Below are 142,591 nucleotides of genomic sequence, written 5' to 3' on the forward strand. Positions count from 1 at the left end.
CTCTGTCTACACTCTGTCCTGAGTTGCACCACACGGGCACACAGGATAGCAGTCACTGACGTCCATTAGCTCCTCTTCCTGGTCTCCAGGCATCGGGGGATGGGCTGTGGTCTGCCCTGTGTGAAAGCCTCTGCCCTCAGGACGCTAAACAGGGCTGCTTGTGTCCCTGCTGACAGCAGCCACTGGTTTCTAGGGCATGCCACACCCTGGCGCAGGCCCAAGTTCATGAAGCTAGCCAGGGGTCCTCCTCTTTTTCTCTGGTCTACCTCCGGCCTTGGAGTTTCCATGAGCCCCTGCCATAGGCTTCTGTGTAACCAGTAACAACCAACATTTATACTAAGCGCTGTTTCCGGATCCATGTTAAGAGCTTTACAGGCATAATCTTGATGAATCTTCCAATCACCCCTGCCTAGGACCATTTCAGAGATGAGGAAATGAGCAGAGAAGCTAATCAAATCTATTAAAGGCAGAGCCAGAACTTCCATCTGGATCTGGCCAATTCCAAAGCCTCTACTGACTCCACTGCAACTTCCTTTGACTCTGTAAGGGAGTCTGGTCCGGTTGCTAATGAACCTGTCCTTCCTCTGCACTGAAACCGGGAGGTCTGTTACCTCGACCTCCTCTCCCAGGTCATTCTCCCTGGGCCCCGCTAGACCTGAGAGCACACACCAGGCAGGTTCCTACCTCTGGGTACCTGGTAGGCTCGGGAACCGAGGTCTGTCTGGCGAGGGCGAGTGAAGGAGATCTTCGTTCTAAGCTTCCAATACTCCCGCTGGTTCTGTGGCCACCGAAAGTCGAAATATCCTTTAGGGACACGTTCATTCTGAGAGGGCTGCAGGATCGCATGGAGCTCTGCTCCCCAACGAACCTTTGGGAAATCACAGCACAATGGCCCAGGGGCCAGGTGGCAACACGGATGGAATCCCAGGGCTAGTGTATTGGCCTCCTTTGGGTCATGCCTAACTCCTGCTTATGCCAGCTGTAAGACTGCGTGCTAAATAGCACAAGTCTGCTGGTTTGCCCGCCTGCTCAGAAGCTGACACGAGTCTAGCTGGACGTCACATCCAGGGAAGTTTGTACCCACCCAGCCTGGAAGAATCTGTCAAGTCCTGCAGTCAGATGCTCTACCCCTGAGATATACCCCCTAATCTGTCAACTTATCATTGACCAGAGGTCTCTAAAGGGGGGCAGCCTTCTTCCTCCCAGCCCCACATCTCCTCCTTGGCCCTTACAGGACATGTATGTTGCGAGGGGTGGGGGGCACTTCTCATGCAGACCCTTCCCTTCTACCTCCCCATGGGAAGAATTTACCAGAATGGTGAGAGAATCCCTGCCTTATGTTGGGGTCCATCTCAAAAGCTCAAACTCTTATGGACCATCTACCTCAGGTATGGTGGCCACAGCCTTCACTCACCTCCAGGCTTCACATGGGAGCAGACCCTGACATCTCTGCTTTCTTTCCCCTTCTCTGCCCAGGTTGAGTAAATCAGTCAAGCAAGCCTTCTACTCCCAGCTGGCTCAAGTTCACAGGGGAAAGGAATGCGCCCGAACTCCTGACCAGGCGCACAAAAACAAAAACCAAAACCAAAAAACAACAAGCCAAAATAAATAAGTCCTGAGGGTGTAACGTAAAGCATGGTGGCTATAGCTGATAATACTGTATTACATCTGAAAGTTGCCAAGAGCCTAGATCTTAAAGGCTCTCATCACAAGGAAAAATAAAAAACAAGACCATTTAGCAATATACACAAGTACTGAATAAACTGCACACCCGAAACTAATGTCAATTATATCTCAAAAACAAATTGAGCTTCGGTGATGCTGGTACCTGATTCTTGGTACATGGATAGCAAGCTAAAAAGTGAACTTCAAAATCTAAAAGACCCCTCCACCCTTGAATCACTGCTGCTGAGGCCTGGGCACTAGCATTTGTTTAAAATTTTCACTGACACCACAGAAAGTCAGACTTCAGAGTTAAAGCCTCAAATTCAAATTCTGGTTCTGTCACCTAACTGTGCAGTCACAGGCAAGTCATAGAACCACTACGAATTTCGATTTTCTCCATAAAATGTAGAGAAGGGCTGCTTCGTGGGACTTTTAGGATGAAAGATATTACAGTCCACAAAAATGGTCCACAAATGTCCCAAACAGTGCCTGGCACACACATAGCAGCCTCTCGGTATACAATGAATGAATGAAACAAATCCACACAAGGCATAATGACATGCCTGTTACTAAAACAGTAAGGGTGGAATCCAGCCAACAGCTCAGAGTAGTGGCTGTCTCTGGGTTTTGCTGTCCTTCTCCTCTGTGAAGTGCTAATGCTGGGCCACATTCTGCCTGTCACTGCTGGGACACTCCCCTTCTCCCTAAACCATAGCTCCAGCAGGTAAGGGAGCAAAATGCCAGCTCTTGCCAGCGTCACTAAGGCACGAATGTGCAACTGGCTTCTTGTGTTCACCCTGTGACTACAACGAAGTTGCCAAGATTCTAGCCTCCCACCAAGTAGAACTTACATTCCATACTGTTACGTGTAAGTAGGCTGGGCACGCCAGGAAATCAAGACAACGCTCAAGTCCAAATAATGGTGCACTGCCACTAAGCTCTCCTTTTTGTTTTTCTGGAAGGGGCTTAAGACAACAGCTGAGCCATATACCCACGAATAGGACACCCGAGCCAAGGAACCGGGTGTGCCTAAGCAATTAACATTTAGCTGAGAGGGAAGCATACAGCAGAAGCTGGTGGTTGGAGCTTTGACGACCAGATCTGACCCTTCATCATGTCAGTGTTTTAGCTGCAACCAAGTACTGCCAGTAGGATGGGGAAAACCTGCCATAAATCAGCACTAACGGAAGCTCTGAACGCCCACCGTGAAACAGGGGAGGCCAGCAGTAACAGGGCTATTGAAGATGGCTACCATTTACTGAGCGCTGTGTGCCAGATCCCACACTAAGTACCTAATCCAGATTATCTTTCACCGTCACTAGAAAGCTGGTCTCATTATTCCTATTTTCCGAGGAGGAAACTGAGGCCCAGAGAGGTTACGGACCTTGTCCCAGTGACCCAGCTAGAAAATGTCTGGCTCCGAGCACAAAACCACTATGGTACATCCAGGGAAGAGGGAACTAGGCGTCGTTCCCAGGGAGAAGCAGAAGCAGTGGGGGAAGTCTTAGGCAAAAGCAGCTTGTCCTGGGTAGAAAAGAGGTAGCCAGAAGGGAAGAACCTAAGGTGGAAACTGGAAAGAACAAGGACGCAAAGAGCGGGCACTGGTCATCCCTAGTTAGGGGCCCAACTTCCAATGTCCGGTCTAAGATACGTCTGAAGAAAGCTAGAGATCCCCACCCCCATCCCAGTCTAAATTTGAGAAGCCAGGTTTTTTCTCCTCTGGGGTCTTGAGATCAGGGAAGTCCTATGTAAACAGATCACCAGCCACCTCTCAGGTCCAGTCACATCAGCTCCCTAGCTTTTTTATAGATGGAAAAATGAATGCTTTGAATTTCATGCTTTCTCCCCACTCAAATGACAGGGCTAGAAGTTAGCAGAACTGGTTGAGAGGGCACGGTGTGACACAGACTAGATCATCCAGAGAGAATTGGCAATAGAGATCTTCAGAGACAGGCTTTCTCCCTTGCAGGATTCAAGAGTTGTAAGACTACTACCACTCAGGACAATGTAAGCACCCCCTGCCCCCCAATACACACACTTTGCCTTTATCGCTTGTCATCTAGTTATAAAACCCCAATTAGCTATTAAGGCCTGAGTGCTGCACTGTGTAGATTAAAGCAGCCCATTTTTTCCATCCTTCTTTGGGTTTGAACCACACTGTCTACACTGGATGCTTTCCAAGGCTGCTTCCTCTACTGGGGAGACCAGATCCTGCTCTGCTAGTCGTAGTTTCTATGGGGCATGTGTCTCTGTTCCAGGACTCTATACCAACAGGTACAATGAACACAGGTGCCACCGGTGACTCTCAGTCTTTCCTGTGACATCAAGAGCAGAGATCTCCATCTGAAGAGCCTCAACTTTCTCAACACACTCTAGCTGTGCTGGTAAATGCGGAGGGGGCTGGGAGTGCAAGATTCGGTACAGGAAAAGCAAGATCTCGTTCTCTGACATGTATCAGCTTTCAAGTTAACATACAGTTTTAATCCCTGTAACCTTTTGTCAACTTCCAACAACAACAGAGGCCACAAGGTATAGTAATGGCTTCCTAAAAGTCAAACCACACAAAGACGGTGATTTTGAATCCTTGGTCTGCCTCCTGAAATGAGGTGAGGTTGCTCTGGGTACGCGCTGTAATAATGACAGCGCGATCGCAGGAACAATGAAGCAGAGAAGCAGAAGGTGCCTACACAGTTTTACCTAAATGTCTTGTTTGTTAGGATGAAGCTGATGCGCCTGTACCGACGGGAACAATTAGCACTGAGTGGTTCTGAAAAGGAGGAAGAATTCACAAGGCATCACTTATGGGTGAAGGGAAGTCACCATCTGCTAACAGGCCCAGAGTGTCACTGCAATGGAAGGGGAAAAGGAGTGGGTTGGAGGAGATCCAGGGGCCTCTCTGCCCACATGAAGACTGAGTAGCTTCTCTGCCTGCCAGCATCACAGTGTCAACACATTCTCTGTGTGTCTCTCTCCGTCTCACACCCAGAGAAGTAGAAACAATTGACGTAGGAACCCAGGGGAAGAGAGAACCGTGCAGATTCATTCTCCTGAAGTGGGGAGCCGTTTTTTTGTTGTTTTTTTTTTAAAGCCCATGCCTCCCTTGGTCCATAAGGCCTTCATACCTCATCTGCCTCCATCCTGGAGGGAAAGTGCCTGCTTCCCTTTAGGAGACCGAGGTGGGACAGTACCTCTAAGTCTTCGCTGCTCACAGCCTTAAAGCTGCCCTGTGTGCAAAGGGGAAAGAGCAGAGGGGAGGAAAGGACAGGGCAGCACCTTTAGGCCAGTAATAGCTTCCGTGGTTAGAAGCCACAACTACAAATGTAGCAAACGGAGAGGGGCCTCGACAGTACCCAACAGAGGCAGAAGATGTAGGTGTGTCCCACTGGTGTGCACTCAGGATCCTACAAGCTGCCAGAAATAAGTCATTGCATCTACACACCTAAACAGCACTTCTGCTTCCTGGCCACGATGAGATAAGGCCTGTTTGTTTCTCCAAGCTTTAGAGTCTTAAACGCCACTTGATGGAGGGAGGAAGGGGAAGGAGAAGGAAAAGGAAGGAAGAATAAGGAGAGATTTCACAATGAGTGATGAGTGTTAAGTGACACTCCCTGCAGACGCAGTTTAGAATCTTTACTTAGTCACACAACATCGAGAATTGGTTAGTTCCAAGGGAGGTCGCCATTCCGTCACCCGGCTCATTTCTCCCACCCACCCCCCATCCCCCATGTGCTCCACAATGCAGTACAACCAAACGGGATGGTCATCTAGAGACGAATGTTTAAATAATACCTGTCCAATAACTGCCCTTGCTTCTTTGTGCTGTTGGGAAAGGAAAAAAAGAAAGCAACATGATCCAAACACTTTGCACACCAGTGGGTGCCTATCTTCCCAGGGCATTTTCAGTGGAATTTCTGCTGAGCCCTCCTCCCCTCCCCCCAGCACATCGGCAAGGAAAGACGCAGCAGGACAGGTCTGGACATCTGCACTGGAGTGAAAAGAGAAACCAAACACAAGTCGGGCCACAACTGGACTCTGGCACATTTTTAGATGAGGTTAAAAATGTCACGGTGTGCACAGGAAGCAGGCAAAGGAGTTCTGAGGGAGGTAATGCCCGTAGGCAGAACAAACCGTCCGGTCTACTCTTGGGCAGGAGCTTGGGAGGGACACGGGAGCTAGGGGGCCTCGAGGAAGGTGTTGGTTCGGAAGATGGAGGAGACGATCTTGCCAGTGGCGTTGATGGTGCCTTCACTGTCTGAGCTGGACTCGGAGTCGCTGCTGCCGGAATAGGCACCCAAGCCTGGGAGGATGCCAATACAGACCGCGGCGGAGGGGCAGTGGATGGAAGGAGTGCTCAGGGACGTGCTTCCAAGAGACATGCAGGACGGGGCTTCTGCAAAACAGGAGGAAGCACTGTGACTTCACCATTTTGCCCAAAATTCACAGGGTACTTTCCACGTGCGGGGCACAGCGCCTCGGGCTCTACCCTGAAGCCCCAAACCGCTCTGTGCAGTCATCATTACTGTCCCCTGCATCGGACAGCTGTGTTCCTCTTTTACAACTGAGAAAACTGAAGCCACACTCAGAGAACATTTTAAAGCCATGCAGAATGTGACCACGTAGCTAAGGCTCTTTTTGCTCCGGGAAACCCAGAGTCACTGCAGCACCCCAGTGATGGAAAGCCTCAATCCAGGGGAATACGGCACTTAGAAGTAAAAAGAGAAGTTAAGGACTCTACTCCACCACTCCTGTTGCCTCTAAATGTTTCCGGACTCAATGAATCACTACCACAACCTGCTATGTAGGTATCCCCATCTTACTGATGAAGGAGGTCAAATGACCAGGCCAAGGTTAAAGGCCACTTAGAGTAGAAAACGTTAAACTAAATCTGAATCAAAAAATAATGTACTAGAATGATACCAGAGCTCACTGTAGACTAAGAGCTGGACTTTAAACCTCAGTGTCTCAGGCTGACAAGCATATACCTTCCTGGCTTTTGCCTTTACAAGCCCCTAACTGACACTTTATGTAAATGTGAAAAGGATACATGGTTCCAAGTATATGAAATCAGGAGGAAGTCAAAACTACCACTGAGAAGCAAGAAGAGACCTCCAGCGGCCAGTACACAGGGTTGAGAAGCTCAGTGGATTTGCTGGTCTTACAGGAAGTTCTAATAGGGGAAAAAGAAGCTGCTGAAGAAAGGCAGTGTTGAAACACAGAGATGTAAGAACGTGACCTGAGAGCCGACACTGATCGTAAAGACGGTGATTACAAGACTACATGAAAGCAGAGGCAGATTTTTGCAACAAATATCACAAGTCAATTTCTTCGTGAGATCAGGTTCTTCTGACACCAACCAACCAACCAACAACCGAATAGAAAACTAGACACAAGGTACAAACAGTTCACAGAAAAAGCAAAACAGACATTTAAACTTGGGAGAGGAAACAATCTATAAGGAGGGAAGGTACAGGGAACAGGCATCTTTATATGCTGCTGAGAGGATGTGGGGCAGTTTGGCAACGTCCTTCAATCTTAAACGATGTTCATATGAGAACATTTTCCCTGCGGCACTGTTGACAGTAGCAACTGAAAGGTTCATTAATAAGGGACCAGTGTAATGGACTATTATTCAGCCATGAAGAAGAGTAAAGCCTCTACGTACTGGTACCAAACCACTATGCTTTGTGAAAGAGGCAAGGGTATGTGTAAGCTATAATCTGTAGGGAGGGGAACATGCCCATGTACATGCATGACGATGTCTAAAACAATACATATAAAACTGGTAACAGTGGTTGTCCTGGGGAGATCAGCAGAGCGGTTGGGGAACAGGGAGACTTAACTTTTTTTATTCCAAATTTTTTAAATTTTATTTTTATTTAAAAAAAAATTTTTTTTTTAACGTTTATTTCTTTTTGAGACAGGGAGAGAGACAGAGCATGAACGGGGGAGGAGCATAAAGAGAGGGAGACACAGAATCGGAAGCAGGCTCCAGGCTCTGAGCCATCACCCCAGAGCCCGACGCGGGGCTCGAACTCACGAACTGCGAGATCGTGACCTGAGCTGAAGTCGGACGCTTAACCGACTGAGCCACCCAGGCGCCCCACCAAACTTTTTAAATTTTAGAATGAATAAATGAACCTTATTTATTCTTTTGCCCCTTTTGAATTTTCTATGCATATACTGCCAATGCAGACAACTTTTTAGAAAAGCAAATGCAAAAGTTCAAAGAGCATCATAGTCTACTTAAATTGGGGAGGAATAGCCCCATGTATCTCTGTAACCTCATGGGCACCCCACTCTTACAGCCAGGAAGGCTGCAGAAGAATGGACAGTCTAACAACAAAACGGGTTGCTTGTCTGTATGTTCTCATTGTAAGCCACTTGAGGGCAAGGGCTCCTTCTTCACCACTCCGTCCCCATAGCATGGGGTCTAGCACAGAGCAGGCCAGCATTTGCCATGTGTTAAAGATATTTTACACATTTCATTGCAAATAGCTAAATTGGGGGGGAGGGGTGAAAATTTGGGACCCAACATCAAATTGTACATTATTCATTACTTGAACATTCCCTGTATTATTATTTTCACATATACAGTGATACTTTCAGTATTCTGTTAGAAATATTTGGTTAAGGGATGCCTGGGTGGCTCAGTTGGGCTCAGGTCATGATCTCACGGTTCATGAGTTCAAGCTCCATCGGGCTCTCTGCTGTCAGTGCAGAGCCTGTTTTGGATCCTGCGTCTCCCTCTCTCTCTGCCCTTCCCCTGCCCACACACTCTCTCTCTCTCTCAAAATAAATATATATTTAAAAAAATGAAATATTTGCTTTAAAAAAAACCTGATTCATAAATCAGTTACTCAGAAAAGTAATTTATGTGAAGCTGTTCAATGAGATGTCATTTTATTAAGAATTTCAAGGGTGAATTGAATTTTAGGGTCTATCTTAGATAGAAAAGGAGGATCAAGTTCAGAGTACCTGTGCAAGACTAGAGCTGGCCTAACGGAAGGACGGAAGCCAGCCACAAAATGAAACCAAGAAATCTGGACCACAATGGCATCAGCAGAGTTTAAGCCAAAAGACCAAATCTCCCGATTATCTAGGTTTCAAGAAAGAAAAGAGACTGCAACTCTGACAAATTTCATTCCAAAAATAGTTCAACTGTCCAAAGAGAACAAAATGGTGCCCTCTGATCTCACCCATTTGGTGAAGTTTCCTGCCAGCTTCTGCATTTGCAGGACCACGTTGTTATACCAAATTGACACCGAAAATTACTAATAGGGAATGTTCTTGGGATTCAAACAGATGCGTGAGTTGAGAGTCGATGGGGCCAACTTGTGCGTTCACTGGCTCTGCTCAGAGCCTAAGTCCAGAGCCCCCAATGGGGGAAACCTGAATCTCCATTAGGGTCACAGAGTTCTTTTCTGGGGGGAATAAAAGCACAAAGCTTTCTACTGCGAAGGACAAAACTTTCAAGCAAGCTTTTAGGGGATTTTCTTCCAATGGGGCCTTACTAGCAAAAGAGGGTATCTCTTGCCCAGCTGTAAGAATGCTGCTGTGAGAGTGGAAGGGAAGACAAAGAGATTAAAAGGTGGCTCTGAAACATGGTGTCTGCCTTAGATGGGTTTTTTTTAAACAAGTATTATTATTATTTTATTTTACTTTGAGAGAGACAGAGTGCAAGCAGGGGGGGAGCAGAGAGAGAGGGAAAATCGAAGCACTGCACTGATAGTGCGGAGCCCAACGCAGGGCTCGAACCCACAAACTGTGAGATCATAACCTGAGTCGAAATCAATAGTCAGATGCTCAACCAACTGAGCCGTTCAGGTGCCCCCTAAGATGGTTTCAAAAGGCCACACAAGTGGGGCACCTGGTGGCTCAGTCAGTTCAGCGTCCCACTTCAGCTCAGGTCATGATCTCATGGTTCATACATTCGAGCCCCGCATCAGGCTCTGCGCCGACAGCTTGGAGCCTGGAGCCTGCTTCAGATTCTGTGTCTCCCTCTCTCTCTGCCCCTCCCTCACTCACACACTCTGTCTTAAAAATAAATAAACGTTAAAAAAAAACAAAAACAAAAACTGCCACACAAGTTTTCCTTTCCATTGACTAATGCAAATACTTCCTACAAGGGAATAAGCACCAGACACAGGGCTAGCTGAAGTACATTTAAGATTTCTATGAAGTTTTATGTACTTGTGTGTATGTGCATGTGTATATGCCCACAGTATACACTTAATCTTATTTACACATCCAGAGTAGCAAGTTTCCTATATATTAAAAAGACATCTGTGGGGCGCCTGGGTGGCGCAGTCGGTTAAGCGTCCAACTTCAGCCAGGTCACGATCTTGCGGTCCGTGAGTTCGAGCCCCGCGTCAGGCTCTGGGCTGATGGCTCAGAGCCTGGAGCCTGTTTCCGATTCTGTGTCTCCCTCTCTCTCTGCCCCTCCCCCGTTCATGCTCTGTCTCTCTCTGTCCCAAAAATAAATAAATGTTGGGAAAAAAAAAAAAAAAGACATCTGTGAAATGGAAGTCCTATATTGCTGATGGGAATGTAAACTGGGATAACTTCTTTGCATGGCAATTTTACAATATTTATCGGAATTACAAATGTATATCTTCTCTGTCCCAATAATTCTATTTAACCTAACATATCATGGGTGTGAAAAATAACGCATGTACAAAGTTTTTAATAAAACATCATGACAGAGAAAGCATGGAAGCAATCTAGATGTCCATCATAAAAAATAGAAAAAACATACTATGTTGCAACCATATAACAGGATACTACATAGTCTTAAAAAGGAATGAAGCTCTTTATGTACAGTCATGCAATGATTCCCAAGGTACTACAGGTGAATTAAGCAACGAACAGAGTATGTTAATTAAAATAATGACGATGACAGGAAGTACAAAACAACATATGAGGCATTCTTGCCAAAACACTTGAATTGATCAAGCTCTAGATCTAGTTACCATTTTCACAGGAAAGAGAGGAATAAAGGAACACCATGGAGATATAATCAACAAGATCTAGAGCATGGGAAACTCCACAGGACAAAGAGACCCAGTTTCTTCACAAAAACAAAGGAAGCAAAAAATAAACATAAAAAGGAAGAAGAACCTATAGGCCAAATGAGACTTAAAAGGCACGCTAGTCTATTGTTAAGATGCTATCTGATGGCAATATTCCCAGACTGATCTACAGATTCAGGTGATCCCTATTAAAATTCCAACTGCCTTTGTTATTGAAATTGACAAGCTGATCCCAAAATTCATATGGAAATGCAAGGGACCTCAAATAGCCAAATGATCTTGAAAGAGAACAAAGTTGGAGGACTCACACTTCCTAATTTCAGAACTTGCTACAAAGCTATAGTGATCAAGACTGTGTGGTAGTGGCATAAGGACAGACATACAGATCAATGGAAGAGAAGAGAGAGCCCAGAAATAAACCCATACATGTTGGTCAACTGATTTTCAATGGAAGTGCCATGACAGTTCAGTCTGGAAAAAATAAGTCTCTTCAACAAAGGGTGCTGGGCCTACTGGATACACACAATGAACATGAATCCCTACTTCAAACCATATACAAAAATTAACTCAAAATGGATCAAAGACCAAAATGGAAGAGCTAAAGCCATAAAACTTGGAAGAAAACACAGGTGTAAGTTTTCATGGCGGTGGATTAGGCAATGGTTTCTTAGATACAACACCTAAAGCACAAGCAACCAAAGAAAAAATAGATAAGTCAGATGTCATCAAAACTAAAAATGTTTGTGCTCCAAAGGACTCTATCAAGAAAATGAAAATACAACTCACAGTAAGGGAGACAATATCTGTAAATCATATATCTGACAAGTGTCTAGTAACCAGAATATATAAAAAAACTCTTTAAACTCGACAGTAAAAAGACAAGTAACCTAATTTAAAAATAGGCTCAGGATTTGAGTAAATATTTCTCCAAAGAAGATATACAAATGACCAATAAGTACATGATGCCAACACCACTAGTCATTAGAGAAATGAAGTATCACTTCCCACTCACAAAGATAAACAAAATAAAAAAGACAATAACAAGTGTTGACAAGGATATAAAGAAACTGGAGCCTTCACATACTGCTGGTAGAATGTAAAAATGGTGCAGTTGTTTCGGAAAACAATTTGGCAGTTCCTCAAAAAGTTAACCATATAAACACAGAGTTACCATATAACCTAGAAATTCCATTCCCAGGTATACACCCAAGAGAAGTGAAAATAGCTGGTCACACAAAAACTTGTACACAAATGTTCTTAGCAGCATCATTCAGAGTAGCCCAAAAGTGTGAACAATCCAAATGCCCATCAACTGATGACTGGACAGAATGCAGCATGCCATACAACAGAATATTATTCAGCGTAAAAAGTCCCAATACGTGCTACCACATGGATGACCTTTGTAAACACGTGAAAAGACACTGGACACAGAAGGCCGCAGATGGAATGATTTCATTTATAGGAAATGTCCAGGAAAGACAAGTCCACAGAGAGAAAAGTAGATGAGTGGTTGCCAGTGGCTAGAGAGAGGGAAGAACGGGGATAACTGTTAATGGGCACGGGGACTCTTTTTGGGGTGATGAAACATTCTGGAATTAAACAGTGGTGATGAATACACATTTCTGTGAACATATTAAAACAAAATCACTGAATTGTGCTTCTTTCAAAGAATGAATTTTATGGCACTGAGTTGTATCTCAATATTTTTTTTAAAAGCCATATAGGCCAGATACAATGTATGACTGATCCTTGCTTGGATCCTGATTTTTAAAAAACCAATTGTCAATGGAGCCCCTGGGTGGCTCAGTTGGTTGAGCATCTGACTTCGGCTCAGGTCATGACCTCGCAGTTCATGAGTTCAAGCCCCTGCTCTCTCTCTGGCTCAAAAATAAACATTAAAAAAAATAATTGAAAAACCAATTGTCAAGAAAAAAATTGTGAGAAAATTGGGGAAAATGAATACTAATATGCTATCTGATATTATTTAGAGATCACTGGAGGGTGGGTGATGGGCAATGAGGAGGACACCTGTTGGGATGAGCACTGGGTGTTGTATGGAAACCAATTTGACAATAAATTTCATATTAAAAAAAAAAGATCACTGTGATGTCAAAAACAAAACAAAACAAAGAACCCTTATTTTTTAGTGATATGTACAGAAGAATTATGGATAATACAATATAATGTCTGACATTTGCCTCAAAACACTATAGTTAAGGAGGTATAAGTAAGATTGGATATGTGTTAAAAAAATGATGAAGCTACAAGATGGGGTTCCTTATTATCTCAATGTTTGAATATGTTTTAAGTTATCTCAATAAACATTTTTTTAATTTTAAAAGCATATATTTGTAATTGCTTATACAGACACAGAATAGCTCCGGATATACACATAAGAAATGTATAATACTGTTTCTCTCTGGGAAGCAGAATTGGATGGAAGAGGATATATACGTAGAAAGAAGACTCTTCACTCAATGTCTTTCTTAAAAGTAATTCTAGAGCAAAAAGTTATCAGCAACAGCGCACCATTACTGGTGCTCAGCAGATATACATTTTTAAATATCCATTATATTTTGAGGGAGAAATCAATGTAAGCCCTGTTTTATAGATGACCCACTGAGTTTAGCGCAGAATCTCAGTCCCCCAGGGAGTCACGGGTAGAACTAAAAACGCTCTTGGATTTCTTATCCCCGATCCAGCCCTCAGGAACACTCACCTTCACTTACAACTCTGTGCCACTTAATACAGTGCCAGATTTGATTGCATAAAAGTAACCACCAAAGAAAGTATGCTTCTGGAGACTGTATTAAGCTTCCAGGCTCAATCCGATCCAACCATCAGCAAGAGCCAGGCATTCTACCTCTCACTGGTAGCCAGCCAGGTGAAATCAAGAAACTTGACATTTGGGCGACACAGAGAAAAACCCTTTGTGAGCAGAAGTGATAGGACCAGGGCTTTGGCTTTGTAAGCACTTCCGGGAAAGCACAATTGTCATTTATCAGTTCCACTGGTTTCTAACATATTGCTTGGCAGGGCAGTTGACATATACTCTTGGGTATAAATCCTGCCTGGTAGAAAACAGTTTGGTAAACTAAATTTAGATCGGCTTGCTCAGAGACCCATGCATTCCTTCACAGCTGTGCTGCGGTCCAGCCCTGTACTATGGTTCATGTGTATTACAAGTAAACAGTGAAATGAAAGCTGCCACCCTACCTTGACTCTTGTCATCTGGGTCAGTGTCCGACTTCAGTCTTTTCACGCTGTTCCCGCTCTCTGAGCTGTAACAAAAAACATGGTAATTTGAGCTATGTCCAATTGTGGGGATTAAAACTTTGGGACGCAGGAATTCCAATAACCATTATATGGGCCTTAGGTAGCCTCAAAGAACTGGGATGATCTGAAATGAAAAGACTTCACTTCAGGTTCCTAATCTCCTTCCACTTACATTACTGTTATAAGGACAACATAAACCCCTGGCCAATTCAAGGGGTGAAGCATTAGATCTTCAGGCATCACCTAAACTTCAGATTCTTTGTTGTCCTTATCATTCATCTTGGTTAGAACCACAGATGGATTTGAAGAATATCTGGACAATTTCATACGTGATGAAAATTTATTTAAGTTCTTAAAGATTAAAGGAAATCTCTTTAGTGACATGTTAGTGATTCTGAAAGTCACCCAAAAGACCTTCACTGAAAGACTGTCTAGAGAACGTACTTCCCTTGCTGTGTAGCTTAGTGCAATACCCCAAGCTCCACCATTACTGCTAATATTTAGGGCAGTCAAAAAAAAAAAAAAAAAAAAAGAATGCACTTCAACGAGGAAAGAAATGATATCAGAAAGAAGGCTTTAATCACAGAAGGAAGGGATAGTGAACAAAGGAACTGGCAAACACAATCTAATTTGTGGTGTTCAACACGACCATACTCAAGTCCTGGACAGTAGTAGCATGTAAGGAAGAGGTGATTAGAGTGAAAGTTCTTTTTTTTTTTTTTTTTTTTAATTTTTTTTTTTCAATGTTTATTTATTTTTGGGACAGAGAGAGACAGAGCATGAACAGGGGAGGGTCAGAGAGAGAGGGAGACACAGAATCGGAAACAGGCTCCAGGCTCTGAGCCATCAACCCAGAGCCTGACGCGGGGCTCGAACTCACGGACCGCGAGATCGTGACCTGGCTGAAGTCGGACGCTTAACCGACTGCGCCACCCAGTCGCCCCTAGAGTGCAAAGTTCTAAGGTCAATGTATAATTTTGTAGGAAAGGAAGACAGCTATTTAACTTTAGGTTGTGCTAAGTACTCCTAGTAAGTTGCAAGGTTAGCCACCAAAAGAACAGAAACACCGCATGAATCCAAACCAGTAGAAAGAAAACGAATAAACAAAAGTTTTTAAAATCATAATTTTTTAAAAATACAAGGAAAACTATCTTTTAAGTAAAAAGACAAGCAACATTAAGACAGCAGAAACTGTGTCAAAAATCCCAACAAATCCAAGCCTACCTATAAAAACAGATGAACATACTCCATTTAAAATCAGATATTTATGAGACAATCCAAAAGATTTAACAAAAGTAAACAAAAACAAACAAGACCCAGAAAGATTGAAAGCAAAAGGGTAGCAAGAGTCACTAAGGCAAAACCCAAAGAAGGTTGAGCTACCCGGCACAGTATTAGGAAAACAGACTTTAAGACCAAAAACATTACAAGAGGTAAAGTTTATAATGAAACAAAGTTTAATTCATTATGAACAAATAACAATTCTGCACCTGTATGCTTCTAATTAAAGAGTTTAAAATAGATATTCAACAGAACTCTGAAGAAAAATCAAGAAATCATCATTATAGTGGGAGATTTCAAAATACTGAAGTACTGACAGAGCAAGCAGACAAATATGTAAAGACACAGAAGATATAAACAATACAATTAACCTGCTTATTTGGTGGTACCTACATAGAACCCAGAAATTTACAAAAAATAAATAAACAAACAGATTCTCCTCAAGCTCACTCAGAACGTTTGTAAAAATTAACCTTAGGAGTAGGTCACAAAGCAAGTCTAAAGGAATTTCAAAAGAATTAGCACATATAAACCACGATGCAATTAAGAGAGATATCAACAACAAAAGATAAATATTGTATGTCATAGATTCTAAGATACCACTGATAAGGTGTTAAAATGTGGGGGTAGGGGGGGAGCTTCATCTTAGTCCTGTGAAATATAGTTGAGTTACCTGAATATGTTTGGAAACTTTAAAAAATGTTTCTAATTCAGAAGTCAAAGAAGAAATCATAATGGATATTTAAAAATAGTTGGAAATACAAAATCGTATACAGTGAAAGCTGAGGAAGAATTACACTTTCAAGTGCCTATAACTAAAAAGAAGAGCTGAAAATTAATTAGCTAGGTATCTGACACTCATTTATGACAGAAATTATAAAAGAATAAACTTGAAGTAAAGAATACCCCAGAGAAAGAAGGTAGGAGAAATTAAGAAACCAGCCAAAATAAGAATAAAAATACAAGCCATCAATACATGGGATGAAAAAGGACACAATTACAGATACCACAGCAATCAGAAAAACAAAAAAACACTGGGGCACTTGCATGACTCAGTCCGTTGAGCATCTGACTCTTGATTTTGGCTCAGGTCATGATCTCACAGTTGTGAGATCAAGTCCCGCATTGGGCTCTGTGTCGAGCGTGGCACCGGCTTGGCCTTCTGTTTCTCCCTCTCCCCCTCTCCCCTACTTGTGTGCGGTCTCAAAAAAAAAAAATAAATAACCCCGAATTGGGCCCTGTGCTGACAGAGTGTGGAGCCTGCTTAGGATTTCTCTCTGCCCCTCCCCTGCTCGTGTGCTCTCTTTCTCAAAATAAACATTTTAAAATATAAATGAAAAAAATAAATGAATAGGGGCACCTCAGTGGCTCAACTGGTTAAGCATCACACTTTGGCTTAGGACATGATCTCATGGTTGGAGAGTTTGAGCCCCTTATCGGGCTCTCTGCTCTCAGCATACGAGACCGCTTTGGATCCTCTGTCCCCGCCCCTCCCCCCCCACTTGTGAGCTCACACAGACATGCTCTCTCTCTCTCTCTCAAAAACATTTAAAAAATAAAAATAAATAAATAAAAATTTAAAGTTACTAAGAGTTATTAAAGAGTTATTGTTAAGGTTAATAAGAGCTGAGTGACCAGATATAAATACTCCAAAATTGGCTGCACTTTTACAAACCAGCAACAAAAAAATTATAAAACGCCTAAGAATAATCTAATAAAATGTATGCACAACCGTTAGCTTTTGAAAGATAACTTTAAGACTTTATTGAAGAACATTAGAGGAAACAAATAAATGTATATATACCATGTGTAGAAAGACTCATATCCATAAAGATCTGTTTCCTCCATAAATTTATCAAACCATTTAATAGATTCCAATAAACTTGAAGAACTTAATCGAAAATTTAATCTAGTCGGTTAAACACCGGACTCTTCGGCTCAGGTGATGACCTCATGGGTTCAAGAGTTTGAGCCCTGCATCAAGCATCATTATACAACAGTGAAAATGAATGAATTACTCTGAGCTGACAGCACGGAGCCTGGCTTGAGATTCTGTCTCCCTTTCACTCTGCCCCTCCCCCGCTTGCTCACACACTCTCTTTCTCTCAAAATAAATAAAAATAAACTTAGACTAAAAAAATAAAATTTAAATCTAACTAAAATTTATATGGAAGAACAAAGTGGCCAACAATAGACAAAATACCCCTGAGAAAAGTATAAGGGGACTTGCCTTACCAGATATCAAAATTATTTATAAAGCTACAATAAGTACACAGAGTGGTACTGGTCCTATAGATCCAAGGAACAGAAAAAAGAAAAAGCAAAAAAAAAAAAGACAGAGAGAGAGAGAAAACTCCCAAACAAAGCCATATATGTTTGGAAACTTGTTATAAGACAGAGTAACACTGAGGATCACTGGGGAAAGGCAGTAGTGTTTAGTAAATGTTGCTAGAAAATTAGCTACTCACTTGAAGAATAAAATTGAAAAGGGATCCCTAGCTCATACCTTCAAAAAAAAAAAAAAAAAAACTGATTTCAGGGGCACCTGGGTGGCTCAGTCAGTTAAGCATCCAACTCTTGGTTTCGGGGTTCAGGTCCTGATCTCATGTTTGGGGAGTTTGAGCTCCTTGCTGGGCTCTGTGCTGCCGGTGTGGAACCTGCTTGGGATTCATTTTCTCTCTCTCTCTGCCCCTCCTTTGCTTGCTTTCTCTCTCTCTCTCTGTGTAAAATAAATAAACTTAAAAAAAAAAAAAACTGACTATCTTCAAAAGGTATAAACTTCCAGTTAAAAGTCATGGTGTTGTAATGTGTAGCAGGATGACTATAGTTGATAACACTGCACTGTGTACGTTTACAAGTTGCTAAGAGCAGGTCTTAGAAGTTTTCATCACAAGTAAAATAAAATGTGTAAACATGTATGGTGATGGATATTAATTAGTCTTACTGTGATAATTTCACAATATATACATATATCAAATCATAATGCTGCATACCTGAAATTAATATAATATTATGTGTCTGACTGCCTTAGAATTTAAAAACCAACCACCTTAAAATTAATTAATGAAAGTAAAAAGAAAAGCTGTAAACTGGGGGTTGGGGGGGGTAGGGAAATGTCAGGACTATATTTAAAAACAAACAAAACACACCTACAAATCATTAAGATAAATACAAATAACCCAGTAGAAAAATGGCAAAATATTTGAACGGACCTACCACAGGACACCTGAATGGCAAATCAACATACGAAATACGTCAATTATATGTGAACTGGAAATGCAAATTAAGACAGCAAGGAAACACTATTTCACAAAATCACTACATCACTGATCTGTGCTGTCCGGTAGGGCAGCAGTTAGCCACTTGTGGCTATTTAACACTTGAAATGTGACTAGTGTGACTAAGGAACTGGATTGAAAATTTTAGGTTTTTTTTTTTTTTTAATGTTTATTTTTGAGAGAGACAGAACATGAGCAGGGAAGGGGCAGAGAGAGAGGGAGACACAGAATCCGAAGCAGGCTCCAGGCTCTGAGCTGTCAGCACAGAGCCCGATGCGGGGCTCGAACCCGTGAACTGTGAGATCATGACCTGAACTGAAGTCAGACCCTCAATCAACTGAGCCACCCAGGCACCCTGAAAATTTTAGTTTCAATTAATTCAGATTTTCATAGTCACAGTGGCCAAGTGGCTACCACACTGACCGGCACAGCTCTGGAGAAACATATGCACATACATAATAGAGCACGTCCTGGACCTATCAGCACCATTTATTATAGTTCAAGCACGCATCCACAAGAGAATGGACACATTTTAGTATTTCATAAAGCACTATTATATGACAGTGAAAATGAATGAATTACAGCTATATATACATGAACACACACAAAACTGTTTCAATCACAGAAACAATTGGAGTGAAAAACCAAATTTACAGAAGATCACATACAGAATGAAATTGTTTTTATAAAGTTCAAATACAAGCAAGCTATTACACTGTTTATGAATACGTATATAGGTAGCCAAAACAAAAACAAACACAAACAACCCCCCCCCCCACACACACACACACACGCAGAAACTACTAAAAGTAAAGAAAGGCAAAAATATGATAAACCAGACTTGGGAACGTGGTGTGAGAGCAGCAAGGCAGAAAAGCAATGGAGAGGGAGCACAGAGGTGGACTCAATTTTGTTGATTATGTTCTAGGCACACACCAGGCACCAGACTTTCACAAGCATCAGAATCACCTGCAGAACTTTGAAAATCAGACTCCCAGACCTCACTTCAAACTTAATGAACCAGAATTAATGAAAGGCCTAGAAGCCACATTAACAAACTCCCAGGTGATTCTAATAAACCCAAGGCTGGGTAGATTAGGAACTCCTGCCCCAGGAGACTAATTTATCATCTTGCCACAAAAAAACAATAATAATCGATGATCTAATAAAAGGTGATCTAAGGACTAAGGAAAAGAGATGGTTGTAACATTCATTCTGCTAGCAGCAAGATGCTGCTGAGAGGTATCTAACTGCCTACCTAGAGAGCCCTTTCTTGGTGAAGTCCAGTAAAACGGACCCAGGGCCAAATCCTGAAAGACACTGGGCAAGGCACGAAAGCTTATGTGAAAACTTGAAAGGAATAATTCATGGCTCAGGTAATTGGCCCTTTTCAGGTTACTGCTACTCCTCCCCTCCACCGCTAAACCATGACGACATTTTTAGACGTAAGCCATGTCCTAGGAACATCTGCAGCAGATAGATGGTGCACCAAACCACAAGAGTGCATCAATGCGCTCCCTTAAAAACATGTGGCTGGTCGCCTTACTGATTTTCCTAACAGACTGCATTTGAACTTAACATTATTTCGCCCATGGTATGGTTGGTCAAACTGAAATGACCGGATTTAATCACTGGTGCCATTTCAAGATTTAGAAAGGGAAGAGCAAACGTAAGACAGAACTTATCAAAACCTCCAGGCAGTGCTGCCACCCCACATCAGAACCCCAGCCAGGTCTATAATGCGGTCACAGCTTCCAGGGTCTCAAAGGCCACGGTGCCTTTGCAGCAGCTACTCCCGCTGCCCGAAATTTCTCCTCCCCTCGTCCGCCAAAGCCCTACTTGTTCTATATAATCAACATCTCCCTCTAATGCTTTCCCTACCTTCCCCAACCTGAGCTCACATGCCCTCTCCAGTGAGTTATGTGTTTCCTCCTCCCTGCTCTCATTACACCCTACCCAAATCTTCTCACAGAACTCGCTCCCTCATTTGCCTAGAAATAGAGGCCCAAATATTGAACTCCATACCTCTGTTACTCTGTAACCTTGGACAAATGTTCTCAACCCATCAAACTTGTACTTCATAGACTTGTGTAAAGAGATCATTCCTGGAAAGCACTTAACACAATGCCTGGCACATGACAGGTGCCCAGTGAAGAGTAGCTAGCATTCTGTTGAATGAACAGTCCGAGAGACAAGGGTCAAAGGCTACAGAAGACACCAAATCTGGAGGGGGAGAGGGAGGTAAGGCTACTAAAGAAACATCACCAAGACTTCCGCTTAAGTATTTGCTCAGGCTACCATTACCAGTGGCATTTCAGAGTACACAGAGGGACATTTCAGTTGTGTGAGTGCTGGCTGACCTCTTATGTTTCACAGCTCCTGCCAACAGCTTCGCCTGAGAGAACTTGTTCTTGGTTTCTATGGATTTCACAGCCACTTTCTTCTCCACCTCCTTCTTGTTTTCTGGAGAAAGTCCAACTTTGTTGAGATTACTGTGTTGTAGGTTAAGGGTCAAACTAAGCAAAAAAAAGAGTAATGGCAGGACAGTGGTAAATCAAGAGAAGCCAGACTCGCATAATCCACTAGGACCTCAGCTCTGCCATGTAATGTTTGGCCTACTTATATTCAAAATAATGTCCTCTCCTCTTTATTCTGCCAGGAATATCCAGCTGATTTAAAGAGAGATGAAGGTGACCACAGAGGGAGAAGACCCAATTTAATATACAGAAGCAAACTTTTTCCCTCTGACTCTCAGTGAAAATCTGAGTTACAGTCTGAAAACCTCCCTAAAGATATGGCCAACATCATGCTTGCTGGCAAAAACAAAAATCTTAATATAAATGCAACAGAAAAAAAAACATGGCTTCCCCCCAAATTTTTAAATATTTGCTTTCTTCCCCCAAGGGTAAAATCAAATCTTGCAGAATGTCCTACCACCAATGGCATTCAATCTTGGACACCACAGAGACTAACTCCTACTCTGCTGGTGCAAGACAACATCAGAATCACCTTAAGCCTCGTTAAAATACAAGAGTCCCTCCCCTGTCCCAAACCTACTGAATAAGGACCTCCAGAGGCCCAGGAAACTGTCTTAAATACTCTCTTCAAGGTGATTTTATCCAGTGCACATGCAACACAAGAACCAAAATGTCTTTAAAAGCACAACCAGTTCACTTGTAACATCTCTTCTTGCAGGCTTGACCTCAATCTCTGGCTGTCAAGCTTTGGCACTTTCTTTTGTTCTCTCCGCCAGCCCCTCCCCGTCCTTCCCTTTCACACTCTCACAAACCATTAGCAATAGATTTGGACTTGGTGTAATTCTTTATTTAAGAGGCAGCGATGCCTTAACGGAACAATAGTGACACCTAGCGACCAAAACATCTAAGAAGCAGGTAATATCAGCCCAAAGCAGAGGGGGTGTATGTATATGGCCTTTGAATCCTGGAGAAAACTGGGTATCAGAAATAAGGAAATTCTAATTCTGATCACTCTTCAGGCACTCACTCTTTCTTACAAGCACCAGTTACCTTAAATATTTGCAGTGTTCAATGGAGATTACACAAAACACTCTTACTATTCTGAGTTTCATCAATTTAAGGGTTTCAAAGTCAACATGGAAACTGATTGTATGTTAATATTATGTGTTTGGCCTTTTAGAATAAAAAAGAATCAGATTTCATCTTTCTGGTACCAAATGCCAAAAACCACCAGCATGATGATTTTTACCTGCAACTCCTTCATTTTTTTTTTTTTTTTAATTTTTTTTTCAACATTTATTTATTTTTGGGACAGAGAGAGACAGAGTATGAATGGGGGAGGGGCAGAGAGAGAGGGAGACACAGAATCAGAAACAGGCTACAGGCTCCGAGCCATCAGCCCAGAGCCTGACGCGGGGCTCGAGCTCACGGACCGCGAGATCGTGACCTGGCTGAAGTCGGACGCTTAACCGACTGCGCCACCCAGGCGCCCCTGCAACTCCTTCATTAAGGGATAAATTCTTTTGAGAGACAGAGAGAGAAAGAGAGAGAGAGAGAGACAGTGTGTGAGTGGGACAGGCAAAGAGGGAGACACAGAATTTGAAGTAGGCTCCAGGCTCTAAGCTGTCAGCACAGAGTCCGACGTGGGGCTCGAACGCACGGACCGTGAGATCATGACCTGAGCCGAAGTCGGATGCTCCACTGACTGAGCCACCCAGGCACCAAGGGATAAACTCTTAAGAGAAAACTCTTAATATTGAAAAATAAAAATGGAAAAACTTAACAAAACACACATATTTATAATACTAGGACACAGACAAAAAACACTTCACTTTTTATTCCTTTAAAGTGAAGAAAAACTGGGGCGCCTGGGTAGCTCAGTCGGTTTGAGTGTCCAACTCTTGATTTCAGTTCAGGTCACGGTCTCACTCATGATCACAGGACTGAGCCCCACATGGGCCTCCAAGCTGAGCATGGAACCTGCTTGGGATTCTCTCTCTCCCCCTCAGTCCCTCTCCCCAGCTCATGCTCTTTGTCTCTAAAATAAAAAAATTTTAAAAATCAATAGGTGAAAAAAAACCCTGCAAGCTTTTTTTTGGGGGGTGGGGTAGAGAATAATATTACTTTTGATCCAGAGCCAAAGCATAAGCCATTTTTCCCCTTAAGTTCCTCTCTCCCTAAAATGCTCTATATACACAAGCACACCTCAAAAATCTCAAGGAATTCATTAGATGAGGCATTTTTTTTAATTACATGCTTTTTAACACATATAATATCGCTAAATACTGGTTTAATCTGAAGAAAACAAAAGTTCTATTGTTTATATGGCACAAACCACAGTTTATCATCTTTACAAGTATCACATTATAAAATGTCTCTTATTGTAACAATCAAGCAAAGTCAAGAATCTGCTCCTGACTTAGAGCTTCAATAAACAAATGTCTAACCCTTCAGTTCCTATCTCAACATGTCTCTGGCTGCATGCATGCCAGGGATCCGTGCATTACAGATCAGTGGGTTGGAAGGCTTGCTTTTCTATGGTTTTTCTAGACAGTTGGAACTTACCAAGTTTCCAACAAAAGCCACTACCCGTGGGGCCTCTCCAGTGTTGTCCTGTAATGTTAGCAGGGCAGGAAAGTTTCTTTTTGCCTTACTGCTGCCCTGTTCATTCTTCCCTTTGAACTGAAAACTGGAAGGCTTTGCACACTCATGCCAAACCAACACCACGCTCCAGAATGTTGCCTTGGGAGATGTTCTATGTCTTATTTGCTAGCCTGTCAAATTAAGCACATAAAACAAGACATAATTCTAATGATCACTGTAACTGATGTATTTCCTTAGAGGAAAAAAGGCTGGTGCGTGACACAACGCAGTATGTACCACATCTGCCCATCTCTACAAACATGCGCAGTATTCTTCTGGAGTCGCCAGGGAAGGCAGTGGAGGAGGGGAGCGCCAGAAGGGCCTGCTTCAATCCTACAGTTGGGATTGAGGTGTGACTCTCCATTATCTCCGATCTGTTACACCAGAGTCCCACTAGGAAAACCGGGACTGGAAGCCAGGGCTCTCACCACCAGTTCACAGTGGGTTTCACAGCACCAAGCCGCCACCTTATCTCAATTGTTGTCAGTCACCTTGATTTCAGCCAAATCCCTGAGAATCAGTCCACATTTGCTCCTACACAGCTCTTTAATGGAACCTACTGCACATTCCCTGCAAAAAAAACCAACTAGCACATACACACAGCCGTATCACTAACTTTAGAGGTAAAGCCTGCTCAATCACACCAATGGGGTTATTCAATTTATAAGCTTGAAATATTCAAATAAGTCTTCTCATAGGAAAAAAGCTAGGGTGGCTCTCCTGTGAGTCATTCATTAATTTGTTCACACATACACTGAGAACCTACATGCCAGGAACCAGGGAAATCAGTGGTGACCAAATCTTTACTCTTATGGATCTTTATATTCCAGCAGTAAAAGAGGCACAGAAACTAAGAAGCAAATTTAATTAAGATTTTCTTAATTTTCTTACGAGAATTACTGTTAAAAAGTGACATCATACACACTGATGTGCTTCGGTGAAACTTTAGAGGGGGTGCGGAGGGAAGAGGGTCTCTTTGAGGGAGACGAGCTGAGACCCAAGTGCCATGAAATGCCAGCCTTGTAAAATCTGAAGACAGAACATTCCAGGCTGAAAAACAACAAACACAAAGGCCTTGAAATGGAATCACAAAGCTCAGCCTGAGAGGAACATAAAGGAGGCCAGCAGGCTGGAATGTAGTGAACACGAGGAAGCAGTTCAAGACGCAACAGGAAGATGGGTTGGCCTAAATCATGCAGGGCCTGGTAAGAACGCAGACTTTTAAGCCTAAAGGCCACAGGAAGCCACTAGTGTTTCAAATAGGAAAGTGACAAGATTTCACGTATGTTTTTAAATGTTCCTTTTGACCAAAGTGAGAATGGATTGTTGCGGATGAGAGCAGAAGCAGAGACTAATTTGGTGGTCACAGTGGTTCTGAGAAGCACACAGAGTCGAACTGCACAGAGGTGGAGTCCATTTTGGAAACAGTTTTTGGGCCAGGCCCGTGCGGGCACGGAAGCACTGTTACGGAGATCTGAAAGAGCAGAAAAAGAAGAGATCGGGGGGCGAGGGCAGTGTGAGGAGTGGAGGGTAGGAGTGGTGAGGCACAGAACTGAGAATTCTGACTCAGCCAAGTTACACGTGGGATGCCTATTGACACATGCAGGGGATGACAAAAAGGCAACACTGAGCCAAAGCGAGGTCATCTTTGTTGTGTTCTCGGTTTTCCCCTCTGTGGAAACAGAACAGGCTACACCTCTAGGGAAGATCTTAAGGAGGACACAGGAGAGTCGCTAAACATTTCCTTTTGAAACTCAGAAGCCAATTTCTCCCCTGGATGAGTTTACTGCAGCGCCCATCTGTTTCAGAGTCTAATCCCACAAGGCAAAAATACCCTGGTACTGACTATTAGGATTTAGGCCTTTAGTTAATCCTAAAGGATCTGGACTTTTGATTGCAACAGACTCTTGCATGCGACCTAACTCCATAAATCACTGCCAGTTATTCAGTCACAGGAATGTCAGTGTTGAAAGGGAACTCAGAGGTCACGAGGTAGAAAACCTTATTCTCATTCTATTTGTGAAGAAACTTAAATCCACAGACGTTGACGAGGAAACGGACACCATGCAGATTTGTCTCAAGGTACAAAGGATATTCTGTATTCCTTCAGTTCTTTCAGTTCTTCTTCCCTTCGTTGCTTTTCTAGTAGTTCCTGCTGCCGGGAAACCTCGTCGAGGAAGTTAGTCTCATCTTCGTCTAAGCCTCTTACCATGTTTTCTGAGGAAATAATTGAACAAGGAACACTTAGCAGGCTAAAGGGAAAACAGAGTCAAATAAGATTTTTCCTTCTCCTTATTTTTAATAAGCAGCAGATCCTTTAGAGGATTAGAAGAAAGAATTTGTAAACACCTCGGCTTCTGGAGAGGGAACACGTATAAAATCAAGGCATTTCTTCCATTACTAGACATTAGCACAGAATTAAAATGGGTATCTTGAGCTCAAAACAAAAATGTTCAATGTGGTCTGGAAGGCAGCAAGCTATCTCTTTCCACCAAATGAACATCTAGAGACTAGATAATCAAGACAGTTCCGTGGCTAGTTAGACAAAGTGTTGCATGAGGCAAAAGTGCACCAAAAAGGCTGTGCGGAGTGTGCTGGACTGTTTCTGAAGCTTACTGAATTTGAACTGCTCCTCATACTCCTGCTGCTTCCTGTCTTTCTGTTCCTGTAGCCTTTCATACAGAGACCGAGGGTCATAAACCTCCTCTGGACATTCTGAAAGAAAGGGGGAGGGAAAGAAAGACGGGGGGGGGGGGGGGAGAAAAGGTACATACTTTAGAATTGTTCACATTATTTTGGAATCACAAAGGATTTCAAAGATAAAGTCAAGTCTCTGCATGATCTGAGGGCAAGGATAACACAAAAATAGCACAAAGTCCACAGCTTCCCTCTGGACCTGAGAGAGGGGCCGGCAGTTCTCAAAGGCAACCACCAACGGCAAGAGGACCCACGGCCGAGACAGTTAACTGGAAGAGGGGCCAGCCCAACCCCCACAGAGCGGCAGCATTCTCAGTCGTTCAGATCCTGCATCCCCCTGTAAAGATGGAACAGACTTGCAGAATCTTCTAGAAGGCAGGATGGTGGCATGGACAATGCATACTGTGCTTCTGCTCCCACCACGGGGGCCTTGCATTGGCTCCTGCCCCACTCTGAGTCTCAATCCCCCTACTCTAAAGTGAGGACGTTAGTGCCTCCTCTGAGGGCTGCTGTGAAGATTAGAGACCGTTACGCTGAATACCGAACTGTAAGTCCACATACCTTCTGGATCTTCAGGTTTTCGAACTTTCTCCCATTCTTCTTGCCTCCTTTTGCGCCGTTCATCTAGTTCTGCCTCGGACACAAACCTCTTTTTGATAACAAGATTACCATCATCCCCTCCATCCATAATGGAACAACTGGTCTACAAAAAACATATGAAACATTTCAAGTGAGAACCGCAATTTAAATTCTAAGGTGAAACAAGGAGATTTAGCTCTGTCTCACCTAGCAACAGATTATAGATCACTGATGGAAGCACATGATTACATTTTTCCTACTGTATCAGGCAGTTTTATTCACATTTATGTTATCTACGAAGTCAGCGAGAGGACCTGGACTAATTCTTATTACCTGCTGTAATTACACGGAAGTCTTACACTGCAGCTATTTCTTGGTCCCTCTAATCTAAACCAATTGGCTTCCTGGGCACCCTAACTTTTTCCCCAGTGTTCAACCTCTTTTATTTCGGTGACATCTGACATCGTTCCTTCTTGAAATACCTGTTTCAGGGACATTCCACTACCTCCATTTGCGTTATTGTTTCCAAGCAGGTTCAGAATGGAGAAACTCAGGTATTCAAGGAGCCCTGGAAACAAAGTCTAGTTTGTACAACAGGGAAGGGATGAGCCTAGAGGCACACAAGCCCCAAATGGAGAAAGCGAGATGAGAACCCAGATCTCCTAACTTCAGGTTTAATGTGCTGTGCACCACACTGAGTGGGGTTCAGGTCTTTCCTGACCTTCCTTCCTGTAAGCTACAGATCTATGCCCCTAAAGAGTCTATCTTCAATCCTTCCCTTTTCTCACTCCCACAATGACCTCGCCTACTTTATGAATATCTTGATGTACAAGATTCCCAAATCCCAAATCCATATACCTCTACCTGAGCCTCTCTTTGGAAGGAAGGGACAAAGAAATATAGAGGAGTGTGCATTACTCCTTTTAAGCCTTTCTGCTTTTCTTTGCTAGTTTCTTTCTTTCTGTTCTTTCTTTCTTAGTTTCTTTCTTTCTTTCTTTCTTTCTTTCTTTCTTTCTTTCTTTCTTTCTGAAGAACCATGGAATTAACTCTCTACTCAGACATGTTGTATTATTCACGGAATTACACCCTAACAAGGAAGCAGATATTCTGCACTACTAAGACATCAACTCAATGTCCATTCCAAGATGATCCCGAATAACAAATGTAAGTCTCTACTGATAGCACAAAAATAAAGAAGCTGCCATTTATTGAGCTCTTACCATGCACCAAATACATTTTTATGTATATTATCTCATTTATGCTTCCATTGACCCTGTGAGAAATACTCTCTCCTTACAGATGAAGAAATGGAAGCCCAGGGAAGTCAGGTCACTCGTCCAAGGTGATAAAAGGTGGTGAATGGTAGAACTGGTTTGACATCAAAAATTCATACTCTTACCCACTTCACCATCCCCTTCCCCAGAAACCTGGGATCCTGGTTAAAAAGAAGGACATGTCAATTTCAGCGTTCTTCCTATACCAAATTCCAGGCTGAAACTGTTCATGTAAATATTTTAATAAAGATGAAAATGGAAGGTAAGAAAACAAATCCAAACATTCTTAACAAGAGACCAGTTTCAGCCTAAATCCTACTGTAGCTGAACTTTAGTTCAATGTAACAACCATGAGAGAGAATTTTGAAATTTACTAGAAAGAAAACCAAATCAATTGGCAGAAGCTACTGTTCCCACCTAAAACCCACAACCTGCACACTTGTGATTTACCCTCAATGTCTCCAGCCAAAGGACTGTTACAGACACAGAATTATTCAGTCTCTGTTGACCATGCCAAAAATTTCTCAAGTTCTGCAGAATAACATCTTAGGAAACATGAGCCGACATATTCTTAAATGTCTTAAATTAGGACTCTAATGAATGGGAGAGATACACTGGATTCTCGATGTCCCCCCTTTCTTATCCTATTTGATGGCTGCAGCGCTCCTCTCTCACCCTAAATTGGCCACCTGGTTTCTTCACCTCACCCTTATTTCCTGGTAAATAATTCAGAGTGGCTCGGGTCCTTATGTCACACCTAACAGGATTCTCCATCCAACATACGAATCCACCATACATACCCAGGAGATTTTCATCCAACCCACACTCTAAAACTTCAACAGGGACCAATGCACTCATTCCCAGGCAGCTGACTCCCTCTCTGAGTAGATTTGACTGGTAGGATAGTTCTTCCTTAAACCAAACTGCAATCTGTCTCCCTATAAATTCCACACTCAGGTTTAATCCACTGGGACTACAGAAAAGGAGCCAAATCCTTTTTACAACATGACAATGCTCCCACTGTTTGAGGACAACTCCCACGGTCCTCCTAACCTGTCACTTTTCTGGACCAAACATCCCTAGTTCTTTTAATCTTATGAAGCAGAGAAAAATAATAGTTTCTCAAAGCAGTAAACTTATCAGATTGCATAGGATTTCAACCTGGGAAATAAATATTAGGATGTGGCAATGCCCTGGCATTCCTACTGAATGCATCTCTCCACTCTCATTGTACGTTTTAAAAAAGGAAAGAAAATAACATATTAATACCGAAAAAAAAGTGTTCCAATAGGCAAAAACAAAACAAAACAAAACCTAGACTCGCAAATGGTTCCATCTAAATGAGAATTCAGTCTCTAAGACTTATTCTTATAAATCAAAATTAAGAAAGTAAAATCATTAATTTTCACAGCTTGTTGCATTTTTGGAAAAGGAGAACCTGTCTTCACTTAAACTTTAACCAAGATCCCTGAACTCAAGGGACAAAGCCTTCAAGATACATGTGTTAAAAGATTTGAATTTGAAACAGAAACTAGAGAATCTTCCAACACTTCACTCTGGGGAAAAGACAAACCTATGGGATTCCAAGAAATCCTTATTCTCTTTCTCATCAATCTTTTTTCACTTAAGTGTTAGAATTCAACTTCTACCCAAAGGGTTGAGTCTGTGCCATTCAACATCTTTCACACCACAAGGACAAAACCAGGAATCGGAGATGGTTACCAAAACTGAAAGAAGATGAAGCAGCACGTTGAAAATGAAGCAGCACGTTGAAAAAGGGAAATTTAAAGACCATGGCTTCAGAATTTGACAGAGAAACTACCGCTGTCAATGGGATGGTTTCCTGAAAACAGAGTCAAAACGAATGAACACTTAAAAAAGCCTGCTCTTTAAAGCTAATATTATAGTCCTGATATTCCCTTGTCTCAAAATAAATTTTAAAAAGCTAGATGGCCACACCTAATTATAATGAATTTCTGAGCATTAAAGGGATACAACTAAAGCACAGGTTGCTCTATCCTTTCTAGCCTTTCTACATCTTTCACGTGTCCTCATCCCCTGGCACTTCAACCATCATTCTCTGCTTGCCTTCAACCTTGCCAGTGGCCCTCCTGGCTACTGGTCATCTTCCTATGTTAGGAGAGGTCAAAGATAGGGACAGAAAATGCTCATGAACAAGTGGCCATACTCCTGAGTATTCAGATAATGGTCAGGATATTCCCTCTCCAGAAATACTCGGATTTTTTCAGGATTCAAAACTTCACTGTCAATACATACCGCCAAGAAGCAAGCTTAACTTCACACACCTTTCACCACAACTTGATCGAAGTTCCCCACTAGAAAACAAGTACCTTCTGTACCAGTCTCCTTACACAAGGCAGCGCAGGTAACAATAAAGACTTTACACTCTGTCTGAAATCAAGAGACCTCAGTTCTGCCAGTTACAAGCTGTATGCCCTGGGCAAGTCACTTAAGTGCTCAGAGTCTTGGTTTCCTCATCCACAGGTTGCACTCACCAGTGGGGATTAAAATAGTCCTGCACAACAGAGAGTTTCTGTGAGGATAAACAAGGTAGTTCGTGCAAAGCACTTAGCACACTGTTTGACACATGCCTAAAAAATGCTTTGAAAGGTCTGCCATTACTACAAAGCACTACGCTAAGCTCTGGACTGATTATAGGAGAGAAATACTGTCTGTACTCAAGGAGTGGGGGAGAAACAGATCAGTCATGTGAACAAAGGGATTACATCAAACAGAGAAATTAGGAAAAACTTACATGTATATATAATTTGGTAATTCTATATTTTCCCTTTAGTTGGGTTCTCCATTTTACTGTTTTATTAGGTTAATTTAAATAAACTTGACATTGTGCTTCCCCTAGTCCAGCCAGATTCTATGAGGTGCACAGAAGAAATAAACTTTAAAAGAGTTAGTACCCTTAAGCTAGTTAATACCAGATAATAGTGTACATAATGAATTACTACAATGAATAGTACAAGTAAGGGGCAACAATGAAGGGCATAAATACAGATCAATCTAGTTTCCCTGGCTGAAAACCTGGACATGAACCTTTTCCCTCACTGCCTTACATCTCACCAGTCACCAAGTCTGGTGTTGCTACCTCATAATGACCTCTTTTTTATCCACCTTTCCTTTTTTTCAAGAGGAGAGTCCTTTCTTTTTTTTTTTTTAGTTTATTTATTTTGAGAGAGAAAGAGAGAGCTGGGGAGGGGCAGAGGGAGGGAGAATGAATCTCAAGCAGGCTCCGCACCCCCAGCACAGAGCCCGACACTGGCTTGAACCCATGAACCGAAAGACCATGACCTGAACCGCAATCAGGAGTCAGAAGCTCAACTGACTGAGCCACCCCGGCCTCCTGAGTCCTTTCCTTTCTAATGTCTTCTTTTCAGGACCTCATCCCGGCAAGGGCTACTGCAATAGCCTTCCACTAGTCTCCCTGTTTCTACATTCACCCCTACTCGAGCCGTTTCTAACTCTAACACTACGCCAGCACTTACCCACTGTGTTTTACCGTTTGTGACTGTTCCAACGGCTCTTTGTATTCGTAGTGCTTCTTAGCACAGTGTCTGGCATATATTAGGCAGATAATGATAAACACTTATTGAATAAACCAACCATGAAGAGGATTTCAAGAATTTAAGCAAGGAAGAATGATCTCACATGAATATTCCAAGGTAATGTCCACATGAGTTACAGAAAATAGTAGATGTTACGTATTTGCTCAAGCTCCTATGTCTCACAGGGAATTCTATTCAAACACAAAATTTGGGTGGCCAGAAACACACAACCAAAAATTAAATCGCTTTCCTATATTACATAATTGATATCTTCTTCAAGAATAACTCACTACTTTCCTTTAATTACAACTGACTGAAAAATGCTGTTACACTGAAGAAAAAGTATTTCCCACACAAAGCATTTTTCTTTGAAGAGTTCAATTTTCATTGGTTGTTTATTCTGCAAAAGAAGGTGATGAGAACCTGGAGCTCATTCACCTCCTTCTGGAAGTAGGCAAGAACTGGAAAATAAACTGTTTATTTCTAAATCCTACTGCCCTGCTAAATTTCCACAAGTCTCTTATTTTTCTCCTTTGCTAGAATAATTAAAAACAAAACACAAAGCCCAGAGGCCTGGGACTGAACTATAAAGATTCATGTAGGAATGAAGAGTATTTACAACAGGAATATTCGTTTTCTCCAGTGTGTTTAATTTTAGAAAGAATAAATGCTGTCAACTTTCCTTTACTCACATTGCTTTTTTCCCCCGTAAGATGATTCAAGTTTAATTATCAAACTAAACATTGCATTACATTAAAAAGGATTAAGTTCTTCAAATAGGGAATTCATGGAAAACCAAAACCATACCAAAATCACTTTGTGCAACCTTAAAAGTTACAAACTGACACTTATAAATAAATAGTTTTCAAATTTGCTTGACAGCCAAAAAAACATAAAGTTCTTATATATCAGGCCAAAGTAACTGTTAAACATAGCACTTCTGTGTTTGTACTGGAGACTGTGGTATTTAATTTCCAGGTTGGAGGGACAAAATGGGCCCGGTGACACCGCATTCTATACAAGATATAAAACTTCCACTGCTGCTGCCCCCAAAGTAATTCCTACTGCTGACTTGAAAAATTATTCCACTTAGCTAGTGCCATGATACAAGTTAATGAGATCTGGTTTCCTATGGAATTGAATTTTGTGATGGCAGACTACTTAAGTGTTTACATCACTGGCCACTACACCTTCCTAATTCTAACATTAGACTGTAGTGTAAAAATACACCAGGGGGAATCAGATTTCTTTGTTATGGTGTTCTGAGGCTTCTCTTTGGGAAGCAAAAACAATAGGCCAATCCACTTTCCTTTCGCCAGTAAATATACTTAAGTCCTGCTCTTCCAACATTTTTACCCTGATGTTCAAGTCACATGGGATTTCAAAATGCAGGACAGCAATTAAGAGGAATTTGCCATCTGGCAAACTCAACTGTATTCCAAATAGATACCTTTCTGGCCAGAAGTCACTTCTACCAAGCCACAGTAATTCAGATCAAGATGACTTTCCCTATACATTATAAAACTTCAGAGCACGACAACTTCTAACAGAGAACAAGATGAGCATTTGTTACCAAAGTAATCCTCAATCTAACATTAAGCCTTATTTAATGCACTCCAGTAGCAAAGGAGACTAAAGGAATCTAAAAATCAGGGTACAGCATACGCAATTTTATTCATATTTAAAATGTTTATTATAAAGAGCAATTTGTCACAATCTTCTAGTTGTCCAGGCATCTAAAAAAACACATGCAATAAAAAAAAATTTTTTTTTTTATTTTTTTTTCAACGTTTATTTATTTTTGGGACAGAGAGAGACAGAGCATGAATAGGGGAGGGGCAGAGAGAGAGGGAGACACAGAATCGGAAACAGGCTCCAGGCTCTGAGCCATCAGCCCAGAGCCCGACGCGGGGCTCAAACTCACGGACCGCGAGATCGTGACCTGGCTGAAGTCAGACGCTTAACCGACTGCGCCACCCAGGCGCCCCTAAAAAAAATTTTTTTAAAGCAAACGTATATATACATTTATCTTTTCATAGCACAAGAACAGTCTCATCATATGAGCTTTTACCTTGAATTCATCTATATGCACTGAAAAGAAAAAGAGATCTTAAAATATTGATTTCCTTGACTGATCATCACCAGTTCCTTAGTTCATGTGTGCCTCTCAGAGTATAATCACTATTTCCTCACTATGTATGATTCTAATATTAGCTGTATTTTTTACACATAGTGACTCCTAAATGCCAACCAACTACTTCATCTGGGGTTCAAAGGAAGATAAACTTTGCATTACACAAACCACACAAGGCCAACTAACCCATTCAGTGGTATTGTTGAAGTAAATCTTTACAGGGGACCTACTGTGTGCAAGGCACAGAGTGCTAGGTGCTGAAATGGCACTCTACAATTTAGCAAACAAAGCAGTTGCATTCAGTAAAAGAGATAAGGTTGGCATAAGCAATTTTAGGAAAAGAATGAGGTTAAATGCTACAAGAGAATAAATAGAAGCTAAGCACTATGGAGTTCAGAAAAGGAAGACTAAAAAAAAAGTATCAGGGAAGCTTCATGTTGACAGCAGCTGTGACACTACACAGGGAAAAGTGGTGGAAGTTTAAGGTATACGGAGAAAGACGATCTTTAAGATTGCCTGAAATCACAAATTTCGCATTCCAAAATCAACATGAAAGGGGGCTTTCATTTCCAGAAATAGTGGGCTAGGTAATTAAGACCAATCCTCTACCTCTATGATTAAACAAACAAAAACTGGAAGAAATTTTTTAAATGATTCTTAAACAGAAAACCTAACAAGGCAGTTAAAAAAAAAAAAAAAAAAAAAAAAAAAAAAAAAAAAAAGGCCCAAAGCCAAGAAAGGTGAAAGAAAATCAGAAATTAAACCCAACATTCAAACTGGTTTTCATCCTGAGGATTTCTCTGACCTTGACCTTGAAAACTGCTGTTTTGATGCACTTACGAAGCAACAGAAACAAAAGTCAAAGCCAGGAGTCCACAAAAGGTGCAGAGTCTGATAACCAACTTCTTCTTCATCTTAACCTAGTGTCCCAAAGAACTATACCATTAAGATAAAGGTGGGGGCACCTGGGTGGCTCAGTCTGTTAAGTGTACGACTCGTGATTTCGGCTCAGGTCATGATCTTAGGTTAGTGAGTTTGAGACCCGCATCAGTGCAGAGCCCTCTTGGGCTTCTGTCTGTCTCTGTCTCTCAAAAATAAATAATTTTTTTTAAAAAGGTAAAGGTGAACTGGGAGGAAAAACAGCAACAATAATGAGCAAAAGAAACAGACTCAAAGGGAATTGACAGTGGAATTAACACATATAGATTATAAAACAATGCTTACTGCGTTGAAAGAAACAAAAACCAAGCCTCTAAATTAACAGCAGACTGTGAAACAATGGCATGGCACATTTGAAAAAGGATGAAATAGAACCTCAGGAACTAAAAAACACAATAACTGAATTTAAGATGTCAATGGAAGGGTGTAATAACAGATTAGAAATAACTTGAGAATTAATGAAGAAAACATTATCCAGGATGTAGTATGGAAAAATAAAGGAGTAAGAGGCATAAAGTGAAAGGATCTGTGTTAAATCAGCAAAGGAGATAAACAATGGGGCATAGCAATATAAAATGGCCAAGAATTTTACAGAATGAAAAGAAGTCTGACAAACACCAAATCCAACAAAAACACATCCATAGTTGGATATATTGCCAGGAAAATGCAGAAACCAAAAAACAGAAAACAACTTTTAAAATACATCCTACAATAAAGAAACATCACATTTAAGAATGAAGACAAAGCATTTTCAAAAGGTGATCAACAGTGAATATACCGAACTTGTTTAATGCAGCTGCCCAAAAGGCACGATTACAGTATGAGTGCATGAATGGCGGAACCACGCACTTTAATCACTTCACTTACCAGCTACGTGGATTTCAATTTCTGAGGCAGCAGCTTAACTCTAAACAAACATCAAGATTCTTAGAAGGTAAAAGGGAAGACTGCTAACCAGGTAAATGGTCTTGACATAATTCTTCCTGATTGTAAGGGATTAAGACACCAACACTTCAGCTGAGAAAAATAGGTGGCCAGCCTCTGCTTTCAGACCCCTAATAAATTGTTAACAGCTCCTCTCTTGCTCCATTTGAAAGACTGTAAAAGCTGCTTTTATCTCCGCTCAATTCCTGGTTATCAAAAGGGAGTATAAACACTGATTCTTTTCAAGGATTTCAGAAGTAGTGCCCTCCAAACTATTTCATGAGGTCCCTGTTTGATATCAAGTCAAACAGCCGAACAACCAACAAATCTTACCTCACAGCTGGTATACACAAGAGGGCATTGGGAATTCTGACCACCAGGCCCGCACTTGGCTTCCCTGGGTCCCAACTGCAGACCTACTCAGTCAGACTATCTGGGGGGTAGGGTCCGAGAATCTGCATTTAAACAGGCCACAGAAGATCTCGTTTTCTACTAGATTAAGAACCACTGCTATCAACAAGTAGGTCGCCACCTTTACACCTGTGCGCATTGACAACTCACGTGAGCAAACTCTCAATCAAGATCCTTCAACCCAACCCTCAGTCTTAGTTTCCTTTTTTTTTTTTTTTATTTGCGAAACGAGCACGGTGGATTGCTATCTATCAGAAGAAAACGCATTGAGCACAGCAAAAGGTGCATGGTACATAATAAATGTGTTTCCCATCCTACACTTGCACTCTGTGATTCAACCATGTCCAACCAGGCACTCCCACATCTCCTGAGTAGCCTGGAGCCTTTCCAAGACCCCTGGGAGAGAGCCCGCTCCTCACTTGGAACCTGGGTGGCCCCACTTAGCCGAAACGGTGGAAGAGATCCGGCAAGAGGTGCGAAGTCCCAAGACCGCTAGAAAGGGCCGGGATCCTTCCCCCCAGACGACTTGGAGGCCTTCCCGCGGGTTCCCTCGGCTCCCCTCAGGCTGGCCCCCAGCAAGCCCCTGGCCCCGGTGACTCAGAATACTGGGCAAGTGCGCAGACTGAGAACGGGCTTGGCCCTAAACTTCACACCAGACGTAGCCCCCCCCCCCCGCCCCGAAAACACACCCCCATCTCCTCAGCGAAGAAGCTGGAGCCCTGGTCTCTCTGCCAGGGCCCAGGCCGCACTCACCTACCAGCGTGCAGGAGGCTAGACCCCCTCACCTCGGCGGCGCCCACCCCAAACCGCCACCACTAAGGCCACGCGCTCTTTAGGGGGAAAAAAAAAAAAAGGGAAAGAGAGAAAGAAAAAAAAGAAAAGAAGGAAAATAGCCTTTGCTTTTGTATTCCTTTTGACCCTTCAGGGCTTCCTCTTCCTCACCGCCACAACAAAGTTCCACCCCGCTTCCGGTAGCGTAACCCAATCCGCACCTTTCTTCCTCCCCAGGAGACAGATGGAAATCCGGTACGAGGAAAGCTAGCCAGAGAGACTTGATTGGGCCATTCTCACCTCAGCAAGAGGATTGGCCAGCTCGTGCTTGGGGGGCGGGTCGGGCCGGGCGATCACGTGATAGCAACTCTGAAATATGATTGGCTGTAAGGGAGAGGGCTTGCCACAGAGGAAGGGGCGTTTCCTAGGGGACTGAGGGAGGGCAGGGGCGGTACGAAGTGGGGGTGGGCCCAGCGCGTAATGGCAGCGCCGTGGCCTCGCGTCCATCTTTACCGCTCTCTCGGACCTGTCACAAAGGAGTCGCGCCGCCACCGCCGCCCCCTCCCTCGGGTGGGCCCTGGAGCTGGAGAAGTCAGTGCCGCAGCCCGGCCGCGCTGCTCTGGGAAACCACTGGGGACGCGGAGCTGGGGGGAGTCCGAGGGCTGGGGACGTCCGTGAGGGAGGGGAACAGCCGACCGAGTCTGCGGTGGGGAGACCGGACTGGGGCTGAGGGAGACTCCGGGAAGGGGCCCGGGAGGGAGTGGCGTTGGGCAGAGCCCAGGAAACATCCCGGAGGTTCTCCACTGAGGCCCGCGCTGAAGGCGCCTGAAGAGGTACCTGGAAGAGGGTGTTCCCCCTTTAGCGGATTCGTGACCGGAGGAGGTTGTTGGGGGTCGCCCTTCCGAGGAGGCCGTGGCTAAAAGGGCCCAGGTGAGAGGCAGGTAGCTCTTGGGAGGCTCCTGATGTTTAGGGGTGCTCCTCGGGGGTGTCCTGGACGGAAGGGGTAACGGGAGGAGGCTTTGGGAGGGTTTTCTTTTGTGGAGTTTAAGGTTTAGGTGGCACGGGTGGAAGTCGGACCTTCCCCCGGGAGACATAGAAATGCCTTGGGGTCGAGAGACACCTCAGGGAGAGGGGCTAGGAGTTGGGAGCCAGAGCTAGAGGATTCTTTTACTCCGGAGGCCCGATGTGGAAAATGGGTAAGGGTCCTAGAGAGAGATTGTTGCTGAGCGGTTCTGGAGAGAAGAGACCACCATCGGTAGGAAAGCCCGGCGGAGAATAGTGAGAGGGAAGCAGTAATGGCAAGGGTTTTCCTCTCTGGAGACCGAATCTGTGTCTCAAACACAGGATTCAGCTGCTTCTGGGCAAAGTGCAGGTGGGGTGGAGGGAGGTCCATCCTAACAGCACTGCTTGCGTGACTGTAGCTGTGGCTTTTGTTCCTACCTGGTGCCTCAGTTTCCCTGTCTTCGGGGAGGGAGAGCGAGGCAGAGATGGTTCACTGAAACTGTGCAGTTCCATGCCGTAGAGCTGTCTGAATGAGGCTGGCTGCTCCCCCTTGGAGTGTTGTACTTTGAACTTTAGAAGGTTGGAAGTGTCTACGAGTGACTGAGTAGGGTCCTGCAGACGTCCAGGCCCCTCACCTACCGTGTACCGTCCTTATTAACCTCTTCGGGTCCCTTCTGTAAAATAGGGCAGTGTGTGAAGATACTTTACAAACTACAAGCTGTGTGCGAGTCAAGTACTGCGATTCTACCACCAAAGGGGTTGGAGAAGAAAAGTGAAGGCACTTTCTAAACTGTAAAGCAGTATGTAGATGTAAGGGATTAGTATTAACACAATTGTTGATCACCTCTTGTACTGGGAGCCATATTGTATGAAAACCTCAAGGTTCAGAGCTTTCTAGGTCATATTATGATCTAAACCCGTGGTTTCAGCCCCTGCTTAGATGGGAGTGGAGGGATTTCCGGTTTTTTGCTCCCAGAGTTTTAATTTACTCTGAACTGCTGATGGTGCTGGCAGGAGGTAGCACTAGAATATAATCTTTTCCTTCAGAAAGTTTTTCTCTGACAGCTGAAATTTGATCTCAATATTATAAACCTCCTCCCCTTTTTCCGTCTATATATTTATGGCCTTTGGATGTCTACATGTAGTGAATATCATGCTTCCTCTCTTGTGATTTTGTAAATGAGACCTCCTTTTTTCCCCCCACGAATATTATGCCTTTCTGCACTCTGCGGTGGCCTCAAACTAGATTATGAGGCACATAAGCAATTGCTTTTAAATTTCTCTTCCACAATGGTTCTTTTTATTTTTCCCCATATATAGAAGTTACATTTCCTCGCATGACATCTTGCTTTGTAGCTCCCCCTATGAAGCTATAAAATACTTGAGTCCATGTATGACATTTTCCTAATATTTGGTTAATGGCGTTTGTTAGCTGGTTTTCCAGATGTTGGATAATTTGTGATTTTTGAAGTTTTTTGTTGTTGTTGTTGTTGTTGTTTTTTAGCTAAAAGCTGGCTTGAAATTCCTGTTTTTCTAATTTTATATTCCATGGGTCTTAAAAAAAAAAAAAAAAAGCACTGTGGTGATTTTATGAGCTTTCTGATTTCCCAGGATACATGTTGTCCTGACCTACTGCTTAATGTCTGTGGCCTGCTTTTGCTGTTTTCACAAACCCTTCATTATTTCTGTATTCCATGATTATTTTTAAGTTATTGATTATAGGAAATGTTCCAGCATGCTCTATGTGGACTTTTTCAGTTTGTCAACAAATGACTTTTCACCTTAGTAAATTGGCCAAGAAACAAGGGGAAATAAAAACTTAGCATTATGTATAAAAGTTTGTTATTCGATACAACTCTGAAGTGTGTTTTGGCAAGAGAATAACAAAAAAATTGTTGTGTGTTCCTGAAGTGCATTTACTCATTTTGTTTCTACTCATCTTAATTCAGCCTATCAGGAATTACAAAAATAAGTAATTTTTTTAATGAAGTGAGAAGTCATTTTGCATCCTTTAAAATACAACTCTCCTTGATACTCTAATATCTACATAGTTTGAGAAATTATTAGGAATTCTTAAGGATGGTAATCAGTATTACTACTTCAAATTGGAAGTTTTCTGTTTCGTGATCGGATGCTTGTTAAAGTAGGTGCAATAGTCACAGGGCTTAAAAAGTAAATGGAAAATCATTAGGCACCACAGATGGGAATCACAATGGAACCAGCAGTCTATATCAAGAGTTATTTGGGAGCAGTAAACTATCAGTGTAGCTTCTCTTCAAATATTTGGCATCTTTGCGTTTACCATTGAGTTTGGATAGTTTTTTCCTTGTGTACAATTTTGAAAATTGAAAAACAGAATAGGAAGTGGTGAATGATAAAACTTGGGCCAAAACCATTAGAAGGAGACTTACAATTTTAGTAGTGCAAAAGAATGAATATTTTCACTTTGGTTTATCTATTCGGTGGTCAGCTTTTGAAATAGCTTTTGCAATATGATTGGGAAAAAAGGTAAAATTGTTAAATTTTACTCTCCGTGTCCATTTCAAAAGAATGCTTTCTGGTTAAAGATGTAAGAGCATATTTAACTATAGAAAACTGTATATAACTGTGTGATATATACAAGGCTAAATGAAGCAAACATTTTATAGTGGTTGGCTGTAAGAGAATATTTTCCTTTCTCCCTTTCTGAGCTTTTGAAAATGAAGAATGTGTTTGAAAAATTAAAGAATTGATGCACTCCAGAAGTTTGTTAATGAATGAACCGTGCATGTAACTTTCTTGTTGTTTGAAATTATTCCAGGCATAATATCATGGGTCCTATACACATCAAATAGAACGTTTGAAATACTTGACTTGGCAAGTTTATTATTACCTCGGTTTAACGTTGCAATGTAATTTTTTTCTTACCCCTTCTACCTCCGGAAGAGTTAAGTTTCTGCTCCTGGGCTCCCCTAATGCAGTGACTCTCCAAGTACGGCTCCTACTCCACCGTTCTTTGTGAGAAGTGCAACTCCTTTTTTCAGTTCTTATTGCTTCATAGTTGTTCATACTTTCATATACCTAAGGGCTGCTTATTAATAACTTATGAAGCGAATTGTTAATAATTACTAAAATGTGTATTCATAAGCCAAAACTAGTGTAGCATTAGAGTTTACTGTTGTCCCTGAGTCTGTCCTGGGAAACTTGGCAACAGTGCAAAGCTTCTTACATGTCATATGCAGAATGGGGTTCCTGCCATATTCAGGAAGGGTGCTTATTTAGGATGTATCCTCAGTGTGGTCTCAAATGGATCTTGGGTTTCCATTGTGCTTCCTCTTTTCTACCCCCCTCCCCCACCTGCCATTTAAATTACTATTAGCTTCATCTTTATTTAATTTATGGGCTTTTGGTTAACTTTTCACTGTGTGGTCAGGCATAGTTGTACCAAAAATGCTTTGGCTTATAATTTAAAACATGAATGTGTTGCAGCACAGATAAATCTTCATTCCCCTTTTGCTAATTCTGGTATATATAGTCACCTAAAAACTTGGTTGTAAGAGATACTTGAAGGTCACTAAGTTCCTTTTCCACTGGAAAAACGGTCAAGGGAGAGGCCTCCTCCTAGTAGACCTAATGCTTTATCCGTAAGCTTCTATGGCATGTGCTGTGTTATGGGTCCGGCACTAGGTGTGTTGTCTGTTGCTGTCCTTTGTCCCTCTGCCAAGAACATGAGGACCTTTCTTTGGCTTTGCTTGGTGCATATAAGCATTGGGTTTATATTTATTGAGTGATGTTGTCTCAGTTTTTCAAAGTGATAACTCCTTTGGAAACATTTCATTTTTACAGATTTTAGAATAAATTCACTTAAATTACTTATCAACTGCCTATTAGTTTCTAATAGGTATCCAATTGAGTATGCAATTGACTATTTAAGTAGATCTCTTTAAGGAAAGTGTTGCTATACATGCTATTGACACATTTTGTTTTCTTAATAGCAGAGAGTTCTGTAACAGTAAGGTCCTTTTTCTTCAGATTTGTGGATGATATATGTGTTTGAGTAACAGATCTATAAGACTTCCTGTTATTTGGTCTCCCAGGGGGGATAAATCCCCAATAGTGTGGCGTACTACGTGTGGTTTTCCCCTCCGTACTGTAGCCATCATTAGCGCTTACCTCAGTTCTTCCTTAGCATTTCCGTTTTGGATTCAAGGCAAAATTTTCAATTCTTGAGACCAGGCAAGTATTATTTACTTGTCCTTTTTTACTATTATTTGCTTCTGGAAATTCCTTACTCTATCCCAGCCCTAAATTTTATTTCTTGTTACAATTTTTGAATATTAAAAAGATTTGACTCTTCTCCTTTGTACTGTTTCAGGTCAGGGCTATCTTCTATAATTTATTCTGCTAAAAAAATCTCACCTGACCACAGCCACCACTGCTACTGAGTTAAAAAGTTCCCAACATTTTAGAAGCTTTTTCCAGCTACTCCTTCTCTACCAATTCAACCAGAAAAATTAACTACTTTTCCTCCCAAAGTTGTACTTTCTGTAACTAACCTCTGTGCATAGCAGAAGTATGAAAATTACCCAGTGCTTTTCTCGGACAATGTGAAGGTTAGTTATGATCTCTGGGATAATAGTACCCTATCTGGTTTAAACTTCAAGTGGCCAGCACTAATGCAGATAGTTTTGGACACGTGGGTGACATGTAAAACTATCTTACCAGAGCTGCTTTTCCTTTTGGGGGAAAAGTGAAGTTCCAACCAAATATTTCACAATCTTCCCCCCCTCACCCCCACCCCCACCACAGAATATCAGATGCTTTTGAGTCTAGAGAAAAACACTCTTGTTAAAATGTCTTTAGGTGGTTTCTGTTTCAACTTGTAAGTATACTCTTGACATATAATACACTTTTCTTATCTACTTATTGTACAACTAAATAACCTTGTTGACCTCCAACTTTTCCCCATTTAGACACAGTCTTCAGAAAAAAAAAAAAAAAGTTATGGTCTTTGGGCTGTTCTGTAGAATATTTTAAAAACAAAAATATTTGAGTAAGGTTGTCTACCTTTGAGTTACACAGGTGTATGCATTTGACAAAACTTGGCATGTATATTCTTAAGACTTGTATCTTTCATTATGTGTAGATTTAACCTCTGAAAACATATTGAAGGCCAGTTAGTGATATACATGCTGAATTATTTAGGGAGGCAGTATACTAATACCTGTGATTTACTTTGAAATGCATCAAAAACAGATGGATTGAGGATAGGTGTGTGATAAAGCAAGTATAGTAAAATGTTATTGTTAGAATGTAGATGGTGGGTATGTAGGTGTTCACTGTAAAATTCAACTTTTCTGTATGTTTGAAGCTGTCCATAATAAAATGTTGAGGGCGCATTAAACATGACACTGGACGCTATCCCTGGTCCTATGCATATTCACTATCTTAGGATAAAATCCAAAACTTGATCTAATGAAAGAAAACCATTAAAATTTTCAATGTATTACATGTTGTTACTCTTCATGGTATAGGATTTAGTCTTTGAGAATTGGGGAGTGGCTTGGAAAAAATTACTGCATCCTGGAACACTGTTTTGGAATGATGAGGTGAAGATGACAGCAATGGTAATTTCATGCCCAAAGTGTGTTTTTTCTTCCTTTAGCCATTCATTTAACCAGCTTCTCCCTTCTTGGCAGCATAATCCTGAAGTCTTATTTTCAGAGAAAAGAAAGTATTCTTAATGTCACTGAGCTTTATTATGATTGAATGCAAGCAAATATTTGAAGGGATGAATCATTGATTCCTGGACCATCGTCAGACAGGGTTAGATCAGTTGGCCAGATGTCTCTGTGGTGGATAGTTTATGATGGTAGAGGTCTGTGTTTTGAGTACCAGACCTCACTGCCTTAACACTGAACTTTCTGAGAGCCCAAGTTTGATTTCTTTTTCCCTTTCAGAGCAACGCTAAAGTAAATAAAATGTAAAAATCTAATAAATCATAAATGACATAGAAATGGAAAGAATAGTTGTTACTTTATTTTGTAAAAGGAAATGTTTTATAATTATGCACTTGCAGCAAAATGGCTATGAACAGTATAATGATTTAAAACGCATTATCATTTAGATGGTAAAAAGTGTCTCTACTAAGCAATGGCATCCAGTGGCATCATTATAATGTAATCAGTTGGTGGTTGCCACGTCAGTTGATGACTGCTACAGCCACAGATCTAGTCCTTGTGTATATTTAAACTATGTGACTAGCTTTTTTTGTTCTCAAAATCGAGCCAACCATCTAATGCTAAGTAGTCATCAAAGTTATGTGGAAGTATATAGGTATTTGAGATGTTTTGCCTTTACATAATCTCTATTCTTATTCATTTTCCATTTCATTCAGTCTGTCAACCATTGAATGACATTACCCATCAGCAGGGTACCATCTTGATTCATGATGCTTCATAGGGTGGGTCTGTTGGGAAAAATAGGGAGCTATTTTATTCATTATGTCAATATGTACTGTATATAATCATTAATGGATGTAACTGTACTCTAATGGCTTTTTTGGCTGCCTTCTTCAGAAGGCTAAGTTCAAAGATAGTATCAGTTCATTTTTCTGGAAAGGGAGATTAACTTTTTTGACCTCAGAAGAATCACTCTGTAGTGTTTCAATTTGTTCCTTCATCCAGTTAGTAGGTCCCACCTATTGTGACACATTTCTGTGTTAGGTTCTATAGCACAGTGATTTCCAAACCTGACCACCATCAGAATCAACTGGAGAATTTGAAGAAAATAGTTGCTTGGGTCACATCCTAGAAATTCTGATGTTAGTGATTTGGAGTGGAACCAGGAATTTGCATTTTAAGAAGTACTTAAGCAATTCTAATGGACATTGCCTTTGGGATGATTAAGCTACAATCCCTTCTAAGGTTCTTTGTCTAAAAGTATGGATAAGTAAAAATTATTTTAGTACAGGGTAGATGATAACTATAAAAGATAACTTCTTTGGTTATCTTAGTGCTGTTTGTTTCTTTGTTTAAAGTTTATCTCGAAAGAGAGGGGAGGGCAGAGAAAGAGGATCCCAAGCAGGCTCTGCACTGTCAGCGCAGAGCCCCATGCCAGGCTTGAACCCACAAACTGTCATCATCACCTGAGCTGAAATCAAAAGTCGGATACTCAACTGACTGAACCACCCGAGTGCCCCACAGTTATCTTAGTGCTCTTTTTTTTTTTTTTAATGTTTATTTACTTTTGACAGAGAGAGAGAAAGACAGAGGGAGAGCAGGGGAGGGGCAGAAAGAGAGGGAGACACAGAACCTGAAGCAGACTCCAGGCTCTGAACTGTCAGTGCAGAGCCCGACGCAGGGCTCAAACCCACGAACCGTGAGATCGTGACCTGAGCCAAAGTTGGACACTCAACCGACCGAGCCACCCAGGCACCCTTCTTAGTGCTCTTAAATCAGGTCTTACTCCAGAGTCCCCACATCCCAGATTATTTAGTCACTCATTTTATAATAACATCTTGCATTTTTGGATCCAGTGTAAGTGTAAGGCTCTGTGCCACATGTTTTACATGCACTATTCCATTTAATCCTCACAGTAGTACTGTGTAAGAACTATTATTATCTCCATGTTTTAAAGTGTGTCAATAGTCAGGGTACTTAGAATGCATAGCTGTAAATATTGCAGAGCTGGGACCTGCGCCCAGTCTTTCTGACTGCAGAGCCCCGTACCCTGTACTGGAGGTGGCCTCTGGCATCCTGCATAAGATCTGTAGGCTGAGTGTTACTGGTCTTAAAACAATGGTCCTTCGGAAGAGGACCACATAATGATTTTTGGAATGAGATAAAACAAAGGTGTGTAAAGTATAATTGTTTAACTTCATTACCTAGTCTTTTGCCTAAAGTATTCACAATTTGTTCTGTGAGAGAAGTATAACAAGTGGCAATGATTTCCTGATAAAAGCTATATATTCTTTAGTACTGAATAAATCTAAAAGAACATACCCTTTGTTCACTTATGTCCCCTGCCTTTAGATGTGACCCTTAAAGGTTCTCTGTATGTTCATTTCAGAAGTTTTTTAAAGATACCAGCTCTTTTTTTTTCTTGTATGTTTCAGATTTCCCCCACCTAATTAGCCTCTTCTTTACACCTGGTCTTTAATTAAAGAGAAAGTCTTTAATTTTAAAATATTTGAAAACTTTATTTTTTTACTCCCATTTCCTCCTATGACAGATTTTGTAGTTGGCATCATTTTGGGGTCATTTAGGGAAAATGACTCCTTTGGAAGAACTTGACCTGAACTACACTTGAGTTCAGTATGAAAATAAGCAAAAGCTCACTGAATTCTTGTCATCTTCCTCCAAATTTAGTCAGATTTTTATAAATACCTATAGGTACTGGATATCTTCCCTTTACTTTAGAACAGTACTAAAAGGAAATCTGCATAGATTAATTATTCTATATCCAGTTTAGCAAAACATTTTTGGATAGAATGAAGTTTAAGACTTTGAGATTCAACAAGCTTTTTTTTTTTTTTTTAACCCACTGTATTTCTCAGAAGCATTCCCATCATTTCTTGTTAATCTAAATAGCTTTACAAGTGATGGCATTAAACTGTAATTGTAGGATTCTCTGTTCTCTCCCGACACTTTTTCTGAGACTTAATCTCAACTGACATTCTCAAATCATTACCAGTTTTTTAAAATGCCTGATTGGTCTCCCTTCCGCAGTTATGCATTCCCCAATTTAATGTGTCTGAGTGGACTGAATCTTATTTACATGACACGCCTATCCCAACTTCCATATTGATCATCTGGAAAGGCTCAGGAGCTTTAGAGAAGCCAGTAGAATTCCCTCTGCTCCAGTAACCCCAACACCACGGAGCAGTTCAGGGTAAGAGAGCACTTGGCCAGGAAATGAAGCATTACCAAATAGAGTTCCCTTGTATTGAATCCTGGACCACTCCCACTACCGTCCCCGAAGTATTAGTTGGTTTAGACACAGATTTTTATGGCCTAGTGGGTAAGAAACTATGACAATCCAGAGTATGGATTTTGATACAGACTTAACTGGGATGAGGAGTAGTTTTAGATATACTGGTATAGAAAGATGTGCTGTTGGTGTGCCTGGGTGGCTCAGTTGGTTAAGCATCCAACTCCTGATCTCAGCTCAGGTCATCTGCCCCATTCATGAGACCGAGCGCTGCATCAGGCTCTGTGCTGACAGCATGGAGCCTCCTTGGGATTCTCTCTCCTTCTCTCTGCCCCTCCCCCACTCATGCTCTCTTTCTCAAATAAACAAAAAAATGTATTGTTAAGAAGAAAAAAAGCAAACCTCAGATGTTTATGGCATCATCCTATTTAAGTTAAAAAATTGGCCGGGGGGGGTGGGGGCGCGGTGGTGCACCCGGGTGGCTCAGTTGGTTAAGCATCTGACTTCAGCTCACATCTTGATCTCATGTTCTCAAGTTCGAGCCCTGCTTTGGGTGAGCTAAAGCCCCACATCGAGTGAGCATGAGCCCCACTTCAGGTGAACCCCACTTCTCTTTCCCTTTCTCCTCTGCCCCTCATGGGATATTTTTTTTTCTCTCTCTCTCCCCCACCCCCACCCCCGCCCCCCATCCCAGCCCTTTGCTCACTTGCGGCCTCTCTCTTAAAAAATAGTTGTTGTTTTTAAGTATATTAGTGTGCAAACAGACACATGAAGCTTTTAGCAGGGGTTACCTCTGAGAAAGGAATGGGCTATGCAGAAGAGAGGCTTTCACTTTTCTGTAGACTGTATGCAGCATTTCAGTCTTAAAATGAAAGTGCATCCATCTTTTGTTTTAAAAAGTTAACAGATGGGGTGCCTGGATGGCTCAGTTGGTGAAGTGTCCGACTTCAGCTCAGGTCATGATCTCATGGTTCATGGGCTCGAGCCCCATATCGGGCTCTGCTGACAGCTCAGAGCCTGGAGCCTGCTTCAGATTCTGTCTCCGTCTCTCTGCCTCTCCCCCACTCCTGCTTGCTCGTGCTCGTGCTCTCTTTCTCTCTCTCAAAAATAAGTAAACATTAAAAAGTTAACAGATAAAAAACTTTTAATATAATTCTTTGATATTTCATGGGAGTGCTCTAGTGGCATATCAACTGGGCAGACCTATCAGAAAACGGGTTCTTTACCCGCTTCGTCTGAATTGTTCCAACAGTGTCTTCTCTGAAATTTCTGTGAGAAGGGCTGGAGCACTGCTTCTTAAATATGTTACTTTTTGGTCTTAGCAGCATAGTTTATAAGAGCAATAGAAATTTATAGCAGGGACCCTTTTAAAGCCTTATTTCTGATTTCTGTCTCTTGTCCTTTTAAGCATTGAGATCTCTTAGTTATCTACTCTCTGAGGGGAATTGTATGTGTACCATGGTCCCTGCAGTAATGGGAATGGTATTACTTCAACTCTTTGTTGATTCTCTTTTAAGAAGCTGTTTCCAACAGAGTCCTTGTCTCATGCTCCTACCTATACTTCAGTCACATCCTTTTAAGTATAACCTCCAAATTTGAAAGACAGCCTGACTGGGGAGAACCAAAATACCTATGGTATTACTTGGCTCAGCCATTGCTATCTTGCTAGTCTGGAGAGAGATACTGTCTGTTAACTCTCTTCTTTCTTCCCATCCCTCCCTCCTCTTCCTTCTGTTGTCCCTCCCCCTCCCTCTATGGGTTATATTAGATTATTATATGTATGAGTAAAGGCTTTCTGTCTCCATCTATCTTCTATCTCCATCTCCTTTCCTTTAGTTTTCCCCCATGAAGAGTAATTAAACTAGGCAAATATTTAAAAGAATTTGCTGCAAATCTGTCCCAATAATGGAGTTAATTTTTCTCTTGCTTTTCTCTTGCTCCATTGAATTACACATTTTATTTATAGCTATTCCTGAGCCAGTGCTCAATATACACAGATTTAATTGTAAATAACCAAATGTTGAGAGTACACACTAGTCTCTATTCCTTATACGTCCATTTTGTCCTTATGGGTCTTGTCTCTGGGTCTTGGCATGATTTTTTACTTTCTATTGCCAACCCCCTCCCACTTCTGTTTTCTTCTTCCAAATCCTTTCTAGACCTAACCAGATTTTCTCAGTTTAATGAGGAGGTGGTTCTATCATTAGGTTTTTGTTGATGACCAGACTGTATGGGATGAGAATTGCCATCCATGAATTCCTGGAGGGCAGGGACTGTGCCTTGTTCATTTTTATTCTCCCAGTGCCAGCATGGTGTAGGCATAGGGTGCCTAGTCAGTATTTTTAGACAAAGATCATGGGTGTGCTCTTTCGTAACTTAGTAGCAGCAGACATATTGTACAAAAAACTCATCGTTGTGAAAATGTAACTTTGTAATGTATATTTGCCTCTCTCCAAACAGTCTTGCTGACATAACAGAAAAACTTTGTAACTGCTTGTATGATTTCTGTAAATTCTCAAGAGTGCCTCCAAATGGGAAACGTGTACAGTTTGGTGATTGCATTCAAGTGAAACACTCTACTCTTTATTCTCCTTGATACCAAATGGGTGCTAGCATATTTGTATCATAACTTTTTTTTAAAAAATAAGCATCTGTAATTAGTTTATTTGAAATATTAACTTTTCTCATACATTTAAATTTAAAAAGGAAACAGTTCTTTTTTTTTTTTTTTTTTTTTTAATCCATTAAAGGAGTCTTTGCAACAACAGCACACATTCTTCTAATGTATTTCTGCATAGGTAGAACCATGCATATGGATTTTGGGGGGAAAAATCAGTGGTAATTTGTGTGGTTTACAAGGATATGGTTTAGCAATCAACTTTATGTTGTAATGCTAAAAAGAAGATCTTGATTGTAATTCCCTCATGTAAAGGTACCTCTTTGTGTCGGAAACCTATAAAAATAACCAGAGATGATTTCCCACTATAATCCTATGCCTATAAAATCAAACTTAGAAACTGTGAGTAATTAAATGACCAAGAATCTTTGATGCATTTTTCTTTTCTTCTCTTTTAGAACTGCCACTGGATGACCCAGATTCCCTGTAATTGATAATGTTGGAGATTGGTTCTGCAACTTTCTTCCATATTCGTTTGTTAAAAACAAATAGAATGCAAGTTCCTCCACTCCAGATTATGAAAACAGTACTTGGAAAACTGAAAACTATCTAAATGATTGTCTTTGGTTGGGCCGTGTTCTTAGTGAGCAGAAGCCTTGGCCAGGGTCTGCTGTTGACTCTTGAGGAGCACATAGCCCACTTCCTGGGGACTAGAGGTGCCACTGCTACCATGGGTAATTCCTGTATCTGCCGAGATGACAGTGGAGCGGAAGATAGTGTTGACACCCAGCAGCAACAAGCCGAGAACAGTGCATTACCCACTGCTGACATGAGGAGCCAGCCCCGGGACCCTGTTCGGCCACCAAGGAGGGGCCGAGGACCACATGAGCCAAGGAGAAAGAAACAAAATGTAGATGGACTAGTGCTGGACACACTAGCAGTCATACGGACTCTTGTAGACAAGTAAGTATCTGACTCCTTGCCACCTCCTATGAGATGACAGCGTTCTATAGGAACCATAACCTTTGACTCCTTCACTTCATTAGGATCTCTTCACCAAGCCTTGAGCTCATAAGGCAAGGGAGAATATTTTATTTCTCCTCTGATGGCAGAGTAAATTATAAGCTTTGATATTTTTACTTGCTAACATCTACTCCTGTCTGGAAATATCTAAACATTTCAATAGCAGAAAACACAAAGCTACGATCTTTATTAGGGAATGTAGTAAATAAGGAGCGAGTTTGTGTTGCAAGCTACAATAGGAAATGGTTTCACAAAGACTGATTCTTATCTTGCTTGCCTATCTACGCCACAGACCAGAGATTCAAGATGAGTTATTTTTCCGAGAGCATGGCTGTGTGCACTTTCTGTTGGTGATGTAGGGACATAGATCAAGGAAAGCGTTCGTCCTCCTCTCTTTTTGTATCCCTTATTTGGCCATCTTAGATCCATTTGGGAGGCTTGTAAATTGAAACTGCAGGGCACACCTGTACGTGTTTTGTTTCTCCCCTGCTTTGTCTAACTATATGTATGAAATCCCAGATTGAATAACAGTGAAATGAAAGAACATTGTTCAAGTTGAAAAAATATTTTAACTTAACTGCAGTTCAGTAGTTAGGAGCAAAAGTTTTAGAACCATGATCAACCAAGTTTCAAATTTTGGCCCAGCCCCTTGACTAGCTACATAATAGTGGGCGAATTAATTCTCTAAGCCTCAGTTTCCTCATCCATAAGAGGGAAATTATGTCTTTCTTACAGAGATTATCATAATATATGTAAAGCATCTAGAATAGTGCCTTACACATAACAATCACTCAGTAGATGATAGTATTTTTTTTAATGCTTATTTATTTTGAGAGAGAGAGAGGGAGCACAAGCAGGGGGGAAGAGCAGAGAGAGAGAGAGAGAGAGAGAGAGAGAGAGGGAGGGGAGAGAGAGAGAATCCCAAGCAGGCTCCACACTGTCAGCACAGAGCCTGACACAGGGCTCAATCGCATGAACTTCGAGATCATGAGCTGAGCTGAAATCAAGAGGAGCCAGACATTCAACCGAGCCACCCAGGTGCCCCAACTTTTTTTTAAAGTTATATCTGGGTTCTTTTTGCCTTAAAGTTATATCTGCTAGTAAATTTAAGTATCTAAATATTTGATAATCACTTTTATAAAACCTAGTTTTAATTCCTCAAAATTATAGCGTTAAGCAAGGTATACCTGTGCATATTATTCTGAGGGGAATTTTTTTCCCTCATAAAAATAAATTTATTTTGTACATCTTAATATCTGCTGTAGAACAGGCCGGGGAAAGGAGGTTCTTATAAATCTTCTCCATAACCAATTCAGAAAGGTCTTCCTAACGTTATTAATACCAGCCTTTGAAGCAGTTCTGGTATCTGACTCAATTTTGTTTATACTGTGGATAGACTCTTTTTATTTCTTTTTTTAAATTATTTATATTGTAGTTAATATACAGTACAACATTGGTTTCAGAGGTAGAATTCAGTGATTCATCATTTACATTCAACGCCCCGTGCTCATCACAAGTGCCCTTCTTAATACTCACCACCCATCTAGCCCGTCTCCCACCCACCTCCCTTCATCAACCCTCAGTGTGTTCTCTGTCAGTTAAGAGTCTCTTGTAGTTTGTTTCCCTCTCTTCTCTTTCCCTGCCCTTCCTATATATCCATCTGTTTTATTTCTTATATTACACATATGAGTGAAATCATGTATTTTTCTTTCTCTGATTGACTTTTTTCACTTAGCATAATATATTCTAGCTCCATCCACGTCATTGCAAGTGGCAAGATTATTTTTTTTTTTTTTGATGGCTGAGCAATATTCCATTGTATATATACATCTTTATTCATTCAACAGTCAAGGGACATTTGGGCTGTCTCCATAATTTGGCTATTGTTGATAATGCTGCTAGAAGCATTGGGTTGCACGTACCCCCTTGGAATCTGTATTTTTGTATCCTTTAGGTAAATACCTAATAGTGCAATTGCTGGGTCATAGTTCTGTTTTTAGTTTTTTGAGGAATCTCCACACTTCTTTCCAGAGCGGCTGCATCAGTTTGCATTCCCACCAGCAGTGCAAGAGGGTTTCCCTTTCTCTGCATCCTCACCAACAGCTCTTGTTTTGTTGTTAATTTTATGAATTTTAATGCTCATATGTTTGTAGAAATTATTTATTGAATATAAATCTATGCCATTTACATCCCTCAAACTCAGTCAAGAAGCTAGAAACTGTTAAAGTTTCTTCATGGTGCCTGTTTTTTTTTTGTTTGTTTTGTGTTGTTTTTGAGAGACAGCACATGCAAGCGCGTGAGCAGGGCAGGAGCATAGGGAGAGAGAATCTTAAGTAGACCTGCACCTAGGGGGTGGGGGTGGGGTGCACACACACAAGGCTCCATCTCACAACCTTGTGAGGTCATGACCTGAGCTGAAATCAAGAGTCGACGCTTAACTGATTGAGCCACCCAGGTGCCTCTCTGCATGGTGACATTTAAAACATGCTATAAAATTATAATGAAAAGTTTCCCTTCCCAAATAAGGAAACCACAAGCAGTGTTATTTAAGCCCATTCGAGAAGTACAGAATAGGCTTTGCCGTATTTTTTAAGAAAGTGATTAAGACAGTATGGAAGCAGAGTAGGAGATTTATCTCCAATCTTTTAGAAAAAATTACACGTTATAAGTGAACTTGTTGATGAAGCAACTAATTCACTAACCTGAGGCAAATAGCATACATTTGAGTCATAGGGTCATCTTTACCGTAAACCTGCTTATACCAAATTATAGCTATAACTCTTCTGAGAATGAGCAAATAAGGCAGATGTAGAGCAAGTGTGACGGGACCTGTTCGAGAAGCTAATGGCCAAACAGCGTTCAGACAGTTACAAACATAGTCACTGTAGCTTGTTTTTCAGAATCTACTAAAGGAGAAGAACTTCATACCTATAAAGTTTATAAGGCTGTTAAAACTAACCGTGGAAGATAGGACTGATGGACTTGGTAAGAATATACCTAAAAGGATGTATGCAGATGTCACAATTTTAGAATAATTGGTATCGATTGTTCCCCTCATTCTGCTTGTTACTTAGGAAAGGATGATGTTGATCTGAGAGAGGGGAGCAGTTTCTAAAGCTGTAGTGAGAGGCTTATATAGGAAACACACTTTAAATATACTCAAAGTCGTTTTGAAGTTCTCTTATTTGCATTTTTTTTTTTGGGGGGAGTGACTTTATCCTCAAATTGTCAGTGGTATTAATATTATTCTCGTATAGTTTGGGACTTTAAGTTACAGACTCCTCCTGATAGAAGTTTTTTCCTCACTGTGTGTGTGTGTGTGTGTGTGTGTGTGTGTGTGTGTGTGTGTGTTCTGTCTTCCTCTCTGTCATTCTGTCTCTCTTCCTGTCATTTTTGCTGTTATCTCCATCTACCTTCAGTCTACAACTTAACCTAAAATTGGCAGGTCTGCGTTCCCATAGCCTGAGTACTGCTACATGGCTTTCTTTGCCTTTTCTGTCACTGGAGACTTGCAGCTTGATATCAGATTGTCATTCCTAACTTTTTTCCAACTTCTTTCACTGAGAGGGGAACCCCATCTGAGCTTCACTTCCTGAGTCTGTTCCATCCCTTGCACAGGTGTGGTTTTGGTCCCCATTACCTACCCTGCAGGCATAGAGCTCCTGGTCACCTCTGTCTAGTTCCAGACAGTGAGCCCCATTGTCCTGCAGCTTTAGCTCCTGCGTCCCACCAGGAATTTCTGCTGCATTTCTGTTCCACAGAGAAGTTTATCTTGTTTTTTGAATGTAAGGATGTGTGTGTGTCCTTAAAGTGTATCTGTGTAGAATCGAGGTGTTGTAGTCCTCATTGGTCACTGACTCTACCACATTTTTATTATTCTTTCCTTTTTCCCTAATCCCGTTGTCCCCTTTGCCTGACCCACTAACCAAATATCAATGGGTAACCATTCTCGTGAATTTAAGGTTATTTTCTTCCAATCTGCCTGCCATATGTATATTAGTGTCTCTATAAGAAGTTTATAATAGTATTTTGTGTGTGATTTTAAAAACTTACATAAGTGATTCATAAATCTTTGTTTTTAACTTCTGTCAACATTATTTGAGACCTGTGTTGCTGTGTATCAAGCTACAACTGCTTCTGAGTCCTGCAGATTATTCCTTTGTATGTTTGAAAGTCTTATATTTTGTTATCCTGTTATCTGGTGATGGTCACTTACATTGATTCCAAATTTTTGTTCCTACAAATAGCATTATGACAAATAATCTCCTACACATCTATTACCTGTGTTAATAGTTTCTCTGGCATTGTTGGGATATTTAATTTCATTATTGCCAGATTGCTCTCCAGAAATATTTGTAATTGGTCAGTTACATCATTTAAGACAAATCTTTTGAATGGTTATTTGTTATTTCTTCTGAGAGAGAGAGAGACAGAGAGAGAGAGAGAGAGAGTGTGCGCGCATTCAGGGGAGGGGCAGAGAGAGGGAGAGAGAGAATCCCAAGCTCCATGCTGTCAGCTCAGAGCCCCATGCAGGGCTAGATCTCACAAACTATGAGATCATTACCTGAGCTGAAATCAAGAGTCTGACGCTTAAGGAACTGAGCCACCCAGGTGCCGCTAAGGCAAATCTTTTAAATGATAATTTTCCCTTGTTATGGAAAGGTACAGGGTATGTCAGATAACCAGTACCTAATGAATACCTGAAATTAACTTAATAATTTCCATATCATAAGAGTATTCTGAGGATTAAATGATTGAAAACAATAGTTTTTACAGGTTTCTTCATAGTAAAGCAGAGAGCCACGATATGTAAATAAACCTGAATTAGATCTAAGTAATTAGATTTATCATTGTTTGATGGAAAATATTTCGTTCATTAGTGAAGTTCCCCTAAAGCACTTCCTTAAGATTCCTGGGATCACAGATTGAAAACCCACTAAATTACAGTTTATAATGCCATTTTAGAGCATCATCTACAATATTAAATATCTCCTTGATTAAGTTTGGTTTCTTTTTCTTCTACTGCCATTTTATGAAACTTAAGCACTAGTGTTATCTCCCAGAAGAACACTTAAAAATGAAGACGTTTATGTAGGCGCTTGCTTCCATAAATCCTCAGTTGAGATTGTAATCTCCCTTCCTGGTGTTTCTTTGAGGTAAGTTGGAGGAAGATGATTTTGGCCTTCCTAGCTCATCTTGGTTGGCATTGGGCCTCTAGAGGAAAGCTGAAAGTAGTTCTGTGGTCTCCAGTTCTAGTCCCATGCTTTTGCTCCAGGCCATGTGGTGGTCCGTGCCTATGCCCTCCCGCCCCTTTTATTTGTGGGCCATCACAGATGATGGTCTTGGTCTTGAAAATGAACACATGTGGTGTATATTTGTCCTCACAGCGTGTATCTCCAGTTGTCTCTTCCATCTCTTTCTCCACAACCTTCCATGTTCATTTCTTCTTTCTCTTTCTATACCACACTGTCAGTTTGAATTTTTATTTGGAATTGTCATTTCTTATTTCTTCAAGTTTGATGTGTTGACTATTTGTTTTTCAGTGATCAGGAACCTCCCTATTCAATGATTACATTGCACGAAATGGCAGAAACAGGTATTTTTCAAATTTTTTAAAAAATATTTTCTAATGAATTCATAATTATGGAAAATATGACCACTTTTTTTTAAATAAAAGATTCCAAAAGTACTTAATACACATGACCATTAAAAGCCTTACGTGTGCAGAAGTTTTCCTATCCAAAGGTAAAAATTAATAATCACTATATATTGCATCCTGAATATATAGCTGCACCTCTCAGCAACGGTTTTATTTCACCTAAATTATTAAAAGAGAACTTGGGGGAGCATTGACAGATCTTTGACCAAAACTCTTCCAGAATGGGAAGGGTAGTTTTTTGGCCCTTAATTTCCTAAGTATCATTCTGAAAGTAGAGCCAACTGCTTCAGATATTTAATCTTCTCTGTACGCTCCTATGTTATAAACAAGATGCTGAAAACTATTTTAATTATAATTTGAGAACCCAGGACCATAGCTTCAATTCTCTCCAAATAAAGATGCCCCCAAATCACCAGGCTCCTGCAAATTAAGAATCTTTGGTTCTACCGTGATGACTACAATTAACGACTGTCTATGCCAAATGTTAACTGCTTAAAAGCTACAAGATGAAAGCCAAAAGTGTTTCTATTTTAATATAAAGTCACCTTGTGTTATAAGTGATATATTTTCACATTTTAGAAATAGTGGCTCTACCATATAATCTTATTGATTTGCTCTTAGATGAAGGATGGTTGGATGTTGTCCAGTCTTTAATTAGAGTTATTCCATTGGAAGATCCACTGGGACCAGCTGTTATAACATTGTTACTAGATGAATGTCCATTGCCCACTAAAGTAAGTTAATACTTCTCTTTAATGAAACTGTCACCTATGCTTAAACATAGGATAAATGCCTACAAAGAACCTTTGATATAATGCATTTCCTCTTTATACATTTGGGGTCTGTTTCATTCAATATTGACTGAATATTGACTGAGGGGCATTATGTAAACTTTTTTATTTCTAATGAAGTGCTACATCCTCTTTCTATCACTAACTTACTATAAAGCTTTGGTTTAAAATTTTAAAATGTTAAAAATTAAAACATTTATATTTGAAACAGCAATCTTCTTGAAGTTGGAAGATGATGTTCAATTGCTGAGCTGATTTTCTTACCTGTCTCTAAACAAATTTCCTCATAACAAAAGGTTTTCTTTAATGTTTCCTATTAAGAGAAAAAGCTATTATACTAAAAGCCCTTGTGAGTCTTACTCTAACATATTAAAGATTGGTATGACCTTGATTTTCCTTAAATAGAACAAAAGTATCAAACTTTCATTGCCTTAGTCCATATCTTCTATGGAATGGGTTTTTGTTTTTTTTTTTTTTAATTTTGGGTGCTGGCATCTGTCATTTGGTTGAGCCTCAGACATTTGGGCACAACATGGAAAAACTTATGAACAGAAGAGAAAAGCCTTTGGCCCAGTCACTGATGAAATGACCTTTACCTAGGCTTATGAGAGGTTTCTGTTATAATTTGCCTCAAAAAACTCTGGTGAGCTTTGTTCTTGCTTGATTAAAAAAAAAAAAAAAAAAAATGTAAGTAACCTTTTACTTAAACATCACTAAGACCCTATTATTATCAATCATATTGGCATTTGAGTGGATTTAGTCTGTTTAATGATTCAGGAGTAAACAGCATATTTTTTTAATACAACTGGTACATTTTTTTTTTTTTTAATATTTATTTATTTTTGAGACAGAGAGCATGAGCAGGGGAGGGGCAGAGAGAGAGGGAGGCACAGAAGCTGAAGCAGGCTCCAGGCTCTGAGCTGTCAGCACAGAGCCCGACGTGGGGCTCGAACTCACGAACTGTGAGATCATGACCTGAGCCGAAGTCAGACGCTTAACCAACTGAGCCACCCAGGCGCCCCTACATTTTGAATGAAGTAGAATCTAGCAATTCATGTAAGAAAACTTCCAGGTTGATCAAATAACATTGATATCATTGGGTACATTGTATCATTTTGTAGGTGCATTCTGAGTTAATTTCATAACTGGCTATAGCTTTTGTCTCAAATGATTCCCCTGGAGGAAAAAACCTAAGTGATGATATATTTACCAAATTCCCTTGTACATTTTTGTTTTTAGGATGCACTCCAGAAATTGACTGAAATTCTCAATTTAAATGGAGAAGTAGCTTGCCAGGACTCAGGTCATCCTGCTAAACACAGGAACACATCTGCAGTCCTAGGCTGCTTGGCTGAGAAACTAGCAGGTAACTCTGGAAACCTCTACCAAGAAAGATCTTCAGTTTTTTTGACATGATGGAGAAGATTGCAGGTCTTTAATCAAACCTGTATCAGAAAGGAGTGTCTCAAAAGAAATAAAATAAAAATTTAATTTAATTTAATTTAATTAATACTGAGGGACAAGAGCTAACTGGAAAAAAAGTACTCAAAGTCCAAAGAGATGAATGCAATCTAATTTAGCTTTGAGGATTTTCAGAGACATTTATTTATTTTTAAATGTTTATTTTTGAGAGAGAGAGAGAGAGAGCACAGGTGGGGTAGGGGCAGAGAGAGAGGGGGGCACAGAATCTGAAGCAGGCTCCAGGCTCCGAGCTGTCAGCACAGAGCCCGACATGGGGCTCAAACCCACGTACTGGGAGATCATGACCTGAGCCGAAGTCGGATGCTTAACTGACTGAGCCACCCAGGCGCCCCCAGAGAGACATTTAAAAGAAAAAGTTGTACTCATTTGCTTTAAAATTAAGAATAAAAGGTTACATTCAGTATAATAAATAAAGATTATGGAGGTATATATTTATGCATATAATAGGTAATATACATTTATGCACTTTATAGAGTTTAGCTAGATAATAGAGACCTACAAGGTAGGAGAAGAAGAAAAGGAACTGTCATTGGAGCAGTTCCTGAGAAGAGAAGCAGATATTTAACTTGTTTATGAACATTACCCACTTTAGAAAGTTAGCATCAAAGTGCAGGTGAAGAGCTCAGCTAGTTAGAATCCTGTATGGTGGAAGAAACAATGGATTCCAAATCAGGACCTGTGGGTACTGCCTCCGATTCTGCCATGTGCACCCCAAATGCACCAGAATGAGTGACTTCACTGTGGGCTCCATTGCTCAGCTGTGAAATAGAAACAGTAATTCCCTGCCTCAGAGCAGGAGGCTTGAAGAAGACACTGTGCGTGAGAGTACCTTGTCAAAGAGTTCTTAAAAAACAATCTTACTGTTATTAGTTACTGATGAAAAAGAATATGGCCCATTTCATTGTATCTTGTGTTTGTTATGTTTGTCCAGGTCCTGCAAGTATAGGCTTACTTAGCCCAGGAATACTGGAATATTTGCTACAGTGTCTGGTAAGTGAGGCATCAAAGCCAGTTATTCTTAGTCATCTACAACTGTGCATTTTTCAAAATTGCCAGCTTAACCACTGGCACAGGGAATGGAATCAGTTATAAATTTTATTTGCAGGTGTTTCCTGAGTGTTTGTCTATTCCCTCCTATGTTCAAAAAAAAGAAAAAAAAAATGAGGGCGGGAGAGGAATTTATTGCAAGCAAAAGCAGCTGAGTTGGTCTGGTTTTAAATTTAGTCCTAAGATAGCTGCTGTGATTGGCTTTTGTGTGTGTGTCCTTAGGGTCGGCCAAATGGTAGTAGGGACCTCTGCAGCGGAAACAAAATTACATGGCATTCCAAGCCAGGAAACTGTCAGGTCAGATTGCCAGTGCATATAAATCTCCACTTCTTCCCTCCCCCTCTGGCTACTGCTCTTATAACTGTTGTCGTGGAGTACTTGATCTATTGTCTGTGAAGCTTGCGGTTTGCTGAGGTTGTGCTGTCAGATCTCTTACACTGCTGGACTGCAGACTTGACTGGTCTGTATTTGTTAAAGTTATTTTTGCAGGCCTCCTGAGCATTGGCCTTCTTCAAAATCTGAAAGACCTTATTTTTCAATACTTATATGATATGTACCTAAGACACACCCCACTATGCTAAGCAAGCCCTGTGGGGATACAAAAGTAGTATAACCAGTCCTTTGCCCTTAAGAAGTTTCCTGGTTAACTGGGGGAACAGAACTACTCGGACAAGACAGTTAGCCTCCATTTTATGACGGGGCATGATCAAGGGCAAAATCCTCTCTCTCAGACTAAGTGCCATAAGAGTACTGAGAAGGTGATGGGGAGGTGGAAGATGGCGGTGGTAAGGGCCAGGAGAGCCATGGGAGACAGGCTTCCAGATGAAGGTGGCATCTCAGCTAGGTCACATCATAGGTTAGGATTTGACTGTGCACACTGGAAGGAAAAATGGGTTTTGGCTAAGGGCCCATCACCAGCAGAAGCTCAGAGATAGAAATGACCATGCTCCTGGCATATTACAGAGAATTGTCTGTTCAGGAGATGGTGTTTACAGACAGGAGGACAGGTCTGAACATCCTGATGGGGAGGGCTCTGGGCCTGAAAAACCAGACTGAGGAATTGAGAGTGGGTATGGCAGGAAGCAGGGTACCGAACAGGCTTTGCTGCAGGGCATGCTGGTGGTTGCATGAGAGTTGCAGAACCTTTGAGCCCCAGGGAAGTGAGTAGGAATCACCTGATGTTCTAGAGCTCCTTTGCAAGCTGCTAACATAGCTGCGGTAAAGGATGGCTCTGAGAAGGTGTGATGTTAAGCAGGTAGGTTTTTCTTTAAATGATGAACACATGTGATGTGAAGTTAAATGTAATTTAAAGAGCGCTGTCCCACCTACCATTAGCATTTGTGGATTTCCTTGCAGAGAACAGACTGAAAACTAAGCCATAAGGTATTCATTCCATCATTTATAATTTTGGAACCTGGTAGTAATGTGTGGTTCTTTTAAGGCTTCTGAATAAAAGTCATTCTTAGCTACAATTCTAGGTTTCTGTTTGGCTTCCTGAAATCAATGTAAGAATCCGCATGGTTTTCTTTCACAAAGCCCTAATATAAATGTTACTAAGTGGAATAACACAGTGCATTTAACAAAATACTTCTGAAATTTGCATATCTGTAAATGAACCCGGTGGCTTCAAGAAAATAATATACAATTTTATGAGACTCTGTCTTGGTTCCTTATTACTAGCAGTATTAGCAAACGGAGGATTAAGGACTCAAATGAGTAAAACTCTTCTGATTGCTCCAAAAAAATCAAGCACATATTGGGTAAGAAGAAGAAATTGGTAACTCGCCGCCTCTGCAGGGGAATGATGTTTTTGCTTTATGTTTCTCTGTCTTTTGTTGTCTTTCAGAAGCTACAGTCCCACCCCACAGTCATGCTCTTTGCACTTATTGCGCTGGAAAAGTTTGCACAGACAAGTAGGTATAGTGACTTCTTGCACTAATGATCTTCTGAATTGGCTGTTAAAAATCTTATTTTTATTACTTACTGGATGAGCTTATGCTTTGAGCCCCATCAAACAGGTACACGTTCCGTATTTGTCTGGGTAGACACTTCAAGGCCAGTGAGATATAACAGGGACAAAAGCCAAGAGTTTCTCACCTAAGAATCAAAGCTTAATGACCATGGTTACTGACTTTTTGTAGCTAAAAAGTTAATGATGAGGGGTGCCTGGGTGAATCAGTCAGTTAAGTGTCCAACTTCTGCTCAGGTCGTGATCTCACGATTCAGGAGATTGAGCCCTGCATCAGACTCTGCTCTGACAGCACTGAGCCTGCTTGGGATTCTCTCTCCCTCTCTCTCTGCCCCTCCCCCATTTGCACTTTCTCTCTCTGATGCAAAATAAATAAACCTAAACAAGAAAAAAAACATTAGTGATGAGATTGCTACTTCCCAGAAAGTAGTCAAGGCTCCTGGGCTATGTCCTTATTCTAGTTTCCAAGTTTTCTAATTGCCTCTCCTCACTCCTTCCCACCCCTTACCTGCCCAGCAAATCATCCTACCCTTTCATGGTTAATTCAAGGTTTATGTCTTCCCAAACAGGTGAAAATAAATTGACTATCTCTGAATCCAGTATTAGTGACCGGCTTGTCACATTGGAGTCCTGGGCTGATGATCCTGATTATCTGAAACGTCAAGTCGGGTTCTGTGCCCAGTGGAGCTTAGACAATCTCTGTAAGTAGCAATTGTCCTTCCAAAAAGGAAAAAGCCTGTTTCCCCTTCCAAACCCATTTCTTACACAGGACCACTATTCTGTAATTCACTATTTTGTAATAGTGAATGTGCCACTTACCTTATAAGGTCTTATACTGTAGCTTGGCTGTATTCTAGCAGAAAAACATTCTAGGGACCCTCTAGATAAGGATTATATGGAATGCTTCTAATTCCAGCACTCTTTCTGTTCACAAACTTTTACTGATACCCTACTTCCTGCTGCATCAGGGCCATTAATGAAATGGCAGTGTCTAGGGGTGCCTGGGTGACTCAGTCAGTTAAGCGTCTAACTCTTGATTTCAGCTCAGGTCATGATCTCATGGTTCATGAGTTTGAGCCCAGCATCGGACTCTGTTCTCATAGCATGGAGCCTGCTTGGGATTCTCTGTCTCCCTCTTCCTCTCCCCTCCTCCCCAACGTGCATGCACCTGCTCAGACTCTGTTTCTCTTTCTTTCTCTGTCTCTCTCTCTCTCTCTCTCTCTCCCTCCCTCTCTCCCTCTTTCCCTCTTTCTTAAAAGTAAACATTAAAAAAAATAGCAGTGGGGCACCTGGGTGGCTCAGTCAGTTAAGCATCCAACTTCGGCTTAGGTCATGATCTTGCGGTTCATGAATTCAAGCCTCACGTTGGGCTCTGTGGTAACAGCTTGGAACCTAGAACCTGCTTCAGATTCTGTGTCTCCCTCTCTCTCTGCCCCTCCCCTGTTCTCTCTGTCTCTCTCTCAAAAATAAATTAAAAAAAAAATAGCAGTGTCTAATCAACTCTTCTGACACAGACTATCTCCTCACTGTCCTATAAGCGGGTCCCAGTGATTCCTGCCTCTGGGCCTTTCCCTCACTTGGAGTTCTCTGTCTTTACTCTCCTCTTTATCCTAACTTGGCTCTTCAAAACTCAGGATGCGTCTTACCTATGTCAGGAGGGTTGCTCCCAGCTTTTCTTGTTCCCTTCCAACAGCTGCTACTAATCCTCACTCCCCCTCCAGAGTTAGCACTGTGTAGAAGCACGGCTGGACATGTGCACCCCCTGCTCCTGCCACAGCACTGTGGGGAGTTGCTTTGTGCACGGCCTGTGTGGTGCCAGTGAAAGAATCGTTCTTAGAAAGTATAGTTTGGCTTTGATTGCATGCAAAATAACAAATCCAGAGAGCAGAAGCACGAACCTCACAGTGCTGTCCTAGCCTGTCCTAACTTTTGCTTAATTGATCCTCATGTGGTCGTGCAGCAACAGAGCCAAGGTCTTTAAGTCTCCCTACCAATTCTGCCATTTCTGAGCACCTCCCCTTAACTAGAATGGCAGCCAGTGATGACACTAGCTTCTTCCCCACAACAGCCTACCTTAGAAATATGACCACTTTTTCTTTTGCAGTTTTAAAAGACAGTAGGCAGCTGACCTATGAGAAAGTGGACTTGAATAGCATTAGGGCCATGCTGAATAGCAACGATGTCAGCGAGTACCTGAAGATCTCGCCTCATGGCTTGGAGGTAAAGCTTTCATGGATGGAACATTCAGGGGGAAGAAATCTTGGTCTCATTTTCACACCCTGGTTCTGAACAAAAAAGCAATTTTTTGCAGAATAGATGGAAGTTCATTTCATACTCCAGGAGTGTTTAGAGGTAGAACTGGCAGACAGAAGGTGTTTGGGATATTACTTAGTCTTTTATATCCCACACGTGCTATACTCATAGTAAGTAAGCACTATAATATTTTTTGACAATTTGATTTTTTTTTTTTTTTTTGTAGTTTCAAGTTTTCTTTAAATTCCAGTTAACATACAGTGTTAATATTAGTTTCGGGTATATAATTTAGTGATGCATCACTTACATACAACGCCCAGTGCTCATCACAACCAGTGCCCTCCTTAATGTCCATCACCCATTTAACCCATCCCTCCACCCACCTCCCCTCCAGCAATTGTTTGTTCTCTATAGAAAATTTGATGGGGGCGCCTGGGTGGCTCAGTCGGTTGAGCGTCCGACTTCAGCTCAGGTCATGATCTCACACTCTGTGAGTTCAAGCCCCTCATCGGGCTCTGTGCTGACAGCTCAGAGACTGGAGCCTGCTTCAGATTCTGTGTCTCCCCCTCTCTCTGCCCCTCCCCAGCTCATGCTCTGTCTTTCTCTGTCTCAAAAATAAAAATAAAAACATTAAAAAAAAAATTTTTTTTTTTTAAAAAGAAAGAAAATTTGATGTAAATATGTCAGTTTTCAATCTCTGCCATTTTATTCAGCTAAAGGTACAAAGACTAGTGTTTCCTAAAGAAGCCCTTCTTTTTTAAATCCCTGCATAACCAGTTGTATTCTGTCTAATGTTCCCCCTCTTCCCTGTGTGTTGGAAATGTTGCCGATTTTGTGGTGCACGTTGGTGAACGCTGCTTCTGTACAAGAAGGCACCATAAGGCACTAGACATGTCAAGATTAAAGAACTGTTTGAAGAGTGGCTGCAGACAGCTCTTTGATCTTGTATATTGCCAAACGCCTCCGTAGTTTTCTGCTTTAGATTATCTTGGGGTATCCCGTCTTCTACCCTTCAATGTCCTTCTCTGTCTCCATCCTAACAAGTGCAGGTTAAAGCCATGTTAATGCATCTGTAAAAGATTCCACTGTGAAGGTAAATACCTGTAAGTACTTCAAAAAGAAGCCAGTAGCCCTCGTTAATTCTTCCTGTGGCCATCTTTGAGGCCTTTCAACCCTGTTAGAGCTCCTTGGGGATAAAACCATAAAACAGAGTGTGCTTCATTCTGTTTTGCACTTTTTGTACCTGGGGATGTACAGAGAAGGAAATGACCATCCACCAGAAGCTTCGATAAGGAAAAAGACTCCACCTCTGAGTGGTCACTTGTCTTTAGTAGTCTCCAGGCATTGATGGTAGACTATGACCCGCTTTGGTTTTGCCAGGCTCGCTGTGATGCTTCCTCTTTTGAAAGCGTGCGTTGCACCTTCTGCGTGGATGCTGGGGTGTGGTACTACGAAGTCACTGTGGTCACTTCTGGCGTCATGCAGATCGGCTGGGCCACGCGAGACAGCAAATTTCTCAATCACGTGAGTACCCTAGAGAACTGTGTGAACAGGGCCAACCGTAGGCTTTTGGTGAGCGGGTGGAGGACACGGCTTTTTCAGGTAGGCTTGCAGTGTCATCGTGCCTCGGGGTGCACCACGTGCTGCCAGATCCCTCGCAGAGGGGGTGCCGAATGGATTCAGAAAAAGCGAAACACAAGTGAAACCGCCCGTCAGCTTTTGTCCCCCTCGAGTTTCAAGTTCACATTCGTTTTTACCTACAGGTTGGATGTGTCCTTTGTCTCTGTAGGGTGTCTCCTCCCCCAGCCACATTGTTGGCTTGGTTTTCGTATTGGGACCCAGCATGACTTTTACCTTGCATTTAAGCTTTAAGAACCTTGTAGGAATTCTCTTCCTTTCATAAAACACTAAATATTGGCTTGACTTCTTTAACTTGACTTTTATCTTGTGATTGGTAGGCACATTTGTTTTCAATATTTAGTATTTATCTTTTGTTGTAGAAAGCTGGCAGGTAAGAGGGAAGATGAAATCCACTAGAAGAAGCAGGATTCAGCTACCGCTGCTCGAGTGTGAGGGCAGGGCTTCCTCTCTTTCCTATAGATATTAATTTCTTGCCAATTTATGCCCTTCTGATGCCCAGCCTGATCGACTTTCTTGTGTTTTTCCAATTTTAAGCTGTTTGGAATCAATCCAGTTTGGATCTGGAATCTTTTGTGTGGATGTATGATTTTTACCCTTTGAACTGGGAAAACACTTTGGATTATTTTGCTAATTTAAACAGTAGTCTCCCATCTGTAAGGTGCTAGGTTGGGTGTTAGAAGTGAACCAACACAACCAAACTCTGCTTGCCTGCTATAGGTATAGTTTCGGAAGGACCGTTTCAGCAAGGCTGTGTAGCATCTTAGAATTGTGCATGGCCTTTTACTAAACTCCTTGCTGGAGAGACAACTGGAGGAAGAGAGTCAGTGGAGAGGTCAGATTCTTGTCCAGGATAGAAAACTAGACCCCAGTCTGCTGTTGCTTTTGTCGGGACCTTTCTCTGATGAAGGGCCTCCTCACTAACAGCACCTTAATTAAGACCTGGATGCGTGAGACTTTATTGTGGCACCATGTGGTCAGAAGTACACGGGTCTGGAGAACAGTGCTGGTTAGTCTCTTAGTTCCCACCTTGGGCACTGATTTAAAGCAGGTAGCATCAATTATCCTGACAATCTGACCCAAAGGAGGTCCCGAAGACAAGTTTTTAGACCTTAGGGAGCAAAAAGGTTTGTTTCCAGAGCGTTGTCATTTTGGAGCCATTCCTCTGACTCCCACAGCAGTCTGTACTGCCACCACGTCCATTTCACATATGACAATTGGAGACTGGGAGGACCTAAAGAATATTGGACTAGAATTCAGGCTCCTTCCTGTTCTAGAAGAGTCATCTTCTTTGCATTTGAAAATGGAAAGAATCTCAGAGAATTAGCTAGGTTCCTCATTTGGGTGTAAAAAAAGTTGTTCCAGAACTAGAAGAAAGATGGAAATCTCTAGGGAGGAAGCTCTAGGACAACATTTGTTTCTTGTCATTTGGCAACAGCACCACCACCGCTCCCACCCCCACCCCTCCCCCCCGCCGCCCATGAGTCTATGTGTAGTGTATCTAATTCTCGATATTGTAAATTTTTTTAATATTAAAATTTTTTTATTATTTACCGGTGAGGCTGCCACTAATTTCTGCCATATCATTGCAGAAACTTTGGCTCCTCAAATTAAGATCCTTAAAATGCTGTTTTCCTATCCTCTAAATTGCTTGACAGACTTTTAATTTCTTCCTTTAAAAATCAAAACCAGGGGTACCGGGGTGGCTCAGTCTGTTAAGCATCCACCTCTTTGGTTTCGGCTCAGGTTATGATCTTATGGTTCATGAATTCGAGTCCTGCGTCAAGTTCTGTGCTGACAGTGCAGAACCTGCTTGGGGTTCTCTGTCTCTCCCCATCTCTTTGCCCCTCCCCAGTGTGTGTGCTCTCTCTCCTTCTCTCAAAATAAATAAATTAAAAAAAATTTTTTTAATCAAAAAACATTTTTTTTCCTGATCTAAGTACTTGTTGATTCTCTGTTAGAAGTCAATGAAGTCTGATACCTCTTTTCCCAAACGTAGGATTTTAATCATGTTGCCATACTTACAACTTTGCTTCAAACGGACGTTCTGGTAATTCTGATTTTTTTTTTTTTTTTTTTTTTTTTGCCTGTACAGACGGGGTGTGGTTTTATGAAATAAGTCATCCCTAGGATACACCCAGTCTCTAATGACTTGAAGTCAATCCACAGTGCCTCTTCTTTTAACTCTTACTGCTTGGACTGCAGTTTTGAAAGGATGATAAAAGTGTTGGGCTCTCATTAAAATGAGAAGCTTAAGGACAGTTCTTGTTCAGGTCACCTACAGAATAGTTGGTCTTGTGTATTTTTATGGAGGTTTGGGTGAAACAAGTTTTTAAGGGTGCATTTTGAGTTATCTGAAATAACTTTTGCCTTTTCATGAGCATCTACCATACTTTCGCGTACTATCTCTAATCTTTTTGAGAGTTTGGGAAGGTATTATTCTCTCATTTAAAGATGAGAGTGAGGTTCAGACAAATAAATTTAGAAACTTACCCGAAGTCACCTGGCCTCCAAGTGCTAGAGAAGAATCGAGACCCTGGTCAAGATAACCCATGCTCCTTCCCCTGGAGTAGCCTCGTCCCTTGGAGAAAATGAGTCTGCTTTCTGAAACAGAAAAGGGGAATAACTCGGAAGCCTATTGGGAACTCCCAGGCTGTTGAGGAGTTTGGGAACTAGACAGGCACTAAGGCAACATCAGAGAGCCAAGAGACAGGAAGTACAACAGCCAGTGTTTTAGGCGCTAAGATGCCAACATTTCTGCCACAAACCAGTCCTAACCATTCCTCCGTGTGGGTCACTCCTACCACACTAGGTGTCTGCTGGACGGATCCAGCTGGCCAAGCCTAGGTTACATCCTACCCCTCCAACTCCTGAGCGGGAGGCAGGACATTGTATCTTCATTAAATTCCCTAAAACAGGAAGAGGTTGGGATGCTGGACAGCAGAAAAAAAAGGGGAAAGAATTCAAAATATTTCCTGAATGGCAAGCTATGGATTAAACTTTTTGTTTTCAGTAATGTTTCCGTTACTAAAATATACATGACCATAAACAAGCATATCAAAATTATTACTCCAAGTACTAAGCTAGCTACCCTGTTCTCCCATTTATCTGTCTCAGCTGGAAACCACAGTCCTGCTGGGAATGTTTTCAGGTTGACAGAGGGTGTAGGGCATCTAGCTCGCTCTCAGAGATGTCAACTCAAAGGGATTTTTCCAAGTGATCTCTGCTTGGTAGAAGTACCTACTTCTTAGCCTGTAGACGTTGAGCTCTGGTTGAAATTATTACAGTTCCACCTTTGTCCCACAGTGCCACTCTCCAGTGAAATTCATCCTGGCATGGAAGACATTGCATGGTAAAAGTCTGATCTTAACCAACTCTTGTGGCTAGAAATCTTCTAGGAATGTCTTCACGTTGTTCCACAGAGGACTTGGTAGTACATTAGAAAGTGAATTGCTTGCCTTTTGCCTGTGACCAACACGCATAAAATAAAAAACCATTTTTCCTTGTTCAGGCTTGGAAAGGAGGGATAGCGAGGTATTCTTTCTAGTCAACTGATGAATTTCTTCTCTGCCTAAAGACAGGTAGATGAAAGTTCATTTGACTCTTGAATAATCTGAATAGTGCATTCAGAACAGCTGGTTCAGAAGCCTCACTTTGGAGAACACTCATGAGAATTCAGTATATTGTAGTCCCAAGTAGTCAAGGAATATGTTCGAGCCTTTTCTCCGGTCGATCTCCTCACTGCATTGTTTATTCCAGAGAACAAGCAGAACATCACCAAGGACCTGAAATCTTACTTGGATTTGGCCCACTAAGAATCTTTCACCATGAACCTTTAAAGATAGCAGTTGTCTGATCTGCATGCTTCTTCTGTTTGTTCTATTTTTTCATAAGCACTTAAAATAATGTAAGATCCCATCCACCCTTTTAACAATAAAATGATTGTGAAATAATTAAAAGGCAATAAGAAATAAAAGAAGCTGCCGAGGACTTGTATGATGCTCGAGTTGAGCCCACCTCCGAATAGCTATTAGCTGACTGGCCACTATAACCTTTTTCTTGTGTCCAGTTTTGAAATCTCCGTGTATGTGGTTGTTTTGAAGTCTACTACATGCAGGAAAGTTGTTTTCCCAGCCACAGTGAAGTAGAAAGCACACCATTCTTAGGATCAGAAGAGTCCAAGGTCCAAATGTGGCTTTCTTAGTAATGATTTGTCTTTGGGTGATGTGGTTGACCTCTCTGAGCCTTTATCGCCTCTTAAAGTGGAGCAGGATGCCATCAGCCTTATGGTGGCTCATGAGAATTAAAAGAACTAACAAATTTGTTGGTGAGGTCATTATCCAGTCATGGAGAGCCAGGCTTCCGGGTCAGCATTTTGGTATCTTCTAAAACCATAGGCTCCCTTCATCCGGAAAGCTTAGAATTCCAGCCACCAGGTCTATGGTTACAAAAGACACACCGTCTTTTCTCAGAACGCAGCAGGCAGAGCCTTGCTAATCTTCTGGGCCCTATCTCCCTCCAGGAAGGCTATGGCATTGGGGACGACGAATACTCCTGTGCCTACGACGGCTGCCGGCAGCTGATTTGGTACAATGCCAGGAGTAAGCCTCATCTACACCCGTGCTGGAAAGAAGGTACCCGTTCCTCTCTGTCATGAATTTATCGACTGGGTCCAGACATCTGGTTATGATGAAGGCATCTATTATGTTGGGCCTTAAAATGTTTTAATGGAAGAAGATGTAATATGAAAAGGGATATGAGCCTTTGTATTCCCCCTCATGGATGTAAACAGCGTTCTGATAAGTTCACCTCTGGTAGAGCCCTTCCTTTTGCAAAAGCATTTCAGACTATAGAATTCTTAATTGAGTGGGGAAAATGATAAGATTAATATGAATTCTAGTTTTCTCTCTGGGTATATGCTTTTTTTTTTTTCTTTGTTGAGATTTTATTTTTAAGTAATCTCTATACACAACTGGGGCTTGAACTCACAACCCCAACATCAGGAGTCACTCGCTCCACCAACTGAACCAGCCAGCCGCCCCTCTAGATACATGCTTTGAATCAAAGCATTCAGGGAGATATTGAGGACACTGATATTGTAATGCCAGTAAAATGAGGATATTTTTAGAGGCCAGGTGGCTATGGAATAGGCACTATTCAGTGGCCACATTCTGGGCCCCACTAGAGCAGCTTTTAAGGATGAGTTAAGGGCACCTGGGTGGCTCAGTCGGTTAAGTGTCTGACTTTTGATTTCGGCTCAGGTCATGGTCTCACGGTTCGTGAGGTCGAGCCCCGTGCTGGGATCCATGCTAACAGCATGGAGCCTGCTTGGGATTCTGTCTCTCTGTCTCTCCCTCTCGGTCTCTGCCCCTCCCCTGCTCATGCTCTCTCTCAAAATAAATAAATAAAAACTTAAGAAAAAAAAAAAAAGAGGCACTGTCTGCAAAGACTGTCTCATTTTTGTTTTCTAATAATTTTAAAAAAGATTACTGAAGTAATATGTTTAGCATAAAAATTTGGGAAATAGGGGAAAGGAGTAAAGTGAAAATCCCTTATAATTCCTCCATCCAGAGATTTTTTTTTAAAACACTTAAAATTTGGTGTATGTATTTTTTGTTATTGTCTCACTCCTATGCCTTGAACAGCTTTCCAGGTTATTAAATAACATGATTTTTTTGTGTGTGAAATTTATTCATTTTGAGAGAGAGAGAGAGAGAGAGTATGCCAGGGGGCAGACAGAGAGGGAGAGAATCTGCGCTCTTTTTTGCCACCGAAGTGCCCCAGCAGCATTTTCTTCTTAATCGTAGTCTAAAATATTAGACCAGTTGCAGAAGAAGCAAGACTGGTGAATGTGTTGATACATAGCTACAGATGCAGACTTGACTTGATACAATGACTAAAACCCTTGAGACACTGAGCAGAATCCTGGTAGTAGTATACACCCTAACCCTTAGCATGTTTCACTTTCTCCTGTAGGAGACACAGTAGGATTTCTGTTAGACTTGAATGAAAAGCAAATGATCTTCTTTTTAAATGGCAACCAGCTGCCTCCTGAGAAGCAAGTCTTTTCATCTACTGTGTAAGTAGCTTTCCTCAGTCAAAAATTTGAGTAGATGCATGGAATTCACTTTTCTCCAGAAAAAGACTTTGTCCATTTATGTAGTCAGTTGTGATGAGAAATCGTTTTATTTAGAGTAATTAAGGACCCATTTGATCATACCTATAACCGTCCTGAAGCTTAATATAAGAAGATGAGGTTAGGACATTGTCAGGGTCACAGTCCTGTCTAGGTTAGTAAACAGAATCCATTACCCTTCCTTTCTACTAGGGGATAATGTCTAAAAACCACTTCCATGTATGAGCTTTACTTTGTTTTCATGAATTCTGTTGACCTCTGTACTCCTTTTTACTTGTAGATCTGGATTTTTTGCTGCAGCTAGTTTCATGTCATATCAACAATGTGAGTTCAATTTTGGAGCGAAACCATTCAAATATCCACCATCTATGAAATTTAGCACTTTTAATGACTACGCCTTCCTCACAGCTGAAGAGAAAATCATTTTGCCAAGGTAAGGAATCTGCTTAGACTACCTGTAGACTTTCACGTGCATCTCATAAGAAGCTGAAACAGTTCCTGAAAGACTTTTTACAAATAATTTTGAAGACCTGAATAAAATGGATGACCTCCTAGGAAATATAAATTACTCAAATCCCGGAAGAGATATAAACTAACAGGTTATTATTACAAAATTAATTGAAATGAAGTAAGAGATATGTCCCCCAAAACACACCAGACCTGGGTGATTTCACAGGAGATTTCCACCACATTTTTTTTTTTTGATGTTTTTATTTATTTTTGGAGATGGAGACAGAGTACGAGTGGGGGAGGGGCAGAGAGAAAAGGAGACACAGAATCCGAAGCAGGCTCCAGGTTCTGAGCTGTCGGCACAGAACCTGGCACAGGGCTCAAACTCATGAACTTCGAGATCGTGACCTGAGCGGAAGTCAGACACTTAACTGACTGAGCCACTCAGGCACTCTTCACCATATTTTTAAATAAAAGATAACTATTTAAATATCACTATTTAAAATGTTTCAGAACCAGAAAGAAAGAGCACTTCCAAATAATTTTTATGAGCTGAATAATATCGGTATAAAAACCAGGCAATATAACACATGCACAAACACACAAAAAAGCTGCAAGCTAACTTTACCTGAATGTCAATAAAAAATCTTAAATATTAGGAAATCAAGTACATTTTTTAGCAGATACACTTTTAACTTTGGAGTTTGTTGAAACATACTTCTCTCTCTCTCTCTCTCTCTCTCTTTTTTTTTTTTAAACATTTCTTTATTTTTGAGAGACAGCATGAAGCAGGGGACGGGCAGAAAGAGAGGGAGACACAGAATCTGAAGCAGGCTCCAGGCTCTGAGCTGTCAGCACAGAGCCTGATGCAGGGTTCGAACCCATGAGGCATGAGATTATGACCTGAGCCAAAGTTGGACGCTCAACCGACTGAGCCATCCAGGCGCTCCAGAAACATACTGTTGCACTGCCAGCACTGTTCTACAGCCATTAGGACAGTGAATGCCATCTTGCATAAAATTCCACAGCCCTTCTTTGCCGAAAAGTGTGATAGACATTAGTTATCTCCTTGGAAGAGTATCTGCTTTTCTTTCTTATGAGATGAACGTGGTCTGTTCCTTAAGCTGAGAAAGACTCAAGCTGCTTCCTGGTAATGATCTGAACTTGAAGCTTGTTTCACAATACGAACCAAAGCTTATCATTTTTTAACAGAGCAGTTTTCTAGATCCCTGTGGGGAAGGGGATTCTTGCCACATGTATTATATCAATGACAGAGATCACACTGGCCATGGTGCGGTCAGTGTTGGGCTGTCATGCCCCGGAAGGTATATGTAACATAATGTTATAATCCTAGCTCCTGTTTTGGCTCAAAAAGCAGGTCTATAAACAGCCCTTCTGGGCCATGCTTCACCTTGGACATAGTGTCTCAAGCCTGAAGAGTGGCTCAACAATTTGCAAACGAACCAGAAAAGGTCACAGAGTGACCCAGCAGCATTGCCTGCTATGGCAGAACCTCCGTAACATCACAAGAACAGAAGGGCCCCTTACATACCAGCTCAGGGACCTGAGGTTCATTCCTAGAACTTCCCTTCAACTTGTGTTGGTGCCTGACAGAGATCATGAACTTTAAATTCCTCTTGAATTTAGTGAAAGTCTGAAGTACTACCTCTCTTGTCTGTCATACCTCATTCCTTTTTAATTTAGCCTGTCTCACTGGAAGCGGCCCATCACTAAGCCTGCCTTGTGACGTATACCCTGAAAAGTGAGGGCAGGCTCCAGGAGTTCCCCTGGAGGCTGGCCTTAGTTAAAACGGCAACAGCATTTAGAGGACCGCCCCCTGCAGAATTAAGCTTTGTGAAAGTCAGATGGCAATAGGTGCCAGCTGTTCAAAAGTCTCCTTTTACGGGCAGCTTCCAAGTACTCAGTACCCTGTCAGGTCAGCACCCAGATGCAGCCTGCCTTGAGTAAGAGCAGAGTTCCAGGTTAGGGCATCTTACGTTGCACTGTCTCTGACAGTACACCAACACGGGAGTTGCTGGAGGCTTATTGAGTGGCGTCCTCCATGGCACAGAAACCTGCCACTATCTTTCACCTCTTTAACATCTCAGTTGCACCTCATTGTGGCATTAGGTGTGAATGTGCCTGAGACCATTTCATATGCTGTTAATATTTTCAGCCTGTGTTCCAAAAGCTTATATTCGGCTTGTGTTTGTTTATTCACTGGAATATATTCCTTTCTGGCTTCATGGTAGGAGATCATGGCCCTGTGGCTATCTGGGATTTTGTAAATTGCTCTATATACTCTCTGTATATACTCTCTGTCTCTAATTCTCATTCATTTATTCACTCTTTTTTTTTTTTTTCTCCTTCTTAACCTTTTTATTATTTAGAAACTTCAAATACACACAAAAGAAAAACAGACTATATGGCGAACCTAGTCACATACAGGGTTGGAGGGGAACTACTGTCTTCCTTTGTCTGAGCTCCGTTGTCATTCCAGGTTCCCGGGCCATAATCCTAGAGGTTCTTTGACACCTTACTTTCCACCATTCCTACATCCTACTCAGAAAATACTGTGGGCTGTGCCTTCGGAATATATCCCACATGCAACTACAGCTTGTCACCCTCACTCCTGCTACCATCGTCCAAGCTGCCTTTTTTTTTTTTTTTTTTTCCTTTAGCTAGTCTCCCTGTTCCTACCTAGACCCCCTTCAGTCTATTCAACACAGCCTCCAGAATGATTTTGTTACAACTTAAATCAGATCATGCCCTTCTCTGCTCACAAGACTCTAGTAGCTTCTCGTTTCACTTAAGATAAAAGCTTAAATCCTTACAGTGACCTTCCAGGTTCTACATGATTTGTCCCCTTCCTTCCTTTATTACTTCTCTGACTTTACCTCCTACTTACCCTCTCCCACTTGTTCATGCTCCTTATTCAGCCACCCTGGCCTTCTTGCTGCTCCTGAAACATACCAGATCTATTATAGCCTCAGGGCCTTTGCACTTGCTGTGCTTGCTGCTAGAATGGGCCAGCGTGTGTTTTCCAACACCACCAAGCAATTAACTCAATTCCGACACTGCCTGACTGGAGACAGTCAGTGTCAGGTCCTACAAGTTAAGGTCTCATTCCTCCAAGGCTGCCCTCTACCCCGACTTTAAATGCCAGTCGCAAGTTCAGGTTTCTATATTTGCTTCTGGCTGGCTGTAAATTGAAGATTCCCATGATCCCCCTCATCAGGTTTGAATAACCTGCTAGAGTGGCTCACAGAACTTAGGAAAGTAGTTTCTTTGCTAGACTGACTACCAGTTTATTTATTTTTTATTTTTTTTATTTTTTTTTCAACGTTTATTTATTTTTGGGACAGAGAGAGACAGAGCATGAACGGGGGGTGGGGGGGGGGGCAGAGAGAGAGGGAGACACAGAATCGGAAACAGGCTCCAGGCTCTGAGCCATCAGCCCAGAGCCTGACGCGGGGCTCGAACCCACGGACCGCGAGATCGTGACCTGGCTGAAGTCGGACGCTTAACCGACTGCGCCACCCAGGCGCCCCTGACTACCAGTTTATTATAAAAGGATTTAATCCAGGGACAGGTGGAAGCAGTGCAGAGGACAGGCATGTGGGAAGCAGCCTCCATGACCTGTGAGTGTACCATCTCCCCAAACCTCCACATGTTCACCAACCTTGAAGATTTTCAAACGGTCCCCTTAGGGGTTTCTCTGGTGGCTTCATTACAGAGGCATAGTTGATGAGAACATTGGTCATTAGTGAGTACATTCAATCTCCAGCCCCTCTGCCCCCCTGGGAGGTGAGGGGAGGAATGAAAGTTCCAGCTCACTGATTACAGTGTTGGTTCCCCTGGCAGCCAGCCCCAAACTTAGGTTACCTAGGGGCTTTTCAAAGCTGCCTAATTAACATAACAAAAGACATCTGTTGCTCTCATCTCTTAGAGAATTCCCAGGGTTTTAGGACCTCTGTGCCAGGAACCCAGACGAAGACCAAATATGTATTTATTATAAATCGTAATATCACAAATGGTGTCTCTCCAGATATCCACAAGACTCAATCCCTCGCTCCCTTCATACCTTAAATGTCACCTTAGTGAGATCTTCCTTGGCTGTCATATTTAAAATTGTACCTCCCTGCTTCTCGTATACACACTGCCTTTACTCTTCTCCCTGCTTTATTTTTCTTCATACTGCTCATCAGCGCTTAAAATTCTATATATTTTACTTTTTTACCTGGTTTCTTTCTGTCTCCCTTCACTGGAGTGTAAGCTCTCTGAAGGCAGGCATATATGTTTTTAGTCCTCTCTTCACTGCTGAGTCTCCAGGCTCAGGCCAGTGTCTGTCACATGGTAAGGCCTGAAGTGAATAGAATGAATGTTTCATGTTTCTCTTGCCCCCTGGCTGTCAGGGCTGCACTTTTAGCAAAGCAGTTCTGCCTGTCCACTTTTCCATTTCAAACTGAGTGGAAGTGTCATGCAAGGATTCTAACCTGAGGTGTGTGGACTTCCAGAAGAGTCTGTGCTGGCCTATCATAAGCACCTGAGACTGTATAGAAACTTGTGTGTGTGCATTTTTCTTGGGAAAGACTCCTCTGCTTTTCATCAGACTCTCAGAGCTGTGTGACTCAAAGGTGAAAATTTGCTGGTAAAACAAAGAGTACTAGTCTGAGAACCAAAAGGTTGGCATTTGATTCCTGAATCTGTTTCCCATGTGTTGACCTTATGCAGATCACTTCCATGAACTGTTTCTTTGCCTATAAAATGGGATTGATCACATCTGTGTCATACTCTACTGTAGAAAATCACTGTCAGGTTGAAATGAGATGCGTGTGTGCAAACCTTCCTGAACAAAGCTTAAGGAGTGCGTAGCATACTTCACACGGACAGAGCATTTTCACAGCATTTCACATGCATCACTGCTCATAGGCCCATTGATTTGTTGACCAAATAAATTGTAAACTACACTTTCTCCTCAGGCACCGGCGTCTTGCTCTGTTGAAGCAAGTCAGCATCCGGGAAAACTGCTGCTCCCTGTGTTGTGACGAAGTAGCAGACACACAGTTGAAGCCATGTGGACACAGGTAAGAGGGTCTGCTCATTTCTTCTTTTTTGTATTACATTAGGCAATCATCCTATTCTTGAATTATTTTATGGTTATCAGAGAGGAAGAAACTTTCCTCTGTCGAGGGTTCTTCTAACTGGACTAAGAATTAAATATATATGATACAGATTAACAGGAGAGAATCAAATGTAGTTACGTGCACATGGGGAATCCACACAGACATGAAATTCCAAAGACAGGCAAAATGAGGTATGCATGTCGTCCTCAGTTAAGGAAGGGGGTAGGGGTCTGGGGGTAAAAAGGGAAGGAAAGCCCTTAGCAGGAAGCAGAGGGGATGTTTGGAAAACAAAGGTTGCCCCGTTGTGCAGATATGTTTCTTAGGTAGAGGAATCTCTTATTGATAACTCTCTTCCTGGTAACAGGTCCTCTATTTAAATTCTTTTTAGGCAGTTGCAGGGAGGTCAAAGTTTCTTCCTGAGTCTTTTGGACCTTGATTGTTTTCAGCTCAGAATAATCTGTGTGTCTTTGCAGCCTGTCTTGGGCTGTCTACCCTGGTACCCCACACAATGTTACCAGTTCCATAGCTGTTCTTAAAGGTTTATTATATACAAAGTGGGCTGAGAAATTTGAGTTTGCCAGACAGTTCATGGCTGTCTTCCAGAAAGTACCTGAAATAGAAGAAGCTGTTTGATGGAAGGCCTCTGTTTTTATCTTGTTTACTCAGTACTATATTTTAATACAGTTCTACAAAATGTAAAAGGCCTAATACTACTTATGATCCTCTTGGGAAATCCCTTTTAGTTTTATTTTTAGGGCCTCCTCATTTACTAGCTACTTAACCCTCTAACCATTGAGAAGGCAGCACCTCCCTCCCATGTAGCCAAGTTGAACTAGAAGGCAGCCTGGATCCTGTAGAACAAGAGCAGCAACTATGACGCCCCCAAGAAGGCCTCCCAACCGAGTTTGGAAGCAGAGAGAGATGGGGCACCCGGGTGGCTCAGTCGGTTAGGCCCTGCATTGGGCTCCACGCTGGGCACAGAGTCTACTTAAATAAATTTTGGAAAGGAAACAGAAAGAGGAGCTGGGCGGTGAGCTGGCCCTGACCTGGCCCAGGCATGTGTGCTGACTGTGGGTGAGCAGTGCCCGGGCCAGTCTTCCAGGCCAGCTCCCTGTAACTCAGCACATCCTCTCTCCTGCCCTGCTCTTATTTTTGACAGAGCTTTAGCCACCAGAGCTCCTGAGGGTCCAGAGTCTGAGTGATGGACCCCAATTGTCACCTCCAGGTGTGGCTTAGTCTAGGCCCTTCACTCTACCTTGCCAACTTTTGCAGTGGGTTGTTATCTAATTGGCTGATAAGGGAGGTGCATGCTGTGTATCTTATGTCACTGCTCACTGTACCAGTTTCTCTTCGAAAAGAAAGGCACGGTGACTCCAGCGGTAGCTATTTCCTTGGTACCGACTCTGCAGCCTAGAATTCTCAGTTTAAGCACCTTTGAAGGTTTTAGTTATTAGGGCCTCACAGGCAGATGCAAAGTTTAAAGGATGGATATCTCGATACCCCTTTTGATCTTTGTTTGTGGGAGGATGTTAAGATCCCAAGGAGCAGTATCTGGTCTTAACTCATCCTCAGGCTCTCTGGCCTTCTCAGTGGGTTTGCTCACAAGGAGCACTTGTAAATGAGGGCTGAAATCTAAAAACTTAGAACCAGGTATCTTAGCCTCCGTAATAGATATATACAAAACAGGATTGGAAGAGGAAATGTAAAGAGTTATAAGAAAAGTTAGCTCAAGTTTCAGCAGCAACAACAATTTTAAAGGGTTAAGAAAGGAAATCTGGATAAACTGAATGTCGTGAGCTGACCCTGGGAAGAAATGGACAACCTAGGCATTTCTATTACCGTAGAAGAAAATTGAAATGATTATCAAAGGTATATTTGCCCTCCATTCCCTCCGCCCCAAGCAGTAAGCCCAGATGGTTTCACTGATAATTCTTTCAAACTTTGAGGGGCTGGGTAGATTCTATTTAAACCTCTCCAGGCCAGGAGCACCCGGCTGGCTCACTCAGTGGAGCATGCAACTCTTGATCTCGGGATTGTGAGTTCGTGCCCCACTTTGGGTATAGAGATTACTTAAACAAGTACATAAAAAAAAAAAAAAACAAGGGCTGTCTAAGAATACGTACCAAGAAATATGTGGTGCCTATGAGAAGAAAACTTTTAAACTACTAAAGAATGCAAGATAAGATTTGAATAAATGGGTCTGTTCTTGGATAGGAAGTCCTGTTGGTGTTTTAAAGGTGACACTTTTCTCTAAACCGTAAGTTTAATCTGGGTTAACTTTTTTTTTTTTTTCTTCTGAAAATAGAAATGCTAGTTTAAAAGCTTGCTTGTGTGCTGGGACACCTGGGTGGCTCAGTCGGTTAAGCATCTGACTCTTGATTTCAGCTCAGGTCATGATCTCACGATTCGTGCGTTGGAGCCCCGTGTCAGACTCCACACTCTCAGCCTGGAGCCTGCTTGGGATTCTCTCTCTCCCTCTCTGCCCCTTCCCTGCTTGCCAGCTCACTCTCTTAAAATAAGTTAAAAACTTTAATTAAAAAAAATAAGTAAAAACTTACATGCTGTAAATAAGACAAGAAAATTCTGAAAGAGAAGAGTTACAGAGGGGACAAAACTACCTACCACATCTTAAGATATATTAAAATAAATGCTAATAGTTCGCTCCCCATATATAAAAAGAATGGCAGAACTGTGGAGAACAGAATAGAAACCCAGAAATAGAACTAACCACAAGTGAAAATTTCACATATAAAAGCCTCGTGTCAAATCTGCAGTGCAAGATGGACTGTTTGATATTGGGATAAGTGGCTAGCTGCCTGGGAAACAAAGCGTGTTGTGTTTCGACCTACCACACACGTCTGTAAGTTTTTTTTGTGTACATAGAGACTTTGTGGAAGAATATACTTGAACTTTTTACTTACTCCTCACAAGAGGATGAGGGAGGATCAGAAATGAGAGAGAGACTTGTTTGTTCATATATTTGCTTCGTTTTTTAACCATGTGTAATGATTACCCTTTCAATTAGCCAGCTTGTTAATATTTTAGACTGAGTTGGCACATTGTCAGTTTGACCTCCTGAAGCATTAACCTAACTGGCACTTGTATCTTTCTCCTTAGTGACCTGTGCATGGATTGTGCCTTGCAACTGGAGACCTGCCCATTGTGTCGCAAAGAAATAGTGTCTAGAGTCAGACAGATTTCTCATATTTCATGACACATGTGAAGAGGCATCATGGACTTATTTCTACTGAATTCCAGCCAATGTTGAAGAGAAAAAACAAAGAAAAAAAAAAACATCTCTAATCAGTTGTGCGCACATTGAAACTTATAGCCATGGCCAGATTTTATGCTAAAAATGGTAGTTTGTCAAAGACAAAATTCTCTTAGAATCTAACCCAACTTGCCAGCCCTGAGAAATTCCTTTTAAGGCCAAGGAAAGCTGAGTGCTAACAGCTAGGCCTGTGGTACTTCCATGGAACACGCTAGGAGACAGTGCCCTCCCAAGTGCTGAAACCACACCGGAATTCTCCCATGTTGGGTTCATGTGAATGTCTAACAGGATGTTTTCTCTCCTATTCTAAAGTTTTTATTTGGGGCAGAAGTCATTATGGAGAAGTAAATGACAGCGGTTCTGGGTTAAGCATAACTTCCAACCGGTCAGAGAGGCCCCGGTGTGTTAAGCGTGGATATTGCCCTGCAAAACTTGAATCTATAAACCAGAACCACCCAGGTCAATACTACAAGCAACATGGAGGGCCCGAAAGAAGGTGCACAGACTGTGGAGAAAACCCAATTTTTGATATTTCCGTGATTCCAAAGAACATTGTAGTTTTTTTTTAACTGCAGAAAACTGGTGTATTTTCACATTCATGGTGTTTCTATCCAGTTTCAGTATCCGCATTTTGTGAGGAAAAAATGTTTTAACAATGCGGGAGGAATTCTTAAATTAATTGCAATGTTAGACTGGAGAAAATTTGGTATTTAGGGTATTTTTAAGGTACCATCAAATCAGGTTTTTTGTTTTTTGTTAAAAATTTTTTTTAATCAGTATTGTTTCTGGAAGTAATATACTTTGAAACTCTTGAACTAACAGTCTCAAAAACTCTTAGAGGACAGTCTGAGAGCACGTATTCCTGTTGTTTTAAATAAATACCTGTTTTTGAATAGTATATTCAATCATGGATTGCTGACTATGTCTTCATCAAAAGTGTTAATCCCTCTCAGGGTCTCTGGTGAAGACCTTCAAGAGTTTGGCTTTTTCTCCCAGAAAATTGGAAGGTAGAATTGTAAATTCATAGAACTTATTTTATAATGGTGTACCTCAGCAGCTGCCTTTCAATTTATGCCAAGTCCTTACTGAGTTTATACTTGAATAGTAAATACGTCTTCTGAGTTTTACAGTGTCTTAAACTCAATGCACATCTTTCTTTCCTCCTTTCCTACCCTTGCTTGTTTGTAATTCATTAAACTGTCCTATTATAGAGATGATTTCCTTCCTGGCCGTACTTGTTGGGGTGCTGGATTTTTTTCCATGTCTTTAGTCTTCCATAAATTCAAATATATATATAAGTAAATATATATATATATATATATATATATATATATATATATATATATGTTCTCTTCTTTAGCTTGTGGTGAATACAGTAATTTGCATTGAAGAAATAAAACATTTGTTGCCTTTTTTGAGTAAGATTTCACAACTTTCATTGGTGCCTGCTGCCAAGGTCCCAAGACCTCACCCTCTCCGATTTCAGGGCTACTTTCCAGGGCAGGAGAGAATCAAGTATTAGATTTTAAGAAGCAAAGGTAATCACTTACTCATCCCACAGATCTTTATTGAGCACATAATATGTTCTGGGTACTGTGCCTAAGTGGTATACAAAACAGATCTATTCATGGAGCTGCTGGTAGTGGGGAGAAGACAATATATTTGTTAATGCCTTACAAGATTAGGGTGCTATGAGAGAATGAGGGGGATTTAATTTAGATGGGTGGGAGGGGCAGAAGAAACCTCCCTGAGGAAGTAATATTAGTAAAAACTCCCTTTTTTTTTTATTTTTTTTTTTTTAATGGTTATTTATTTTTGACAGAGACAGAATGAGAGTGGGTTAGGGCAGAGAGAGAGGGAGACACAGAAGCAGAAGCAGGCTCCAGGTTCTGAGCTGTCAGTACAGAGCTTGACGTGGGGCTCGAATTCACCAGCTGTGAGATCATGACCTGAGCCGAAGTCGGACGCTCAACCAACTGAGCCACCCAGGCGCCCCAAAACTCCCAAGGAAAAAGTAGGACATGGCCAGGCAGAGAGACTGAGTGAGGACAAGCTTCCAGGACTATGTAGCTATGGGAGCACAGCATTACAAGTGAAGGCCTAACTAAGGAGAAAAGGAGCTCAGCCTCAGGATCTGATGGACGACCCCCGTAGCTAACAAGGGGGTAGAATAGTATGCTCCCATGTTGGAGAGGTGAGGAGATGGCTCATGAAGCCATGTTAAACATTTAGTATTTTATCCCAAGTGTGATAGAAAGCGAAAGAGTTTAAGCTTTGTTAAAGTGCTTTGTTAAATCGTTTTAAAAGATAGCTCTGGCATCTATGTGGAGAATGGAAAAGAGAGGTGTGGGGTGGGGGTACAAGACAGGACAAGCAAAATATGGAACTAGTAAGACCAGTAGAGAGACTTTGAAGTACAGCAGAGAGGTGAAGGTGGTCTATAAATTTAGTGGAGATAAAGTAGACAGAATTAATAGGTAATCTGTCACAAATCAGAGGAATGCAGGAGCCCGTTAGCTTTCTAGAAATCTACCCTTGGATTTTGTTCCTAAGATGGTCTATTCCAATTCTTCACTGCTAGACCATATGACAAAAGGACTTCAATATTGATAAAGGTATTCAGGATGGAAGCAAAGTTATAATCTTGGAGCTGCTTCAAAGGGAAAGACCACATAGAAAAAAAACTAGGGAACAGCAAGCAATGTGGAAGAGAATAAACAGCTTTATATTCTGCACTGCATGTAAACATTTTAAGAGAAATTGAAAGCTAGGCTGGGGCAGGGAGGGGGATTAAGTAATGGCATTTCTCCAATGATTCACTGGGGTAATGCTACTAGGGTTCCAGCCAAAAAAAAAGGTTTTAGTGAATTGCCGTCTTTTTGGAATGAGATTGATAAAGCAAAGTAAATTTGGTGCCATTTGCACACCAGGAAACAGGATTCAATCACAGAAATCAATTTCATTTGCAGAAAATGACTTTTGCATGAATTTCAAACATCTTGAATATGTATCCATGACACAAACTATCCAACTAAGATCAGCTCTTTCCAAGATTGTCCATTATTCACTTAAAACCATTTTTAATGTCAGGGCACCTGGGTGGCTTAGTCCGACTCTTGATTTCAGTTCAGATCATGATCTTGCAGTGGTGAGATAGAGCCCTGTGTTGGGCTCCGTGCTGAGCACGGAGCCTGCTTAAGATTCTCTCTCTCTCTCTCTCTCTCTCTCTCTCTCTCTCTCTCTCTCCCTCTGCCCCTCTCCCCTGCTCATGCTCGCTCTCTAAAATAAAACAACTTTTTAAATGTATTTATTTGAGAGAGAGAGAGAGAAGGAACAAGGGGGAGGGGCAGAGAGAGAGAGAGAGAGACCAAGAATCTCAAGCAGGAATGTTTATTTTTGAGAAAGAGAGTGAGCAGGGGAGGGGCAGAGAGAGAGAGACAGAATCTGAAGCAGGCTCCAGGCTCTGAGCTGTCAGCACAGAGCCCAACTCAGGGCTCAAACTCACAAACTACAGGATGATGCCCTGAGCTGAAGTCAGACACTTAACCGACTGAGCACCCCAGACCCAAGCACCCCTAAAATAAAATAATTTTTAATGCTAACCCACAAAGGATTTAAGAAATGATGATTAATGAAAAATATTTAATGTATTTAAATTTTCATTTTTTTTCTTTAAAGGCCACTTCTGTTTTCAGCAGAAAAACTTCACATTCTGATTTCCAGGAGTATTTGACAACTCAGGAATTGGAGCTATTTATAGCATGATGGTTAAAACATGCCCTTGGGTGTGAGCTTGGACCCAGTTCCAGCTCGTTTAGCCTTTCTTTCTTTTTTTTTAATTGACATCCAAGTTAGCATATAGTGCAACGATGATTTCAGGAATAGATTCCTTAATGCCCCTTACCCATTTAGCCCATCCCCCCTCCCACAACCCCTCCACTAACCCTCTGTTCTCCATATTTAAGAGTCTCTTATGTTTTGTCCCCCTCTGTTTTTATATTATTTTTGTTTCCCTTCACTTATGTTCATCTGTTCTGTGTCTTGAAGTCCTCATATGAGTGAAGTCATGTGATACTTATCTTTCTCTAATTTCGCTTAGCCTTTCTTAATCTCTAAAATGAAGATTATAATACCTCACAGGAATTGTGGGGTGTTGTTATTGTTGTTGTTGTTGTTTTCTCCTAGAGTTTCAAGTATTTCAAAAAGAGACAACGTGTTTATAAATTTTTAGCACGGGGTGCCTGCGTGGTCCAGTTGGTTGAGCCTCCAACTCTTATTTCAGCTCTGATCATGATCTCAAGATTCATGGGATTGAGCCCTGAGTCGGGCTCTACACTGAGAATGCAGAGCCTGCTTGGGATTCTCAATCTCTCTCTTTCTCTCTCTCCCCCTCTTTGCTCACGTGCATGCTCTCTCTCTCAAAATAAATATTTAAAAAAATGTTTAGCACAGTAACTAGCACATGCCTGAGTATATGGGTACCTATTATTATCTTTATGCCCATTTGTTCTTAAGGCCAGACATGATGAAGTGGATTAAAAATAGCCACAAATTCTTTGATAGCCCTCTCATCCACAAATGAAGTTTATGCCCCTCCCCTAAAACCTGGGTGGATTCTGTGTCTGTTTGACCAATAGAACTCATTGGAAGTGATACTGTGCCAGTTCCCAGTCCTTAAGTGACTGGTAGCTTCCACTTCCTGTCTCTTGATAGATTTGCCCTTAGCCCCAGCAACCATGGTGTGAGAAAACCCACGCATCTCTGGGAAGACCTACATGGAAAGAAACTGAGGACCCCGTCCCCTCCAACCACCAGCCATCTGGCCAACATCCACAGCTGAGCCCCCAGACAAGAGTCAACAGTTATTTGCCAGCCATGTGAGTGAGCATGTCAGAAGAGGCTCCTCTAGCCCCATTCCAGCTGCCCCAACTGATGACAAGTAGAACAGAGACTAGCTGTCACTAACAAATCTTGCCCAAACTGAAGATTAGTGGGCACAATAATTGTTTTCGGCTACTCAATTTTCGGATGGTTTGTAACAGCAGTAGATAATAACCAGCAACAGATGAAATCACAAAGTTTTCTCCTCTACTCTGATTCCATATATGATTTAGAAGTAGGAAAAGGGTGGGAAGTTCATTTAGTCCGGAAGAAATAAGTAGTTTATAGAGAAAATAGGTCATGAGGAAATTTGCTGAGTTTGCTTTGAGCTGCAAAATGGATGCTTGACTTAAATATAACTCAGTCCAGGTAATCAGCAAACCTTTACAGATACCTGTCCTCTACTTGGTGCTGAATATATATATATATATATATATATATATATATATATATATAGTATAGTATAGATATAGATATACAGATAGTATATATCTCTGAGAACTGATCTCACCCTGGATACAACTATGTCTTGGTAACCATTTTTAGTTCCAGACCCCACCGATATCTATTTTATGTCCATTCAAAATGTCCATTCAGGCTGGCCATCTGACCCTCAGATCAAACCTAAGTCAGACCTTAAACCACTCTAGACAGGTAACACACATTTGGCCCAAAGGTATAATGCAACCGAACAGCCATGCCTAGCAATCCAATAAAGAGAAATCAGCTCTAGGGAATCCTTTTGCAAAATCTGGCAGTCTGGGAGGGGAGTTTTTCTGAAAGTTATCCGATTTCTGGTTGCGTTGTCCAAAGTGACTGTCAACTTTTATCTTGCCCAACTAGCCAAGAAACTAATAAGTGCCGGATAACGTTTATGATGTGTGTGTGTGTGTGTGTGTGTGTGTGTGTGTGTGTGTGACAGAGAGAGACAGAGGGAAAGAGAGGGAGAGAGAGAGAGAATACTGTATGATGTAAGTTATGTCTACTTCTTGCAGTGGGGCTTTCCTCCCGTGAAAAGGAGTAACTATCTTGTGAGCCCCAACAGACATCTGGCAATCAGGCAGGCCAGAGGTCTGCATTATCCAATTCAAAAGCTGAGGGACTGGTTCTCAAGAAGTCTGCAGTTCATAGTGCTCTTACAACCCTCTTTAAACTATTTAATCTTCTTAAATCCTGTAATTTACCGGCAAGTTGCAAGTGAGAAAACTGAAGCTCTTAACTTCGATTCCTTCCTCCTTAAAATGGGGGCGATGTGAGACTTAACCCCACACAGCGAGAGAACACCCAGTAACACCTAGGCTTGCCTCTTGAAGCTCAATGAGCTTCCCCTCGCGCCTCTCTATCCCTTTCCTGGCTTCCTCTCTCTATCTTTGCCCCGCCCCCGGCGTCGAGCAGCGCGCGCCTGTGATTGGCTCTTGGGAGCCACGAGGCAGCGGATGGGGTTGTGGTGGCCATGGTGACGGGGGGCGGGGCGCGGCGGTTGTGGGTAACTGACGCCTGTACTTCAAGGTGGCTGCGGCGCGCGTCGAGAGGCCTGGCCCCGCGTGGGGCCGAGCCGGCGCGAGGCTGCCGCCGGTGAGCCTGAAGCACGGGCCACGCACGCAGGGCCCAATCTTTTGGGCCGTGAGCGGCCGCGGCGTTGGCGGCGAGACCTCCCAGATGCCGGTTGGGGCTCTTAGGAGCGGAGCGCAGGCTGGGCCCGGGCCGCGGGCGGGATAAGAGTCCGACGGGCCTGCTCGCCCCGCGCGTGGATGCGGCGGCGGCGGCGGCGGCGATGGACGCCGTAGAGGAAGAGAGCTTCGCCCTGTCCTTGTGAGTGACGCCGTCGGGCCGGGGAGGCCTCGGCTTCCGCCCTGGGGAACGGGTGTCCTCGAGGGGTGGAGTGGGGGTGAGGGACCGCCAAGGCTCCTCCCTAGTTCCCGCTGTTGATTGTGCGGCTGCTGTGACCTCCGGGTTCAAGCCCTGAGGACGGGAGTGCGGGGCGAGTGTCTCGCGATGATCAACGCCTCCATCACAATTCCCCCGGCTTTGACCCTGGTTTGAGCTGCCAAGGTCCGACCACGGGTCAGAGGACCCTCCACCACTTCCACCTCCAGGGACTTCCAATCCAATTGTTCCCTGGCCTGTATCTCGCTCGCGCCAGTTTCACGCTCACAAGCTGATAGGTGGGGGGTGATAGCGAAGATGCGGTGAGTAAACCCGAAGGAAATACATAAATACGAGGAGCCTTAAGATGTGCCATGTGAGCCTTTGCTCCCTTTATATGTCCCTTTTGTAGTTCCTTGTGTCATAACAGGTTTTCTGAAAATGGAGCCCTTGAACCCTAATGTCACAAAAATACGTTTTCTTCGGAATTGCTACAGTAGACAATAATCATTCTTAATTGTTGAAGTTGGGTGATGGGAAGTTCATTTTTCTGCCCTCTTTTGCACCTGTGTGAAAGTGTCTCTAATACAGTTGTTTAAAGCGAATTATTTGAAACAGCACCTAATCCAGGTATATTTTTCAGCTCTTCCGCCTCCGATGCAGAATTTGATGCTGTGGTTGGATATTTAGAGGACATTATCATGGGTAAGCTTCCTTACCACAGTCTCACCTGTGCTCTCTCTAGTTCTTAGACCTTTGCAGCTTGGAGGGTTAATTTTGAGAGAAAACAGCAAGCTGCATATAATCTTTAATGTAGCACAGACTCATGTTAAGTGAGATTAAGTGGTTTTAGAGGCAAACGTTCTCCTTGTTTTAACAAGTAATAATCATACTCAGGTCTTGTAAGGCAGCTATCCAGGTAGTGGGGCCCTAGACGTTACGGACCTCTTGGCAAAACTTCAGGAGCGACTTATTTCAAAGAATGAGAGGAATTCCATTTTTTTTGGTTTTGACTTTTAACATTTTTGTGCCATAAACCACAGCATAGTGCCATAATCACAGCGCGCGTGTCCGTGAAGAAAATAAAATGCCATACTTCCGCTGGTTCTGTATTTTCCTGGGTTCTGAGTTCCTATTCGTGCATTCATTTTTTGGTGTGCACAGACCTGCTAAGTAACGAGCGGTAACAGGCACTCGAGGTTTAAGACAAATGTATGGGAAGGGGAGACTCTGAGAAAATCTTTGTCTGAGTTTTCTGAGAATTAGGCGAAAAAGAAACCTTTACTGTGGTGGTGCTAGTGATGTTTCTTAGTCTAGTTTAGTCTGAAAATCACTGACCCACACGTTTGTAATCTTCAGGTCCCAAGAAAGTTCATGCCCTTAATGCCTAAATACAGGTGTTTCACCATTAAGCCCTTGTCCTGTGTGGAGGTGAAGATTTCTGGGGAATACTGAGGAATACCTTGAATTCTTTTGTCCTTTGCTTACCCTGTGTGCCATGGGAAAATGAGCCTTTTTTGACCTCAGGGTGTTTACCCTAAAGTCTAGGTCATTTGTGAAGCTTTCCTTTTATTTTTAGAAGTAATTATTGTATGCACTTGTTAAAATTCCCTGTTCTCTCACGTTCAGGTGTTTGCTATAAGCCAGTCTTTCTACCAACCCTCATCTGAATTCCACCTGGCAATCCTATGCGATAGGTACTAGGATCATTCTCATTTTCTAGTTGAAAAAACCGGGGCTTAGAGAAACTAAGAAATGTGCCCAAGGTCACACAATTGACGTGGCTGAGCTAGGATCAGAGCCCGTGTGCGTGATCACTACGCTGTTCCCACCACAGCTGCTGAAATCATATTCAAATAAGAGATCCATTTCATTCCGTTGTGGGAAAGGAATGTGATGGAGTTCCCAGGCCACCCCGTATGGGTGTGTTTAAAATGGACTCAAGGATGGTGGTAATGTTTGTACAACAATGGGAATGTACATAATGCCACCAAACCACACTTAGGGGCGCCTGGGTGGTCTGACTCTTGATTTCAGCTCAGGACATGGTCTCACAGTCGGGGGCTCCCCACTGGGCATGAAGCCTGCTTGGGGTTCTCTCTCTCCCTCTGCACCCCCCTCCCCCACCTCCGTGCTCTCTCAAAAAAAAGTGAATTCATGGGAATGCAAACTGGTACAGCCACTCTGGAAAACAGTGTGGAGGTTCCTCAAAAGGTTAAAAATAGAACTACCCTACGACCCAGCAATTGCACTACTAGGTATTTATCCATGGGGTACAGGTGTGCTGTTTCAAAGGGACACGTGCACCCCAATGTTTATAGCAGCACTATCAACAATAGCCAAAGTATGGAAAGAGCCCAAATGTCCATAGACAGATTGAATGGATAAAGATGTGGTATATAGAGACAATGGAGTATTACTCGGCAATCAAAAAGAATGAAATCTTGCCATTTGCAACTATATTGATGGCCTAGAGGGTATTATGCTAAAAGCAAAGTTAGAGAAAGACAAATATCATGTGACTTCACTCATATGTGGAATTTAAGATACAAAACAGATGAACATAAGAGACGGGAAGCAAAAATAATATAAAAACAGGGAGGGGGACAAAACCTAAGAGACTCTTAAATACAGAGAACAAACTGAGGGTTGCTGGAGGGGTTGTGGGTGGGGGGATGGGCTAAATGGGTAAGGGGCGTTGAGGAAGACACTTGTTGGGATGAGAATGGGGTGTTATACACAGGGGATGAATCACTGGAATCTACTTGTGAAATCATTATGGCACTATATGCTAACTTTTGGATGTAAATAAGATAAATAGTAAAATAAAATACTTAATGTGTTTCAAACTATCAGGAACCACAGAGGTATGAGAGTAAGGATGTAGCTAGACTCTTAATAGAAGGCTTCACCTCCCCTGCCTTTCCTCGAAGACTCATTGATGTGGAATAGTAAATAGAGGACTTAGAAAAATGTGATATTATGTGACTCTTGGTTTTTTAGCATACTGCATTTGATATGTTTCTTAAACTTTATGTGACATGTTAGAAGGGCTTGCAACAAAAAAATAATTTAATGTTAGGTATATTTTACCACTATTTTTAAAATATTAATATTTATTAATAAAAAGACTGGGTTTTAAAATATTAATATTTTTAAATTATGAAAATATTTTTAAATTTAAATATTTTAAATTACTATTTTTAAAATATTAATATTTATTAATAAAAAGACTGGGCTACTTGAACATCGGCGTCCTATTGAACACTTCCCTAAAACACTGTTAGCTTTCCCTCTCCTAGAGACTGACCATTAGGAAGCAGTTCTGCTGACATAGAATTTGGCCTATTTATAAATCAATGGTTTTTAATCTCCATTGAAAAGAATAAAATTTTCCTGTTGTTCAGATGACGAGTTCCAGTTATTACAGAGGAATTTCATGGACAAGTACTACCAGGAGTTTGAAGACACAGAAGAGAATAAACTCACCTACACACCTATTTTTAATGAATATGTAAGTGGTTTTCTGTTTCTTTCCCCAGAGATTAGAATTTCTTTAAAATGTGAATTCAGAATCCAAATATGTTGACATTTCGGGCACCTAGGTGGCTCCGTCAGTTAAGTGTCCAACTTCGCTCGGGTCATGATCTCACGGCTTGTGGGTTTGAGCCCCACGTGGGGCTTTTTACTGACAGCTCAGAGCCTAGCACCTGCTTTGGATTCTGTCTCTCTCCCTCTCTCTGCTCCTCACTCGCTTGTGTTCTTTCTCTCTATAAAAAAAACAAGAAACATTTAAAAATTTTTTTTAAGATGTTGACATTTGGAGGACTTTAGAAGCTGCCACCAGTAACTGCCAGGAATTGTAGTTAGAATCTCCCATTGCTGGGGTGCCTGGGTGGCTCAGTCAGTTAAGCGTCCAACTTCGGCTCAGGTCATGATCTCACAGTCCGTGGGTTTGAGCCCCGCGTTGGGCTCTGTGCTGACTGCTCAGAGCCTGGAGCCTGTTTCAGATTCTGTGTCTCCCTCTTTTTCTGACCCTCCCCTGTTCATGCTCTCTCTCTCTCTCTCGGTCTCAAAAATAAATAAATGTTAAGAAAAAAAAATTTTTTTTTTAAATAAAGAAAAAAGAATCCCCCATTGCTTTCTTCTGCAGTTCTTGAGGGTGTTTGATGATTTTTGTCCAGCTCCTATTTTTATTTCTTTCTTTTGAGGGAAGGAGAGAGAGTGAGCAGGGAAGGGACAGAGAGAGTCCCAAGCAGGCTCCACACTGTCGACTGTGAGATCATGACCTGAGCCAAAATCAAGAATGGATTCTTAACTGACTGAGCCACCCAGGGGCTCCTCCAGCTTCTGTTTTAGAAAATGCTTGGCTTGATCAAAATCCCGTTTTCAGTTACAATATATGGGTTCGCTAAACCTTGTGTTCATATACTCTGTGTGTGTGTGTATGTATATACATGTGTATATATATATATATGTATATATATATAGTACACCATATGTATATTGTATTCATATACAATATATTGACCTTTTGACTTGCACACAATACAGTTAAACAACATGGGGACTAGGAGTGCCCACACCTGCACAATTGAAAATCCACGTATAAGGGCGCCTGGGTGGCTCAGTCAGTTAAGCATCTGACTTCAGCTCAGGTCATGATCTCACAGTTAACAGGTTTGAGCCCTGCGTCGGTCTGTGTGCTGACAGCTCAGAGCCTGGAGCCTGCTTTGGATTCCGTCTCCCTTTCTCTCTGCCCCTACCCTGCTCACACTCTGTCTCTCTTAGTCTCTCCAAAATGAATAAACGTTACAAACAAAAAAAATTTAAAAAAACAAAACCTGTGTATAGCCTTTGACTCCTGAAAAACATAACTGCTAATAGCCTATTGTTGACTGGAAGCCTTACCGATAATGGAGATAGTTGATAAACACGTATTTTATATGGATACTCTGTACTACTGTATCCTTACAATAAAGGAAGCTAAAGAAAATGTTACTAAAATCATAAAGAAGAGAACATACATTTATGGTATTGTGCTGTACTTATCAATACAAATAAGTGGAACCGTACAGTTCAAACACTTACTGTTCAAGTGACATCTGCGTTTTTGTTTTTTTTTTTTTTTCTACTGTGTAATCTAATCAGGTGCACATGACCGTTAGGTAGAAGCGAAAACCAAGGCTAGATCCCCAGGAGTTTGAACTCTGGACCCTTGGGCCTTCCCATTGTGCTGAGGCCTCCGGTAGCCTCCTAGAACAGTCTCATCTGAGAAGAGGTTTGAGCCTCAAGAACTTTCTTAACCTTAGAAGCATGGCATACCTGATGGTTTCCCCAAGTCAAGCCTCAGCTTACAATGAGGAACTTGTGATTACCTTCAACAGTATGCTTCTTTATATATTCCTTTTTAAACGTTTTTTTAAATGTTTATTTTTGAGAGAGGGAGGACCCAGAACCCCAAGCAGGCTCTGAGCTGTCAGAACAGAGCCCGACACGGGGTCCAAAGACACAAACTGCGAGATCGTGACCTGAGCCGAAGTCAGACGCGTAACCAACCAGGGGCACCTGTACGCTCTTTTTGCACAGATTCCATCTACCCAAGAAGAAAGGCCCCGCTTCGTTCCTTACTTCCTGGCGTGGGGGGTGGGAGCCCTGCTGTTCATGGTCTCTACCTACATTAGCGCATTCATCTTGTCACAGGGTAATTACCTGCAGATGCCTCTCTCCCGTGGTATGCCAGGGCACATGCTCACTGAGGACAGGAGCTGTATTTTGGTTCTCTTTAGTATCCCCTGTGCTCAACGTGGAGCTTGGCACATAAAATAGGCCCTCAGGAAATGTTTGCGAACGTTGGAGGCCAGGCTTTCTGAAAAGCCGCCTTGTTTTCCTAAAACCAAGATCCTGTCCACTCTTACAGATTTCTTTGGTAGAAAAGTATATTGAAGAACAGCTCCTGGAACGGATTCCTGGATTTAACATGGCAGCTTTCACGACAACTTTGCAGTGAGTTGAACTTGACTCTGCATTTTTGCCTGTTTTCCCTTTCTCCTTTACTCTGAAAAAAAGACCTTTTTTTTTTTCATTGCTTGATCATGAAGGTTTACAGCCCTTGGCGGTTAGGTCCTGGGTGGGAAGGCCCTTAAAATCTGCAAATGGAATCTTGAAGGGACAGAATCTGTTTCAGTCTTCCATGAAACAGCCATCCTTTTCTTTTGCAGGCATCATAAAGATGAAGTGGCTGGTGACATATTTGACATGCTGCTCACGTTCACAGATTTTCTGGCTTTTAAGGAAATGTTTCTGGACTACAGAGCAGTAAGTCCCTCTTGCTTGTGTCATTAGCCACATGGAACCATTGAGATAGTTCCAGATAGTTTCTAGTAGACCAGCTGCCATGTTTCTCCCCATGAGTGGCCAATATCAGTCTGGCAGCTAGCAAGGTGTCCAGAGTGAGCAGCTGCCTTCTGGGCAGGACCCAGGTTCCTCTTAAAGTAATCCCTAAATAATCAGAGGGACAAAACCAAAAAGCAGGTCTAACTGCCTTGCCTTTCTTATAAGGCAGACTGTTAATAGGAAAAAGAGGTATTTTTCAGTGAAGAGAGGTATACTTTTTATGAGTGACCGGGCCAGTGCTGAACAAGAATGCAAAATAACCCCCTTCCACCCTCACTCCCCCTGTGCCATAGGCAGGGTTTGGAGCTAGGAAAGGACTCGTGTTTTTTCCCTCTTCCTTGCCGCTTGGGATTCTTTTTCTCATGCAGGAAAAAGAAGGCCGGGGACTGGATTTAAGCAGTGGTTTAGTGGTGACTTCATTGTGTAAGTCATCCCCTGTGCCAGCTTCCCAGAATGATCTGCGACACTAGGCCTTGCCACCAGGCAGAGATATCTTCCTGGACGTCGCCAGCCCCATAGACTGGAAGAGGCTTTGGCTATGTGACAGAATACATCTTGGAAAGACGGGCTCTGTTCCACAACTCTTTGCTGACGTTAAGTATTGATGGGTCAGAAGACAGTCCATCTGACCCTCCTAGGCCCCTGAAGCACCTTGTGTTCAGTAATCCTAGCACTCCTCCCCAAGTAGACCCCTCTCTCAGGCCTGAGTCAGGCTCCTCTGGAGCAAGCCTGAGGCCAGCATCCCCCCGGGGACCCCATCCCCAGCATAAACGTTGGTAGGTCAGCAGCATTTGGAAGAACCCACCAGCTCCACCCCTCTTTGGCCCCGCCTGTCCATCAGGCTTTTTGTGTGCTAACAGCTTCCTGTATGCATCAGTTTCAGTCCTGCAGCCTCAGAGGGGTTTCTACCCATATGGGAACATTTCTCTAGGCTGTTCCTTGAGACAGCTGCCCTCTGCAGCAGCTCCCATCCCAGCTGGTCCTGGCTGTAGGAATAACCGAGAGATGCCCCTTACCTGAAGCTACCTGTGAAAATCACTTCCTTGTCTTACAGTCGGCAGTCCCTGCATCACTCTGTCTTCTGCTGGTCCTGATGTAGTCTGTTTCTAGAATTCTTTTAAGCATTTATAGATAACTATTTTTATAGATGAATACTCAGGCTAACCTAGTGGCTATAATCTTGGAGCTTCCATGATTACCCACTTAAAGATCAAAGTATTATATACTGTGTGCTTTTTAGCTATTAGTGCTATGAAAGCAAAGATGCTTTCTACGTTGGTGTACCTAGTTTACTGGGCACCAGTGAGCGTGTGCTTATGCTGGAAGTAGGCTAAAAGGTCTCCCTTTCTTACAGCATGTTAAGTGTTCGTACAGGTTTGCTAAAACTTTACCCTTCTGTATAAATCAGTTTGTTAGGTTTTCTGTTGGAGTAGGGCCTGTGCAGTTCCTTCCTGTCCAGATCTCCCTACCAAGGCGGTGTTCCGCTGGGTTGGCTCAGCATGAGTAGGAGAGCGCAAACAGCTTCACTAGTCATATGTATGCCTTGATTTAGCAGTGTTTCATAGAAATCACCAGAAAACATGGATGTCACATCTCTAGAAAGACAAGACATAGTATTTCAATTCTCAATGTGTACCTTCCATATATATATATATATATATATATATATATATATTTTTTTTTTTTTTTTTTTTTTTTTTTTAAGTAAAAATAAGACTATACTTATAAACTTCGGTTGGCTGTTCTGGTCTTAAAGTGTGAGCTGTAGACTCTTTCTGTACTGATGTGTGGCACTTATTAAATACTTTTGTACCATGAATATACTCGGAGGTGCATTGCAAGAGCCGTCATTCTCCACGAGTCCCTCCCCTTTCTTGGCTATCATCCCTGCCCTCGGGGTCACTGCTGCTTTGGTCCTTCAAAGCCAGAGGCCCTCGCAGAGCCAGCTTTTTCCATTGCTGCCCCTCCTGGCCTTGCTTTCCCTTCTTGCCCTTTTTCTTTTTTTTTTTTTTTTTTTTTTTTTAATTTTTTTTTTTTTTTTTCAACGTTTATTTTTGGGACAGAGAGAGACAGAGCATGAACGGGGGAGGGGCAGAGAGAGAGGGAGACACAGAATCGGAAACAGGCTCCAGGCTCTGAGCCATCAGCCCAGAGCCCGACGCGGGGCTCGAACTCACGGACCGCGAGATCGTGACCTGGCTGAAGTCGGACGCTTAACCGACTGCGCCACCCAGGCGCCCCTTGCCCTTTTTCTATAAAGGGCTACTCACTGTAGGCTGGGCATGTCCGAAGTACTTGATGAAGACCTGGTTGAGAAAACCCATGTATGTGGACTTAACAAAAAATGAACAACAGCAGAGGTAAACGGTTCTTTTCCACTCAGAAAAAAAAAAAAAAAGCAAGCCTGTTGCTTACTATTAGCAGATAGGCTTTCTGATTTTATAAAACCAGAAACCCGTCTCTGTCCACACAGGGACTTCGTCATCGTGTGCCACCTTTGATGGGGCTCAGGGCTGGCTGGGATGAGAAAGCCCGCCATCCTGCCCAGTCTCCGTGACAGCTGCCCTGTCATATTGCTCAGACCTCCTCACCCATGGGAAGCGCAGGGAAGCGCAGACCCTTCAACTGCAGGGTCTGAGGATCGGGGAGGCATCGGCCTCACCGAAAGGTAGTTGTTTGAGGAAGCATGTTAATATCCGCAGTGCAGTGGGCTGTGTGTTAGCAGGTTAGAAACTGGTAAGACCTTGCCTAGGACTTTGTTTCCTCTTAAGCCAAAAGAAAATGAGTTGATCTTAACACTAAACTCCCTCCTTGTGGCTTAATCATGGAATGACTCCCGTTTATCATATTCTGAGCCACTTGAGAGTAAAAAGTGATCCTGTTAGTATCCACACCAGGACAACAGGCAGGCCGTGGGCCTGTCCCAGGCTAACCAGGACATGGGTGTCTGACTTAACCCTGTCCCTCTGTTCTGGAGCAGGTCCCCCACAACTGTTGGACTCCACAGTAGCCCCCACCTGCAGGGGATCTGTCCCGAGACACCCCCTCCCCGTGGATGCCTGAGATCCTGGATAACACCGAACCCTCTTCACACTGTTTCTCCCTGTACGTCCACACCTGTGACAGAGTTCAATTTAGAAAGGCATGGTAAGAGGTTAACACCAAGAAAGAACAGTTACAACAATATACTGTAATAAGAGTTACGTGACGGTGGGCTCTCTCAAAATATCCTACTTCCTGTACTCTTGTGATGATGGGAGGTGAGGTCTGGCCCCCAGGCTGAGATGAAGTGAGGTGACTGGCGCAGCTTGACCCTGCTGGTAGCCTCAGGAGGAGGACTGCCTGCTCCCAGGCTACTAGCTGACCGCGAGTAACTGAAAACGCAGAAAGCGAGAACGTGGATAAGGGGAGCCTACGGACTACTGGAGTTACATCCTAATTATCCCCGGGTTTTTGCAAAAGGACCAAGGGGTGCCCAGAAATGCCCTCCCCTCAGCCTACTTACTATCCAAAGCATGTTACTCTGTGGCAGCAGAAACATAAGCTCCGTCAGGACTTCCTCTCTCTGGTCTGCCGCCGGCCCCCCGGATCCAGCCTGTTATTCGCGTTGATGACTTGATCTCTGAACTGCACACTTTCAAGGCAGGGGACAGGATGGCAGTCTCGCCTTCAGCAAGGTGACCTTGATGTGCCTAAAGCTGGGATAACTGACTGGCTTAGTGTTAAAAGGACACCATTCTGAGAATGGGGGGGGGGGGGGATCTATTAAATCTGTCAGGACAGCTGGCATGAAGGGGAACTGTCCCTGGCAAAGAAAGCAAGCAGGAGGGTACTCAGGTGGCCTCAGGTCAGAGTAGCAGCTGGGGGTGGTAAGTCCAGAACCGGATTTTGAACCTCCCAGTACAACTGCAGCTTCCTGGGCTGTATAAGCATCTAGAACCACGATTACCCAACATCTTTTCCAAATAGGTTCTTCCAGCTTTATTTTTGTAAAAAACAAAAAAAACCCAAAGAGAACCAAGTCACCAAGCACGGGACAACTTACCAGGCAAGGTCTTGAGTCCCTCCCTCCTCCATGTCCCATGTGCCTAATCAACAGCGTCCGGGAAGCAGGTGGCACCGTTAGCTTTTCCCAGAGGGGATATTACAAACAAGGGCTTGGGTACCGGACGGAAACCTGGCCAGGTTTTTAATCACTGAGAAGTTGCTTAAGACCGATTGCTTTAAATAACTGGTATGTTTGAAATGCAGGAAAAGGACGACCATGCTGTCAGAAATCCTAACCCTCTTTCCACAGATGACTCCCTAGAAGCCACCTGTTGGCTTGAGGGAGGGAGGGTCAGGTCAGAATTGCGTTGAAGGAATGAGGCCGGTTTCAGAGAGCTCGCTCTGTAGTCCCAGGGCAAAGACTAAGGTAAATACGCGCGGCTTGTTAGGCTTATTCTACGGTGGGCCAGCGGCTGCAGGTCTGGAGTCCTCGTTAGTGTATTTAGTGTTGGTGAGAAGACTGGGCTCCAGCCTTGGACACTGGAGTCTCTAAAGACAAAGCGGAGAGCCCCGCGTCCCCCGTCACCTTCCACTAAATACGGGGGACGGGCAGGTGGTGTCAGCTATGGGCCTCTCTCCAGCCCAGGCGCTTGCCGACTTGGGCCAAACCAGAGGAAGGATCCCGATTCCGTAGGAGCGCTGGGTGAGCCCGGGTCTGAGGAGCAGAGCGGAGCAGGCGTAGTCCCTTCCAGGCCGACTCCACAAAGGGCTCAGGCCTCGGGCTTGCAGGCCACCCCGCGCTGTGACCCAGCTGTGACCCAGCTGCAGCCTTCGGCCCCAAGGTGAGCCATGGCACAGCTGGCCTAGGCGTAGCCACCAGCCATCTGACTGGTGGCTGCGTTGCTGCCCACGCCCCGCCAGGCCTGGAAGCTGAAGAAAGCGCTCACTCCGTAGGCAATCATCACTAAACATGCAAAGAACTGAAAGGAAGAAGACACCAAAGCTGAGTTGGTGTGCGCTGTGGCACTGGGGGGTAGGGTGACAGGGATCCGAGTGCCAGACCGCCTCAGACCCACAGACAGCAAAACCTTGAGCAACGCCCCTCCATTAACCAGAACAAGTTGCTCTGGCACCCGCACCAACTCCAACTTAGCCATGCTCTCCTATAGCAAGTGTCTGTGGGGGTGCCGATGGGTGCCAGGTTCTGGGGCTGCCGACATTACATGCTCACGGGGGAATCTATTAAGAACCACGCAGGCAAGGTATGTCAGACTGTGATGAGGGCGACTGGATGATGTGCTAAGAGTGACCGAGGGGTAGGAGCTAGTTCACACACACATCAGGGATTTCGTTTTAAAAAGACAACATTGTGATTCCAGGGAATCTTCTGGAATCAGTTCATAGGTGCCCTATGCTAGCACCGGTGGCCATTTTCAGAAGCTCCGTGTCTCTACCACGGATTTCAAAACCATCTTCCTGGTCTAGCTCCTGCCCTACCCTGGACTTCCCCTAGGTGTGCTCACCTCTCTGAGCCTCAGTTTCCTTGTCTGTCCACAGGGACTACCAGTCCCTGTCCTCCTCACTGTGGGAGTCAAAGGGTCCTGTGAGGAAAGGTCTGTGTGGGGCCCCTTGGAGTCAGGCAGGACAGGTGTGGCGGGGGTCACTGGTATTTCACTGGCTACCTCACGGGGAGCCCGAGTTTGGCCTTTCTGAGAGACCCTGTAAATCCCCCCCAAATGGTTTAAGCCAAAAGGTTTTGCAAATGCCCCTTTCAAGAAGGGCCGACAGTTTTTAACAGGTCCTCCCAGGGGGCACATGACTGTCAATCAGTATGGAACACCCGCGTTAACAACAAAGTTCAACAGTTAACCCAGAACTTCATTTACTACCACAAAGTACTTCCCAAGCATTCTGGTTCCTCAAGGTTTTACTGTTAATTATGGAAGACTGAAAGCTCAGCTTCCCTGAACCCCTGAGATGATAACTCTAGCGGTGGCAGATGCTGGCCTCAGTCCAGAGAGTGGTGGGAGTCCTGGGGCATAGACTTGGTCTGGCCCGTCTCCCCTGTAACTAACTGCCAAGGGCGCCCCGGGGAACCATACTCACAGAGGCAGCCGCACGCTGGTTATACGGCCGGGTGCCCTTCAGGGACGTCAGCTCGACGGCGGCAGAGCAGGTGATGAAGGCCGTGATGTAGAGAACGGTGGCGCCCACGTTAAATATCATTAACTGGGGGGCGGGGGGAGGGGAGAACAGGCTTAAGACAGCAGACTCTTCCAGGAAGCGTGGAACCTCTTGGTTCCCAACAGCACCTGCCTTTAGTATCCAGGACTGGGGCTGGGGCTCAAGGAAGGGGAGGGAGACCTGGGTCTTTGCCACTAGAAGGGAAGTCCACATGGGGTCAGGCCGGTGGCCATCTGAGCTGGGAACGTAAACACACCTAAGGCTCAGCGGGGAGGGGACACGATGGGGAGGCCCGAAGTGATCTGGTCAGGAGCAGCGGCGGTCCCAAGAGGCAAAACCCATTGCCAATGGCAGGAGATTGAACCAAGGCCTGCTAAAGAGCACCAGCTAAAGAACTCCAGGGCCACGCTCTTCCATGTTGGCTCAGTGCAAGCTCAGCCCTCCCTCTTGGCACTGCAGGCCTTGGTCCTGAGGCTGGGCCTGGGAGCACCTCACATCCCTCTCTACCCCGGTGGGAGGAATCTATGTCTGCCTTTTGGCCACATCTTCGGCTCAAGGCCCCCATGTCAAATGCCAGGGTCGGGACCCCGCAGGGTTCTGGACCAGACTGACAGGACCCTCAGCTGACATTCAGGCTGAGTCCCATTTCCCCAGTGCTTGGCCCCTGGAGCCAGTAAACAGTCTTAGCAGACACTGCAAACTGGGGGCCCTCAGGCATGTCTGGTTCAACCTATAGATTTTTTTTTTTTTTTTAACTACCAACATTCTAAGAGCACCTGGGTGGCTCAGCCGGTTAAGTGTCCGACTCTTGATTTCGTTCAGGTCATGATCTCACACATGGGGCTCTGTGTTGACAGATCAGAGCCTACTTGGTATTCTCTCTCTCTCTCTCTCTCTCTCTCTCTCTCTCTGCTCCCCCCACCCCCTCGCTTGCTGGCTCATTTGCTCGCTCACTCTCAAAATAATAAACGTTTAGAAAAAATAAAGGTTATTTTCAATAAATAAAAATCACCAACATTCTAAAATTAGATTTCATATGAAAACCTGAAGATTTCATATAAAACTTTCTATCCTAAAATATCAAGAGTTGGCACCAGGGGGCCTGCACTCCCGCTAACAGTAGGAACTAGGAGAGGTGGCTCCCTATGGACAGGTGGATGGATGCGGGGTCTCCGGAACCCCTCCTGATCTACTTCACTCACTCATCTTGCCCGGGCCCTGTAGGGTGCTGGTGGCCCCCGTCCCAGACAGTGACCATCTGGCGATCCCAATCCAATCTTCTCTGGATGCAGTCAAGCCTTCCCTGCCCTATCTGCTAATGGGCCCAGGAAAGGAGCCTCCTTCCATCAACAGCTGGGGCTAGATCCCCAATCAGGGACACTGAGGTCTCGCCATCTCGGGAGATCTCTTTCTTCAAGGCTCCTGGGACACAGAGCAAGGGCTGGATCCCAGCCAGGAAGTCCGGCCACCCCTCCTCATCCCAGGATCTTCCCTCCAAGCCCAGCGCCCGCCACGAACACTGCCTGGCTCCTGCCAGTGATGTCAAGATCTAACAAACCCGGTCTGTCTTGAGGATGACTCACGTTTCCTCGGTTTAAAAAGTCATTGAATTCCAAACAATGCCGCCTAGTCCCAGCCTCGCTTGTCTTACAATCATGTGCCTCTCTTGCCTGGCCGCAGAGCTGAAAGCCTCAGACCCCAGCTGCAGGGGTTTTCCGGGTCAGAGAAAAAAGCCCAGCAGCTCTCTGTGTGTCTGGCCGGGGTCCTTCCTATGGACGCTCTCAGCTCTGTGTCCCGAGGAGACTGGCCCGGACGAACCTGGGACACCACCCTCTCCCAGGCTGTGAGGGCCTCGTCCCGGGTAATTCCGGACAGCTCAGCCCAGCCTCCAGACACAGGGCTGCCAGAGTCCGACAGACCCTTGGCAACACGGGAATCCCCACTGCCCCCCAAAAAGGAAAAATACTTTCAAGATCCCAAATGGCCTCTGGGCTCTCCATTCAAGAGCTCCTCACTTCTACTCCCTCCCACGGAGAAAGCCAAACCTGTGTCCTCCCTGGTTTGTGGCCATCAATCTTCCCTCCCCCACTCGGCCCTGCAGGCTGGCTGAGGGCCAGCCCCCACGAGCCACTCCTCACGTAGGGAAGGTCCTACCGTCACAGCGCCTCCCCGAGGCAGAGGGGTCAGCCTGGAAGCACCCCCGCCCCCCTCCCCTCTCCCCCGGCTCCCACCCAGACTCACCACCAGCGGCCAGGGCACCATGTACAACTTCATGTGCAGCTGAAACAGGTAGAGGATGAAGAAGACAATTGTCACCAGCCAGAGGAAGACAGCAACGAACATGACCCAGCCGTAGGCTGGGTACAGGTGGTACGGGGTATCGGCAATCAGGGCCCACACCAGCAGCCCCAGCACCTGGAGGGACGAGACAGGGCCAAAGTCCCCCAGAACCCCCACCGCTCTGGCTGGAGGCCACAGGGCTCCCTCTGCAGGACACATTTCTCATTTAGTCAAGAAAAATATTTATCTGGCTCCTACTATATACCACCATGTACCAAATCCTCAGGTGAAATGTTACATACCGTGGGACACCTTCCCTGCTCCTCCAGTCTGGGTTCTAGAACGTTCTTTTGTGCTCGCATGGCCCCCCTAGGCACCTACCACCCAGGACTGGGATACTGTTTCCTTCCCAGCCTTTGAGTTCCCTGGGGGCAGGCCAATGACTGTCTCACCCATAGCTGCACCCTGGCAGCCAGTACCTGGGCTCAGTAAAAGCTGCTGAAAGGTGAAGTCGCCATCCTTGAGGGATGGACACAGTCCAACTTCCAGAGGTGGGAAAACCCACAGCCTGTGCTGTCCTCCCACCCAGGGCCTCAGGGTGACTTCCACGTGACACCCTACCAAGCCCTTCTCACCTTCTCTGACTCTCCTAACTGCCTCTCTATACAGGTGCTACCATCCCCAGTTTCTCAGGGAGAAACTGAGTCTCACACCATGCCCACATGGCAGGGTGGGCTCCAATATCCCTGCAGTGTGTGAAGCAGCTAACGGCATGGACCTTGCAGCCCTCTACCTGGTTTTAAACCCTGCTCCCTTCCCAGCTGTGTGACCTTGGGCAAGTTCACGACCTCTCTGTGCTTTGGTCACCCAATCTGTAAAATGAGTATAGTGACCATACCTACCTCACAGGGCTATATCAAGGACCCGTAAGTTCACGTATATAAATGGGTACAACAGATGTTTGCTTTTATTATTCCCCGCTGGATACACTGCCCTCTGGGCCACGGGGAATTCTGCGCAGACAGGCTGATACCGGCTTGGGGAACTTGGTAGCGTGGGACTGAGCAACGGGCTTGCTCTGAGGCATGGCCCACGAAGCTCAGGAGAGCCCACAAGCAACACCTCACATGTAGCCATCCCCGCCTCCTCCATACCTCTCCTACCCTCTTCCTTGCTGCCCAAGACCCCTAGGCTGAGGCGTCCTCCCTTGTCCCCAAGGGCATTCTTTGGAATCTCTGGAGCTAGGCATGACTCAGGTCTGGCTGCTGAGGCAGGGAGGGTCTACCATGGGGCTTTGGAGAAAGGCTCCTTTGCTGATGAAGATGCACAGAGAGGGCTGCCCTCTTCTTCCTCGGGTGGCATCCAGGCACGTGGCAGCAGGCCTCGCAGTGACCTTGCCACAGCCTGAGAATGAGCAGACCGTCGGCTGGATCCCAGAGAAGCGCCTCAGAAGCAAGATCCACCTCTAGCCGCTGGTCTCAGAGACAAAAGGTGCCCGCCTCCCGCCCCCCAGGCCAAAAGCTCCTCTGCCGGCCAGTGCTGGGCACCTGCTAGGCACCCCCACCGAAGCACCCCTGCCAAGGACCAAAAGGGAGGTTTCAGTACCCATCCCCCTACACTTGGGGGGCAGGGCAGGAACGGCCTTAGGTGAGTGGGCCCGGAGTCCGGCAACCCCTAGAGCGACCTGAGACCTTCCCTTCGCGTCCTCCTGCCGCTCCGGCACAAGAGGCTGGGGAAGGGTGTGGTTGATTGGCGTCCCTCCCACAGCACCGCTGGAAAGTGGGAGGTGGAGCCCCAGGCCTGGGAGCCGACAGCTGGGGGTCAATCCTGCCCATGCTGTGGGACACCGGGCGAGCTCCTTTCCCTCTCTGTGCGGCTCCCGGGGCAACTCCAGTCCATCCACCAGAATGCAGGCCCCGTGAGGAATCCAGTTTTGGTCACTGCTGCATCTCCGGTGCTCAACAGTGCCTGGCACATATACCTGCTCAATACCTATGTGCTCGGAGCTAACAGGCCTCAGTTTCCTTATCCATGAAGTAGGAGTCAGACACCTGCCCTGCACAGGTGCTGTGTACTAAAAGAGGAAGCAGGTGTGAGTCAGTGGATGTGCTGCGGGCCTTGCCCCCCCTCCACCCGGGGAGAGATCTCAGCCCAGGGCGGGAGGCGGGAAAGGCATCCACTCCTCCTCTCCAGAGCCCTGCGCCTGTTCCCCGTCACCCAGTGGGGTGGGTCCGCAGGGACACCACTCATACTGCACCACGCCAGCCTCAGCTGCCCCATCGGAGATGGGCAGGCCCACTTTGCAGGTGAGGAAGTTGGGACAGGTGGCAGGGCTTTGCCCACAGGCACACAAACTGGGCACAGAGCCGTTCCCAGTGAGGCCCGTGAGCCAGGTTGTCTCAGCCCATCGCTCCCACCTTCTACCACCCATCCTCAGCATACCCTGCTCAAAACAGACACGTCAGGGGGGCAGAGACCCCCCCCCCCCCCCCCAGAGCTGGGTGAGCTCCCTGCTCCAAAGGAGAACCAGCCCTCCTAAAGAAGCAGGACCCTCCCAGGTGAGAACTCGGCACATCAGGGACAAAGAATGATCTTAAAGTAGGGTCCTTACAGGCCTCCATGCCATTGTGCTGCAGGTTCCAACTACCTAAAAGGAAGTTGAAAACGCAGTGCAATGAAAATCAAGAAAAGAGCAATTCGGGGGCGCTTGGGTGGCTCAGTCGGTTAAGCGTCCAACCTCAGCTCAGGTCATGATCTCACGGTCTGTGAGTTCAAGCGATGCACTGGGCTCTCTGTCACCGCAGAGCCTGCTTTGGATCCTGTCTCCCTCTCTCTCTCCCTCTCAAAAGTAAGGAAATACTAAGAAGGAAGGAAGGAAGGAAGGAAGGAAGGAAGGAAGGAAGGAAGGAAGGAAGGGAGGGACGGATGGACGGACAGACCGACCAATTTGGTCTACCCTAATGTACACCTATGAATTATCAGTATTATTACTCCTAGATTTGGTTGCAATAACCACTTAATGCTCTCCAGCTCGGTGCCGCGCAGGTCTCTGGAAAGCACATCCCCTTTTATTTCACCGTTTCCCTGTAACCCCCTCACCAGTTGGTAGTATTTATTTTCCCCATTTTCCAAACAGAAGCTCAGAGGGAAATGAGCCTGTGGCCACCCATGATCACCCGTGGGTAAAGGGCAGGGCAGAAGTTGCACCCAGATCTGTCCTTCTCTGGAACCCAGGCTGCTGATGGTTACTTAGTGTTGTGTGAAAAATGAGGACACCTGAGCTGTCTCCTGGCTCTGCCCTGCCCTCCAGCCCTGGTTTCCAGACCAGCAAGCACAGCCTCGGAGAGATGAGCTGCTAGATAAGCAGCAGGAATTTCTGGTGTCCCTCCTGGCTGCGCCCCGCTGGCCCCGTGCCCTGGGAGCCGCCGCCTCGGTTTCTGCCTCAGACAAGGAAAAGTCCACTTCTCCATCTGAACCAGACAGACTGGTTTTTCCCATCCGCTTTCCCCCAAGAATCCCAACGGGGCACCCCAGGCCAGGGCCTCAGGGAGACCCCACTCAGGACAGGGCAGCCCCACATCTGCCAACCCCTCTGCCAGCCTGAGCAGCCCTCCTGCTGTGGACCCACACTTTAGCGGGAAGAAGGGGTCGGAGGGCTTGTCCTATGGTCCACTCTAGGAGAGTAACACCACTTTTCAGAAGGAGGGGGACAGTGGTAGGTAGCTGAGGGCAGAGAGCAGGAAGCCGCCTGTCTCCAGGGCCTTACCCGGGCCCCTCTGTCCGCGACAGTCACCTTGCAGCTCTGATGCCCTGAGCACAGGCCTCGGCACGTGCGTCTCGCTGAGATCATTCATTCAACCAATATCGAAGTGGCCTTTACCTCTGGGTCCCTGTCTCTTGCCTACACATTCATCATCTGCCCCCGTGTTTCTCTGTGAGAAACAGACACACAAACACAGAACCAAACCTTATCCCCTCGCTCCTTTAATGCATCCCTTGCAACATCTCCTTCGGGCAAGCACTATAGATAAAGAGAACTGTCTGGAAATCTTGAAGGTGCAGGCCTTTTTTTTTTTTTATCCCCCTGAGAAAAAATCTAAAGACTTCAGATCCGAGATTTTTCTCTTTAAATGAGGACTGTCAAAAAGGACACATTCACGCATTCCCCAGGACCTTTGCACCTACAAAAGAATTTCTAAACAATTGAAGAACAGCGATATTTTTGTTAAAATCACCTGCAAAGAGGAGAGATTCATCACAAATGCCAGACAGAAAGGCATTCCTTGATTAGGATGGGCCCTGATCCAGTGACTGGTGTCCTTATAAAACGAAGGAAAACGGACAGAGATACGCAGAAGTAGAAAGCCATGTGAAGATGGAGACAGAGACCAGAGTGATATGTCCCCAAGCCAAGGAACACGACTGCTGGCAACCACCAGAAACTAGGAGACAGGCAGGGAACAGGTTCTCCTTCAGAGCCTCCAGAAGGAACCCACTATGCCATCACATTGATTTTGGACATCTAGCCTCCAGAACTGTGATACAAAAAATTTGTTTGAAGCCACCCAGTTTATTGGTATTTTCTTATGACAGCCCTAGGAAACCAGTATGTCTTTCTGAGCAACTTTTGACTGCAGATGAATGTCATGATCTGATCTGTGTGACACTGGCATCAGTTTTGACGGAAGGCTGGCCTATTAATTCACTGGGTTCGAGCTCTATCCCTGCCAACTTCCTAGCTGCGTGACCTAGGGCAAGTTGCTGAACCTCTCTGTGCCGCAGTGTCCTCACCTTCAAAAGGTGCCTACCTCATAGGGTAGTTCTGAGATTAAATAAATATCTGTAAGGTACTCAGATCAATACCCAACATGGGCTTACCACTCAATACATGTTCTACTGTAATTATCAGTCTGAGAGGTTGGAATATGGGTTTTCCAATCCATTCTCTGCCTGGGTTCCTGAGGTAGTAACAATGTGTGCAGTTCCTTGGGGGTGGAGGGGGGGGGGGTGGGGAGGCGGGGAGGCCTCCCTCAGATAAAGAATGTATCTAACCTTAAGCACCAGGCACCGTGTATTAAGTGATAAGCGTGTGCCCCACCCGTCTTTCAGATAAGGCAGCTGGGCTTATCTGGAGAGGAGGCCCCAGAACGTCAGGCGGCCCAGCTCAGCTCTAGAAAACCTCCTGGAAATATACTCTCTGTTCCTCACAGGTTGAAGGGCCCTGGGCAGAACCCTTCAGCCCTTAGACCTCGGTCTTCCCCTTAGTACAACAGGAACAGGGAAGGTCTGCTTATGTTCCCCAAGGCTCCCTTCAGTCTGGGCCTGGCACTCCTCAATGCACACCCCCTCCCCCGCAGGGGAACCCAAAGCCCTCCCCCGCCCCCCCCCCCCCCCGCCCCTGTACAGGAGGGACTCCAGCAGCCCAGCCCTAAGCTAAGTCCTCTCCCACCCAGGGACAGTCACCCCGACTCTCCTAACCCTCTCCACTTCCTGGGCCAGGTCAGACCCTTGTGGATTTGCTGTGTAGCCTTGGGAGAGTCACCTAACCTTTCTGGTCTATTTCCTCATTTGACACGTGAGACAGCTGGGCAGGCACACCTATCCTGATCACCTCGCAGGCGTGTCATTGCAGGTAAAGGAAAAAGTTAACAGCTGTAGGAGTCCGGAGTGACTTCGGGGGCTGTCAGACTGTCCCATCCCCCAGAGTGAGGGAGCCACGAGGAGGGACAGCACCTCAGAGCCTGGAGTCTGACACTGGGGACTCAAACTCAGCCAAGGCAGGCAGAAATGGCCAAGGTGGGTCAGGTGGGGACTGCGGAGCTGAGAGCAGCCTGCTGGCACCTGGGGGAATGCAGCCCAGGGTTCCAGGACTTCCAATTTTCCAAGAGACACTAAACATCTGAATTTCTATGTGAAATTTTCAGCTTCTTAAACGTTGACAATGAACCCAAAGGTTTTGGAGACGATATGAGGATGGGGCCCACCCAAGAGCCCCCAGGACTCCCTTCTCCCCACTGCACCATCCAGGAAACTGAGGTCCAGGGGCGACATGAGCCCTTCTGGGGTTCCCCCTCACAGGGACACATCTGGGCAGCTGAGGACACTCAGAACTTGGCCTGGCCAGGCCCAGTCTCCACCCCCGCCCTGGCCCTTCTCCCTACAGTGAAAGGGACTTTATGGGGACAAAAAGCCACCCATTGTGTCACAGGAGACAAAGGCGCAGGGGACAGAGGCTCCGGGTGCCTGAACTGGCCACAACAACCCCACGCACCACCCCCTCCCGGTGCAGAGGAGGCGGGCTTGGGGGTTAGGCTCCACGGAATTCCCGCTCTGTATACTCTGAGCGCTTGCTGTATACACTGTATACCTGAGCACTCAGGGGGCCCTGGGGCCACCTCCCGGCTCCACCAGGCCTGGCACCGTGTTTACCTCCTCTCAGCCTCCCTATCACTGGAAAGCAGGCACGGGAGAGCCATTCGGTCATTGAACAACGTCTCCTGAAGGCCGGCTGTGCGCCAGGCTCCCTTACGGACCCTGGGAAAGAAACACAGAGCCTGCCACCAGAATCTGCGCACGAAGCACGTGGCTCCCACCCCGGGCTGTGGCAGGGAGCACGGGGACGGGAATACTGGCCCAGGGTCTGGCTCACCCAGAGGCAAGGCTTTCCAAATGCAGCTTTTGTCACATTACTTGTTATTCTTCAGTCTTGAGTCTCGGAACTGAAAATTTTAAATCCCAGAGGTGGAAGAGATTTCTGCACACCCACCCCAGCGGCCCAGCTGCCCCTAGAGCCCCCTACCTCCAGTGCCCACTCTGCTTGCACTCTGCGTGTCAAGGAGCCCGCTGCTACCCTGTTACTTTGTGGTCTCCCTCAGAGTTTTAGAAAAATTTCCCAATGGACTGCCTCCTGCTTATCCCCGGGCCAGTTCCCATTCTCCACTCTGGGGCCAGACAGCCCATTTCACAGATGAAGAAACCAAGCCCTTAGAAGATCTGGACCTGGCCCAAGGTCTTACACAGTAAGGGGTGGGGCCTGGACAGTTCTGTGGCCCAGCAGCTGGAGACGCCCAGAGGAGGACGGGTCTCCATATTATGGGGTGGGGTGGGGGGGGAGACCAGGGCAGAGAAGGGGCAGGGCAGACCTTGAACCCTGGGGCAGAAGGGATGACAGAAGCTTATGTAGTTAGCACCCTGGGGGGCCTGGCACCACAAACAGGTCCCAGGCCCGCCAGTGACCCTCCAGAGAGAGCTGGCTGTCGGGAGCATATGGAACTCCATTAAACCCATGCAGCCTGGCCCCACCTGATGGGGAACAGGGTGGTACAGAGAGCCTGAACTGAAGGTCATCCATACTCCCTGGCCCTCCTTCCTCAGACACTGGCTCTGGTCCTGACTCTAGACCTGTTGTGGGTGACAACCCACAAGCCCTGCCCCATCTTAACTTCAAGGAGGGACAGGTGACCCCATCTGGCCAGCCTCATATAGGGTGGCAGATCATCTGATGTGTGACTCCCTCACCCCCAAATGAAAGCTAGAATGACCTAGAACAGGCCCAGGTCTATCGCCTAGCAGCTTGAATGCTGAGCCCTACATGACCTTCGGCCCTTGCCTTCGTGCCCTAATCTCCCTATGAGACCCTGGGGTGCCACCCTGGCCTCTCCCCCTTGGGCAAACAGGACAGGCGAACCCAGACCAACAGCAAAGGGCTTGTTAGTATTGAGGGCTGAGCTCACTGGGCTACCAAGAAAAATAGTTCCACCCCTCCCTGCCCACCATACAGGTTCCTGGTGGCCATGGGGACCAGGGCAGCACCCCAGTGGCTCCCCTAGACTTTCTATGAGCAGGAGATCAGGGCCCGGTCCTCACTGAATCCCGCCACACAAACAACTCACCAGCTCTCAAGGGCTGACCAACACCTGACCCTGCCACACAGAAACAGCAACCATCCACCAGAGTGGATGGCTTTGCAGGCTCCTTCCATTTATACCTGGTTAAGGAGACCACCCCAGGTCACCCAGCCAGTAACCCGGAATTCAGGGCAACTGCTTGCTGCTGTGTGTTCATGGGAAAGTGTCTTCCCCAATCTGGGCCTGAGGGGCCCTTCAAGTGACACCTTTGTAGTTTTTGCCATACCCACAAACTACCTGTACTGCTTTTGTACTCTGTATTTTCATTGAAAGGTTTTTCAATACGTTATTTCATTTATTTTTTAAATACATAATCTGATTTTTAAAATCCTAATCTGTAGGACATGGGAGGCAGTAAAAGGGTGTTTTTGACCTGTCTCCCTCCTCCCCTGAGACTCCATTTCTTCCCCAGGAGCAACAGAGAGTGGTTTCTTATGCATCTCTCCAGAGATCATGTGCACGAGCACGCACACACTCTTTGGACAGGTGCCTGGCTACAGTCTCCCTATTTCTCCCATACAAACGACAGTATTTTCTTAAAATGTTTTTATCTTTGAGAGAGACAGAGACAGAGCACAAGTGGGGGAGGAATAAAGAGAGATGGGGAGACGCAGAATCCAGAGCAGGCTCCAGGCTCTGAGGTGTCAGCACAGAGCCCGAGGCGGGGCTCGAACTCATGGACCGCAAGGTCATGACCTGAGCCGAAGTCGGCCGCTCAACCGACTGAGCCACCCAGGAGCCCCACAAAATAAACAAACATTTATAAAAAAATAGATATAGAAGTCTGTGTGGCATTAAAAAAAAAAAACAAAAAAAAACAAAAAACACCATGACCAAAATCAAAAACAAAACTAGGAAAAAGATGTTTGCAAGTCATCTGAAGCTCCTAGCAATTGAAAGACAGACTTACAACTTTATAGAACAGAGGAAGAATACAAACAGACAACGATATATAAACAACTCTAAAACATGCTTTTAGGGGCGCCTGGGTGGCTCGGTCAGTTGAGCGTCCAGCGTCAGCTCAGGTCATGATCTCACAGTTCGTGAGTTCGAGCCCCGCGTCGGCTCGGAGCCTGCTTCCAATTCTGTGTCTCCCTCTCTCTCTCCGCCCCTCCCCCGCTCACACTGTCTCTGTCTCTCTCTCACAAATAAACAAACATTAAAAAAAAATTAAAAAGCAAACCATGTTTTTTTAAAGGTCAACCTCACTCATAAGAGAAATGCAAACGCTACTTACTGCCCGTGCTACCCTGACCTATCAGACGGGAGCAGGTGCTAATTCACCAGGCTGGTGACCCCTACGGAGGGCGTGTGGCACTCTCTCTCAAAATCACACACACATACCCTGAGCCAGCAGTCCTACTTCTGGAAATGTACTGTACAGACGCGCTCAGGGGCTCGCGTGAGATCGTTCCTTGCGACAGTGTGTGCAGCAGCAAGAGTGGAAACGCCACGTGTCTGTCCACAAAGGAACGGGGCCGCTCAAGTCACACAATGGAACGCTGCAAAGCCCGAAGACCAATGTGACCGTGCTCCACACGTGGAGACAAAAAGACTGCCAAGACACATTTTTGAGTGGAAAAGGCGAAGTGCGGAAGGATGTGGAGAGACCGGATCCCTTGGGTAATGTGGGGAGAGGTGTGCCACATGTGCGTTTCTCTCCTTAAAGAAAAAGTCTGAGAAACAAAGGCAGCTGGGAAACAAGAGTGGGGGGTGGACAGGGCAACTCGAAACCAGGAAGGGACAGAGATTTGTCACCGCGTTCTTGCCCAGGCTATTTTACTCTGAACTGCAGTAAATATATTACCTATTAAAGAAATGAAGAACATAAAGGATCAGAAAAAGAAACACAGCGCAGTGTGTGCTGACATAGAACATCCCCAAGGGTGTTGCCAGGCGGGGTGGGCACACACACCCAGTGTTCCCATCTGTGGTTTTTTTTTTTTTTTCTTTTTTCAACGTTTATTTATTTTTGGGACAGAGAGAGACAGAGCATGAACGGGGGAGGGGCAGAGAGAGAGGGAGACACAGAATCGGAAACAGGCTCCAGGCTCTGAGCCATCAGCCCAGAGCCCGACGCGGGGCTCGAACTCACGGACCGCGAGATCGAGACCTGAGCTGAAGTCGGCCGCTTAACCGACTGCGCCACCCAGGCGCCCCGCCCCATCTGTGGTTTTTAAGTGAGGACACGGTTATGTGTAGAAGGCTTCGACTCAGCGGGGACTATGCCTTCACACAGGTGGCTGCCTCGGGGGACGCGTCCGGGATGAGAGAGACGAGGTTTTCATTAATTACCCGTTGCGTTGTTTGAATGTTTTGCCATATGTCTGTATAATTTTCTCAATACAACAGTTTTGAAAGACATACTATTTGTTAGAGAAAGTGTGAGCAGGGGAGGGGGGGCAGAAGGTGAGAGAGAATCTTAAGCAGGTTCCACACTCAGTGCACAGCCGGATGCGGGGCTTGATCCCAAGACCCTGGCATCACGAATGAGCTGAAATCAACAGTCCGACGCTTAACCGACTGGGCCACCCCTTAAACGGGCCCCTCAACAGAGAAACAGTGACACTAGGGCAGACCCTGAAACAGTTAACAGGGAGGGACACAGCTCGGTATGACAGAAAGGATCTCAGGTGCCTGGCGTGGAAGAAAAGCAAAGTGCTGAACAAAGGATACAGAATAAAAGCATCCATGTTTTTTTACAATGTACAGGAAAAAGAACCATAAACACCCAACAGTGGTCCCCTTGAGGAGAGGGGCAGGTGATCCAAGAATAACTTTGGCCTTCTGTGTTATAAGTTTTGACATTTTAAGGAGAGTGTGCTCACATATTTATTGTGAATACTCAACTCCCTCCTGGCAGGACCAAATGGGCGTGTGGGTGGAGCTAACAATACAAAGCGCGGGTTTCCTCTGGACACAGGAGGCAGAAGATGAACTCGCAGGGCCTGGAACGCTGCACCAAGGAGGCTAAACCCCCCAAGTCTCAGTGCTCAGGAAAGAGGAAAGCCCTGGGAGGCCCCGGCACTGCGATTCCAATGTGGCTGACCTCTGCACGCACTTCTGAGACCCCAACCACCTCACCCGGGCAGCCTCCTCCCCTCCTCCTGGAGGAGAGAGGTGACTTGCAGGTAACTTGCCCTGCCCCCCACCTGGAGAGGAACGAAGTGCCTGAGGGGGGGCTGGGGACAGAGCCAAGATCACCTTAAGGAAGAACTTTCTAACACTCCCAAATACACAAGGATGGAGCAGGCAGCCTTGAGAGGAACTGAGCTCCCTGTCCCTGGAAGCATGCAAGCTCGAGGGACCTCTGGAAGCAAGCAGAAGAACCCTAGGATTCTATGGCTCTGTGAATCCTAACTGCCCTTCATTCCAAAACACGCTGCACCAAGCCCTTTACAGCATCATCTTCCATATTCCTCACTATCGCACCATCACTCTTTTACCCACAAGGACACGAAGGCTCGCTCCCCCCAGTACTCTGCAAGACCCATGGATCACAGTGACCTAGTGACAGGTGAAGCTTCTGAGAGCTGTTCGTTCACCTGCAAAAGGGAAGGACAGAAGGTACCCAATACTGACAGCCCTATTGCCACAGTCTATTTATCTGGGCTTCTGCACCTGAGGCCTCAGGGATGCCTTCTGACTGCTGGGCTTTTACACAACCTGTTCTGAGGTTCATCTGTTCGGAACCTCCTTCTTACTACTCCCTTCCTTGTAACTAAACCCTTCAGGGCCCACTTCTGTCAGGAAGCCTTCCCTAGTGGCCCTGGCCCCTGACGAGTCTCCCTTCCTGAAGTTCCTTTCCTTCTGCTCCAAAGCACCCTAGAAACCTCCACCCCCCCCCACCAAAACAAACAAACAAACAAACAAACAAAAAACGAAAAAACCAAACAGAAAACAGGAGGCTAGAGCCAAGCTTTGGATTCCCAGATCTGAGTGCAAATTCTGACTGTGACACTCTACCAGGTGTGACCTTATACAAGTTCCTCACCAGTAAACCCAGGTAGGATCATCTGTTCCCCCAGGGCCACAAGTACCAGTTGACCACGCCTTGCACAACTTTCCTGCCACATCCTAGCCACACAAAGATTTGCAGCATCAAAGCCTCCAGTTCTTTCTGGAAGTCTTTATGACCAAGAGTTATCTCTAGATCAAACTCGCCTGCTTGCTTTTTAGATGCTACCTTCATAAATGCATCATGTTTCCCCCTTTGCCTAGGCCGCTAGGAAACTCAACAAAGAATCAACAGCCTTCAGGGCATGACCTTGTGGTTCCTGAGTTTGAGCCCTGTGTAGGATTCAGCGGCTTCCCACTCTCTCCTCTCTCTGCTCCTCCCCCACTCGCCCGTTCTCTCTCAAAATAAACTTAAAAAAAAAATTTTTTAAAGAATCAACAACCTTAAACTTGCTATAGATTCCTAGTACAGTGATCTCTTTTTAGCTCTCTTTAAATCAGCCCTTCCTCCTCCAACACACACACACACACACACACACCAACTTTAAGAAATATATTACTTTAGAGGTGCCTGGGTGGCTCAGTTGGTTGGGCGAGCTACTCCTGATTTTGGCTCAGGTCATGACCTCATGGTTTGTGAATTCAAGCCCTGTATCGGGCTTCTCACTGACAGTGTAGAGTCTGCTTGGGATTCTCTCATTCTCTCCCTCTCTCTAAATAAACAAACAAGCTTTTAAAAAAAAAAAAGCAATATATTACTTTAACTTTTCTGCTGTACATGGCTTAATATCACATTCCATTTAAATTCTTTCTGGACCCAGATGTGGGGGTGATAAATCAGTGAACACTGAGGTTCTTCAGGACACATTTAATACCAAAAAGCACATCTCCTTCCCAAGGAGCTGGGGCCTTTCTGCCCACCCCTCCTCCCTCCTCCCACCATTTCTAGAAAACGTCACCAAATCCTTTGGGAAATAAAGGAGAATTAGCTTTCATCTCCCATTTACTGTCTCCTCCATGCAGCCTTCCCTGATCCGTGCACAAAACGTTCATCCTCTGGGCACCTCCCTCACAGACTAAGAGCTCCTGGAGAGCAGGCAGGTGTCAGGGATGACCTCCATCACTCCCTCAAAAGCACCACACCTGTGACCTGTGGGAGCACAGCTGACCGTGGTAGTTAAGAACATGAGCCAGAAAAGTCTGACCACCCAGGGCTTAGATCCCAGCTCTCTCACTCTGTGAGATCTTGGACAAATAACTAACCTCTGAGCCTCAGCTTACCCACCTGTAAAATGGGGAGAATAAGAGGACAGAATGCCCTTGCCAAAGAACCTGGAGCATGGTTCGCACCTGACTGGTGGGAGCTTTCATGGCTTCCCAGCAGATGGCGGTGCCTGTTGGGTGGAACCAGGAAGCCGTCCATTGAAACTGTCTTTTGTGGCCAAAGAAACAGCTCAGGAAACAGCTTCTCCCACAAGTAGATTGGTTAAGGCACTAAAAGGTGCAGATCTTCAGAATTCTGATGAGAGACCCTCATCCCCCCACGTCCAGGGGCAAAGGCACTTCAGGGAGGGCAAAGGAAGGCCACCCCACTCACACCCAGTCCCTAGGAGTCCGGAGACCTAAGTGCCAAGCTTCCCCACAGGCCTCGTGGCAAGTCCTACAGTCTACGTAGACCTCAGTGTTGGTATCTGTGCAAGGGGCCCAGATGCTCAGGGCGGGGCTGCTGGGCCCACAGGGACCCCCAAATCAGAAACAGCCTCCTGCAGAGGAATCGACCGGGGATCTGGCAGGGACAGCAGGGCCCTCTTATTTGCTCAACCCCAGCTCTCAGTGTTCAAATGCAAAAGATGCCAGACTACCAGGATCACGGCCTAGGGTTCCACCCTACCATCCTGTGCAGAGCCCAGTAGAGATCTCCCCGTTGTTGCAAACCCCGCTGAGGCTGCCAGCTGAACAGGGTTCCCATCTCCCGCGGTGGTACTCAAGGCCCTCAGCTTCCGACCTCCTCAGAAAAAGGGCTTCAACTCCAACTTCGCCAACCGGATTCCTCCTGCCCCCAACTTCCTCTCCACTCACCCATCCCCAAGCCCTGCTCACACAGCACCCCACACTCTGAACCCCCTTTCCTTCCCTCTGCCACAGAGTTCAGTGGAGTCCCATTCAAAAGCTCCCTCTCCGAATTCATCCCCCCTCTCCTCTGCCCCCAGGGCCAGACGGAGGCTCCCACCCAGGAGGAGCACATCTCCCGAGAGGTGCTTTCCACCAGCAGACTTCAATCAGCCCCCAACCTGACGTCCTACCCACCTTCCAGAATCTCCCAAACAACTGAGAGAAGATTGCAAATGTAGATTTCTGGGCTGCACTTCCTGAGATTCAAATTCCAATTCCACATTTCTTCCGGGGTGGGGATCCAGAATCTACATTTCAAACAAACCCCTCCAAGAGTCTGAGACTGGGATGGAGGAGGGGGCCCCAGGGAGAGATTTGTGAAGTTCTAAAACAGAGCTAGCACTGACCCAGGTGCAGATGGAGGCGGGCAGACACCTGGGGGGGGGGGGGGGGGCGGAAATCTCCGACCACCTAGACTTCCAGCCTGGCAGTCAAGCTAGGACCCAGCAGGAGGGGACGGCGGGAGATGCCCTAAAAGAAAATGGATCCTGGCCCACCTCCAGTTCCACCCCAGTCCTCTGAAAACGGACCCTCCGTTGGTGGGGAAGCTTCCCACAGGGGCAGCCACCCGGCTTCCTGACTGCCACCTGAGGGTACTATGGGCCTGAACTGATGTGTGGAGGAGTGGGGCGTCCCCACCGGTCTGCCTCTCCCGGGGTGTGCACAGGGTCGGGGAGGCATCCGAGCCTTGCCTCTAGCTTCCCACAAATCCCTCCCGCCTGCATCGGGCGGGGTATCTCGGCCCCACGGGACCGGCCAAACCGGCTGGAACCTGGTGGGGCACCCAGTGGAAGCCAGAAAAGCCCGGCTCTCGCGCGGGAGCCCCCAGGGCCGTGTCTAAAAGTACGCGCCGGAACGGATGTGCCCTCTCGATTAGACAAGGAGTGTTCTGGGGAGTGACTACGCGGAGCCACTCGGAGAGGACTTTGCCTCACTCCAGCCGGGTGCCCTGGAGGGCTGGGGGCACGTCCTGGCAAAGGCAGAGACTGAGAAAGAGAGAGTTGTGCGCAGCGATTGTGCGTCTGTGAGCGCTCCTTTGGTTGGCCTCCAGTGACAACCTCAGGGCTCAACGGGCGTGCGAGAGCGGGCCCCCTGAACGCGGGTGCTTGCAGGGTCTGCAACGGGGAGGTCTCGAGGCGAGAGGCCTCCAGGGTGGTCTCGGGGGCGTGCGTCCCGGAGGCGCCCCGGGATAGGCACCGCGCGTCGCGGCCCACGGGAGCCGAAGGTGACAGTGTACTAGGAGCAAACCAGGCAGCCCCCGGAGCCCCGACTCCTCCCGTCCCGGCCGCCCCCGACCCCGCGGGCCCGCGCGCGCTCACCAGCTGCAGCAGCATGAGCGCACCGAGGCTGGAGCGCACGAAGCCCAGGTCCGGGCGCAGCGCGGAGACCGAGGTGCCGGCGCCCTGCGCGGGGCTGCTGGTCCGCGTGCTCACTTTCGACGGGAACTCGGCCATGGCGGCTCCGCTAGCCTCCTGACGTCCCTCCGGCCGCCGCCGCCGCCGCCCCTCCCGCCGCGAGTGCCCGCAGCCGCGCCGCTCTCCCCGGGGGCTCCGGCTCCGGCGCTCCGCGCAGTGCAGGGGCGGGGAGCCGCGAGCCCTCAGGTGCCGCCGAGCTGCGGCCCCGCCCCCGCCGCGGGACCCGCCCCTTTAACGCTTCGCTCCCCGCTGGCCGCCCCCACCCACCCCGAGCTGTTCGAGGCCGCGTCCCACTTTCCAGACGGGGACACCGAGACCGCGGCCGATGAGATGGGTCTCTGCCACAACCAGCCTGGACGGCGGCTCCGTTCTTTAGCGAGGAAAGCCGCCTGCCGGGACTCGCCCTCACCCTCGCCGCAGCCTTGACCGCTGCTCCGCGCCCTCCTAGCCCGTCATTCCAAGCCCAGGGTAAACTCGGCTGGCAGAGCGCAGTGCTACAGACCCTCTCCTGGATGCCTCTAGGGCGCTGGGTGCCCTTCTCTCTGAGCTCTCTCCTTAAGGCGAGGTCCGCCCCTCTGTGCAGCGCCGCCTAAGGAGTCCGGGAGACCTAGCACCCAGGAGGTGAGGGGCTGAGTAAACTGTGGCTGCACCTGACTCCACTGATGTGGTTTTCACTTCCGAACGCGCTAAGCAGTAACTTAGAAGATCGTTGAGCCTCGGTTTCCTCATCTGTAATAGAGGGACTGTTGTGTGAAATAAATGAAGCCCCTGACATACCGTGATGGGGGGAAGCCACTCACAAGGTGGGAGACGATGTTGGAGTTAGGGTTTCATTGTTCCACCTGCACCCCGAAACACACGCGCGCATGCGCATACGTACACACACCCTTCAGGCCTTGGAAGCTTGTACAGATTATTTATTTACCAACCAGTGTTTGCAGAACCCCTACTATATGTCAGGCCCTATCCCAGGCCCTGGGGATACAGCAGGTACAAGCCAGGCGAGGCTTCTCAGATCCCACTTTCTACTGGGGATGACAAGTAATGAACTGGGAAGAAAAAATGACTTCAGTGACAAATGCTGTGAGTAAAATAAAATAGGAGGATGTGACAGAGATGGCCAGGAGTCAATTTTTAGATAAACTAGGCACAGAAGACCTCTCAGAGAAGTGACATTTATGCAGAGAACTGAATCATCAGTACGGTCTGCCTTAGGGAAGATCTGGGAGAACAACTTCGTTAGTGCAAAGGCCCTGGGGCTGGAGGAAGCTAGTTAGTTTGAAGAACAGAAAGATCCTTGGTGGGGCTGTGTGCAAAGTGAGCAAGGGGGAGATTTGACAGGTGGGCAGAGACCAGGTCCCATAGGGCTATTTAGACGATCAGAATAGCTTCCCGTGGCTGCCACCTGAACATGGTGGCTTAAAAAACAAAAACAAAAACAAAAACAAAACAAAACAAAACAGAAATGTATTCCCTTACAGTTCTAGAGGCCAGAAATCCGAAATCAGTTTCAGTGAGTCAAAATCAAGGTATCAGTAGGACAGCTGTTCCTCTGAAGGCTCTAGAAGACTATCTTCCTTGTTCTTCTAGCTCTGGGTGGTGGCCTTGACCTTGACCTGTGACCTCATCTCCCCAATCTCTGCCCACCCAGGTAATCCAGATTACCTTCCATATCAAGAATCTAATCTGCAAAGACTCTTTTTCTTTAGACAGTAAATTTACAGATTCCAGGGATAGGATCTGCTATCTTTGGGTGGCCATTTATTCAGCCTATGCAATAATGGAGGGGAGAGGTTAACATTTTATTCTGAGGACTGGTGGGTTTCAGACAGGAGGGTGACAAGATCTGATGGCTAATAGCTGATGGAAAATATCACTGGTGGATGATGACGGAACCACTGGGTGTCCAACTCCTTCTGCCACAATGCACCTGAGCCCCTCCTGCCCACCCCACACACACTCAGGAGATGAGGAGAGCTTCTTGGTAGCTGCAGACTCAGAGACCAGCCTCTCTGCACACTGTAGGAGCCCAAGTGCAGAACACATCTCTTGGGTAAACCCTTAATTTTACTATGACACGGGAAACAGTAAGATGATTGTTTCTGAGGCAGATTCTAAAACAGTAGAGTGTTTGGGTTTTGGTTTGGGTTTAGATTTTGCTTTTTTGGTTAATCCCACTTTCATTCCTTTCAAATGGCAACAAGCAAGACTCAATCACTGCATTGTTTTTTACTTTGACATTTTCTTCCAAACCAACTTCACTCGCCGCCCTCCCACCCCTCCGTCAGAAAAAGTGGGAAGGAAACTGCCACCCACCCAGAGTCTCCACTGGCGCCTTAGAAGGTCTGGGAAGGGGTGGGGGAATGAGAGCCAGGGATGAGGCCCAGAATGCCTGTCCTTTCCAAGGGTAGTCTCCGTCCCTGGGGTCTGAGCAGGCCATCTCCACACAGATCGCCAGCAGCGCATGCCTTGTCTGAGTCCTCAGTTTTATAAAGACTCTCTACTCTGGCCAAGCACCTACTATGTGCTGGGCCTCCCTCCCTTGGGGTGGGATGAGGGCATGCTGGAGAGGCAGTGGAGATTCAGGCACTGGGCAGATGTTTAAGGTGTACCTTGCATGGGCTGGGCACTGAGGACAGAGCTGTGAGCCATCCAACCAGAAACCCTGCCCTCAGGAAGTCTGATGGGGGAGACAGACAATCTAGATATACAAACCCACAGATAAATTGATAGTTACCAATTGTGATAACATTACCACAGGAAAAGAGCAGGACCCCATGGGAGAGAATAATTGAGGGTTGGAGAGTGTCAGGGAAAGTATAAACATTTAAGCAGAGACCTGAAGGATGAATAGGAATCAGGCAGAAAAAGAACACTCCAGGCAGAGAAAACCACCATATGTGCAAAGGCCCTGGGGCAGGAAAGACTTTGGGGTCTTTGAGGCGGGACAAAAGATTATGAGCTGAAGGGATCTGGGAGAGATGATGTTGAAGAGGCAGCCAGCGGCCAGACCACCTGGTTATTAAACCCTCAGTAATAGAGTGGGTTTTATTATTTTAAAAAATAACGCCCTTTGGAGGGTAGTTATATCTTTCAATTTGCAATTTTTAAAAATTCGCAGAAAGGTTCCCCTGGGGCTCATCCAGCAGCTTCCAGAAGCCAACTCTGGGAAGTTGCTGATTATAATCAGCAACTATTAATTGAACACTTTTCCATCCGACTCTATGCTTCATGCTTCGTGCAGTAGGGTTGGTTCGATTTCTTTCTTTCTTTCTTTATTTTTAAAAATTTTTTTTTTTTAACGTTTATTTATTTTTGGGACAGAGAGAGACAGAGCATGAACGGGGGAGGGGCAGAGAGAGAGGGAGACACAGAATCGGAAGCAGGCTCCAGGCTCTGAGCCATCAGCCCAGAGCCCGACGCGGGGCTCGAACCCACGGACCGCGAGATCGTGACCTGAGCTGAAGTCGAACGCTTAACCGACTGCGCCACCCAGGCGCCCCTCGATTTCTTTATTTTTAATCACACAGCTAATTCATTCATTGATCTTGTCGCACGGCACACACATGTCTCCAAAGCTGCACCTTCACCTCCAGTTAATCACTGAGAAGACTTTGAGTATCTGGCATATCTTTGGTCTTCTTCTCTCGCTACCACATCGGTGTGAGGGAAAAAGGCAAAACGGAAATGTAGATAAAATTAAATTTCCTTCTGGGGTGTCTGGGTGGCTCAGTCGGTGAGTGTCTGACTTCAGCTCAGGTCATGCTCTCACAGTGTGTGAGTTCAAGCCCTTGGAGCCTGGAACCTGCTTCGGATTCTGTGTCTCCCTCTCTCTGCCCCTCCCTTGCTCACGCTCTCTCTCTTTCTTTCTCTGTCAAAAATAAACATTAAAAAAAATTGAAATTAAATTTCCTTAGAACCCGCAGCCCACTATAACATTCCTCCAGGAACTCCCGCCAACCTTGGCTGGACTATAGCTAGGCCTCCAGGATCCTGTGGATCTTCTTTAGCAAATGAGAACGCTTTTGGAAACTTCCCCAGGTCTTTACCTTCACCACCCCCGCCCCCCAATATAATCAATACCCCCGCAATCATCACCCCCGCATATAATCAATAGCTCTTCAGGATCCCAGGGCAGCACCTCTTTCTGCCCCTGAGTCCTATCCCTGTGCTTTAATAAAACCACCTTTTTACACGGAAGACATCTCAAGAATTCTTTCTTGGCGGTTGGCTCCGAACCCCAACATTTTCCACATTAACATAACGTGTGGAAATGTAAAGACTTGCTTTGAGTGTCATTTAAAAAAATTAAAAAAGAATTTTTTTTTAAACATTTATTCATCCTTCAGAGACAGAGAGAGGCAGAGCATGAGCAGGGGAGGGGGGGGAGAGAGAGAGAGAGACACAGAATCCGAAGGAGGCTCCAGGCTCTGAGCTGTTTGTCAGCACAGAGCCCGATGTGGGGCTTGAACTCCCGAACGGCGAGACCATGACCTGAGCCGAAGTTGGACGCTCAACCGACTGAGCCACCCAGGCGCCCCTCAAGAATTTTTTTTACCAAAAAATAAGTTTCTACTATATATATTGAAACTTGACTTGCACTTAACATCTTGGAAATTTCAATTTCACACGAAGACTGACCTTTTTACATGTCATGTAATATTGATAAAGTGGCTACTAATTCCCTGTCCCTTCCCCCCAACTGATAGGTGATTTCCAATAGCTCCTCATTACAAGAAATATTATATAAGCCTCCTTATTTACACATCTTTCCTCACAGGTGAGATTTTCTATGGATCCAGTCTTCAAAGCAAAACCACTAGATTGAGGGTATTTACATTTTTTGATAGATACCGCCAAATTTTTGTAGATTCTACAAAAGACCATATTTGCTGACGCCCCTGTTAAGAGTGAGCTTAACTATTTGCCCAACCCCCAATATGTGTGATGAGCATTAAAAAAAAAAAAAAAGTCTCTTGTTTCCATTGGCATTTTCTAATACTTGGCTAGTGGGGCTGGGTTCCTACTTAAGCCTACTGGCCATTCATATTTCTTTTTCCTTGAATTTAAGGCTTGAACCATATGCCCTTGTGTAGTAAGGAATTTAAAATTTCCCAGGGGCACCTGGGTGGCTCAGATGGTTAAGCTTTCCACTCTTGATTTCTGCTCAGGTCAGGATCTCAGGGTTCTGAGATCGAGTCCCGCATCGGGGGAGCTTGGAGTGTGCTTTGGATTCTCTCTCCCTTCCCCTTTGCCCATCCCCCCTCAAAAAAAATAAAAATAAAAAATAAATAAATAAAATAAATTTGCCCAAAGAGAGGTCTGGTCTTTGCTCTCGGCTTCTGGGAGGTAATCTCTAAACCTCCGGAATGTCATGCCTGATAGAAATGTCCTTCTTTGTTTAGGGTGGTGTCTGGCCACACCAGATATTCTAACAGTGTAGTTTAGGGTCAGGGAACTGGATATCAGCTCATTTAGCTCTACCTGGAAGAGCTGGAAACTCTTCCAGCTATGCGGGAAGTCAGTCAACTGTGGCTCCATGATGAAGGGCCTACAAAGATTTGGGACACCGAGGTGGTGAGTGTACCTGATTGGTAATAGTTACACATCAGTGCTGAGAAAACAGTGCATGGACTCCATGATTCCCTGGGGAGAGAACAATGGAAAAGCCATGTTTAGAACTTAAAAAGCACCCTTTTAAAAAGTATACAAGTCCTGGGTTTCAATATATTCACTGTAATGAACCATTACTGCTCTTTAATTCCAGAGCAATTCCATCAGCCCTGTGTGCCCTCCCCTTGGCTGATTTTAATCTGTATCCTTTAGCGGCAACAAACCGTAACTGAGCCTAGCAGTTTTCATTGCTTTCATTGCTTGCATTGCCTTCTAACTAATGAATTATTGAACCTGAGGGAGGTTTAGGGAACCCCCTGAGCTCTGCCGTTGTGTCCAAAGTGACCGTGGATTACTGTGCTCCCCTCTGACACCACAGCCCTGTTTGTGCTTTCAAATGCTCTGAGCTCTTTTTATATTCTGAATGCTCATTGTTTGTCACTTTTATATGTTGCTATTGTTTTCTCCCACTTGGATCCTCCCACTCTGTAGCATTTTGGCAAATGTGTATAGTCATGGAATCACCACAAAGATTAGAGTATAGATCACCCCAGAAACTGCCTTTATGACCTCCACTCTGGCCCCAAACAACCACTGATCTGTTTTCTGTCACTGTTTTTATGAGCCTTCTAGAATGTCATACAAATGAAGTCTTACATTATACAGTTGTGGCAGGTTGAATAATGCCTCCCCTGCCAAGGTGTTCAATTTTGATCCCCAGAACCTGTGAATGTTACCCTGTATAGCAAAAAGGGACTCTGCAGGTGTGATTAAGGATTTTGAGATGAGATTATCCTAGATTATCTGGGTGGGTGATAAATGTAACCACTGTATGCTGATAAGGAGGAGGTAGCGTCACCTGCCTAGCTCAGTCTGTGGAGCAGGTGACTCTTGATCTCCAGGTCATGAGTTCGACGCCCCATGTTGGGCATAGATTACTTAAAAAGGCGGCGTGGGGGTGGTGAGTGGGCACCTGGGTGGCTCAGTCAGTTAAGGGTCCAATTTTGGCTCAGGTCATGATCTCACAGTTCGTGAGTTCGAGCCCTGCATTGGGTTCTCTACTGTCAGCACAGAGCCTGCTTCAGATCCTCTGTCTCCCTCTCTCTCTCTCTCCCCTTTCCCCTACCCTCAAAAATAAATAAACTTAAAAGAAGAAGAAGAAGAAGACAACAGCGGTGGCAGAGAGGGACATTTGATAACAATAGAAGAGAAAGCAATGCGAGCAAAGAGAGACCACTGTGGTGCAGCCAGGAGCTGCCAAGAAAGGCAGGCAGGTGGCTTTTAGGAATGCGAGAGGCAAAGAATGGATCCCTGCAGCCTCCAGAAGAAACCAGTCCTGCTGACGCTTTGAACTAGCCTCTTAGGATTCATTTTGGACTCTAAAACTGTAATAGAATACCTTTGTGTGTGTGTGTGTGTGTTTGATTTGTGGGTTTTTAAATGTCTTTTAATGTTTGTTTGTTCTGAGAGAGAGAGAGAGAGAAAGAGCAAGTTGGGGAGGGGCAGAGAGAGAGGGAGAGAGAAATCTGAAGCAGGCTCTGCACTGACCGTGCAGAGCCCGACAAGGGGCTCAAACTCAAACTATGAGATCATGAACTGAGACAAAACCGAGAGTTGGATGCTTAGACGGAGCCACGCAGGCGCCCCTTAATTTCTGTGTGTGTGTGTGTTTTTAAGCCATTAAGTTTGTGACAATTTGTTACAGCAGCCAGAGGAAGCTGATACAGAAGTCCTTGGTGAAAAGCTCTGTCCGGTTAGCATAAAGCTTTTGAAATTCATCTGTGCTGTTGAGCATAGGTTAAGTAGATTGTTTCTTTTTAATGCTGAATGTATTCACTTGTATTGATATACCACAATACCTTTATCCATTCACTAGTTGTTGGACATTTGGGGTTTTTTCCAGCTTGGGCAGCTATGAATAAAACTGCTGTGAACGTGTGCATGCGTGCAAGCTGTGTGTGTTTGTTTGTTAGTTTGTTTGGTTTTAAGATTTTATTTTTAAGTAATCTCTACACCCAACATGGGGCTTGAACTCACAACTCCAAGATCAAGAGCCGCACGTTCCACTGACTGAGCCAGCCACAGGCCCCCGGGGTTTCTTTGTGCGAACAAATGTTTTCATTCCTCTTGGGTAAATACCTAGGACTAGAATTGTTGGAGCATATGTTATGTGTATTATTAACTCTACAAGACATTTGCGAAACTGTTTTCCAAAGTGGCTGGTCATCATTGGTTTTACAGATGAGTACACCAGCTGGAAAAAGGGCAGAAACTTGCCCGGGGTCACCGGTTGAATTAGAGACATCAGCAGAACTGGAATCAATGTCTAAGGCTTCTCATCACCAGCAGGGATCCTGAGGGGCAATGGTCCAGGGCAGTCATCAAACATCTATGATGCTTCATTACATGCACTTTGTTTTTAACTTTGTTATCAATCTGATTACGCGGAGGAGAAAACCTCCTTTGGTGCTGACAGGCCTTCAACACCTCATTCTGTTCATTCTTTTCAGTGAATAAAGGTTCTGGCTAGAATTTAATGACAGTGGTTTGGTTCCCATTGTGCCTATTTTTACTGTAACCTTCCATTTCTGGGTAATGAGGTGGGTTTTCTATTCTAGCCGTATTATAAGTTTCTTCCCATAACACATTTATTAGTTTTAAAATGAGGCCATTCCAAGAAAATATTTAGTTTTTAAAAAGTGCACAAAAACCCTTGCATAGATGGTCAAATGGTTTTGCCAAGGGTGTCGAGACCATTCACTGGGAAAAGGGCAGTCTTTCAACAAATGTTGCTGGGAAAAGTATACACACACAAAACAATGAAGTTAGACCCTTACCTTACACCATCTATGAAAATTAACTCCAGTGAATCAAAGACCTAAAAATTAACTCTAAAACTATAGAAGAAAACATGGGGGGTGGGGTGGGGAGGAATCTTCATGACATTGGATTTGGCAATGATTTCTAGGGAACCATGCCAAAAAGCACAGGCAACAAAAGTAAAAACAAATACACCGGACTATATCAAAATTAAATTTTCTGTGCATCAAAGGACACAATATGTGAAAAGGCGACCAACGTATGGATTGGGAGAAAATATTTGCCAACCATATATCTGACTCAAGGGGTTAATTAACTCAGTATACGAAGAACCCCCTACAACTCAATCTCAACAATGAACCAAAAAAAAAACCAAAAAACAAAAAACAAAACAAAAACCGGACAAAGGACTTGCATAGACATTTCTCCAAAGAAGATATACGCATGGCCAACAAGCGTATGAAAAGATGCCCCGGGGCGCCTGGGTGGCTCAGTCGGTTAAGCCTCTAACTTCTGCTCAGGTCATGATCTCACGGTTCGTGGGTTCAAGCCCCAAGTCGAGCTCTGTGCTGACAGCTCAAAGCCTAGAGCCTGCTTTGGATTCTGTGACTCCATCTCTCTCTCTGCGTCTGCCCCACTCATGCTCTGTCTCTCTCTCTCTCAAAAATAAATAAGCATTTAAAAAATAAAAAAGAAAGATGCTCGACACCACTAATCATTAAGGAAATGCAAATCAAACCCACAATGAGATATCACCTCACATTCATTAGGATGACTGCTATTAAAAACAAACAAGCAATCAAGAGAGAAAACAAGGGTTGGCCAGGATGTGGGGAATTAGAACCACCGTGCCCTGGTGGTAGGAATGCAAAAATGATGAAGCTGTTGTGGGAAACAGTAGGATGGTTTCTCAAAAAATTAAAAACAGAACTACTGGGAGGCGCCTGGGTGGCTCAGTCAGTTAAGTGCCCTCTTGATTTCCCCTCAGGTCATGCGCTCACGGTTCGTGAGTTTGAGCCCTGCGTCTGGCTCTTTGCTGACAGCAAGGAACCTGCTCGGGATTCTCTCCGTCCCCTCTCTCTCTGCCCCTCTTCCACGTGCACCCTCTCTAATTCTCTCTCGCTCTCAAAATTAAATTAGCGTTAAAAAAACAAAAACCAGAATGACCATATGATTCAGCAATTCCACTTGTGGGTATACGTCCAAAAGAACTGAAAGCAGGGTCTGGACGAGATATTCGTACACCCATGCTCACAGCAGCATGAGTCACAACCACCAAAGGAAGAAGCCTCCCAAGTGTCCGCCGATGGATGGATGCACAAACAAATGTGGTATGTCCATACAGCGGAATGTTATTCAGCCTGAAAAACGAGTAACATTCTGACCCATGTTACAGCATGAACTTCGAAGACATTATCCTAAGTGACACAAGCCAGTCACAGGGACATCTACTGTTTGATTCCACTTCTATGCGGAGCCACAGTCACAGGAACAGAAAGTGGGACAGTGGTGGCAAAGAGGTGCAGAAAGTGAGGATTGGGAGTTAATGTTTAATGGGGACAGAGTCTCACTTGGGGCAGACAAAAAAGTTCTGGAAATGGAATGGGGTGAGAGTTGCAATAGAATGTGAATGCCACAGAACCATATACTTCAAATAGTAAGAATGGTAAATCTTATGTTTATTTGTGTCCTTAAAAATATTATTACTTTTTTTAACATTTATGTATTTATTTTGAGAGGGGGAAACATGAGCAGGGGAGGGGCAGAGAGAGAGGGAGAGAGAGAATCCCAAGCGGGCTCCACACGGTCAGCACAGAGCCCAACGTGGGGCTTGATCTCATGAACTGTGACATCAGGACCTGAGCTGAAGTCAAGTCTGATGCTTATCTGACTGAGCCACCCGGGCGCCCCTATATGTATCTAACTACAATTAAAATGTCTTTGTTGGGGGTGCCTGGGTGTTTCAGTCAGTTAACTGTCCAACTTCATCTCAGGTAACAGTCTCATGGTTCGTGAGTTCGAGCCCCACGTTGGGCTCTGTCCTGACGGTGCAGAGCCTGTTTGGGATCCTCTGTCTCCCTCTCTCTCTCAAAAATAAATAAATAAACATTAAAAAAAAAAAAAGGTTTTGTTAACATGCACAAATGGTATACAGATAAGGACAAAGCGGGTAACAAATGCCTAAAGTTTGGGAAGGGCAGTGATCCAGTCAAACTCCTCCCATCGCCACTGGGACATCTGTCCATTTCAGGGAGGGACAGGAGTTACCTCAAGTTGCACAGTAAGCCGATGTGACCAGGGGCCAGATGGTTCCTCCTGTCACTCTCCAATCTCCTAACCTCTTTGGGTACAGCCAAGGGGCAGGCTGGAAGTGGGGTGAGCCGGAAAACCAGAGCCAACAGCGTTGCTGGGCTCTACGAATTCGAAGCAAAGACCCATTTCCATGAAATGCCACCAGGCTTGAACTTCCTGGTACAGAGAGAAGATGTGGGGCCTTCAGGGTGGAGGTGCCATTTGAACAGAGCCTTGAAAAGAGCAATTTGAGAAGGAGGCATTCCAGGAGGAGGATACAAGAGCAAAGAGCAGACATCAGGACGCTGAGTGGTTTGGGCTGATGCCCTTTGTGTGCGTGTCTCTGTTGAAGGACACAGTCAAGGCACGGACGCAGTGGGTGGGGTGCTGGCACCAGGCCCTGCCAACCTCTGGGCCAGTTACTGATTGGCTCAGACGGAGGCAAAGGTCAGACTGGAGGTTTGGTTATTTTCCCTGCCCGGGCCCTTCTGCCTACTGGGATTGGAACAGGGGTTGTTTGGGACGGGAGGTCCAGAGCTCCAGAGAGAGGGTGTTGGATTAACTATTTGTTCAAGGATGCATGGCTTCTATTCCTGGGCGATGGGGGCAGGCCAGGGCTCTGGCAGAGTGACCCCATTCTGTCCAGGCGCCAGCTGCCCGAGGAGGTCTGGGGTGGCATTTCCAGGACTTCCTGCCTGGGCACACCCCTATCCTGTTGTCTCATTCATTATTCGGTCTGCACTGATTTATCTCCCTCTCCACGTTTTTGTGTCCTAGGCCCCGGGGTTTCAGTGGCAAAGACTCTTGCAATCCCTGCCCTTTTGAAGAGCTCAGTTTTAGAAACAGGAGAAGGCACACATACCTAGACAGGCCATTCCAATTCCATTCTTGGGAGGGGTTTGCCTAAGAGCTTGTGGGAACACAAAGGAAGCCAAAAATCCTCGGTAAGAGAAAGGAGCATCAGGGAAGGCTTCCTGGAGGAGGTGACATAGGAGAAGCAACCGAGGGGAGGAAAACCTCTGCTAATCTCCTTCAGCCTCCCTTTGGATGGTGGAAGATTCAGCTCCAGCCATGGGAGGGGTGGGGATGGTGTCAATACTGTCCCTCTCCTGACTCTGGCCCTGGGCACTGCTGCTGGGAATTGTCCCTATCCCTTCATCCTTGCCAACCAAGCCTGCATGCAGTTCCAGGACCATTCCCAAGACCTCTTCTCCAGGACAGGGGGCTTCACCATCTCCATTATCTCCCAAATGTCCTTTTTTCCTTCTTCTGCCCAGTGGGAAATCGGCACATCTACAGCAGTCTGTAGATGCCACAGTAGCACCCATCTGTAGATAAATAACCCTATTTTCCCACTGGATGTGGAGTACATTTTGTTAAAGGATAAATTTTTATTTATTTCTTATTTTAAAGTTTATTTATTTTGAGACAGAGAGAAAGGGAGCACTAGAGAAGGGCTAGAGAGAGAGGGAGAGAGAGAGAATCCCAAGCAGGCTCTGCACCAGCAGAGTGGAGCCCTAGACAGAGCTTTTCCACCAAGTGGATGTCCAGCCTTGTCTTGATTGCCTCCGCTGACGGGGTTATCACTATCTACACAGACACCCTGTTTCCTTTCCAGCAAGCTCTTTCTTCTATGAAAAGCTTCCTCTCTACCTACCCCCTGCTTGTCCCCTCTTGGAGCAAGGAGAGACGGACACAATCCCAATCCGTCGTACACATCAGGCTTTTGTAGACAGATAAATCGTCTCCTCTCCAAGTTTAACAGCCTCCGGCTTTTCCCTTGTTCAGTTTATTAAAAAGGTATAAAAGCCAAAATTCTCTGGCTGTGGCTCCAGTTAAACACGCGTGGAATGGGATTCCACGGCTTCCAATCCTGAGGAGCTCAAGGCAAAGTTCTTCGCAGAGCACCTCCCTTCCAAAAAGAATCGTCTAAATCCCCTCCCCACTACCCTCAGGGGCCCAACAACAGTCCTGACCCTGGCGACCGATAGTATCAGTCGTTAAATACACGTCACATTTTCAGGTTCCGAGCATTGGCGAATGGCTAGAATATAACAATATAGTTTGTTTCCATTGTGTTTATTTTTATGGATATTTTCTAGGGATGGCAAGGGAAACTGATTTCCCAGGCTACACAGTTTCCATACGTAGAAAAAAGACGGAAGAAATTGAAGGATAACAGCGAGTCTCGGCAACAGGGGTGGGTTTTGGGGGTTTTTTGGGTTTTTTTGTTTTGTTTTGTTTTTTCTTTTTTTTTTTTTTTTTTTACCTGTGGACGCCTGGAGCAGTGCGGCAGGACCTGGGGCTGCCAGCTACCCTAAAACAACTTACGGGTTCTCGAACCACGTGGCACGGAAATGGCAACTACTGTGAATCTTTGCAGGACACTGGCAGGAAGTCAGGATGGCCGAGCGGTCTAAGGCGCTGCGTTCAGGTCGCAGTCTCCCCTGGAGGCGTGGGTTCGAATCCCACTTCTGACAATCCTACCCTTTTGCGGTTTTCTTTCTGCAACGTTAGACAACGTTAGAGAAACGTGCGTCTGACCACACTAAAAAGGGCTCTGCGGCACGCGTCGGCGCTTTCTTTTTACAATCCAAAGCCAAATGAATGTCACTAAGAAGAAAATGCCTGTTAGGAAGGAAATACTTGTTTTGTAAAGAGATGAAAAGAATACCCAAAGGTATAACGTATTCCCTAGTTGATTCCCTAGTTCGTGGAAAACAAAACTGACTTGCAGCTGTTGGTGAAAAACAAAACAGCACTTGTCAGGAGTGGGATTCGAACCCACGCCTCCAGGGGAGACTGCGACCTGAACGCAGCGCCTTAGACCGCTCGGCCATCCTGACTGCTCAGACGCTGCTTTGCAAGCAAACCTCTTCGGAATAGTTCTACTGTGCGCATGCGTAGCGAAAAACCGGCCCGGGCTTTGTTTTACGCCGGGTGCCGGGAAGACCTGGAAAGAAAAGCGCTCTGGCTCAAAGGGGAGGGACGAAATGGGACGAGAAAGGGCGGAGCGAGGCGCGTTGGGGGCAGCAGAGGGCGCGCGCAGCGTGCTGGAGAATCGAGGACTGTCACTTTGGCCCCCAGGCATTCGTGTCTCGGACACGTATTCATTATGCATGCGTGCATTCATTTAAGATTCGTGTCGGCTTTGATATTTGCATATCTTCGAGCACCTTTGCATTTCTGCATACACTTCCTGCGCATTTCCTGCACGAGGCAGTCAAGCCCACATTCCCGAACTGGCTTATGTAGATCTCTGCTGGCGCCCCTACCAGGTGAAACCCGGGTATTTCAAGGACTAATCGCAAGCACCTCGCGTTCTCCTTCCAAACGTTTGTTGGAACCGCAACTTCACATTTATATGCGTGTTAAAGCCATTTATTCAGGCTCGGGGTTAGACCGCGTCCTGCAGCGGCACAACCGGATACGCTCTGTTCCCTGACCGTGTCCTTAGAGCCCAAACCGTGTTTGGCACACAGTGGGCGCGCAGGGAATGTCCGTGGGTTCATCCTTACCTCGCCTCCTCCTTCCTGCATTCTGTCATTTTGTGATTCACTTTTCCTCCCCAGCAGCCGCCTCTCACCCGCATCCTCACCCCGCCTCTGCGGGAAGCAGATCCGAACCCCTCCCCGCCCGCCCCCGCAGCACCTTCCGCCCCCTCCTGCCATAACCCCAGATTTAGGCACGCACCCGCCTCTGTCCCGGGATCAGAAGATTTATGCGCCTCGAAGGCACCTTTCTCCGCGGGATTTCCGGGAGGCAAAAAGGCACCTCCACTCTCGCAGGATCTCATACGCCCCCATTTCCAGGCTCCCCAGAGGCCCTGGAGAAGATGCGTCTCCTAAAGAAAGACGGGCAGAATGAGGGTACAGGAGACAGAGGTTCTGGCGTGGCTGGGCCACTGACTTGCTGTGTAACGTGGGTCTGAAAGAGAGCGCCTGAGGGCGACTTCTGGGGGTCGATCCTAGAGTCCAGGAGACAGACCCTAATGTGCGTGGTGGAGTCACATTCGCCCCTCAGTGCCCTCTGACTTACCTGACATGGTATCACAGAACAGCCTCAGCCAGAGAACTTTCCCTACCAACTCCGGGTCAGGTCCCTTTGGGGACCCTCAGGGCTTGGGCTGCCAAGAGGTGCTGAGGCTTCTGGGTGCGCAGAGGTCTTGGTTATTTAACGAGTGATGAACCTGCCGGCGCCCTTTCCTTCCCACAAATGCCCCCTCCTCCTTGGCTGTCAGAATGTATTTCTTTAGGCTCAGCAATGACCTCTTTTGTATCTTCTCCTGAAATACAAATTACCCTGGACACTGGAAAGGGCAGCAACAAACATTTGCCGAGCACTCGCTATGTGCTTGCAGATGGTGTTACAAAACAGTTTCTGCCCTCAAGTTGAATTGCAAACGGCAAAGAAGGTCAGGTGCTGGTAAGTGCCAGAAAGTCAGGAAACCTGTAAGATAACCAAATAACTCTCCGGAGCACCAATCCTGGCCATCTGATTCTATAGGCGCCTGCACCTTTCATTACCTTTCATTACTTGAAATCTCATCCATAGAAACGCAAGTGGATATTTGTAATTAAATATTGCCCGCTGGATATTGGCCATTTATCCATTTATTGATTTATTTACTTATTCTGAAACAGAGAGAGAGAGACAGAATGCAAGAATGAGTGAGGCGGGGGACAGAGAGAGAGAGAGAGGGGGGAGGAGAGAGAATCCCAAGCGGGCTCCCCGCTGTCAGCACAGAGCTCAACATGGGGTTCAATCTCACGAAACGAGAAATCATGCCCCCAGTTGAGATCAAGAGCTGGATGCTTAGCCAATTGGGCCACCCAGGTGCCCCTATGCATCTCTTTATAAATTCATTTCATCATTCCTGATTGCCAATATACACGTGTCTTTGAATTCTCCTTAGAACCAGTTCTAACACCTTCTGGTTTTCTCATAAATTAATGCATTCCATGACATCTGACTTGTGTTCATTTTATATTTCTTTTTTTTAATATAACGTTTATTTATTTGTTTTTGAAAGAAAGAGAGCGAGTGGGGGAGGGGCAGAGAGAGAGGGAGAGAGAACACCCCAAGAAGGTCCACACTGGCAGCTTTGAGCCTGATATGGGGCTCAAACTCACAAACCATGAGATCATGACCCGAGCCCAAACCAAGAATTGGCTGCTTAACTGACTGAGCCACTCAGGTGTCCCCCATTTTACATTTCTATGAGAATCATGGTATTACCTTTAAGAAGTCCCCTTTAACAATGATCAAGAATGCCCAGGGGCTCTCATAGGAAGAGTGGTCAGGGAGGACCTCTCTGAGGAGGTGACACAGTTCAAAAGGGAGAGACAAGCAAAATCAAAGCTGGTGGCCTTCTAGGTGGAACGCATAGCCAGTGCAAAGGCCCTGAGGCAGGGAGAAGTGTGGTCTGTTGGAGAGGCAGCAAGCCAGTGGGGCAGGGATAAGGGTGGGAGGGAGGAGGCTGAAGTCCATATCACACAGGGCTGGACGCCGGGGAGGGGAATTTGGATTTTCTTCTGTGTGTGATGGCATCGTTGTCACTGGAGTACTTTAAGCAGGGGAGTAGGTGACTGGATCCAGTTAGCCTTTGAAAACGATCCCTTTGGCAGCTATGTGGCGGGTAGGTGTGAGAGGCCAAGAGAAAAATCGGAGCCCAAGGCCGTGAGAGATGGGGATGGCTAGACCGGGGAAGTGGCGATTGCAATAGGTGGCTGAATTCAAGATTCAAGATGTGTTTTGGTAATAAAAAAGGACAAGCCCCACTGGCTGGCTGGTGTGTGCACTGGGGGCAGATGTGGAGAGAGGGGATGCTGGGATAGGACAGAAAGTCACTAAGGCCATAGAGGGGCCAGGTTACCAGCCACTCACAACTTCTCTTTAAGGCAAGTGCTGCTGACTCCCCAGTCCTGCTCCATTTTGCAAGGAGTTAAGGCTCAGACATTCTGAGTGACTTGCTAAGGTGCTCTGGAACCTTCCCCTCATGCCTTATACATCATTTTAGAGATAAGAAACCAGGCAGGCCAGAGCTACAGCCCAAGCCAGCCCCGCTCTGCCTGCTGCCCTCCTGGCCTGGCTGGAGGAAAGTGCTGGCTCGATGGGGGTCAGTACTGGAGCTCCACTCAGCACTGTCTCCTGGGTTGGGCTGGATGGTCGGCCCTCCTCCCTCGACACCTTTCGGGTACCAGACTGCTGGCCTGGAGGAAGCTTCTCAGGATCCCATTCCAGCCTCAGGCCCCCAAGACCAAAAATGGGAAAGGAGAGTTCCTGTTTTTCTCATTTTCCACTTATCACCAGTCTTGGCATCAACAGTGGACCCTAGAGGGACAGGCCTCCCCCAGGCCCCCTCTGGGCACTTGTCCAGCTTGGAAGAGGAAAGTCCCCTGACCTCAGCCTGGAAAGTCTACCAGTGGTGGGGACGCCCCAGCATGGCTCCCCCTGTGCCCAGCCCAAAAGTGCGGATGAAGTCAGACCGCCAAGTGACAAGCTGGTGCTCAGCCAGCCGAGGGGCCCGAAAGGGGGATCCTAACATCCCTGTTACCTTGGCACCCATCACCACCTCTGCGTGGAGAAAGGGTGGTGGCAGGAAGCTGAGTTTTAGTGAATGCCTTTTTTACTTCCATTATTTCACTTGGTGTTCATAACAACACCACGACACAGGCTGTCTTTGCTCCCATTTTACAGATAAGGAAAATGAGGCTCAGAGAGGCCAAGTAACTTACTCAGAGTCTCACAGCTGGTAAGTAGAGCCTGATTCTTCTGGCTCAATACCCCTTTCTGGAGAACCATCCTGGGCCTGGGACTGTGATAGGTGCTTTCTCTACATTGTCTCCTTTAGGAAACAAAACCAAAAAACAAAACAAAACAAAAACCATGAAGTTTGGCCAGCTGGACTTTGTGATGTTATTTTTACTCCTGTTTTTATTATTGGAAGGGACTTGAAAGAAAGGGTAGGATTTTCCCAGCAAGCCAGTCTCAGCAGCATGGCCAAGTTTTTGTGTCCAGGCTCTGGTTTCCTTGGCCAAGGTGGGGAGACAGAAATCACCAGGCGCCAGCACTGAAGCCCTGCCAAGGCCCTGGGTTGGGCATCTTGGCTTACGGAGTGGGAAACCCAGGGGCGCAGTGGATGAAGCAGGCGTGGATCTTTGATGGAATGGGATGGGAAAAGCTCGGTCCGCCCAGGTCCACCCGTGACATGGAGAGAGGCGGATGGCCCAGTTCCCCGATTTTGAACGGAGCACGTGGACGGTGGTGACCGGAATGGACCGAAGGCCACAAGCTCACTTCCAAGTTCTCTGGACTACATATCATGCCCCCAGAGCCTTTGGTCACCCTAGAAAGAGAACCCCATGGAGGAGGGAGGCCCTGTGGCTTACCATAAGCAAGGGGTACAGAGCCAATTTTAACTCGAGGCAGCATGGCCGAGCGTGTGTATGCGTTTGGACTCTAGAACCGTCTGAATCCAAATCCTGCTTCTGCCTTTTGCCAGCTCTGTGACCATAGGGGAGTTACTTAGCTTCTCTGTTCCTCTCAGTGCCTCAATTTCCCTGTGTGTAAAATGGATTTAGGAACAGTATCTGCCCCAAAGGGCTGTTGGAAAGCTGAAAGGGTTCACGCATGCTGAGCGGGGAGAGTGCTTGGAATAGAACACACGCTTTGTGTGTTAGCCCAGAAAAAGAAAGTCCTGTACCCTTTCTTGCCCCTGGTGAATATGGTGGGGCAAGTTTTCAGCTGCCAAACTGACTTTGCGGAAAGACGGTCCGCAGTGCCCTCCCCACAAGCTCAGCAGCCCCTGACTGCCCCATATGAGCCAGCCTTGCTCTCCTCTCCAACCCCACCCGCCACCTCCAACCCCTACCCCATCTTTCTGTTTCTCTAACACACAAAGCCTGTGCCCTCCTGGGGCCTTTGCCCTGGTATTTCCTCTGTGTGGAGTCATTTCCCTCCAGCGAACGCAGGACTGGTTCCTTCTGTCTTTCCCATGTCAGCTCTGCTGTATCCTGGCTGAAGTGGCCCCACGCCTTATCTCCCACTCGCTTTCCATCTGGCCTCCGCCTTACAGATGCAAAGCCACTGGGCTCACTTGCTGGCTTATTTGATGATCGTGCTTCTCTCCTACCAGGGTCTGTGCTCTGTAAAGGCAGTAACCTTGGCCATCTTGTTCGCCGGTTATTCCCAGCAGGCGCTTGATAAAGGAGTACCGCATGAGTGGATGGAGGGACAAATGGATGGATGGGTGGATGGATGGACAGATGGATGGACAGAGGAGTAAATTCCCTGGGTTCCTCAAACCAGTTTTCTGTCCCTCTCAGGTGGAGCCCAGGATGCCTCCCCAGGTGAGGCCATCCACGACGCTTGCCTGCTCCTGCAGCCTTCATCTCTGACCAGTATGTCCAGCCCTCTGCATGGGCACATCAGCTCTTTTGGCCCATCTGGTACTCAGCGACCTCCAGGCCCCCTCACAGGCCCCATCTGCTCTGCCTCTTTCAGATAAAAGATTTTGTATTCTGCTTACCTCCCCGCCCTCAACCCCAGCCCAGGGCTTTCTCTCAGGACTGGCCGAGTGCTTAGTTTAGTGGTGAGGGGACACGCAGTGTGTGAGGTCTAGACCACCGGCTAGTCTCCTGTATACTCCCCATGCCCACATCCGCATGATGGAGTAAGCTACTGCGGTACTGGTCGCTTAACAGGGCTGCCCTGTGTCCTCACCACCTCCTCGGCTCCTCCTCACTCCTGATTCCCACAGTTGACCAACCCCGGCCCTCCGCAGCACAAAGGCTGTTATCCGTCCTCGTTGGCAGGTGCCATCCTAGTCATTACATCTTTTGAATATCTCCGCAGGACTAGATTCTGGCTTTCTTGTTCTACCTGATGCTCCAGTACTCTCCGGGAGCCCCTTGGAGTTCAATCCAACCCCCACTCTGGCTACTTCCTCCTCCCCCTGCCCGCCCCTCTTCCTCTCCACTCCAGTCTTCTGCTACCAACCTGGATCTAGCTGTGCCTGAAGCCGCCCATGCCTGGTCTTTTCGGTTTCATGAGCTAATGCCTCTTTTCACTTAAGCCACTTCAATGTCAACTTTTGCCACGTGTAACCCAAAGATGAATACAGCCTCTAGCTCTCTTCTGGCCAATATGGTGGTCACAAGCTCGTTACTGAGCATTGGGAATGCGGCCACACTGGATTGAGATGGGTCATAAATGTAATCCACAAACTGGATTTCAAAGAAAGGAGGAAAAGAAGTGGAAATGATTTTATTATTAATTTATAATATTGATGACTTATAGAAGAGAATGTTTTGGCTGTGTTTTACTAAATAAAAAACACTATTAAAATTTATTTCAACAGTTTGCGTTTACTTTTTCAGTGTTGCTACTGGGAAAATTTAATTGTCTATGCATCTCGTGTTGTATTTCTATCATACGGAGCTGGCCTCGTGACTCACCAGCAAAACCTCAGGAAGCAGGAGATCAGAGCCTACCCAAGGAAACTATGCAGTGTTGGAAAAGCTCCAAAGGTGTCAAAGAGAAGGTAGGCAAAGAAGGACAGGTCTGACCTGCAGGGATGGAGGGGAAGGGGAGGACGTCCCAGGCAGGGGGCACAGCATGAGTAAAGGCCTGAGAGTTGGGCGCAGATGAGATGGGTCTGAGGAGAACCGAGGGTTAAGACGGGCCACGGGTTCCTCCAGGGAAGCAGGGGATCTTGGGGAGAGGGCAGTACAAAGGGACGAACATTCCACTTTCCATCCAGCCACCATACATTTTTTCTGTGCGTCATGAGGACCCGGGGCTGGTGCTGCCGTGTCCCCAGCTGTGCAGAGTCGGTTGGCCCCGAAATGCTGGGACCCAGAATTGCAGACTATATCCGATGCCCATGCCCATCCAGGGAGGGGAAGAGGGGCCCCACTTCTGGGCAGGGGTGGAGGGGAGACAGAAACCAGCAGCTGCAAGCCTTTCCCATCAGCGTGGAGCCAGTCGGAGTTTTAACATTTCTTCCAGAAATCCGTTCATCCTCAAATAGCTGGCAGGTTTTCCTGAGCTATTACTGTGCCTCACAATTTCTGTTTTATCTAGGAAATAGAAACACTGTGTTTTTTTCCTGGTTCCTGCAGTGCTTTTCTTTGCTGGCATCCAGATTCTAGAAAAAATAGTCTCGTCCTGGGGACCTCAACAGATGATGTGCCAGCCAGCAGGGGCCCGGGCAAGTGCCAGATGGACTCTCGGGGTCCCAGGAGTCATTATGGAGTAGTACAAAATCAGGGTGCCCCGTCCTCTAGCCAGAGGCTCCTTGGAGGAGCCATGTCCCCCCAATTCACTGCTTTTGCCATGCAAAAGAAAAAAGTCGTGACAATTACTTCGCATTCTAAAACAACAACAACAAAAACGAAAAGACGTATTACTGACCCCTCTTGTGTTCTCCAAAGGTTTCAGCAGGTACATACAGCAAGTGTCTTGGTTTATGAAGCTCCCAATAAAAAAGAGGCGGGGCCTGATGCAATATTTTTCCAGGTCAGGCGTTCTGAAAAGGATTCAGCGCTGTTGAGGAGCTCAGTGCCTTCACCTGCTCCTCAGCTCCCCACTGGACGCCCCCTCCCCCTGGGAAGCTGAGCTCCAGCCTGGGTCAGCTCCCCTGTCTGCACCAGAACCACAGCAGGGTGTATAGTTATGTACGAGTGTGTGTGTGTGTGTGTGTGTGTGTGTGTGTGAACCTCAGGCCGCATGCGTCCCCACAGACCCCCACACTGCATATGGGCAGGGCCTGTCTGGGCTCTTCATCCCCCACTCATCCCCAGCACCCAGCACCTTGTAAGTCCTCCAGAAATATTTATTAATTGAGCAAATGAATGGATAAATCCTACATTCAGAGTCTTTTCCCCAGATATTTGCAGCACCCCCACTGAAGACCTCAGTCCTTGGGTTCTAATCCCCGAGATTATATTATGGAGGAAGCGATTCTCTCCTAATATCTGGAACATTCCTTTCTCCACCTAGTTGGTGCCCCGGTTGAGTACCCATTCTGCGCCAGTCCTGGGGGCCCCAAATAGGTGTGGGGGCAGGAGTGTGTGTTTCCATGAAGTCTATCTATTTCATGTTCCTGTTGCGTTAGACTGTGCAGGTTTCTACCCTTTGAGAACTACTGAGGGAAACTGAGGCAAGGGATTCAGAAACATTCTGTGACACCGGGCAGCTGGAGAAGACAAAGATCACCAGGCTTGGGCTTCTACCTCCAGCCTGGGATTTGTGTCTTTCAGCCAAGGTCCCCTTGAAGATATCTGTGCCCATAAACCCCAGGAGGTAGAAACTCCACGAGCTAGAAACTCCATGAGCTACCAGGGCTGAGGGATGAGGACAAGAGCCATAGAATCTTGGCCAGAAGGGGAAGGGGTAGGGTGCCCAGCTCTGGCTGCCGACGGGAGGCATCCGCTGGCACGAGAGCTGGTCTAGAAGACAGCAACTGGAATTTGATGGGATAGAAGGTAGAACCTTTGAAGGCAGCTTGGCCAGGAGGGGAATGTGGCCTCTCTAGTGTAGGCTCTGGACTGGCTCTAGGAGTCTGGTGACGATGGGGTTGTGCCGGCGTCTGTGACTATGGGTGCGTAGAAGTGTGTGTCTCTGAGAGTGAGAACATGTGTGTCAGTGTTTATGCAATGTGCACATGTGTGATTAAGTGTGTTTAGAGACGGACGTGTGTCTGTGGGGGTGAGGGCACCCTGCTGGGCCAGTATGTGTGTGGGAGGCATTTTTGTGCGGTAGGCTGAGTCGCGGGGTGTGTTGTATGCCAGGGTGAGGATTTGCCTGTATGTGTGGGACAAGGCATGGTGCAAAGAAGCACTATAAACTTGGGATGGAGCCATTCAGGGCTTACACGTCTGATAGACTCATGGCAATTTGGAGACTTGAGGGCAGGAGAGTCAAGTTCAAATCCCAACTTTGCCACTTTTCAGCTGTGTGGCCTCAACGGTTTCTTCTCTCCTTCAAGCCTCAGTTTCCTCATCTCTAGGATGGGATCATTACCCTTATTGCCCCCCAGGGGTGACTGACAGACGACTCTGGGGGATGCCAAGAAACCTGGTAGCTCAGGCTTGCTCTGGGGAGAGGTGATGAGAAAGGGGTGCCCATTCTCTGTGTGCCCCTGGACTTTCTAACCATGAGCGTGACTTCGTTTTGTCATAAAAAAGATGTGGGGAAAAGGCATTTGTGCTCTGGACACCCTCACTACCTTTTTCAGTCTGGCCAGGGAGATGCTTGTGGTTCTGCTGAGAGATGACCATGGTGGCCACAGCCAGGGAGAGAAGTTATTTGCCAGGGGACAGGACCTGAGGCTGGGCAGGCCCTAGGTGGCCTCCCTTTCCCCAGGAGCCAGCTGGGGATGTCACGGTCTAACTTTTGGAAGACAGGAACATTGCTTCCAGGAGGCCTCCTGGCTTGCATTCCTGGCCAAGGAGAATGGAGACCAGGACTTGCCGAAACAGGTCCTACAAGACATAAGGGGTTAAATGAAATGGGAACTTGGGTTCACAAGCCAGTTTTCTATTTCTTCCTTTCATAATTGTTTTTGTTTTCATCTCCCGCATGTTCCCCCTCCCCCCCCAAAGCAATGAATCACAGAAAGCTATTATCAGAGATTACCTCTGGGCAGGAAGAAAGCTTTCACTATCCTTTTCGTACCTTTCCTGATAAGGATTGAATTTTTCAAACGTATATGTTTTTCTTTCTGTCTCCTCCTCTTCTTCCTGCAGACGTCAGGAAGTCTCTGGCCAGACATCCTACGCTTTGGGGGTTTTCTTCTTTGAACCTCAGTGTGTTACAAGGAAATTCAAACTGCAGTCACTGTTATATTATTAAAACTTTTTTTTAACATTTATTCATTTTTGGGAGACAGAGTGTGAGTGGGGGAGGGGTAGAGAGCGAGGGAGACTCAGAATCCGAAGCAGGCTCCGGGCTCTGAGCTGTCAGCACAGAATGCGACGCAGGGCTCGAGCTCATGGACTGGGAGATCATGACCTGAGCTGAAGTCAGATGCTTAACTGGCTGAGCCACCCAAGCTCCCCTCATTATACATATTTTTTAAAAATTTAGGGGTGCCTGGGTGGCTCAGTCGGTTAAGCGGCCGACTTCGGCTCAGGTCATGGTCTCACGGTCCTTGAGTTCGAGCCCTGCGTCGGGCTCTGTGCTGACAGCTCAGAGCCCAGAGCCTGTTTCGGATTCTGTGTCTCCCTCTCTCTGACCCTCCCCTGTTCATGCTCTGTCTCTCTCTGTCTCAAAAATAAATAAACGTTTAAAAAAAAAAATTTAACAGGCACTACTTTTACAAAATGCGAGAATTTGAAAAACTACAATGCCCCCTGTGATTGAAAAAAAAAGCACACACACACACACACACACACACACACACCAACTCAACACAAGAATACACGGGAACTTCCTTAGCTTGACAAAGGGCATCTATGAGAAGCCCACAGCTAACATCACACTTAATGATGAAAGACTGGATATTTCCCCCTGCTGATCAAGAACAAGACAAGGATTTCTGCTCTGTCCTCCTTTATTTGACAATGGGTTAGAGGTGATAGCCAGAAAATTAAGCAACAGAGAGATATAAAAGGTATCCAGATTGGAAAGGAAGAAGTAAATTATCCCCATTTGTAGATGACTTGATTATATACACAGAAAAATTTCAGGGAACTATCAAAAAACAAGCAAACAAAAAACCCAAACAAGCAAACAAACAAACAAACAAACCCCACCAGAAACCCTACTAGAGGGGCGCCTGGGTGGCGTAGTCGGTTAAGCGTCCGACTTCAGCCAGGTCACGATCTCGCGGTCTGTGAGTTCGAGCCCCGCGTCAGGCTCTGGGCTGATGGCTCGGAGCCTGGAGCCTGTTTCCGATTCTGTGTCTCCCTCTCTCTCTGCCCCTCCCCCGTTCATGCTCTGTCTCTCTCTGTCCCAAAAATAAATAAACGTTGAAAAAAAAATTAATAAAAGAAACCCTACTAGAAACAAAAGTAATGCTGTAAGATTGTAGACTGGAAGGTCAATATGTAAAAATCAACTATATTTCTATATACCACTCATGAATAATCCAATAATAAAATTAGGAAAACAATTCCATTCACAACAGTATCAAAAAGAATAAAATACTTTGGAATAAATTTAACAACACAGTGTAAGAAGATTTGCACAGTGAATATTATAAGTCTTTGCCAAGAGAAATTAAAGAAATCTAAATAAACAGACATTCTATGTCTATGGGTTGGAAGACATATTCAATAGGCAATTTCTCTTCTATCTGACCTATAGATCCAACTCAATTCTTACTAAATTCAAATTCTTTTTCTTTCTTTTCCTTCTTTTTTTTTTGGCAGAAATTGAATAGCTGTTTCTAAAATGTATATTAAAAGACAAATGGCCTATGATAGGTATTGAGGAGGGCACATTTTGGGATGAGCACTGGGTGTTGTATGGAAACCAATTTGAC

The 142,591-nt window shown here is 45.0% G+C and overlaps 4 protein-coding genes and 2 non-coding genes across 13 annotated transcripts; 3 read left to right on the top strand and 3 right to left on the bottom strand.

Annotated features, from left to right (window-relative positions):
• Positions 1–5,691: 5,691 nt before the first annotated feature.
• Positions 5,692–37,362, bottom strand: PSME3IP1 (proteasome activator subunit 3 interacting protein 1). 6 transcript variants are annotated; one of them, XM_045442843.1, is made up of 7 exons: positions 37,257–37,362; positions 26,908–27,049; positions 26,266–26,364; positions 25,745–25,866; positions 20,890–21,023; positions 13,911–13,975; positions 5,692–6,055 (listed from the first exon to the last, which is right to left on the bottom strand). In XM_045442843.1, the coding sequence occupies exons 2-7, from the start codon at positions 27,032–27,034 to the stop codon at positions 5,838–5,840; spliced, it is 765 nt and encodes a 254-aa protein (XP_045298799.1). In that variant the 5' UTR covers positions 27,035–27,049; positions 37,257–37,362; the 3' UTR covers positions 5,692–5,837. The 6 variants fall into 6 exon arrangements, with proteins under 6 accessions (XP_045298799.1, XP_045298802.1, XP_045298803.1 ...); XM_045442846.1 differs by having other exon boundaries at positions 37,178–37,290; XM_045442847.1 differs by lacking the exon at positions 37,257–37,362 and adding an exon at positions 37,128–37,225.
• Positions 37,363–37,376: 14 nt separating this feature from the next.
• Positions 37,377–81,547, top strand: RSPRY1 (ring finger and SPRY domain containing 1). 2 transcript variants are annotated; one of them, XM_045442842.1, is made up of 15 exons: positions 37,377–37,547; positions 49,944–50,448; positions 56,052–56,104; positions 56,789–56,901; positions 58,198–58,324; positions 59,372–59,430; positions 61,334–61,400; positions 62,026–62,157; positions 63,561–63,676; positions 65,090–65,233; positions 69,870–69,981; positions 71,324–71,426; positions 71,764–71,916; positions 76,916–77,020; positions 80,177–81,547. In XM_045442842.1, exons 2-15 carry the CDS (start codon positions 50,099–50,101, stop codon positions 80,271–80,273), a joined length of 1,731 nt encoding a protein of 576 aa, XP_045298798.1. In that variant the 5' UTR covers positions 37,377–37,547; positions 49,944–50,098; the 3' UTR covers positions 80,274–81,547. The 2 variants fall into 2 exon arrangements, with proteins under 2 accessions (XP_045298798.1, XP_045298797.1); XM_045442841.1 differs by having other exon boundaries at positions 37,383–37,886.
• A 5,119-nt stretch (positions 81,548–86,666) lies between these two features.
• Positions 86,667–94,040, top strand: LOC123579203 (ADP ribosylation factor like GTPase 2 binding protein). 2 transcript variants are annotated; one of them, XM_045442851.1, is made up of 6 exons: positions 86,667–87,023; positions 87,721–87,782; positions 90,485–90,591; positions 92,998–93,083; positions 93,299–93,395; positions 93,918–94,040. In XM_045442851.1, exons 1-6 carry the CDS (start codon positions 86,986–86,988, stop codon positions 93,990–93,992), a joined length of 465 nt encoding a protein of 154 aa, XP_045298807.1. In that variant the 5' UTR covers positions 86,667–86,985; the 3' UTR covers positions 93,993–94,040. The 2 variants fall into 2 exon arrangements, with proteins under 2 accessions (XP_045298807.1, XP_045298806.1); XM_045442850.1 differs by having other exon boundaries at positions 86,670–87,023; positions 93,842–94,040.
• A 3,399-nt stretch (positions 94,041–97,439) lies between these two features.
• LOC123579201 (plasmolipin) lies at positions 97,440–117,618 on the bottom strand. Its single transcript, XM_045442849.1, has 4 exons — positions 117,280–117,618; positions 101,886–102,059; positions 99,567–99,689; positions 97,440–98,440 (listed from the first exon to the last, which is right to left on the bottom strand). The coding sequence occupies exons 1-4, from the start codon at positions 117,412–117,414 to the stop codon at positions 98,324–98,326; spliced, it is 549 nt and encodes a 182-aa protein (XP_045298805.1). The 5' UTR covers positions 117,415–117,618; the 3' UTR covers positions 97,440–98,323.
• Positions 117,619–130,497: 12,879 nt separating this feature from the next.
• TRNAL-CAG lies at positions 130,498–130,580 on the top strand. Its single transcript has one exon. It is a non-coding gene; the product is annotated as a tRNA-Leu (tRNA).
• Positions 130,581–130,863: 283 nt separating this feature from the next.
• Positions 130,864–130,946, bottom strand: TRNAL-CAG. The gene has a single exon. It is a non-coding gene; the product is annotated as a tRNA-Leu (tRNA).
• Between the last annotated feature and the right edge of the window lie 11,645 nt (positions 130,947–142,591).

This window comes from Leopardus geoffroyi, chromosome E2 (assembly GCF_018350155.1).
Source record: "Leopardus geoffroyi isolate Oge1 chromosome E2, O.geoffroyi_Oge1_pat1.0, whole genome shotgun sequence".
In the NCBI taxonomy this organism is placed as follows: Eukaryota; Metazoa; Chordata; class Mammalia; order Carnivora; family Felidae; genus Leopardus; species Leopardus geoffroyi.

Bases quoted from the DNA above. Each gene is read 5' to 3' on its own strand.
- PSME3IP1 (XM_045442843.1), bottom strand. From the start codon at position 27,034: ATGGATGGAGGGGATGATGGTAATCTTGTTATCAAAAAGAGGTTTGTG. The intron at 21,024-25,744 runs ATATCCTTTGTA...AACCTACAACAC, and splicing joins AAGAACTGAAGGAATACAGA to AGTAATCTCAACAAAGTTGG. The intron at 6,056-13,910 runs GTAGGGTGGCAG...CCTGTTTTGCAG, and splicing joins CCCAGATGACAAGAGTCAAG to AAGCCCCGTCCTGCATGTCT.
- RSPRY1 (XM_045442842.1), top strand. From the start codon at position 50,099: ATGATTGTCTTTGGTTGGGCCGTGTTCTTAGTGAGCAGAAGCCTTGGC. The intron at 62,158-63,560 runs GTAAGTAGCAAT...TTTCTTTTGCAG, and splicing joins GTGGAGCTTAGACAATCTCT to TTTTAAAAGACAGTAGGCAG. The intron at 77,021-80,176 runs GTAAGAGGGTCT...CTTTCTCCTTAG, and splicing joins TTGAAGCCATGTGGACACAG to TGACCTGTGCATGGATTGTG.
- LOC123579203 (XM_045442850.1), top strand. From the start codon at position 86,986: ATGGACGCCGTAGAGGAAGAGAGCTTCGCCCTGTCCTT. The intron at 87,024-87,720 runs GTGAGTGACGCC...TATATTTTTCAG, and splicing joins GAGAGCTTCGCCCTGTCCTT to CTCTTCCGCCTCCGATGCAG. The intron at 93,084-93,298 runs GTGAGTTGAACT...TTTCTTTTGCAG, and splicing joins GCTTTCACGACAACTTTGCA to GCATCATAAAGATGAAGTGG.
- LOC123579201 (XM_045442849.1), bottom strand. From the start codon at position 117,414: ATGGCCGAGTTCCCGTCGAAAGTGAGCACGCGGACCAGCAGCCCCGCG. The intron at 102,060-117,279 runs GTGAGCGCGCGC...TCGTCCCTCCAG, and splicing joins CGCTCATGCTGCTGCAGCTG to GTGCTGGGGCTGCTGGTGTG. The intron at 99,690-101,885 runs GTGAGTCTGGGT...CCCGCCCCCCAG, and splicing joins TGGTGCCCTGGCCGCTGGTG to TTAATGATATTTAACGTGGG.